The following is a 144,179-nucleotide window of genomic DNA, read 5'->3' as shown; positions in this document are numbered from 1 at the left end:
GAAGTGGAAGAGACTCACTTACAAGGAGGAAGAGTGAGTGCTTCAAGTTGGTTTAGGAGCACATGAGAATGGAGGATGTGGGATAGCCTATGGGATACCACTTCCATTACGTTTTGACCCAGTCTCTGAAAGAATATGAGTCAAAAATCTTGTAGTATGAGGACTCTGTAATATCAAGACATAATCCAAACATTATGTAAGAAATTGTAAGAAACTAATAGGGCTTTATTATATCCTATTAAATAAAATTAAATACATTTTAGCTCAATAGGTAGACTATAATTATTAAATCAGAAGATGGGTTTGTTTTTTATTGAAGTATAGTTGATATATAATATTATATTGGTTTCAGGTGTGATTTGATAGTTTTCTATACTATTAAATGCTCACCCCAATAAGTGTTGTTACTACTCGTCAACATACAAAGATAGTATAATATTACTGACTATATTCCCTATGCTGTGCTTTCATCCTTGTGTTAATGGGGTTTTTGTGCCTCCTTATCCCCTTCACCTACTTCACCCACCTACCCAAAGCTCCCCTGTGGCAACCAGAGGTCTCCTCACTGTGTCTGGGTCTGTTTCTGTCTTGTTCATTTGTTTTGTTTTTTTAGATTCCACATATAAGTGAAATCATGCAGTATTTGCCTTTCTCGGCCTGGTTTAATTCATTTAGCATAAGACCCTCTAGGTCTGTCAGTGTTGCAAATGGCAAAGATTTCTTTCTTTTTTATGGCTGAATAATATTCCATTGCCTGTATATACCATATCTTCTTTAACCATTCATTTATTAATGGCCACTTAGGTTGCTTCCATATCTTGGCTATTATAAATAATGTGGCAATAAACATTGCAGTGTATATATCCCTTCAAATCAGTGATGGAATCTTGACAAACATTGTCATGGCTGCACTGACCAGGCACACAAAGTCAAGGATAACTGGAGGAGTTGTCTTATGAAGGAGCAATAGACACAACATCTTTAAGGTTAGGAGAAGATATGAAGTGGCCACAGATGTCCCTAGTCACAGGCACAAGAAACAGCAGGGAGAAAGGGATGAGGGAAGCTTATGGAAATGGGACTAATCTTCATTCATTTATTTATCAATCATTTGGAGCACACAGGATAATTATATGTGTTCATCTCAGTACTATTAATATGTTCGTTAAATCTTAATCTAGATGAACTTCAGAGTTGGTTTGTTGTTTAATTACTTCAGCTCAGAACCTGCCTGAATATAATTAATAAAGCACATATCATATGTATCTAATCATATCTGCATAATCCATTCCCTTTTAGAATGTGTCTCTCTTGAAAACTCTTCCAGTCATTCACTTAGAAATGTTACAGCATTACATTAAGCCTAAGCTTAAGCCATTCTATTCTGTTTATTTGAAAGAAGTTTTGCTTTTTGAATTTCAGTGTGTCTATTTAAATTTCCTTTGCATTGTTAGGAATTACTTTTCTGAAAAAGTGGAATTTCTACATTTTGATTTCTGAAAGTAGCAGTCTCTCATGCACAATTACCAATTCAGCCTGAAGTTAGCCAGCTGGCATACTCTGTAGATATAAGGAAATAACACCACCTCAATTTGGTTATATCTCAATTTGGCTAACATTGATGTGGGGTGGAAATACTGCAAAAAGTGTCATATATATATATTTACACATTCCTGTCAATGTCATATTCAGACATTTCTTAGATTGATAGAAATAGAAAACAAAACCCAGAACCTTTATTATGTGGTAGGTGTGTACACGTGTTTTTCCTATCAAAATAGAATTTCATTTGGCCCATATGCCATATTTTTAATTCACTTTAAGTTGATTTCATGTTGGACTTAGGTGCACATATTTAGCTTGATTCACCTTATCAACCTCCTTGGCTGAGATCCCATTATTTTTATCTCTCATTTCAATACATTTCTTCTCATATCATAAAAACACATTATCACATATTAAATACTTAACTTGCCAATCTTCCATCTCCACCTTTATTTACAGATACATATGTGAGTAATACTTACTATGTCATATGTGCTCTTAAAATTACATATTTAATATACATATTCTATACTTTTCATTTTCACTTGGCATTTTTGAGATAATACATGCTGAACAAAAATTGATTTTTGTAACATTTCATTTTTTACATTCGAGATCATATTATACCATATTTTACCTATCCATTAACCCCATTGAAGCATATTGAGTTGTTTCTTACCATGCTACAATGAACATCCTCACATATATCTCCTTTGTACTATGTACAAATTTCTCTATGATGTATGTCTAGGAGAGTAGTACTAGGGGCTAAAGGTTTAAACACATTTTCACTTTTCTTATACTACCAAATTGTTCTTTAGTATTATTGTGTTATGTTTTTACCATAAGCATGTGAGTTACTCTTGTTCTTATATCCTCAGATTTGGTGTAACCACAATTTTTAAAAATTGCCAATTTAGTGGATGAAAAGTGTTTTCTCTTTGTTTCAGGTTGCATTTCTTTGGATATGTGAGATTGAACTTCATCTTCATGCTTCATCTAGGAATTGCTTCCTCATAGCTTCCACCTATATCGTTTACAGTTATGTTCTATTTATTTAAGTTCGCATGTTCATGTTAATTTATTTGCTTTCACTGCTAGTCTTTTGTTATATGTTTTCAAACACAAACTGATTTCTTTATCTGTACAATATATTTTTTCTATCTTCTTTAGTTAATCAAATCAGCTGTTTTATATTCCTTTAACCCTCTAAAATTTCCTGTTCGGTATTTTTTAGTTTGTTCTAACAGGTTTTGTTTGGTAGTACATTCATTGGAGTTCCCTCCAAACTGACTATAGATTTCCTCTGTATCTTTAGATTACTCAGCAGCAAGCATGTGAAATATGGCTGAGTTTTCTCTTCTCCCTATAGAATTTAAAAAACCATCATTCTAGAGGCGGAGCCAACATGGCGGCGTGAGTAGGACAGTGGGAATCTCCTCCCAAAAACATATATACTTTTGAAAATACAACAAACACAACTAGCCCTAAAAGAGAGACCAGAAGACGCAGGACAGTGGCCAGACTGCAGCTACACCAGCGAGAACCCAGCGACTGGTGAAAGGGGTAAGATACAAGCCCCGGCCCTGCGGGACCCGAGCGCCCCTCCCCCCAGCTCCCAGCGGGAGAACAATAGGCAGAGCGGGAGGGAGACGGAGCCCAGGACTGCCGAACACCCAGCCCCAGCCATCCGGGCCAGAACGCAGACACAGTATATGCCCAGGGGGCCCTGGATACTGGGGGAACAGGGAGTAAGACCTCTGAGCGGGTGCCGAAGCTGATGCCCCTGTGACAAAGAAAAGCGGGGGCTTTTTGAAAGTCTTAAAGGGACAGGGACTTAACAGCTTGACGGAAACAACCCAGGTCACAGTACAGCAGCTGGAAATCACAGGGAAAACCGGGTGCACTAACCCCCTGGGCAACAGCTCTGAGACCCCTCACGGAGGCAAACAGTCAAACAGCCCCCCCATCCATCACCCCACCGGGCGCTGCGAAAGCAGAGAAGCAGCCTGAGACAAATTCCGCCCACAGAAAGGGAAATTTCTCCCTCCCGGCCACGCAAGACACAAAGACCCACTCTACACGCAATTACCCAACACAAGCCACTAGGGGTCGCAGTTGCCCCAGTAAAGAAAGGCCAGTAGTAAGTGAAAATTTTGGCCCTCCCAGCTGACAGTCAATAGCACCTGTCAACATGAAAAGGCAAAAAAATATGATCCAGACAAGACTAACCCAGACAGCTTCAGCATCTGCTACATCTTCCCCTGAGAAGGAATCTGGGGAGATAGATTTAGCCAGTCTACCTGAAAAAGAATTCAAAACAAAAGTCATAACCATGCTGATGGACTTGCAGAGAAATATGCAAGAACTAAGGAAGGAGAATTCAGAAATAAAACAAGCTCTGGAAGGACTTCAAAACAGAATGGACGAGATGCAAGAGACCATTAATGGACTAGAAAACAGAGAACAGGAACGCAGAGAAGCTGATGCAGAGAGAGATAAAAGGATCTCCAGGAATGAAAGAATTTTAAGAGAGCTGAGTGATCAATATAAAAGAAATAATATAAGAATCATAGGCATTCCAGAAGAAGTAGAGAGAGAAAAGGGGATAGAAAATGTCTTTGAAGAAATAATTGCTGAAAATTTCCCCAAATTAGGGGAAGAAATGGCCTCTCAGACCACAGAGGTACACAGAACGCCCATGACAAGGGATCCAAGGAGGGCAACACCAAGACACTTAATAATTAAAATGGCAAAGATCAAAGACAAGGACAAAGTATTACAAGCAGCCAGAGAGAAAAAAAAGGTTACCTACAAAGGGAAACCCATCAGGCTATCATCAGACTTCTCAACAGAAACCCTACAGGCCAGAAGAGAATGGCATGATATACTTAATGCAATGAAACAGAAGGGCCTCGAACCAAGACTACTGTATCCAGCACGAATATCATTTAAATATGAAGGAGGGATTAAACAATTCCCAGACAGGCAAAAGTTGAGGGAATTTGCCTACCACAAACCACCTCTACAGGGCATCCTACAGGGACTGCTCTAGATGGGAGCACTCCTAAAAAGAGCACACAACAAAACACCCAACATATGAAGAAGGGAGGAGGAGGAATAAGAAGGGAGAGAAATAAAGAATCATCAGATTGTGTTTATAATAGCTCAACAAGCGAGTTAAGTTAGATAGTAAGACAGTAAAGAAGCTAACCCTAAACCTTTGGTAACCACAGACTTAAAGCCTGCAATGGCAATAAATTCATAACTTTCAATAATCACCCTAAATGTAAATGGACTGAATGCACCAATCAAAAGACACAGAGTAATAGAATGGATAAAAAAGCAAGATCCATCCATATGCTGCTTACAAGAGACTCACCTCAAACCCAAAGACGCGCACAGACTTAAAGTCAAGGGATGGAAAAAGATATTTCAAGCAAACAACAGAGAGAAGAAAGCAGGTGTTGCAATTCTGGTATCAGACAAAACAGACTTCAAAATAAAGAAAGTAACAAAAGACAAAGAAGGACATTACATAATGATAAAGGGCTCAGTCCATCAAGAGGATATAACCATTATAAATATATATGCACCCAGTACAGGAGCACCAACATACCTGAAACAAATATTAACAGAACTAAAGGAGGAAATAGAATGCAATGCATTCATTATAGGAGACTTCAACACACCACTCACTCCAAAGGACAGATCCACCAGACAGAAAATAAGTAAGGACACAGAGGCACTGAACAACACACTAGAACAGATGGACCTAATAGACATCTACAGAACTCTACATCCAAAAGCAACAGGATACACGTTCTTCTCAAGTGCACATGGAACATTCTCCAGAATAGACCACATACTAGGACACAAAAAGAGCCTCAGTAAATTCCAAAAGATTGAAATCCTACCAACCAACTTTTCAGACCACAAAGGCATTAAACTAGAAATAAACTGTTCAAAGAAAGCAAAAAGGCTCACAAACACATGGAGGCTTAACAACACGCTCCTAAATAATCAATGGATCAATGACCAAATCAAAATGGAGATCCAGCAATATATGGAAACAAATGACAACAACAACACTAAGCCCCAACTTCTGTGGGACGCAGCAAAAGCAGTCTTAAGAGGAAAGTATATAGCACTCCAAGCGTATTTAAAAAAGGAAGAGCAATCCCAAATGAACGGTCTAATGTCACAACTATCAAAATTGGAAAAAGAAGAACAAATGAGGCCTAAGGTCAGCAGAAGGAGGGACATAATAAAGATCAGAGAAGAAATAAATAAAATTGAGAAGAATAAAACAACAGCAAAAATCAATGAAACCAAGAGCTGGTTCTTCGAGAAAATAAACAAAATAGATAAGCCTGTAGCCAGACTTATTAAGAGGAAAAGAGAGTCAACACAAATCAACAGTATCAGAAATGAGAAAGGAAAAATCACAACAGATCCCGCAGAAATACAAAGAATTATTAGAGACTACTATGAAAACCTATATGCTAACAAGCTGGGAAACCTAGGAGAAATGGACAACTTCCTAGAAAAATACAACCTTCCAAGACTGACCCAAAAAGAAACAGAAAATCTAAACAGACCAATTACCAGCAACGAAATTGAAGCGGTAATCAAAAAACTACCAAAGAACAAAACCCCCGGGCCAGATGGATTTACCTCGGAATTTTATCAGACATACAGGGAAGACATAATACCCATTCTCCTTAAAGTTTTCCAAGAAATAGAAGAGGAGGGGATACTCCCAAACTCATTCTATGAAGCTAACATCACCCTAATACCAAAACCAGGCAAAGACACCACCAAAAAAGAAAACTACAGACCAATATCCCTGATGAACGTAGACGCAAAAATACTCAACAAAATTTTAGCAAACCGAATTCAAAAATACATCAAAACCATCGTACACCATGACCAAGTGGGATTCATCCCAGGGATGCAAGGATGGCACAACATTCGAAAGTCCATCAATATCATCCACCACATCAACAAAAAGAAAGACAAAAACCACATGATCATTTCCATAGATGCTGAAAAAGCATTTGACAAAGTTCAACATCCATTCATGATAAAATCTCTCAGCAAAATGGGAATAGAGGGCAAGTACCTCAACATAATAAAGGCCATCTATGAAAAACACACAGCCAACATTATATTGAATAGCGAGAAGCTGAAAGCATTTCCGCTGAGATCGGGAACTAGACAGGGATGCCCACTCTCCCCACTGTTATTTAACATTGTACTAGAGGTCCTAGCCATGGCAATCAGACAAAACAAAAAAATACATGGAATCCAGATTGGCAAAGAAGAAGTCAAACTGTCACTATTTGCAGATGACATGATACTGTACATAAAAAACCCTAAAGACTCCACCCCAGAACTACTAGAACTGATATCGGAATACAGCAAAGTTGCAGGATACAAAATCAACACACAGAAATCTGTGGCTTTCCTATATACCAACAATGAACCAAGAGAAAGAGAAATCAGGAAAACAACTCCATTCACAATTGCATCAAAATTAATAAAATACCTAGGAATAAACCTAACCAAAGAAGTGAAAGACTTATATTCTGAAAACTACAAGTCACTCTTAAAAGAAATTAAAGGGGACACTAACAGATGGAAACGCATCCCATGCTCATGGCTAGGAAGAATTAATATCATCAAAATGGCCATCCTGCCCAAAGCAATATACAGATTTGATGCAATCCCTATGAAACTACCAGCAACATTCTTCAATGAACTGGAACAAATAATTCAAAAACTCATATGGAACCACCAAAGAACCCGAATAGCCAAAGCAATCCTGAGAAAGAAGAATAAAGTAGGGGGGATCTCACTCCCCAACTTGAAGCTCTATTATAAAGCCATAGTAATCAAGACAATTTGGTACTGGCACAAGAACAGAGCCACAGACCAATGGAACAGACTAGACAATCCAGACATTAACTCAGACGTATATGGTCAATTAATATTTGATAAGGAGCAATGGACATACAATGGCGAAATGACAATCTCTTCAACAGATGGTGCTGGCAAAACTGGACAGCTACATGTAGGAGAATGAAACTGGACCATCGTCTAACCCCGTATACAAAAGTAAACTCAAAATGGATCAAAGACCTGAATGTAAGTCATGAAACCATTAAACTCTTGGAAGAAAACATAGGCACAAACCTCTTAGACATAAACATGAGTGACCTCTTCTTGAACATATCTCCCCGGGCAAGGAAAACAACAGCAAAAATGAACAAGTGGGACTATATTAAGCTGAAAAGCTTCTGTACAGCAAAAGACACCATCAATAGAACAAAAAGAAACCCTACAGTATGGGAGAATATCTTTGAAAATGACACATCCGATAAAGGCTTGACGTCCAGAATATATAAAGAGCTCACACGCCTCAACAAACAAAAAACAAATAACCCAATTAAAAAATGGGCAAAGGAACTGAACAGACGGTTCTCCAAAAAAGAAATACAGATGGCCAACAGACACATGAAAAGATGCTCCACATCGCTAATTATCAGAGAAATGCAAATTAAAACTACAATGAGGTATCACCTCACACCAGTAAGGATGGCTGCCATCCAAAAGACAAACAACAACAAATGTTGGCGATGCTGTGGAGAAAGGGGAACCCTCCTACACTGCTGGTGGGAATGTAAATTAGTTCAACCATTGTGGAAAGCAGTATGGAGGTACATCAAAATGCTCAAAACAGACTTACCATTTGACCCAGGAATTGCACTCCTAGGAATTTACCCTAAGAATGCAGCAATCAAGTATGAGAAACATCAGTGCACCCCTTTGTTTATCGCAGCACTATTTACAATAGCCAAGAATTGGAAGCAACCTAAATGTCCATCGATAGATGAATGGATAAAGAAGATGTGGTACATATACACAATGGAATACTACTCAGCCATAAGAAAAGGGCAAATCCAACCATTTGCAGCAACATGGATGGAGCTGGAGGGTATTTTGCTCAGTGAAACAAGCCAAGCAGAGAAAGAGAAATACCAAATGATTTCACTCATCTGTGGAATATAAGAACAAAGGAAAAACTGAAGGAACAAAACAGCAGCAGAATCACAGAACTCAAGAATGGACTAACAGGTACCAAAGGGAAAGGGACTGGGGAGGATGGGTGGGTAGGGAGGGATAAGGGGGGGAGAAGTAAGGGGGTATTAAGATTAGCATCCATAGCGGGGTGGGAGAAAGGGGAGGGCTGTACAACACAGAGAAGACAAGTAGTGATTCTACAACAGGTTGCTATGCTGATGGACATTGACTGTAAAGGAGTATATAGGGGGGACCTGGTATAGGGGAGAGCCTAGTAAACAAAGTATTCGTCATGTAAGTGTAGATTAATGATTAAAAAAAAAAAATGCAGTTCCTATGTGGTGACCTCTAATGAGTTCCACACAATGATATAAAGGACATATAAAAGTGTAGGCAAAGGGTCTGTTTGTATTTATACAGAGGATCAAAGCCTAATTTGGCTACCCCGAAGATGAACTAAGAAACGATATGAAAGAGAACTTCCAACATCAGCACTCTCGGGAAGACTCATGCCAGAAGATGATCATCAAAAAACCCCAACAAAGATCCACACACTGCTACAGCTGTAGATGCACTCATCCCACCAGCTCCTGGACTTGCCATGGGAATGAAGGAGATATCTAAGCTGGCCTGTGCATACAGTAAAACAACAAATTTGACTGGATCTATACTGTTGGAACTCAACCAAGAATTAGGAGAAGTGCAAATTGTAGCGCTCCAAAATCTTACAACTACAGACTATTTACTGTTAAAAGAACATATGGGATGTGAACAGTGCCCAGGAATGGGTTGTTTTAATTTGTCTGATTTTTCTCAAACTATTCAAATTCAGTTAGATAATAACCATCATATCATTGATAAGTTTTCACAAATGCCTAGGGTGCCTAACTGGTTTTCTTGGTTTCACTGGAGATGGCTGGTAATTACAGATATGCTTTGGTTATGTAACTATACTCCTATTATGTTAATGTGTGTGCGCAATTTAAGTAGTAGCTTAAAATCTATACATGCTGAAGTTACTCTACAAGAAGATATGTCAACGAAATAATCAATCTTCCCATGTTTTCTCCCGCCTGCTACTTCTATAGCTTTTCTTCTTCCTTCCTAATTACAACGAATTCTTAAATAGAATTCGTGCCTCATATCAAATTTACCGAGTATCATAACTCCTCCAAGTGGTAAAGATACCTCACGACAAATGCTGGGCATAGAAGCCACAGGGCATAAATATGCAAAGAAATAAAAAGCTAACCATTTCAAACAATAAGGCTTCTCTCTCACTTACCAACTTCACATTTCCCTGTATGGCCCCGGAAGATGACTGGTTAGCCAGAGACGGGTAAGATTCCTCAAGGGAGGAACAACCTAAGACAGGCACAGTCGCAGGGGGGTCATCAGGTGAGAAATTGGGGATCAACAGAGGTGAGGCTTAGAACCTCACCCTCCCTGTTCTGAGAGAAATCTTCTGCATACGTGGATGTTTTATTGCCCTTGTCTAGCTTGGATTAACACATAGTCTACAGGCACACACCTGATCATCTACATTTGCTCTCTTACAACACTAAACTATGTTTTCTACCTTTATGTTGTATCTACCTACCACTTCAGCATCTTATTAAAAATAATAAAGAGAGAAATGTGGTATCCACATATAAATCAAGTATAAAAATCAAATGTGTATTCATATTTGAACTGTTTATAGTTCACAATGCATGAGCAAAACCAAAAGTTTCTGTGATGACTGCCCTTGTACTGTTCACCATGTAACTTATTCACTATGTACGAATTTGTTCTCCATGTAAGAACTTGTTCGTTATGCTTCAGAAGACTGGAGACTGACGAACATTAGGCTTGGGGTGGATTAATGATTGTGCATTGAGCATTGACTCCCCTATACAGAATTTTATTGTTGTTAACAACCATTTGATCAATAAATATGAGAGATGCCCTAACAACAACAACCAAGAAAAAGTACACACTTCCAATTGTAAAATAAATAAGTAACCGGGATGTAATGTATAGCATAAGGAATATAGTCAAAATATTGTAACAACTTGGTATGGTGATAGCTGGTACTTAGAATTATCATGTATATAAATGTTGAATCACTGTGTTGTACACCTGAAACTAATGTAATGTAATACTGTGTGTCAACTACCCTTCAATAAAAAATAATTATCTAAAAAAAAAAAAAAAAACCATCATTCTGCTGAATTTTAGTTGCAGTGCATTTAATTTTATTTATTTTAATTTACTTATTTTTAATTTTTTATTAAGATATTATTAATATGCACTTATGAAAGTTTCACCTGAAAAAATAATGTGGTTACTACATTTACCCATATTATCAAGTCTCCACCCATACCCCATTGCAGTCACTGTCCATCAGTGTAGTAAGATGCCACAGATTCACTATTTGCCTTCTCTGTGCTACACTGTTTTCCCTGTAAGCCCTCACACCATGTGTACTAAACATAATACCCCTCAATCCCCATCCCCCTCCCTCCCGACCTGCCTTCCCACACCCCTCCCCTTTGGTAACCACTAGTCCCTTCTTGGCGTCTGTGAGTCTGCTGCTGTTTTATTCCTTCACTTTTGCTTCATTGCTATACTCCACTAATGTGGGAAATCATTTGACACTTGACTTTCTACACCTGGCTTATTTTACTGAGCATAATATCCTCTCCTCCAGCTCCATCCATGTTGTTGCAAATGGTAGGATTTGTTTCTTTCTTATGGCTGAATAGTATTCCATCATGTATATCTACCACCTCTTATTTATCCATTCATCTAATGGTGGACACTTAGGTTGCTTCCATATCTTGGCTATTGTAAATAGTGCAGCAATAAACATAGGGGTGCGTATGTCTTTTTGAATCTGAGAACTTGTATTCTTTGGGTAAATTCCAAGGAGTGGGATTCCCAGGTCAAATAGTATTTCTATTTTTATTTTTTTGAGGAACCTACATATTGCTTTCCAAAATGGTTGAACTAGCTTGCATTCCCACCAGCAGCGTAGGAGGGCTCCCCATTCTCCACATCCTCACTGGCTTTTGTTGTTCTTAGTCTTTTCAATGCTGGTCATCCTTACTGATGTGAGGTGATATCTCATTGTGGTTTTAATTCGCATTTCCCTGATGATTAGTGATGTGGAGCATCTTTTCATGTGTCTGTTCGCCATCTGAATTTCTTCTTTGGAGAATTGTCTCTTCATATCCTTCACCCATTTTTTAATTGGGTCATTTGCATTTTGGCTGTTGAGGTGTGTGAGTTCTTTATATATTCTGGATGTTAACCCCTTGTTGGATATGTTGTTTACAAACATATTCTCGCATACTGTAGGATGCCATTTTGTTCTGTTGATGGTGTCCTTTGCCATACAGAAGCTTTTTAGTTTGATGTAGTCCTATGTGCCCATTTTTGCTTTTGTTTCCTTTGCTCAAGGAGATGCGTTCAGGAAGAAGTTGCTCATGTTTATATTCAAGAGAGTTTTGCCTATATTGTCTTCTAAGACTTTTGTGGTTTCATGAATTACATTCATGAATTACATTGAACCATTTTGAGTTTACTTTTTTGTATGGGGTTAAATAATAATCCAGTTTCATTCTCTTGCATGTAGCTGTCAAGTTTTGCTAACACCAGCTGTTGAAGAGGCTGTCATTTCCCCATTGTATGTCCATGACTCCATTATCATATATTAATTGACCATATATGGTTGGGTTTATATCAGGGCTCTCTAGTCTGTTCCATTGGTCTATGGCCCTGTTCTTGTGCCAGTAACAAATTGTCTTGATTACTGTGGCTTTGTAGTAGAGTTTGAAGTCAGGGAGCATAATCCCCTCCGCTTTATTCTTCCTTCTCAGGATTGCTTTGGCAATGCAGGATCTTTTGTGGTTCCATATGAATTTTAGGACGATTTTCTCTAGTTCATTGAAGAATGCTGTTGGTATTTTGATAGTAATTGCATTGAATCTGTAGATTGCTTTAGGCAGGATGGCCATTTTGACAATATTAATTCTTCCTATACATGAGGATGGGATGTGTTTCCATTAATTGGTATCTTCTTTAATTTCTCTCATGAAGGTCTTGTAATTTTTCAGACTATAGGTCTTTCACTTCCTTGGTTAGGTTTATCCCTAGGTATTTTATTATTCTTGATGCAATTGGTAATGCAATTGTTTTCCTGATTTCTCTTTTTGCTAGTTCATTGTTAGTGTATAGGAATGCAACAGATTTCTGTATGTTAATTTTGTATCCTGCAATTTTGCTGAATTCAGGTATTAGATATAGTTGTTTTGGAGTGGAATCTTTAGGGTTTTTTATGTACAATATCATGTAATCTGAAAACAGGGACAGTTTAACTTCTTCCTTGCCAATCTGGATGCCTTTTATTTCTTTGTGTTGTCTGACTGCCATGGCTAGGACCTCCAGAATTATGTTGAATAAAAGTGGGAGAGAAAGCATCCTTGTCTTGTTCCTAATATTAAAGGAAAACTTTTAGCTTCTCGCTGTTAGGTCTAATATTGGCTGTGGGTTTGTCATATATGGCCTTTATTATGTTGAGGTACTTGCCCTCTATACCCATTTTGTTGAGAGTTTTTATCATGAATGAATGTTGAATTTTGTCAAATGCTTTTTCAGCATCTGTGGAGATGATCATGTGTTTTTTTCCTTCTTTTTGTTGATGTAGTGGATGATGTTGATGCATTTTCAAATGCTGTACCATCCTTGCAACCCTGGAATAAATCCTACTTGATCATGATAGATGATCTTTTTGATGTATTTTTGAATTCAGTTTGCTAATATGTTGTTGAGTATTTTTGTATCTGTGTTCATCCTGGATATTGGTCTGTAATTTTCTTTTTTTATGGTGTCTATGCCTGTGTTTGGTATTAGGGTGATGCTGGCCTCATAGAATGAGTTTGGAAGCATTCCCTCTTCTTCTACTTCTTGGAAAACTTTAAAGGAGGATGGGCATTAGGTCTTCAGTAAATGTTTGAAATAATTCATCAGTGAAGCCATCTGTTCCAGGAATATTTTTCTTAGGTAGTTTTTGATTACCAATTCTGTTTCATTGCTGGTAAGTGGTCTGTTCAGATTTTCTGATTCTTCCTGGGTCAGCCTTGGAAGGTTGTATTTTTCTAGAAGTCCGTTTCTTCTAGGTTATTCAATATCATAGCATATAATTTTTCTTAGTATTCTCTAATAATTCTTTGTATTTCTGTGGTATCCTTAGTGATTTTTCCTTTCTCATTTCTGATACTGTTTATGTGAGTAGACTCTCTTTTTTTCTTGATAAGTCTGGCTAGAGGTTTATCTATTTTGTTTATTTTCTTTTTTTTTAGATAATTATTTTTTATTGAAGGGTAGTTGACACACAGTATTACATTAGTTTCAGGTGTACAACACAGTGATTCAACATTTATATACATGATAATTCTAGGTACCAGCTATCACCATACCAAGTTGTTACAATATTTTGACTATATTCCTTCTGCTATACATTACATCCCGGTTACTTATTTATTTTACACTTGGAAGTGTGTATATATATATCTACATATATTTTTGTGAGGGCATCCCTCATATTTATTGACCAAATGGTTGTTAACAACAATAAAATTCTGTATAGGGGGGTCAATGCTCAATGCACAATCATTAATACACCCCAAGCCTAATTTTCATTAGTCTCCAATCTTCTGAAGCATAACGAACAAGTTCTTACATGGAGAACAAATTCTTACATAGTGAATAAGTTACATGGTGAATCTAACAAGGGCAGTCATCACAGAAGCTTTCGGTTTTGCTCATGCATTATGAACTATAAACAGTCAGTTCAAATATGAATATTCATTTGATTTTTATACTTGATTTATATGTGGATACTACATTTCTCTCTTTATTATTATTAATTTTAATAAAATGCTGAAGTGGTAGGTAGATACAAGATAAAGGTAGAAAACATAGTTTAGTGTTGTAAGAGAGCAAATGTAGATGATCAGGTGTGTGCCTGTAGACTATGTGTTAATCCAAGCTAGACACGGGCAATAAAACATTCACGTATGCAGAAGATTTCTCTCAGAACAGGGGGGTGAGGTTCTAAGCCTCACCTCTGTTGATCCCCAATTTCTCACCTGATGGCCCCCCTGCGACTGTGCCTGTCTTAGGTTGTTCCTCCCTTGAGGAATCTTACCCGTCTCTGGCTAACCAGTCATCTTCCGGGGCCATACAGGGAAATGTAAAGTTGGTAAGTGAGAGAGAAGCCTTACTGTTTGAAAAGGTTAGCTTTTTACTTCTTTGCATATTTATGCCCTGTGGCTTCTATGCCCAGTATTTGTCTTGAGGTATCTTTACCATTTGGAAGAATTATGATACTCGGTAAATTCGATATGTGACACGAATTCTATTTAAGGGATGTAATTAGGGAGGAAGAAGAAAAGCTATAGAAGTAGCAGGTGGAAGAAAACATGGGAAGATTGATTATTTCTTTGACATATCTTCTTGTAGAGTAACTTCAGCATGTATAGGTTTTAAGCTACTACTTAAATTGCACACACTCATTAACATAATAGGAGTACAGTTACATAACCAAAGCATACCTGTAATTACCAGCCATCTCCAGTGAAACCAAGAAAACCAGATAGGCACCTTAGTCATTTGTGAAAAGTTATCTATGATATGGTGGATATTTTCCAACTGAACTTCAACAGTCTGAGAGGATTCAGACAAATTAAAACAACCCATTCCTGGGGACTGTTCACATCCCATATGTTCTTTTAACAATAAATAGTCTGTAGTTGTAAGATTTTGGAGTGCTACAATTTGCACTTCTCCTAATTCTTGGTCGAGTTCCAACAGTATAGATCCAGTCAAATTTGTTGTTTTACTGTATGCACAGGCCAGCTTAGATATCTCCTTCTTCATTCCCATGGCAAGTCCAGGAACTGGTGGGATGAGTGCATCTACAGCTGTAGCAGTGCGTGGATCTTTGTTGGGGTTTTTTGATGATCATCTTCTGCCATGAGTCTTCCAGAGAGTGCTGATGTTGGAAGTTCTTTTTCATATTGTATCTTAGTTCATTTTCAGGGGAGCCAAATTAGGCTTTGATCCTCTGTAAAAACACAAACAGACCCTTTGCCTACACTTTTATATGCCCTTTATATCATTGTGTAGAACTCATTGGAGGTCACCACACAGGAACTGCTTTTTCTTTGTTGTTGTTGTTATCATTAATCTACAATTACATGACGAATATTATGTTTACTAGGCTCACCCCTATACCAGGTCCCCCCTATATACCCATTTACAGTCACTGTCCATCAGCGTAGCAAAATGTTGTAGAATCACTACTTGTCTTCTCTGTGTTGTATCGCCCTACCCTTTCTCTGAACCCCTATGCATGCTAATCTTAATACCCCCCTTTTTCTGTCCCCCACTTATCCCTCCCTACCCACCCATCCTCCCCAGTCCCTTTCCCTTTGGTACCTGTTAGTCCATTCTTGAGTTCTGTGATTCTGCTGCTGTTTTGTTCCTTCAGTTTTTCCTTTGTTCTTATACTCCACAGATGAGTGAGATCATTTGGTATTTCTCTTTCTCTGCTTCGCTTGTTTCACTGAGCGTAATACCCTCCAGCTCCACCCATGTTGCTGCAAATGGTAGGATTTGCCCTTTCCTTATGGCTGAGTAGTATTCCATTGTGTATATGTACCACATCTTCTTTATCCATTCATCTATCAATGGACATTTAGGTTGCTTCCAATTCTTGGCTATTGTAAATAGTGCTGCGATAAACATAGGGGTGTATTGATCTTACTCATACTTGATTGCTGCATTCTTAGGGTAAATTCTTAGGAGTGGAATTCCTGGGTCAAATGGTATGTCTGTTTTGAGCATTTTGATGTACCTCCATACTGCTTTCCACAATGGTTGAACTAATTTACATTCCCACCAGCAGTGTAGGAGGGTTCCCCTTTCTCCACAGCCTCGCCAACATTTGTTGTTGTTTGTCTTTTGGATGGCAGCCATCCTTACTGGTGTGAGGTGATACCTCATTGTAGTTTTAATTTGCATTTCTCTGATAATTAGCGATGTGGAGCATCTTTTCATGTGTCTGTTGGCCATCTGTATTTCTTTTTTGGAGAACTGTCTGTTCAGTTCCTCTGCCCATTTTTTAATTGGGTTATTTGTTTTTTGTTTGTTGAGGCGTGTGAGGTCTTTATATATTCTGGACGTCAAGCCTTTATCGGATGTGTCATTTTCAAATATATTCTCCCATACTGTAGGGTTCCTTTTTGTTCTATTGATGGTGTCTTTTGCTGTACAGAAGCTTTTCAGCTTAATATAGTCCCACTTGTTCATTTTTGCTGTTGTTTTCCTTGCCTGGGGAGATATGTTCAAGAAGAGATCACTCATGTTTATGTCTAAGATGTTTTTGCCTATGTTTTTTTCCAAGACTTTAATGGTTTCGTGACTTACATTCAGGTCTTTGATCCATTTTGAGTTTACTTTTGTATCTGGGGTTAGACAATGGTCCAGTTTCATTCTCCTACATGTAGCTGTCCAGTTTTGCCAGCACCATCTGTTGAAGAGACTGTCATTTCGCCGTTGTATGTCCATTGCTCCTTTATCAAATATTAATTGACCATATATGTCTGGGTTAATGTCTGGATTGTCTAGTCTGTTCCATTGGTCTGTGGCTCTGTTCTTGTGCCAGTACCAAATTGTCTTGATTACTATGGCTTTATAATAGAGCTTGAAGTTGGGGAGTGAGATCCCCCCTACTTTATTCTTCTTTCTCAGGATTGCTTTGGCTATTTGGGGTCTTTGGTGGTTCCATATGAGTTTTTGAATTATTTGTTCCAGTTAATTGAAGAATGTAGCCAGTAGTTTCATAGGGATTGCATCAAATCTGTATATTGCTTTGGGCAGGATGGCCATTTTGACGATATTAATTCTTCCTAGCCACGAGCATGGGATGCGTTTCCATCTGTTAGTGTCCCCTTTAGTTTCTCTTAAGAGTGACTTGTAGTTTTCAGAGTATAAGTCTTTCACTTCTTTGGTTAGGTTTATTCCTAGGTATTTTATTTTTTTTTTGATGCAATTGTGAATGGAGTTGTTTTCCTGATTTCTCTTTCTGTTGGTTCATTGTTAGTGTATAGGAAAGCCACAGATTTCTGTGTGTTGATTTTGTATCCTGCAACTTTGCTGTATTCCGATATCAGTTCAAGTAGTTTTTGAGTGGAGTCTTTAGGGTTTCTTATGTACAGTATCATGTCATCTGCAAATAGTGACAGTTTATCTTCTTCTTTACCAATCTGGATTCCTTGTATTTTTTTGTTTTGTCTGATTGCCATGGCTAGGACCTCCAGTACTATGTTAAATGACAGTGGGGAGAGTGGGCTTCCCTGTCTAGTTCCCAATCTCAGCGGAAATGCTTTCAGCTTCTCGCTGTTCAAAATAATGTTGGCTGTGTGTTTTTCATAGATGGCCTTTATTATGTTGAGGTACTTGCCCTCTATTCCCATTTTGCTGAGAGATTTTATCATGAATGGATGTTGAACTTTGTCAAATGCTTTTTCAGCATCTATGGAGATGATCATGTGGTTTTTGTCTGTCTTTTTGTTGATGTGGTGGATGATGTTGATGGACTTTCGAATGTTGTGCCATCCTTCCATCCCTTTGATGAATCCCACTTGGTCATGGTGTATGATCCTTTTGATATATTTTTGAATTCGGTTTGCTAATATTTTGTTGAGTATTTTTGCATCTACGTTCATCAGGGTTATTGGTCTGTAGTTTTCTTTTTTGGTGGGGTCTTTGCCTGGTTTGGTATTACGGTGATATTAGCTTCATAGAATGAGTTTGGGAGTATTCCCTCCTCCTCTATTTTTTGGAAAACTTTAAGGAGAATGGGTATTATGTCTTCCCTGTATGTGTGATAAAATTCCAAGGGAAATCTATCTGGCCCTGGGGTTTTGTTCTTTGGTAGTCTTTTGATTACCGCTTCAATTTCGTTGCTTGTAATTGGTCTGTTTAGATTTTCTTTTTCTTTCTGGGTCAGACTTTGAAGGTTGTATTTTTCTAGTAAGTTGTCCATTTCTCCTAGGTTTCCCAGCTTGTTAGCATACAGGTTTTCATAGTATTCTCTAAAAATTCTTTGTATTTCTTTGGGGTCCGTCGTGATTTTTCCTTTCTCATTTCTGATACTGTTGATTTGTGTGGACTCTCTTTTCCTCTTAATAAGTCTGGCTAGAGGCTTATCTATTTTGATTATTTTCTCGAAGAACCAGCTCTTGGTTTCATTGTTTTTTGCAATTGTTTTATTCTTCTCAATTTTAGTTATTTTTTCCCTGATCTTTATTATGTCCCTCCTTCTGCTGACCTTAGGCCTCATTTGTTCTTCTTTTTGTAATTTCGATAATTGTGACATTAGTCCATTCATTTGGGCTTGTTCTTCCTTTTTTAAATATGCTTGGATTGCTATATACTTTCCTCTTAAGACTGCTTTTGCTGTGTCCCACAGAAGTTGGGGCTTAGTGTTGTTCTTGTCGTTTGTTTCCATATATTGCTGAATCTCCATTTTGATTTGGTCATTGATCCATTGATTATTTAGGAGCGTGTTGTTAAGCCTCCATGTTTTTGTGAGCCTTTTTGCTTTCTTTGTACAGTTTATTTCTAGTTTTATGCCCTTGTGGTCTGAAATGTTGGTTGGTAGGATTTCAATCTTTTGGAATTTACTAAGGCTCTTTTTGTGGCCTAGTATGTGGTCTATTCTGGAGAATGTTCCATGTGCACTTGAGAAGAATGTGTATCCTGTTGCTTTTGGATGTAGAGTTCTGTAGATGTGTATTAGGTCCATCTGTTCTAGTGTGTTGTTCAGTGCCTTTGTGTCCTTACTTATTTTCTGTCTGGTGGATCTGTCCTTTGGAGTGAGTGGTGTGTTGAAGTCTCCTAGAATGAATGCTTTGCATTCTGTTTCCTTCTTTAGTTCTCTTAATATTTGTTTCAGGTATGTTGGTGCTCCTGTATTGGGTACATATATATTTATAATGGTTATATCCTCTTGTTGGACTGAGCCCTTTATCATTATATAATGTCCTTCTTTGTCTTTTGTTACTTTCTTTATTTTGAAGTCTGTTTTGTCTGATACCAGAATTGCAACACCTGCTTTCTTCTCTTTGTTCTTTGCATGAAATATCTTTTTCCATCCCTTGACTTTAAGTCTGTGCATGTCTTTGGGTTTGTGGTGAGTCTCTTGTAAGCAACATATGGATGGATCTTGCTTTTTTGTCCATTCTATTACTCTGTGTCTTTTGATTGTTACTTTCAGACCATTTACATTTAGTTTGATTATTGAAAGGTATGAATTTATTGCCATTGCAGGCTTTAAGTTTGTGGTTACCAAAGGTTCAGGGTTAGCTTCTTTACTATCTTACTGTCTAACTTAACTCGCTTGTTGAGGTATTATAAACGCGGTCTGATGATTCTTTATTTTTCTCACTTCTTATTCCTCCTCCTCCCTTCTTCATATGTTGGGTGTTTTGTTCTGTGCTCTTTTTAGGAGTGCTCCCATCCAGAGCAGTCCCTGTAGGATGCCCTGAAGAGGTGGTTTTTGGGAGGCAAATTCCTTCAACTTTTGCTTGTCTGGGAATTGTTTAATCCCTCCTTCATATTTAAATGATAATTGTGCTGGATACAGTAGTCTTGGTTCGAGGCCCTTCTGTTTCATTGCATTAAGTATATCATGCCATTCTCTTCTGGCCTGTAGGGTTTCTGTTGAGAAGTCTGATGATAGCCTGATGGGTTTTCCTTTGTAGGTAACCTTTTTTTTTCTCTCTGGCTGCCTTTAATACTTTGTCCTTGTCTTTGATCTTTGCCATTTTAATTATTAAGTGTCTTGGTGTTGCCTTCCTTGGATCTCTTGTCATGGGAGTTCTGTCTACCTCTGTGGTCTGAGAGGCCATTTCTTCCCCTAGTTTGGGGAAGTTTTTAGCAATTATTTCTTCAAAGACACTTTCTATCCCTTTTTCTGTCTCTTCTTCTGGAATCCCTATAATGCGTTTATGATTCCTTTTTGATTGGTCACTCAGCTCTCTTAAAATTCTTTCATTCCTGGAGATCCTTTTATCTCTCTCTGCATCAGCTTCTCTGCGTTCCTGTTCTCTGTTTTCTCGTCCATTAATGGTCTCTTGCATCTCGTCCATTCTGTTTTGAAGTCCTTCCAGAGCTTGTTTTATTTCTGTATTCTCTTTCCTTAGTTATTGCATATTGCTCTCCAACTCCATCAGCATGGTTATGACTTTTGTTTTGAATTCTTTTTAAGGAAGACTGGTTAAATCTATCTCCCCAGGTTCCTTCTCAGGGGAAGATGTAGCAGATGCCGAAGCTGTCTGGGTTAGTCTTCTCTGGATCATATTTTTTTGCCTTTTCATGTTGACAGGTGCTATTGACTGTCAGCTGGGAGGGCCAAACCTTTCACTTCTTACTGGCCTTCTTTACTGGGACAACTGCGACCCCTAGTGGCTTGTGTTGTGTAATTGCGTGTAGGCTTGGTCTTTGTGTCTCTCCCGGCCGAAGTGTAAGAATTTTCCTTTCTGTCTTTCTGTGGGTGTGTTTTGCCTTAGGCTGTTTCTCTGCTTTCGCAGCGCCTGGAGGGGTAATGGACCGGGGAGGGTGGGGGGTGCTGTTTGTCTGTTTACCTCCGTGAGGGGTCTCGGAGCTGTTGCCCAGGGAGTTAGTGCGCCGGTTTTCCCTGTAATTTCCAGCCACTGGGCTGTGACCTATACTGTTTCCGTCCAGCTGTTAAATCCCTGTCCCTTTAAGACTTTCAAAAAATCCCTTCTTTTCTTTGTCACAGGGGCATCAGCTTCAGCACCAGCTCAGAAGTCTTGCTGCCCTATTTCCCTAGTATCCAGGACCCCACGCACATACTGTGTCTGGGCTCTGGCCCGGATGGCGGGGGCTGGGTGTTCGGAAGTCCTGGGCTCCGTCTCCCTCCCGCTCTGCCTATTCTTCTCCCGCCGGGAGCTGGGGGGAGGTGTGCTCGGGTCCCGCCGGGTCGGGGCTTGTATCTTACCCCTTTCACCAGACGCTGGGTTCTCGCTGGTGTAGTTGTGGTCTGGCTGTTGTCCTGTGTCTTCTGGTCTCTCTTTTAGCATTAGTTGTATTTGTTGTATTTTCAAAAATATATATGTTCTTGGGAGGAGATTCCCACTGTCCTACTCACGCCGCCATGTTGGGTCTGCCTCTCCAGACACCTTGTTTATTTTCTTGAAGAACCAGCTCTTGCTTTCACTCATTCTTTCTATTTTTTTATTCTACTTGATTTTATTTCCTTATGGTCTAATCTTTATTGTGTTGTTCCTTCTACTGACTTTGGGCTTCATTTGTTCTTCTTTTTCTTGTTCTGTTAATTGTGAATTTAGGCTGCTTATATGGAATTGTTCTTCTTTCCTGAGGTAGGCCTGTATTGCAGTATACTTTCTTCTTAGCATGGCCTTGGCTGCATCCCAGATTTTTGTGGAGTTGAATTATTTTTGTCATTTGTCTCCATATATTGCTTGATCTCTGTTTTTATTTGGTCATTGATCTATTGGTTATTTAGGAGCATGCTGTGAAGCTTCCATGTGTTTGTGAGATCATTCATTTTCTTTGTGTAATTTATTACTAGTTTCATACATTTGTGGTCTGAGAAACTGGTTAGTACAATTTCAATCTTTTTGAATTTACTGAGGCTCTTTTTGTGGCCTAGTATATGATCTATTCTTGAAAATGTGCCATGTACACTTGATAAGAATGTGTATTCTGCTGATTTTGGATGTAGAGTTCTGTAGATGTCTGTTAGGTCCATCTGTTCTAATGTGTTGTTCAGTGCCTCTGTCTCCTTACTTATTTTCTGTCTGGTTGATCTGTCCTTCAGAGTGAGTGGAGTGCTGAAGTCTCCTGGAATGAATACATTGCATTCTATTTCCCCTTTTAATTCTGTTAGTATTTGTTTCACTTATGTATGTGCTCCTCTGTTGGGTGCATATATATTTATAATGGTTATATCTTCTTTTTGGATTAACCCCTTTATCATTATATAATCTCTTTCTTTGTCTCTTGTGACTTTCTTTGTTTTGAAGTCTATTTTGTCTGGTATAAGTACTGCAACTCCTGCTTTTTTCTCTCTGTTAGTTGCATGAAATATCTTTTTCCATTCCTATACTTTTAGTCTGTGTAGGTCTTTGGGTTTGAAGTGAGTCTCTTGTAGGCAGCATATAGATGGGTCTTGTTTCTTTATCCATTCAGTGACTCTATGTCTTTTGATTGGTACATTCAGACCGTTTTCATTTAGGGTGATTATTGAAAGGTATGTACTTATTGCCATTGCATGCTTTAGATACATGCTTACCAAAGGTTCAGTGTTAACTTCCTTACTATCCAAGAGTCTAACTTAACTCACAAACACCATCTAAAAGCTCTTTTTTTCTCTTCCTTTTGCTTCATCCTCCATTCTTTATATATTAGGTATCATATTCTGTACTCTTTGTCTATCCCTTGACTGGCTTTGGGAGTAGATGATTTAATTTCTCATTTGCTTAGTAATTAACTTTGCTTAGTAAGTTCTACTTTCTTTACTGTGGTTTTATTACCTCTTGTGACAGCTATTAAACCTTAGGCACACTTCCATCTATAGCAGTGCCTCCAAAATATATTGTAGAGATGGTTTGTGGGAGGTAAATTCTCTCAGCTTTTGCTTATGTGGAAATTGTTTAATCCCTCCTTCAAATTTAAATAATAATCTTACCAAATAAAGTAATTTTGTTTCAAGGACCTTCTGCTTCATTGCATTAAATACATCATGCCACTCCCTTCTGGCCTGTAAGGTTTCTGCTGAGAATTCTCATGATAGCCTGATGGAGTTTCCTTTGTATGTTATCTTTTTTCTCTCTGTGGCTGCTTTTATTAGTTTGTCCTTATCCTTAATCTTTGCCATTTTAATTACTATATGTCTTGGTGTTGTTTTCCTTGGGTCCCTTGTGTTGGGAGATCTGTGGACCTCCATGTCCTGAGAGACTATCTCCTACCCCAGATTGGGGAATTTTTTAGCAGTTACCCCCTCAAAGACTTTCTATCCTTTTCAATCTCTCTTCTTCTTCTGATCCCCCAATAATGTGAATATTGTTCCATTTGGATTGGTCACATAGTTCTCTCAATATTCTTTCATTCTTAGAGATCCTTTTTTCTTCCCTGTGCCTCAGCTTCTTTTTATTACTCTTCTCAACTTTCTATTTCATTTATCGTTTCCTCCACCATATCTAATCTGCTTTTCAACCTTCCATTGTATGATCCATTTCTGATACTGTGTTCCATAATGATTGGATCTCCGACCAGAATTCATTCCTGAATTTTTGAATGTTTTTCTGTACCTCCATGACCATGTTAATGATTTTTATTTTGAAATCCCTTTCAGGAAGATTCCTGAGGTCAATTTCACTCGAATCTTTCTCTGGTATATTCATTCCACCCCTCACCCTCCTCTCTGTCCTTTTCTAACCTAATTTCAATATTTTTAACCTCTTCCATTATCATTCCAGACTTTTATGAAAAAATACTCTCTTATTGTGTAGGCAATAAAGAAAGTTTTGTATTTTCCCTTTTTCTTTATGTGTCTTAATCTTCTTTCTGGGTCATTTTTTTTTCCTTCTTGGGTAGCATCACTTAATAATCATTTTGGAGTGATCCTCTGCTTGATAAACTTTCTGAATCATATACATTGTTGGAAAATAACTACTCATTTTTAAATATTACTTCAGATGGAAATATACTTTTATATCCAAGGGATTTTTTTTCAACTTTGTGCCATTGTTTGATTGCCTACAAGGTTGTTGAACAGAAGTCAGGTATCAATCATATGCTAATTAACTGTAGGGAATTTACCAATCTCTTTGATACTGTATTGCTTCATATCCTGTACTTATCTAAAGCTTCACTTTATCTTTGATTTCATCTAATTTCATTTCCATGTGTCTAGATTTCATGTGACTTCATATACATGTGTCTAGGAAGGGTTACTTTTAATTTATTTCTTTTCCTAATACTTGCTTGTTTTAAATATGCACTATAAAAACATATAATGTATTTTAGTCCTGGAAATCTACTATCAATTCTTCATATATTTCTTTACTGTCTCTTCTCTTTCCCTTTCTGAACCTCCTCTTAGTAAGGTATTAGACTTCAGCATTTATTCTTTATTTCTCCATTTTATTTTTCCATCCCTCTGTTTATTTTTGTTTAAACTGGGCAAATAACCCTATTTCCTAATTTGCTAATTCTGCCATTGCTGTATCTGACTACTCAGTATCTATTTTTTCTTTTAATAATTTTGCTTTTCATTTCAAATATCTCTAATGTTATTCTGAACAGACCCTGGAGCACTTTACCATTGCAATTTCTGGATTGCTTCATATCCTGTACTTATCTCCACTCTGCTTCAGTCATGGTCACATGCTGGATCATGTTATCATCCAAAATTCTAAAGAATAAAAATACTGAATCTCATTATCATGTTCAGTCAACAACTTCCAATTCTTAATTTTCACTCCCTCTGCACCTGTTTCTTGATCTCAAAGATATCTCTTGGGCTTCTTTTTTTCCCCTGTTTTCTTCTTGGCCTCTACTTCATCCTAGGTATTAACCTATAGTTGAACTTCTCAACTGGAGAGATGTTTTAACACATCTTTTTCAGAAACCAACAGATAAATATAATAATTCCTAAATTCCCCACAAAATGTGGTTGAAAATAGAGTACATATAAAACTTCCTGTTTATAAATGTGCAAAAAATGCGTAATGATGACCATTCCCTATCATTTGCCACATATGCTCATCAGAAACAGTAAGAGTCATTTTTTTCTTGATGGTGGAATGATTCTTAAATCAAAACAAATCTAGTTGGCTCTAGTCCTGTCCACTAGAATATTCTTCATTTCTGGTCATCATTATACTTCGTACTGACACAATTATGGGCCTGAAAATTGTCGTTGGAATTACACAGTAGTAAGTTAGCAATACAGATCTATTCAATCCCTGAGAGGATTATGGTCTGTTTGTTTTACTCAATTTTCTTAGGTAACTCTGTGGACTGGTAGCTAAATTTGGAAATGTTGCCTCCTGGAGTTAGTAGTAGAGTTAGTATATGGAAAGATACTCATCTCTGTGTCTTCATTCTTTTCATTCATTCCTTCATTTATTTATTTCATTTATTTTTCTGTTTCAGATTTAACTTTTTTTGTGGAAAACTTAGTTTACATATTACATAAGCCTGAGTATAACTTTTTATTTTTCAAATTGGTTTCCAAAATCATGAATATTATACTTTTTTTTTACTTTTAAAGTTGTTTATATTCATAGGTAAAATATTTAGCCCTTCTAAATATGTATAGTTTTACTTTTACCTTTGTTTTTTGGGCTATGCTTGCTGAAATAGAGTATATATCGCATAAAACATAAATTCTTAAATTCAGTGATGCTGCCTTTATTCCTTTTTGTATTAAAAATTACATATATGTATATCAATTCTACTTCAGTTACATTTAATTGTAAATATTAAAACTAAGTTCAAGTTTAGTTATGGTTATCATTGCTTTTGTTTAATTATAAAAATAATTAAAGACTGCATTTTCCTCTGACTATGGTTTTGGGGAAAGTGTAAGCCTTGGCAGCTTTTGTTATTATTATTATTATACCCTTAAAAACTGCAATTTGCATAAGGATTTATACTTTTAATTTGAATCTTAGTTAATGTATTATCATAAAGTTTCTAGTTTAATAACAAAAAATAATTACTATATATATTTCTCTAAATGTATAAAATTCTATATATTTTGATGTTTTGTTTTCTCCTGTTTATCTTTAGAAATTGTATAATATTTGGATTGCTCTCTATATAATTCTATAATGTTTGGATTGCTCCTTTATCCACACATCAGACAGATTTGTTTCCTCTAAATTAATTAAAAATTTTTTTATACTTTTATTAATTTTTGTTGTTTGCATTACTTTTGATTTTTGAAGTCAGTCAATTTTATATCAATATTGTACATATACAGGAAAGTTAACTCTGTTTCATAGAGACAAAATTTCATAATTTTTGTTTTATAAAACATAAATTTGGAGGAGGGGCGGAAGATGGCGGCGTGAGTAGACCAGCAGAAATCTCCTCCCAAAACAACATATATCTATGAAAATATAACAAAGACAACCCTTCCTAGAATAAAGACCAGAGGACACAGGACAATATCCAGACCACATCCGCACCTGAGAGAACCCAGCGCCTCGCGAAGGGGGTAAGATACAAGCCCCGGCCCCGCGGGAGCCGAGCGCCCCTCCCCCCAGCTCCCGGCGGGAGAAGAGCAGGCAGAGCGGGAGGGAGACGGAGCACAGGACTGCCGAACACCCAGCCCCAGCCATCCGGGCCAGAGTGCAGGGCGCTCAATACTAGGAAAACAGGGCAGCAAGAACAGTGAGCAGGCACTGGAGGCTGGGCCACAGAGGACATAAGAAAAGCGCGACAATTTTTTTTTGCTTTTTTGCTGTTTTGTTTTGGCGAGCGCTTTTTGGAAGCCTTAAAGGGATAGGGACCCCAATACTAGGGAAACAGGGCAGAAAGACTGACCGGTGAGCAGAGGCCTGAGGCTGGCACCGGAGAATAAAGAAAAACGAACGACCACCTTTTTTTTTAATTAAAAAAATTTTTTTTCTTTTTTTTTGGTGGGCGTTGTTTTGTTTTGCCGGGTGCTTTTTTGAAGTCTTAAAGGGGCAGGGCGGGTCACTTAATCCAGAGGTAGGGAATCCGGGATCTCTGGGCACCCTAACCCCTGGGCTACAGGGAGCAGGGAGGCCCCTTACGGAGATAAATAGCCTCCCAGCAGCTCCTGCTCCAATGCGACTCCACCATTTTGGAGTAGCTGCCCGAGCCAGGCCACGCCCACAGCAACAGCAGAGATTAACTCCATAGCAGCCGGGCAGGAAGCAGAAACCCTGTCTGCGTGCAGCTGCGCAGTACAAGCCACTAGAGGCCGCTGTTCTCCCAGGAGAGGAGGGCCACAAACCAACAAGAAAGGAAGTCCTTCCAGCCGTCACTCGTCCCAGTTCTGCAGACTATTCCTATCATCATGAAAAGGCAAAGCTACAGGCAGACAAAGATCACAGAGACAACACCAGAGAAGGAGACAGACCTAACCAGTCTTCCTGAAAAAGAATTCAAAATAAGAATCACAAACATGCTGACAGAGATGCAGAGAAATACGCAAGAGAAATGGGATGAAGTCCGGAAGGAGATCACAGATGCCAGAAAGGAGATCGCAGAAATGAAACAAACTCTGGAAGGGTTTATAAGCAGAATGGATAGAATGCAAGAGGCCATTGATGGAATTGAAATCAGAGAACAGGAACGCATAGAAGCTGACATAGAGAGAGACAAAAGGATCTCCAGGAATGAAACAATATTAAGAGAACTGTGTGACCAATCCAAAAGGAACAATATCCGTATTATAGGGGTCCCAGAAGAAGAAGAGAGAGGAAAAGAGATGGAAAGTATCTTAGAAGAAATAATTGCTGAAAACTTCCCCACACTGGGGGAGGAAGTAATCGAACAGACCACGGAAATACACAGAACCCCCAACAGAAAGGATCCAAGAAGGGCAACACCAAGACACATAATAATTAAAATGGCAAAGATCAAGGACAAGGAAAGAGTGTTAAAGGCAGCTAGAGAGAAAAAGGTCACCTATAAAGGGAAACCCATCAGGCTAACGTCAGATTTCTCAACAGAAACCCTACAGGCCAGAAGAGAATGGCATGATATATTTAATACAATGAAACAGAAGGGCCTTGAACCAAGGATACTGTATCCAGCACGACTATCATTCAAATATGACGGTGGGATTAAACAATTCCCAGACAAACAAAAGCTGAGGGAATTTGCTTTCCACAAACCACCTCTACAGAACATCTTACAGGGACTGCTCTAGATGGGAGCACTCCTAGAAAGAGCACAGCACAAAACACCCAACATATGAAGAATCGAGGAGGAGGAACAAGAAGGGAGAGAAGAAAAGAATCTCCAGACAGTGTATATAACAGCTCAATAAGCGAGCTAAGTTAGGCAGTAAGATACTAAAGAGGCTAACCTTGAACCTTTGGTAACCACGGATTTAAAGCCTGCAATGGCAATAAGTACATATCTTTCAATAGTCACCCTAAATGTTAATGGATTGAATGCACCAATCAAAAGACACAGAGTAACAGAATGGATAAAAAAGCAAGACCCATCTATATGCTGCTTACAAGAAACTCACCTCAAACCCAAAGACATGTACAGACTAAAAGTCAAGGGATGGAAAAACATATTTCAAGCAAACAACAGTGAGAAGAAAGCAGGGGTTGCAGTACTAATATCAGACAAAATAGACTTCAAATCAAAGAAAGTAACAAGAGATAAAGAAGGACACTACATAATGATAAAGGGCTCAGTCAAACAAGAGGATATAACCATTCTAAATATATATGCACCCAACACAGGAGCACCAGCATATGTGAAACAAATACTAACAGAACTAAAGGGGGATATAGACTGCAAAGCATTCATTCTAGGAGACTTCAACACACCACTCACCCCAAAGGATAAATCCACTGGGCAGAAAATAAGTAAGGACACGGAAGCACTGAACAACACAGTAGAGCAGATGGACCTAATAGACATCTATAGAACTCTACATCCAAAAGCAGCGGGATATACATTCTTCTCAAGTGCACATGGAACATTCTCCAGAATAGACCACATACTAGGCCACAAAAAGAGCCTCAGAAAATTCCAAAAGATTGAAATCCTACCAACCAACTTTTCAGACCACAAAGGCATAAAACTAGAAATAAACTGTACAAAAAAGCAAAGAGGCTCACAAACACATAGAGGCTTAACAACACGCTCCTAAATAATCAATGGATCAATGACCAAATCAAAATGGAGATCCAGCAATATATGGAAACAAACGACAACAACAACACTAAACCCCAACTTCTGTGGGACACAGCAAAAGCAGTCTTAAGAGGAAAGTATATAGCAATCCAAGCATATTTAAAAAAGGAAGAACAATCCCAAATGAATGGTCTAATGTCACAATTATCAAAATTGGAAAAAGAAGAACAGATGAGGCCTAAGTCAGCAGAAGAAGGGACATAATAAAGACCAGAGAAGAAATAAATAAAATTGAGAAGAATAAAACAATAGCAAAAATCAATGAAACCAAGAGCTGGTTCTTCGAGAAAATAAACAAAATAGATAAGCCTCTAGCCAGACTTATTAAGAAGAAAAGAGAGTCAACACAAATCAACAGTATCAGAAACGAGAAAGGAAAAATCACGACGGACCCCACGGAAATGCAAAGAATTATTGGAGAATACTACGAAAACCTATATGCTAACAAGCTGGGAAACCTAGGAGAAACGGACAACTTCCTAGAAAATTATAACCTTCCAAGATTGACCCAGGAAGAAACAGAAAATCTAAACAGACCAATTACCAGCAACGAAATTGAAGCGGTAATCAAAAAACTACCAAAGAACAAAACCCCAGGGCCAGATGGATTTACCTCGGAATTTTATCAGACATACAGGGAAGACATAATACCCATTCTCCTTAAAGTTTTCCAAAAAATAGAGGAGGAGGGGATACTCCCAAACTCATTCTGTGAAGCTAACATCACCCTAATACCAAAACCAGGCAAAGACCCCACCAAAAAAGAAAACTACAGACCAATATCCCTGATGAACGTAGATGCAAAATTACTCAATAAAATATTAGCAAACCGAATTCAAAAATACATCAAAAGGATCATACACCATGACCAAGTGGGATTCATCCCAGGGATGCAAGGATGGTACAACATTCGAAAGTCCATCAACATCATCCACCACATCAACAAAAAGAAAGACAAAAACCACATGATCATCTCCATAGATGCTGAAAAAGCATTTGACAAAGTTCAACATCCATTCATGTTAAAAACTCTCAGCAAAATGGGAATAGAGGGCAAGTACCTCAACATAATAAAGGCCATCTATGATAAACCCACAGCCAACATTATATTGAACAGCGAGAAGCTGAAAGCATTTCCTATGAGATCGGGAACTAGACAGGGATGCCCACTCTCTCCACTGTTATTTAACATAGTACTGGAGGTCCTAGCCACGGCAATCAGACAAAACAAAGAAATACAAGAAATCCAGATTGGTAAAGAAGAAGTTAAACTGTCACTATTTGCAGATGACATGATACTGTACATAAAAAACCCTAAAGACTCCACCCCAAAACTACTAGAACTGATATCGGAATACAGCAAAGTTGCAGGATATAAAATCAACACACAGAAATCTGTGGCTTTCCTATATACTAACAATGAACCAACAGAAAGAGAAATCAGGAAAACAACTCCATTCACAATTGCATTAAAAAAAATTAAATACCTAGGAATAAACCTAACCAAAGAAGTGAAAGACTTATACTCTGAAAACTACAAGTCACTCTTAAGAGAAATTAAAGGGGACACTAACAGATGGAAACTCATCCCATGCTCGTGGCTAGGAAGAATTAATATCGTTAAAATGGCCATCCTGCCCAAAGCAATATACAGATTTGATGCAATCCCTATGAAACTACCAGCAACATTCTTCAATGAACTGGAACAAATAATTCAAAAAACATTGGAAACACCAAAGACCCCGAATAGCGAAAGCAATCCTGAGAAAGAAGAATAAAGTAGGGGGGATCTCACTCCCCAACTTCAAGCTCTACTATAAAGCCATAGTAATCAAGACAATTTGGTACTGGCACAAGAACAGAGCCACAGACCAATGGAACAGACTAGAGAATCCAGACATTAACCCAGACATATATGGTCAATTAATATTTGATAAAGGAGCCATGGACATACAATGGCGAAATGACAGTCTCTTCAACAGGTGGTGCTGGCAAAACTGGACAGCTACATGTAGGAGAATGAAACTGGACCATTGTCTAACCCCATATACAAAAGTAAACTCAAAATGGATCAAAGACCTGAATGTAAGTCACGAAACCATTAAAGTCTTGGAAAAAAACATAGGCAAAAACATCTTAGACATAAACATGAGTGACCTCTTCTTGAACATATCTCCCCAGGCAAGGAAAACAACAGCAAAAATGAACAAGTGGGACTATATTAAGCTGAAAAGCTTCTGTACAGCAAAAGACACCATCAATAGAACAAAAAGGAACCCTACAGTATGGGAGAATATATTTGAAAATGACACATCCGATAAAGGCTTGACGTCCAGAATATATAAAGACCTCACACGCCTCAACAAACAAAAAACAAATAACCCAATTAAAAAATGGGCAGAGGAACTGAACAGACAGTTCTCCAAAAAAGAAATACAGATGGCCAACAGACACATGAAAAGATGCTCCACATCGCTAATTATCAGAGAAATGCAAATTAAAACTACAATGAGGTATCACCTCACACCAGTAAGGATGGCTGCCATCCAAAAGACAAACAACAACAAATGTTGGCAAGGCTGTGGAGAAAGGGGAACCCTCCTACACTGCTGGTGGGAATGTAAACTTGTTCAACCATTGTGGAAAGCAGTATGGAGGTACATCAAAATGCTCAAAACAGACTCACCATTTGACCCAGGAATTCCACTCCTAAGAATTTACCCTAAGAATGCAGCAATCAAGTATGAGTAAGATCAATACACCCCTATGTTTATTGCAGCACTATTTACAATAGCCAAGAATTGGAAGCAACCTAAATGTCCATCAATAGATGAATGGATAAAGAAGATGTGGTACATATACACAATGGAATACTACTCAGCCATAAGGAAAGGGCAAATCCAATCATTTGCAGCAACATGGATGGAGCTGGAGGGTGTTATGCTCAGTGAAACAAGCCAAGCGGAGAAAGAGAAATACCAAATGATTTCTCTTATCTGTGGAATATAAGAACAAAGGAAAAACTGAAGGAACAAAACAGCAGCAGAATCACAGAACTCAAGAATGGACTAACAGGTACCAAAGGGAAAGGGACTGGGGAGGATGGGTGGGTAGGGAGAGATAAGGGGGGGAGAAGTAGGGGGGTATTAAGATTAACATGCATGGGGGGGTAGGAGAAAAGGGAGGGCTGTACAACACAGAGAAGGCAAGTAGTGATTCTACAACATTTTGCTATGCTGATGGACAGTGACTGTAAAGGGGTTTATAGGGGGGACCTGGTATAGGGGAGAGCCTAGTAAACATAATATTCGTCATGTAAGTGTAGATTAGTGATACCAAAAACAAAGCAAAAAAAAAAAAAAAAAAGGGCAGTTCCTGTGTGGTAACCTCCAACGAGTTCTACACAAGGGTATAAAGGGCATATAAAAGTGTAGGCAAAGGGTCTGTTTGTGTTTATATAGAGGATCAAAGCCTAATTGGGCTACCCCGAAAATGAACTAAGATACGATATGAAAAAGAACTTCCAACATCTGCACTCTCTGGATGACTCATGCCAGAAGATGATCATCAAAAAACCCCAACAAAGATCCACGCACTGCTACAGCTGTAGATGCACTCATCCCACCAGTTCCTGGACTTGCCATTGGAATGAGGAAGGAGATAGCTAAGCTGGCCTGTGCATACAGTAAAACAACAAATTTGACTGGATCTATACTGTTGGAACTCAAGCAAGAATTTGGAGAAGTGCAAATTGTAGCGCTCCAAACTCTTACAACTACAGACTATTTACTGTTAAAAGAACATATGGCATGTGAACAGTCCCCAGGAATGGGTTGTTTTAATTTGTCTGATTTCTGTCAGACTGTTCAAGTTCAGTTGGACAATATCCACCATATCATAGATAAGTTTTCACAAATGCCTAAGGTGCCTTAATGGTTTTCTTGGTTTCACTGGAGATGGCTGGTAATTACAGATATGCTTTGGTTATGTAACTATACTCCTATTATGTTAATGTGTGTGCGCAATTTAAGTAGTAGCTTAAAACCTATATATGCTGAAGTTACTCTACAAGAAGATTTGTCAAACAAATAATCAATCTTCCCATGTTTTCTTCCGCCTGCTACTTCTATAGCTTTTCTTCTTCCTTCCTAATTACAACCCTTAAATAGAATTCGTGCCTCATATCAAATTTACCGAGTATCATAACTCCTCCAAGTGGTAAAGATACCTCAAGACAAATGCTGGGCATAGAAGCCACAGGGCATAAATATGCAAAGAAGTAAAAAGCTAACCTTTTCAAACAATAAGGCTTCCCTCTCACTTACCAACTTCACATTTCCCTGTATGGCCCCGGAAGATGACTGGTTAGCCAGAGACGGGTAAGATTCCTCAAGGGAGGAACAACCTAAGACAGGCACAGTCGCAGGGGGGCCATCAGGTGAGAAAGAAAAAGGGGGATCAACAGAGGTGAGGCTTAGAACCTCACCCCACCCTGTTCTGAGAGAAATCTTCTGCATCCCTGGATGTTTTATTGCCCTGGTCTAGCTTGGATTAACACATAGTCTACAGGCACACACCTGATCATCTACATTTGCTCTCTTACAACACTAAACTATGTTTTCTACCTTTATCTTGCATCTACCTACCACTTCAGCATTTTATTAAAAATAATAATAATAAAGAGAGAAATGTGGTATCCACATATAAATCAAGTATAAAAACCAAATGAGTATTCATATTTGAACTGATTGTTTAGAGTTTATAATGCATGAGCAAAACCGAAAGTTTCTTTGATGACTGCCCTTGTACTGTTCACTATGTAACTTATTCATTATGTAAGAATTTGTTCTACATGTAAGAACTTGTTTGTTATGCCTCAGAAGATTGGAGACTGACGAAAATTAGGCTTGGGGTGGATTAATGATTGTGCATTGAGCACTGACTCCCCTATACAGAATTTTATTGTCGTTAACAACCATTTGATCAATAAATATGAGAGATGCCCTCACAAAAAAAAAAAAAAAAAAAAAAAAGGACAGACTTCCAATGGTAAAATAAATAAGTAACCGGGATGTAATGTATAGCATAAGGAATATAGTCAAGATATTGTAACAGCTTGGTAGGGTGATAGCTGGAACCTAGAATTATGTATATAAATGTTCTACCACTGTGTTGTACACTTGAAACTAATGTAATGTAATACTGTGCGTCAACTACCCTTCAATAAAAAATAATTATTTAAAAAAAAAACAAAACATAAATTTTCTTAATCAAATTACCTAAATTCATAGTAATTATTGCTGCTTACTCCAGAAAGGGCTAAACAAGTATATTATTATCTTCAATATTACAATACAGCTATCATTTTACCTGTATTTGTTATCTGTTTATGTGTGTCTGTAGGAAAGTGCATATGCATTGATTGATTGATTTGCTATTGTAAAGCTCAACATTCCCAGCAGTAATTACTTTATTGTGGACTAACCACTTCATAGAATTTTTCACTTATAGGTAGTAATACTACACTTTTTGTTTTTCTTTTGCTTAACATCTCAAGGAATTTCTTAGTTACTCTTTAAATTACTGCCCTTAAGTTAGTGAGTGAGATTTATGAGTATTCAGAGTGACACATCAGCAATTGAGTGAAATTTTCTTTATTGGGAAATCATAGAAATATGAAATTGGGAGTCTCCAAAGCTCCTAAACTGACTTTTAAAGGATTTCGGGAACTCTTGAAGAAAAGATATATGTAGTTAGTAAATAGTAAATAATATTGAACCTAACTGCTGCTTAGAAGGGTTGCCTGAATTCTCAATATACATGAATATCTTCAAGGATTTGAAGAAATCCAAAGACATATCTTACAGTGTACAATGAGTAGGACCTAGGGCAAACCCAGGAGGATGGACAATCTTGGTGCTAGGGTACCTTCTCAAGACAAACTTTGTAAGGGTAAATACAAACCTAAGAGAAAAAAAATGGAATTTTTCCTACTTCAGAAAGGGAAAGAGATTTTCCACCCTTTTCTTAGAGCGTTTACTTCAGAATACTTGTAATTGTGCATTCTTTCTCTGCCCCCATTGATATGTGAAATCTTTTAAAGAACTGAATAAAAGCCTTTTGTCAGCTTTAGAATCAATAAATTGATTGTCTTTCTCAAGGACCTGGGAGCCATCTTTTAGAAATTTAATTATCAGGAAGATAGACGCCCCCATCTCTGCATCCTCATGAGAGTTTAATTTAGGTCATCTGACTCCAAATGCCATCTACCTTCATGAAGATACAAGTGAAAAGCTTTATTATTCCTTCAAATAAAGGCAACTAACAAACACAACTGCTAGGTGAATTTAAGATGAATTATGTGTGACAAATTAGTACAAAAAAGTACTCTTACTTGAGGACTACTTATTGTTTATCTTGAGGACATGTATGTAATGGTTTGTATCTGTTTGGTTAAAAGAGCAAGATTTCTTTCTGTGTTTGGAAACTGCAGTGGTTGCTTATGTTGTCCATCGCATTATGGCTTAATACTTATTCAATTATAAAATTGTTTTCTTTCTCTTCTATTGTGGAGAGTTTTTCTGGGTTGGCAGGAGATTTTGTTTTAAATTGTATTTCCCTGACAATTCCAATCAGTCTTTAAAAAGTAGGTCAACAAATTCTAACCAGATGCCTCCAGAGCCAGTTTAGTGTCTGGAAAACGGGCTATAGCACCTGGTTTGATTCAAAGTGGCTAAGAGCTGAACACTGGACTATTAGAATCATTTGGTTATTTGCACTTGATGTTCCATAGGATCTCCTGTGAGAAAATAATATGAGATTTTAGAGAATGGGATCTTCCAGTGCTTGCTTGAGAGGTGGTGAAGAGGGACACCTGTGGCTGTTGGCATGAAGAGGGACAGCTTGTGGTTGTTGGCTCTAAGAAACATTTTCCTACCCAAACCAAAAGATATATGTCTTTGTACTAGAGGAGAAAACAATAATAGTTTGTGCTTGCTTCTTGAGAAGTTACATGTTCTACAGTTTAAAGGTTTATGAGAAGGATTGTGTTGCCATCAGCCAAACTCTGAGCTGCAATATCTGCAAAATCTCCAAGAAAATTTTTTACTCTGTTAATGAAAGAAGGCAGAAGATGTTGGGCTGTTAATAGAAGGACTACTTGGGGGTGAAGTTTGAATATTTTTAGGATTCACCAGTCTTGACCCTTGCTTAGCCAAAGGTAGAGAAAGATAAATCTTTCTTAGAAAGCAAGCTTAATGAAAAACAAATGAACATGTTTTACATTTAAGAGGCATGTGCATGGTGAGGAGCTTCTTAAACTTGGAGCAAAGCATACAACTAGGGGAATGTAACTCCAGGGAGGAGAAATATGTTCCCACCTTGGTGCAAATAACCTTTGAAGCCAAAACCAGTCAAAGGGAGAAATAAAGTGGGAGAAACCCATTTATTGCTTACAAGCAGTTGTCTGCTTCTGCTTGCCCCTGTCTGTCATGACCCAGCTGCACAAGAACCCCACCAAAGCTTTTTGGTCCAGGCGCCCTCTTGCTCTCCAACTCCCTTGTAATTGCCTATTGATATGGAGATGGATAACTTCTCTCCACCCCTTGAAAACACCCATTGATGTGGAAATGCACTAAGGCCAGGTGAGAAATTCTGGAAATATTAGAATTTTGTCCACAGCGCACTCTCCAAATATCTTGCCTCACAATCTACTTGCTCCCCATATTCCCCAATGGCCCTGTGTGAGAGAACTGGAGCACTGTAACCAGACTAGTAACATAAAATAGCAATAGCAATAAAACCAGGATAATCCTTAAGCCAGAAGATCTGGCTAGGTTCAAAGTCTTATGCAGAGCTCGCCTATTCCACAAGAGGCAATTTAACAGGTAGGGAGTTCAGTGCACTCATCATGTGGCAGCTGCAGCCAGAGGGTGGGTCAAGGCCTCAGACACTGTAGAATAAAATAACCTTAAGGGTGATAAGATACATGTTTTAATGACAAGAACATAGGCAAATCGGGATGCATGAAAAAGAGTGGTCCTGTGATAGGACAGTGGCAGGAATCAGATCTAGTCCTAGTCTAGTATACCAGACCTTCACCCCCCTCCCTGTGGGAGTTACAGATGGGTCAGTAGATAGGACTATGCGAGGTACCTGCACTGGCCATAAAGATAAAACAAAACTTCCCTGTAAGACATTCTTACCTCCCAGCCATTTTGGGTATACTACCGTGATCTTTGGGGGCCATTCTGCTGTTACTCCAGGAACACACAGGAGGCCAGCTTCCTTGCCTTTTCCCCAAGGTGCCAGAAGGGCCAGCCATCATTGGTCCATGTGTTGAAATGTCCAGGGCTACATCCACTCAACAGAGTCTCCAGGGTTTAATGAAGTTGGGGCTGGCAGCAGGATGTTGCTCTGCTGGCCATGTCCTGGCTTTAGTCACTCATCTTTTATTTGCATATACAGCTGTATAGGGGAGGCAGCAATGTGTGTGAGCATGTACACAGATCTCAAGGCTCCTTTTAGGGGCTTCTCGTTCAAATGCCGTAGCACTGTCCATAAGTGAACTGACCAGCCCTGTAGACTATTGGTGTCCAACTTCAGGCCAGATTTCAAAAAACCATTGCACTTCTCTATCATGCCTTCCCAGGTAGGGTTATATGGTACATGAAACTTCCACTTAATTCCTAATTGCTGCTCCCATTCTTGTAATGCTTGTCCAGTAAAGTGGGTGCCTTGGTCACTCTCAGTCACCTGTGGCTGACCATAGCCTGCAAAAAGACACTGTAAGCCATTTTGGTCATTTGCTGATATGCATGACATGCAAGAAAAGCAACCAGCTGTCCAGTTGCTGTGTCCACACAAGTCATGGCATACTGATATCTTTCTGATATGGACAGAGGCCCAATATAGTCTATCTGCCACCAGACATGTGGTATCGGCCCCTTTACTATTGTCCCATGTTGCTGGGGGGCTTGGTGTAAATCCTTCTTAGAGCACACGAGAGGGACCCTGCTGACTTCTTCAAAGGTCAATGGCAAGCCCCACCAACGGGCTACAGCCCACATTGTCATTTGCCCACATGCAACAAATGCTGATGTAGCCATTGGACTGCATCAGAGGCAGGCTTTCCTTCTAGCCAGCGCACCTGGGCCAATGTATCTGCTTCATTCCCTGGGGATGCCAAAGGCAAATGGCCAATTACATGATATACAGTAACTGTCTTAGTCTGACCAGGGGTCCATAGGTCTTGCCACAACTCTTGCCTCCAAAGGGGCCAGTGACCAACTATCCAGTTGGCATAGTACCATGTCAGTAGCCACAGGGTCAAGCCCTGATAGATGGCCCAGCTGTTAGTGCAGACAACTATAGGGGAGGGCTCCTGGGTGATTGCAAGCCATATTGCTTGCAACTCAGCCCATTGACTGCTCTTCCCCTCTCTGTCCTCCATCCATATTGTCTCAGTCTTAGGATGGAGAGCTACAGTTGGGGGCTGCCCATGAGTGGAGCTACCTGTATACCAAACGTCTTCAGGTATAGGGGCTTTTGTCTCCTGGTAAGGACTTTTGGCTACCAATGGCTCAAAAGCAAGTTCTTGCTGCCTTCCACTGGTATATATGTCACTGGCCCCAATAAGAATTGGAGTTTTGCACTTAAGGGACTAGAGGGGTCTATGCTGCTGTAAATATGTGCCCCATTTGGCCGTGTAGGCTTCTGTGCCACACCACTCCTTGGCCTTTGAGTCCAGTCTCACACCCATTCCACAATGAGATATTTGGTTATTATCTTGGTCAGAGCTGTTCCAGTGACAGGCTCTGTAGCCAACAAGTAACGGTACACAGCAATCAGTTGCTTCTCTATCAAGGTGTACTAGACCTCTGCTCCTTTCCATATCTGTGACCAGAATCCAGTAGTTTGGCAGGTCCATTCAAGCTGCTGCCAAAGACCCCATCCACAACCATCTTTGGTTACATGATCATCTAGCTCACAGGGCCTTGATGAATCCATTACACTCAAGGCCTGTACAGCCTTGACTGCTCACTTAGCAGCAGTAAAAGCAGCTGCACATGTCTCATCCCAGTCCCACCTGTTGCTCTTTTGTACCAACCAGTATAAGGGCTTCAGAATTTGTGCCAAGTGTGAAATAAACACTCTCCAGTAGCCCAAAAGACCCCAAAACTCTTGTAATACTGCCACAGTGGTAGGGGTAGGGAAAGCCTGGACTTTGTCTATGACTGCTTCTGGGATAACTTTTGTTTTATCCAACCAGACAACCCCCAAGAACTTTACAGACAAACCAGGTCCCTGAACCTTGGTGTTGTTCACAGCCCATCCTTCTCCTGTGGATGTACCAGAATAGGAACTGTTCCTTCTAAATCTGCAAGAAAATCAGATGTGAGCATGCTTTCATCAATGTAGTGATACAGCTGCACCATTTGCAGTTTCTTCCATGTGGCCAAGTCCTGGGCTACAAGTTCATGACAAATGGTGGGACTGTGGAGGTATTCCTGTGGAATGAGAGTGAATGTCCACTGCTGGTTTTCCCACATGAAGGCAAACTGTTCCTGACTTTCCTGTGCTATGTCAATAGAGAAGAAAGCATTAGCAAGGTCCACAACATAATGATACATCCCTAGTTCATGAATGAGGGTGTCCATAAGGGCTGCTATAGGGGGTCAGCAGCAAGCAAAGGAGGAATTCATTCAATTCCCTGTAATCCACGGTCATGCACCAAAAGTCATCTGAATTTTTCACTGGTCACACTGGGGCATTAAAAGGACTATGAATGGGCTTTACAATGCCCACTTTTTCCATCCTGGGGAGGAAGCTGCTTCTTCTCCTGAGGAGCCCATGGTTGTTGCATTTGCATTTTTATTTTCTAATTACAACCTGGTGGGCCTTTAATATGGGAGGGCTGGTGCCTCAGGTGGTGGCCTCAGCAACAATTCAGTCCTCGGCCTCACCCCCTCATCCTCCCCTGACATCTCCTTTACCATCTCTGGGGCTGAAGGTACCACTTTTTCCCCTCCCTCTGCAACGGCCTCCTGCAACACGGCTTCCCTGCTGCCTCCTCCCTTTCTGCTAATGGATCTTCCAGGAGCATGATCCATCTTCTCAATAACTATCTCTCTTTCTTAAGGGCATCCCATAGGTCATCACCCAGCTCCTCCAAGGGATGCTCAAGTGTGTCTCCTTGATAACCCTTTCCACTATCTTGAGAAACAAACGTCCCACAATCCAGCTGCTACACGGCCACTCATGGCCTCTAAGCAGTCTTCTATTTCATAGAGGGATAATTCCACAGCTTCTGGTGTCTTCACCCTTCCCCAATTCTGGGGAAGGGCCCACCTGTCTAGGACGTGCTTTAACCTAGACCAATTCCCCACTAGCGTTTCCGCGAGTGGAAGTCCTATGAGTAGGGCTTCCTGGGTGAAGTTGCACCCTCCACTGCTGCAGCCACTGAGGCCTCCCCACCATCCACCCGGCGGGTCCTGGGCATCTCCCCACCATCTCTAGGGGGAGCCCGCCCAAGCGTTGCACACATGAGGACAGATTTCAGGTTCAGAGGTTGTGTCGGCTACCTCCAGATGTAACTCTGGGGTAAAATGTATTCCTACTCTGGGGCAAATAACCTATAAAGCTGAAATCAGTCAAAGGGAGAAATAAAGTGGAACAAACACATTTATTGAGTACAAGCAGTTGTCTGCTTCTGCTTGCCATGTCTTTCATGACCTTGCTGTAGAAAGACTCCACCAAACCTCTCAGGTCCAGGTGCTCTCTTGCTCTCCCTGCCCGCCCTGTTATAATCACCTATTGATATGGAGATGAACTAGTTCTTTCCACCCCTTGTAAACACCTATTGATAAGGAAATGCACTAAGGCCAGGTGAGAGATTCTGGAAATATTGCAGTTTTACCCACAGGCACAAATTCTTAGGATTCAGTAACAGTAAATAGAGAGGAATGATGTTCCAGTCTGCAGCCTTGGTTTAGTGAGGATATAAGAATGAGCATAATGTAATACAAGACCTTTCTACTCTAATCCTGCTTACTGTGAACTTAGCCTCTTTTCTTAAAGGCTGATTTTCCAGCACCTGAAGATAGATCCTTTGTCTACATTTTAGAAGGCAGAACTATACAACATATCATAAAATTATATTCACACACCCTTTGTAGTTCAAAGAAATATAGGAAAAGCCCATTATGTAAGGTGCCTTTGGTAGTGGTATCATCAAAGCTAAGTATCAGTAGATTTCAAATAATTTGATGTTTTTTTTTCATGCTGGCATCAGCATGAATTTCTCTTCAGGTATTTTCAGCTCTATTGTGTGCATCTCAAATTGCTTTTAGTTGTCTCCTGAGCATAAAACAATCTTTCCATAAATATTTTAACCTGGCTTTAGCAGACAAAGCAGCACCATACTCTAATACAAAATACTCCAAGAGCTAAACATGAAAAAGGAGGATGTGGAACTTCCTTATCTCTTTGTCTTGTCAGTTCTCTCAAGCTCACAGGCAGTATTCATTGTAGGCCCATTATCTCTCATCTACATCTGAAAGTGTACCACAGCATTCTGAATAGAAATTAAGGTCATTCTGTCAGTGACCCAATTGAATTGCAGTGCACATCATTTTTATCTCAGTATTGCAAGCTTTTAAAAAAATATCTCACAATTTGTTTGCCTTTTACTTTAGCTACCAGCAGCAGGAAATTAGAATTGAACATAAGTGTATTTTTCAGATAGATAGAATGAAAAAAAGTGTGGACTGCATTCTCTCAAGGGTCAGTGTGGGAAACCTTCCTGTTTCTAATCAGTGTAAAGGACCTGGATCATGAAACTGGTTATAAATCTATTAAATTAACTCATGAGATTAAGCTGGGAAAGCAGAATGTGCCCAGCATGAAACAGAGACAACTGTAAATGATTAAGACCTACTACATAATTTTGCTACAACATGCCCAGCAATTTAATATTGACATGTATATTCTAATAGAGCCAGATTGTGCAAGTAGGTAACAAGGAACTAGGGATGAAGAAAAGCAGACAAATCTGAGTTACTTTAGATCAGGTGTTGACAAAATAAGGTCTATGTACCAAATATGGCTTGCCACTTATTTTAATAAATATTCTTTTTGAAACTCAGCTGCACTCATTCTTTGGATATTGCCTGTGGCTGTTCTCAAACTATAATAGCAGTGTTGAGTAGCTGAAACAAAAACCTTGAGGCCTACAAACCTAAAATATTTCCTATCTTGCCCTTTATAGAAAAAGTTTGCCTACTTTTGCTGTAGAGAGTATTTTAATACATCCAGATTGTAGGAAATATGGAAGTTTCATGACCAGGATCTTCACCTGATCCTAACCTACTCACCCACTGTGTATGTGTGATGATGTATACTTGGCCTACTATGCAGACACATACTTGTATACCCATTGGCAATAAGCCATTATTGACTGTGGTGCTATAAAAAGAGTTTTGCCAGGTGCTGAGAACAGAGGAGAGCAGGAGGGCAGGGAAGCAGGAAAGCAGAGGCTGGGAGTGGAGACCTGCAGCAGAGGCAGTACCTGGGGCAGAGCCTGAGCTGGAGGTAGAGATAGAGACTTCCTACTGGCAGACTGCCAGGTGCAGAATGTGATTCTAACGTTTGACCTACTGCCATGGGAATAAAGCTCGGTATGAGCCTCTTTTTCCCCCCAACGTTCCATCATCATTATTTGGTCTCACTGAATCCAGAGTGAACTTGCCCCAAGATGAAACATCCTTTGGCCCAGATCAAGAAAATAAGTAATAGTTCAGTTCTTAATGAATGTTTGTTTGATTAAATATGATATCCATTGTACTCCTTGAGTATGGCACAAAATTTTCATATGTGTTGAACACATGTACTCATCTGGTTCTTAATTGCACTAAAATTTGATTCCATAAATAGGAAAACACTGCATGCAAAAGTCATTTTAAAATGGGGATTATGAAATATATTTTAGAATACATCAATAAATAATTGATATTGTTATGGGTTGTCCTTGATTCTTTTCCCCTCCACAACAAAAAATTGAAAGGCAGAGACACAGTAGTTAAGCTGAGCAAAAGTTTTATTTGCAAACACTCCAAGGGAGGATCAGGCCAGTGTCAAGGTAGACAAAGGCATTCAACTTTTAGGGGAGGGTTTATTTATCATAACCAGCTGGGAGGCACCTCCTGATTGACAGGGTGTTGTCATTTGATTGACAGTTTAATTATTCTCCCATTCCTATTGGTGCACATGTCTTTTTCCATACTGCACAGGGAAAAGTCCATGGGATTGGGGGAACCAAAACAGCAATTTTATTTTAATGAGATTATAATAAGGGGTGGTTTGGGTAGTTCTTAGTTTTGTTCCATTGTACCTGCGTTGGGACTTGGTTGGGACTGGTTTGGTCTGGTCCCAATAGGTACAAAATTATCTCCCTGCAAAGCTTTTGTTGTCCTCACATGGGACCTCCTACCTGGGCAGAGTTTGGACAGTTTTTTTCCTTTAAATCTTATCTTCCCCTCCCCCAACTGCTCATGTCTGTCTTCCTACCTATCATTCCTAACAATATTGCAATTATAAATGTGATACATGCACATGTTAAACAGCAAAGAAAGTAAAATTTAAAGTAAGGTTCTTTTTCACCTGTTATGTGGAGATCCACTCTCTAAAATAACTTTTAATTTCTGGTTTTATTTATGTAGCTAGATATTGTTATAACATTAAATATACTTATTTCTAAATTTCTTTTTTATCAATGAGAGTTCTGTCTTGCCAGTGGGTTTCAGCCCCAGGCAAGTTCGCTATGAATCCAATGTGACCAAAGAAATTGAAAGCAGAACGTTCTTTGGGGTGAAAGGATTTATTACCCGGCTTGTCTCAGCACTAGCGTCTCTGCCTCTGCCCAAAGCACTAGGCCGAGCTCTCTCTATAGCACAGTAATAGCTTATTGCCTAAAGGTGTGGAAGCGATAGCCTAGCAACAGGCCAGTTACATCATCAGGTGGTTTAAGTTCAGTGAGGATCCTGGCCATAGGAACCCCAACTTCCCCCCAGTTCTTAGTCTTCCCTTTTTGATAAAGGTTCTAAATAGACTCACTCTTCCTTTCATATCCTCCCACTGTCTCTTTTACTGCATTTTAGTTATATTATTTTTATATATTTTTAGTTATTTATAATATTTCAAAACAGACTTATTGAGGTATAATTGATATGGTATTTTGATTATTTGCTGGCAAATATAATTTTTAGCTTGTATTTTGCTTTCAGGTGGGTGATAAAATTGAATTAATAAGTGGAATGAAATATTATAGTTAAATATTTTTCAATGAATAATCTTTCTAGCATCAGGATCCGCCAATCAATCCCAATTCTAAAACACACTCAGTAACTTGTGTTTTTTTCTCCTAGGTTCTTAAAATTCTTGAGCACCCTTTTTGGTTCTTTTTTTAAAAATTATTTTCTGAATTATTTAAATTCATACAAATCTACACTTTTTTTCTGTCAAACTTAACAGAAAGATTGAGCAGGCAAGTAATTTTTGTTTTAATATAATTTTCTGTAAGAACTAGCATTCAGTTCTACTGAATAGAAGTCTGGTGCTAATTTGAATCTTATTCTTCTAGGAAATTTTGTTTTTCTCATTTAATATCTTCAGTTTTCTTTTAATTACTGGAATTAAAATTTCATAGCATTTTGTCTAAATGAGATGCTCTGGTCATTTATCATGCTTACTCTGTGAGCCCTTTCAATTCAATTTTTTTTAAGCTTTGAAAACTTTATTCTCTTAGATCCTCCCCTAAATTTGCTGAAACTACTCTTAGGCAGATGTTAGACTCAGTGACTCAATGTTGAGCTCCCTGAATAGTAGCTTTTATATTTTCCATTTATATCTTTATGTTTTATGTTCTGGTGGTGATTTTTAAGAGTAACTCTTATATCACCAACTTGTTTCTCATCTGTGACCATTTTATTATTTTAGTTTGGTAATTATATATCTTAATTCCTTATGATGTTTTATTCTCTGATGGCTGTTTTTTCCTAATAGTCTGTGCTTATTTTATAGATACATTATCCTCTTAACTAACTCAACATGAGTAATTTGAATGAATTAAAAGTTCATTTATCTTTCTTATCTTGGGAGTTCTTTTTGTTTATATCAATCCTTCTCTCTCTTTTAAAAAATAATCTAAGAACTATGTTGATGAATAGAAGTGGCTGGTATGTTATGTAAGATTAAGATCTCAACATGCTTCCTTGAATTATATGGATGACTACAGATGGTCACAAGTGAGCAGATGATGTTAAGTGGCTGGATTCCCATTTAGGCATTTGGGTAGGGTACATACAGGCAGTAATTTTTCCTCCCACTGTTGCCAAAGGAAGGAATGCTTTTACTTTAGCAGCAGAGATATTTGAAGTTTTCACTCTTGGATAGAGCTGCATTTTCTTTCTTCTGTCTATACCACTTCGCCCATTTCCCCAAATACTCATTATAGAAATCTCCAATAGATTTCTCATATCATCTAGAAAATAATTCTCTATGGGCAGATTAAAGAGGGAATGGACTGAGTGACTCAAATTTTTTTGTGCTCAGTTCTTCCATTATTTATCTTCCCATTTGATCTATGATGCATAATTCTTTAGTGTGTTGACTCTGACCTTGATGCATCTCCTAGGGATTTCTGGAAAGAATTTGCATCAGACTGTAGTTGCCTTTATTACATTCCATTAATCCAAGTATCCCTTAAAGTTTTGGATTTGCCAATCTCATGCTTTCTTATTTTCAAATGCTGTTATGGCTCTTCATTATATGTATGAAAATATAAGCTCTGTGTATGCATGTGTATGTATACATGTGTGATGTGTATGTTTATATAGATATATATAATATGTAATTATGATATACATATGTTTTTGCCATTTCAGTGAGACTTCTAGAGAAATGGGACATAGAACACTTTCAATATATTATTTTGAGAATAAGGATTCTAAAATTGATATAAGTTCATCTCAAATAATAGGCACAGGGTATGTCAAATAACTTTATATTTGTTCCTGTATTTTTTATAAGTGAAAATGATTGGATTGAGAAACAGTATTTTTACCTAGAGACAATTAAAAAATTCTTGAGTCAGATCACCATGGTTCAAATCATGTTTCTGCATTTACTTGCTGTGTGACCAATCTACTCAGTTTTAAAATAAGGATAATACTATTATCAGTATCAAAGGTTGTTAAGATTACATGAGTTGAGTTGGTATATTAGTGTATGGCATGAAGTAAGTGAATGTGAGCATTTGCTATTAATATTGATCTAAGACATGCTATTTTCACCTAGAAATTATGAAATTTTCATAAGTATTGCTTACACATAAGTATTTTTAAAGAAAGAGGTTGTGTCGAGACCATTTCTTATGTGTATAGCTTTCATTATCTCTGCTGAACTGTACAATATGGTAGCCCCTAGCTACATATGCCTATTTAAATGTATATTTAAGTTAATTTAAATTAAATGAAATTGGAAGCTTAGTTTTCAGTCAGACTAGCCACATTTCAATTGTTCAATAGCCAAACTATACTAAATAGCACAATTATAGAGCATTTTTATCATTTCAGAAGGATCTATTGGATAATATTGGTCTATAGTCTTCACTGATTGGGTCTACTCAATTAATTTCATGATGCAATATACGACATTAGTTTGTGGAGTGTGGGAATAAACTTGATGTAATTTTCATTTAAAAAATTGATTTTGTTGTCATAAAACAGCAAAAAACTAAAATCACATATACTTAAGCCTTATTCAGCCACACATATATTTTCTCTACTGATTAGAGATTAGTTCAATTTAGTATATGCTAGATGAGGGGAAATGAGTCATTTTTCCCCCAATTACATTACATGATTATAAAAATAATGGAAATTTAATTGGATTTATTTTTTTCTATGTATTATAAAATTAGTATTTGAATAAACATTTAATAAATAAAGATAAGTGTATGTATTACTATAAAACCTTTTGAGGGAAAATCAATTATTGAACAACTGAATACAGGAGTCCAATAGCAATGACTTTGAAAAATACACTGCATGATATGGTATGGATTATACAGTACATTACACCCTAATTGGTGAAAAGCACATAAGGATAAGCATCATCATCATAGAAAAATGTGTCAATATTGCATTTTTTGACATGTTGATATAAGTAGAGGATATCTTTGAAACATGAAATCTGAATAATTTGGTGATCCCCAAATAGAAGGTTGATTTAAACAATTAGGATGAAGAGTCTATATACAGTAGGAGGGTTGGGATATTATGTGAAAGAAATAATAGTTGATTATTATTTTATCAAAAGCAGAGTTGCTTTGGCAAGAATATAATTTAAGTAAAATGTTGAGAAGGATTTCAGGTTTGCCTTTGAATGAAGCAAAATATATTGCTTGGTACAAACATAGTAGTATAAAAAGTCCCATAATTTTAATAGCATTCCTCCACTACTCTACATTTCATATGTGTAAATACTAATTATTACTTAATATGTACCTAAAAGGTAGCTAATTTGTTGAAAGGAGGTAATGCTTACCAGAACTGATTTTCTGTTATAACCTAAGTTTTTTTGCTTTAAATAAAAATTTGCAGTTAATTATCTATAAATAAAAAGTTAAGAATGCCAATTGCACTGTACTTTCCCCCCTTTTTAATGATTTTTATTTTGAAAGCTATTAAACAGAGGAAAATAGAATACTACAATGAACAATCTTATATACTCCAACAATTGGCAATAATTTTATAAACATTTTATAGTATTTATAATTATAATGTTTATAATTTATATACATTCCTTTAATATCCTGCCTTTGTTGAAATTCCTGTGATTGTCCCAAAATGTTATTTTGTAGCTTTTTTTTCTTTTTTCTTTTATTGAACAGGATCACTGTATTTGATAATTCTTTCTCTCCACCCTCCCCCAGTCTAAAGAGTCTACATAACCTTTTTTATGTCACTGATTTTTAGAGATACCAGACTAATGACCTTATAAAATATCTTACAGGAGGATTTTTCTCATGGTGTTGGCTAACCTGTACCTTCATTCCTTGCATTTCCAAGATACTAGGATTTTTATTCCCAGGCCAGTGGGAATAGAACTGATAGCAAGTCAGCTTGCATATCCTATTTGTGTTTACTTTTTCATTTGGCTCCTGAGGATCTTTTTTTCTTAAGGGAACAGGTACATATGTTTTTATATATATGTAATCCAGAATTTCTGTGTGTTGGAAGCAGGGCTATGAGACAGAGGATGGGGTTATCATCTCATTTTGACTCAAATCTTTCTCACAAACTGTTTTTTCAATCTCTGTTCTCAATCAAAACTAGTATATTATATAATGATGTAATTCCTCATAAACATCTTGAATAGAAACCTCTTGGTCAATAAATTATAAAGATACAGTTTGACATTACCTTTCTCCTCCGCTGCCACTTCTTTTCCATTATTTTTCCATTGTGACTCATATTATTCAGCTACACTGTTCTCTTCCCTTCTAGTCAGTATGGCCTCCCCTGACCTCTGAATAACCCTACACAATGCACTTGACCACCCAACCCCAAGGATCACAACTGGAACAACTCTGTTGTGAAAATGGAACAACAAATACATCTCCACCCACCACATCCAACATTTTCTGTTTTCTATCTTTACTCTCACTTCAAATGCAAATTGACATTATCAATATTTTTTAATTGAGTTATAATTAACATATTACATTATGTAAGTTTAAGATGTACATGTTGATTTAATACATTTGTAATTGCATAATTACCACCATAGCTTTAGGTAACAATTCCATTCATGTCACATAAATTATCATTTCTTTTTTGTGGTAAGAACATCTAAGGTCTAGTCTCTTAGTAACTTTCAAGTATATAATATGGTAATGTTAACTACAGTTACAATCCATGCATTAGATCACCAGAATTTATTCATCTTCTAACAGAAAATATGTATTCTTTGACCAGCATCTCCCCTTTTCCCTATGCTACAGCTCCTGGTAACCACCGTTTTATTTCTATGAATTTGGTTTTTGAGATTCTACATATAAGTGATATATTCATCTTTGTCTGACTTATGTCACTTAGCATATTGCTCTCCAAGTCTACCCATGTTGTCTCTCTTATTCTCAAACTATCAAAAACTCTGTTTCTACTTCTTTCTTTTTATCCTTTATTCTGTGCTCATCATAAATTTTATTCTCTTTTGCTGCCTTTTCTTTCTGTTTCAGCAGTTTTCTAATCTAACACCAGATAACAACACTGTGGACTGAACATCTGTTCATATTTTTAAGCCACAGAGAACAACTGCAGGTAATTGTGGATCCACAGATCAGTGCTACTCTGTATTTATCCATTCAACTGGATTAAAGTCACTAGGCAATTTTAATTGTCCCTGTTATAAACAAAGAAAACAAACAAAAAACAAAACCAGTCAAAGAAAACTCTCAAAAAAAGAAAGCAAAAGAAAATATTTCCCATCCCTTATTCAATCATTTATTACAGTTTAGTCATTTATCATCAGTAACTATTCAGTCATTTATTACAATTCTCAGACTATTCCATTTTAGCAGATTACTGTGTTTCTGACTTAAATGAGAGAAAAAGATACCTTTTTTGTGAACTTGCTCCTCCAGCTTGTGGTTGTATCTATAGGGTCTAGAATGTTCTCTCAGGAACTGAACTCCATTCCTTGTCCTTTATCCTTGGACTCCTGAAACATGTTTTCTGACTTCTCTAATATAGCCTATAAACTCACATTTCTCAATCTGGTTTCCTCCTCAGCTATCCAAAGAATATTTATGAGAAACCAACTCCAAGCCAGGGTCCCTATTACTATAGGACTTAGTGATTGATCACTAAATATAGTAAGAGCCAAACTCTACTTCTCTAGGACCTAGTAAAGTAAACAAACACACACACACATGCAAAAGTATGAGAATCTTGCCATTTACCACTTCTTCTGTCCACAGTATGACAAGGTTCTAGGACACCTTATACTGCATTATTGAATTATTAAAGGTTCGTATTTTGTTAACATAGAAATGGTCCTGCAAAGATAGTAAAATACTGATAAATGATTTTGTGTAAAGTGTTTTTAGGAAAACTTTTTTATAAAATTGAATACAATTTTGGAGAAGTTTCTGCAGGGTGTTTCATTAGAAGTAAGGTCTGACGGTTATCCTTGATTAGGAGGGACCCCTTGCTAGTCTGGGACTGGTCAGTGTCAGCACCATGAATAACTGTACAGAAAGGGTGATCTTGAGAGAAATGGGGACCATAAGCATGCTGGTGGTAGATTCCTTCTTTTTTATAGATTTACCCAGAACAGTGTTAACCCTGAGTGAATTTTGTACTTATTGCCTGTATCAGCATGTTCTGAAGTACTAAATAATATTCAGATCTACATACCCAAAATCAGACCTATGGAACTAAACTCATTAATAATGTGGAACTTGAGAATCTGGGCTTTTTTTATATACTGTAAGTTTTGAGAATCATTGCACTAAGTGGTTGATACAATAAATTGATAAGACATGTTGATTTAGTCACTGTTCAGGAGAATTTTCTCTGTCACAGACATTCTCGGTATTTACTTCCCAGTTTTTCAGGTAATTAATTTCAGCTGTTACATTACAGCTCTTGATATTAGCTCTTAATCTATACCATTGGATGTTTGAAAAATAAGACAAATTATACATGTTTGATTACTATCATTTTATCAGTCATAAGTTTATTTGGGCATGTCATTAACTCACTAGAATCTTGTTTAAATGGTAATGTCCACCTACCATTTATATTGGTATTAGTTCTGATTTTAAAAGAAATTGAGCAATAATGTAATGAAAATTAAGAAATTGTAGGTGTTGCCAAAATAACATTATGGAAAAGGCAAATACATCCTAGTAACTGAGTTCTCAGATAATTAAAAAAAGAATATTTAAATTATTTAAGCTATAAGTTTGAATATCTACATTTTAAAAATTCACAGAGACGTTAAAATTCAATTGGAAGCAAAGTTGTGAAACTTAATTTTCTATCAATACCTTGGGAGAAAATAACTAGATTAAATACTATACCTGCTATAGAATTACAGTGTCTGTGGGGAAATTTATAACTAAAATTCTAGGAAAGGGCAATATTATTGAAAACTAACCTGAAAAACAGTAGAACATCCAAAGAGAAAAAAATAAATAAATACTGGTCAATATAGGGCATTTTTAATGATTTGCAAAAAAGTATAGTTTATGAGAGAATGTTTCCATAAACATTGGGTGAAGAAAATATTCTTAAATAGAACACAAAAATGTGTGAACTAGAAAGAGATCTATCGGAACAAGGTCTTGTGTTCATCATTGACAGCATTAAGAAGGTGGTCGAACTGCAAGACATGTAATAGGAAATAAATTTGCAAATACATAGCCAACAAAGAAATTAGAAAATGTGAAGAACTTATATAAATCAAGAAGTAGAAACAAATTATTCCATAGTAATAGGCAAAAGAATTCAACAGTCACTTGATTTAAAAGAGGTAGATATCAGTAGCCAATAAATTTATGAAAATTGGTTTGATCCTTTAGTCATCAGAGAAATGCAAATTAAAACTACAATGAAATATCACCACGCACACAACTAGCTGGTTGAAATATGGACATAAATGAATAAATACAAGAAAATTTAAAACAGACTATATTGGCAAGAATGTGATGCAATGGGAAATCTCATAACCTAGAAGTGATACTACAGACTGGTGAAAATTCTACCAAGTTGTGATAATGTAAAGTCATTAAATTTCTTTGGAAAATTGTCACTGTCTTATAAAATGGAAAATATATATATGCCTTATAACTAAAGTATTTCACTGCCAAATATGTTTATGTCGCAAGTGCACCACAAGTGCCACACAACACATATGGAAGAATAATTTTGGCAGCTTTATTTGTCATAGCCTTACCCTGGAAAAGATTCAGATTTCCATGAACTATAAACCAAGTTGTGACATACTCATAGAATGATACTGCCTCTATGCAAAAAAACAACAAAAAAAGTCACAAATGAATATCACAAGAATAATATTGAGTAAGAGAGCAAACAAAAATTAGTGTATTTATGTATGACCCCTCTTATATAAAGGCCCAAAACAGACACAGTATTTATTTTGAAAGAAGTCAGAATAATGGTTTCCTTGGGAAAAGAGCAAATTTGACAATTGGGACAGTGTAGAAGGGGTTCCTCTGAGATACTTGTTTCAATTTAATTGAGTGTTGGTTTCATAATTACATTCATTTTGTGCTAATTCATTTAGCTATATCCTATTATTTGTACACTTTTCTAATGAAGACTATATTTCAATAAAAAGTTAAATAATTTAGCTTATGATATGATTATTATGCAATTCAACAAATATAGTCCAGCTGAAAAAAAAAAATTAATGGACTGAACAAATTTTAAATTAGTGGTACATTTAACAAAAATAATTTTCTTATGTCCTGAGATGGTCCTACCTATACTAGTCTAAAGCAACATAAAATAAAATAATATTAAATTAAGTATAAAAAAATCTCAATCTTGTCATGTAACTGAGAGAATAAAGTTCTCCTCAGTGATAGTGTATATTTATATTATGCTTCAGTAAAATATGGTCCAATTCATAAAATGTTTACTTAATTATTAAATGTACAAGAGGCATTGCGATAGGGAAAAATTAAGGTACAACCCTAATACTTATCTCAAGGAAGTAACCATCAAATGGATATTTAAGGAAGATTCAGTCTTTTATATTTAAAATATTTTCACACTTTGATATATAATTTCAATACAAGTTGTAAACTAATCATTGTTATAAGGCTCCAGTGTATGTGTCCTTCAAATGTTTAAAGAAAAGGGAGATAATTGGAATAAAGATGGTGGCGTGAGATGTGAGAGGAAAGACAGAGGCTTCCTCCTAAAACTGTATACAATCAGAAAATATAGTTGGTGCAACTAATCCTGAGAGAGCAACAGGAAAGAGGGCTGTGCCAGACAGCATACATCTGGACAAAAGAGCGGACCTCACCAAACAGGCTAACATACCAGAGCTGTGGCCAGGAAGGACCCAACCCTTCCCCCCACACCAGCCCACCAGTGGGAGGAAGAGAAATGGAGCAGGGAGGGAGTGGAAGGCCTGGGACTGCTGAATACCTATCTCTGGAGATCTGCTCTGGGAACACAAACCTACATTTCATGGTGCTTTCATGATACTCACATGATTACGGGGTTGGGAAGCTAATACAGGCAGAATTCCTGGAGAGATTGAGATTCCAGCCATTTGTGGAAAGCAGGGATCAATATCCGGCTGCTCTCTGACAAAAGCTTATACCTGTGTGCTCAGCCCACTGGTTCAGACAGTGGAGACAGGCATAGCAGCAGGGAAGCAGGAAACAGTTATTTCCTCCCCCCAGGCACCAATACCACTCCCCTTTGACTCTCGACATTGCTTCAGGGGCTGAGCAGCTCCAGAGTAGAGCTTCTGAACACTAGAGGGTACCATATACAAATATGAAACACCAAAGGAACCTGGTTCAGAGTAAAATCAATATAACTCCAGAGAAAGATTTAAATGACATGGACATTATGACTCTTCCTGAAAAGGAGTTCAAAATAAAAATCATCAACATGCTAATGGAGGTAGGGAAAGATATCCAAAAACTCAGGAATGAATTCAGGTCGGAGATCCAATTGTTGAAGAGCACAATGGAGGGTATTAAAAGCAGGTCCGATATGGTGGAGGAGATGATCAATGAAATGGAAACCAGAGAAGAGGAATACAAAGAAGCTGAGGCACAGAGAGAAAAAGGATCTCTAAGAATGAAAGAATATTGAGAGAACCGTGTGACCAATCTAAACAGAACAATATTCGCATTATAGAGATACCAGAAGAAGAAGAGAAAGAGAAAAGGATAGAAAGTGTCTTTGAGGAGGTAGTTGCTGAAAACTTCCCCAGTCTGGGGAAAGAGACAGTCTCTTAGGCCATGGAGGTCCACAGATCTCCCAACACAAGGGACCCAAGGAAGACAACACCAAGACATATAGTAATAAAATTGGCAAAGACCAAGGATAGGGACAGACTATTAAAAGCAGCCAGAGAGAGAAATAAGATCACATACAAAGGAAAGCCAATCAGGCTAACATCAGACTTCTCAGCAGAAATATTACAGGCCAGAAGGCAGTGGCATGATATGTTTAATGCAATGAAGCTGAAGGGCCTGGAACCAAGATTACTTTATCTGGCAAGATTATCATTTAAATTTGAAGGAGGGATTAAACAATTTCCAGATAAGCAAAAGCTGAGAGAATTTAACTCCCACAAACCATCTCTACAGTCTATTTTGGAGGGACTTCTATAGATGGAAGTGTTCCTAAGGTTGAATAGCTGTCACCAGAGGTAATAAAACCACAGTAAAGAAAGTAGAACAGCTAATTACTAAGCAAATGCAAAATTAAATTAACTATCCCCAAAGTCAATCAAGGGATAGACAAAGAGTACAGAATATGATACATAAAATATAAAGAATGGAGGAGGAAGAAAAAGGAGGAGAAAAAAAAGAACCTTTAGATTGTGTTTGTAACAGCATATTAAGTGAATTAAGTTAGACTCTTAGATAGTAAGGAAATGAATCTTGAACCTTTGGTTACCATGAATCTAAAGTCTGCAATGGCAATAAGTACATACCTATCAATAATCACCCTAAATGTAAATGGACTGAATGCACCAATCAAAAGACATAGAGTCACTGAATGAATAAAAAACAAGACCCATCTATATGCTACCTACAAGAGACTCACTTTAAACCCAAAGACATACACAGACTAAAAGTGAAGAAATGGAAAAAGATATTTCATGCAACTAACAGAGAGAAAAAAGCAGGAGTTGCAGTTGTATCAGACAAAATAGACTTCAAAACACAGAAAGTAACAAGAGATAAAGAAGGACATTACATAATGATAAAGGGGTAAATCCAACAAGAAGATAGAACCATAATACATATTTATGCTACCAACACAGGAGCACCCACATATGTGAAACAAATACTAACAGAATTAAAAGGGGAAATAGAATGCATTGCATTCATTCTAGGAGACTTCAACACTCCACTCACTCTGAAGGACAGATCAACCAGACAAGATAAATAAGGAGACAGAGGCACTGAACAACACAGTAGAACAGATGGACCTAACAGACATCTACAGAACTCTACACCCAAAAGCAACAGGATACACATTCTTCTCAAGTGCACATGAAACATTTTCAAGAATAGATCATATACTAGGCCACAAAAAGGGCCTCAGTAAATTCAAAAAGATTGAAATTGTACCAACCAGTTTCTCAGATCACAAAGGTATGAAACTAGAAATAAATTACACAAAGAAAATGAAAAAATCCCACAATCACATGAAGGCTTCACAACATCCTCCTAAATAACCAATGGATCAATGACCAAATAAAAACAGAGATCAAGCAATATATGGAGACAAATGACAACAATAGTTCAACACCACAGAATCTGTGGGACACAGCCAAGGCTGTGCTAAGAGGAAAGTATATTGCAATACAGGCCTACCTCAGGAGAGAAGAACAATCAAATATAAGCAGTCTAAACTCACAATTAATGAAACTAGGAAAAGAAGAACAAATGAGGCCCAAAGTCAGTAGAAGGAGGGACATAATAAAGATTAGAGCAAAAATAAATAAAATTGAGAAGAATAAAACAATAGAAAGAATCAATGAAAGCAAGAGCTGGTTCTTCGAAAAAATAAACAAAATAGATAAACCCCCAGACAGACTTATCAAGAGAAACATAGTATCTACACACAGAAACAGAATCAGAAATGAGAAAGGAAAATCACTACAGACACCACAGAAATACAAAGAATTATTAGAGAATATTATGAAAAATTATATGCTAACAAACTGGATAACCTAGAAGAAATGGACAACTTTCTAGGAAAATACAACCTTCCAAAGCTTACCAACAAAGAAACAGAAAATCTGAACAGACCAATTACCAGCAATGAAATTGAACTGGTAGTCAAAAACCTTCCTAAGAACAAAACCCCTGTAACAGATGGTTTTACTGCTGAATTTTATCAAACATTTAGTGAAGACCTAATACCCATTCTCCTTAAAGTCTTCCAAAAAATAAAAGAGGAGGGAATACTTCCAAACTCATTCAATGAGGCTAGCATCACTCTAATACCAAAACCAGGCAAAGACACCACAAAAAAGAAAACTTTTACAGACCAATATCCCTGATGAACATAAATACAAAAATAGTCAGCAAAATATTAGCAAAACAAATTCAAAAATATATAAAAAAATATCCATCATGATCAAGTAGGATTTATGGCACAGATGCAAGAATGGTACAACGTTCGAAAATCCATCAACATCATCCACCACATCAACAAAAAGAAGGACAAAAACCATATGATCATCTCTATAGACACTGAAAAAGCATTCAACAAAATTCAACATCCATTCATGATAAAAACTCTCAACAAAATGGGTATAGAGGGCAAGTACCTCAACATAATTAAGGCCATATATGACAAACCCACAGGCAACATTATACTTATCAGCAAGAAGCTGAAAGCTTTTCCTTTAAGATAGGGAATATGACAAGGATGCCCCTCTCCCCACTTCTATTCAACATAGTACTGGAGGTCCTAGCCACAGCAATCAGACTACATGAAGAAATAAAAGGCATCCAGATTGGCAAAGAAGAAGTTAAACTATCCCTGTTTGCAGATGACATGATATTGTACATAAAAAACTCTTAAAAATCCCCTTCAAAACCACTAGATCTAATATCGGAATGCAGCAAAGTTACAGGATACAAAATTAATATACCTAAATCTGTGGCATTCCTATACACTAACAATAAACTAGCAGAGAGAGAAATTAGGAAAATAATTCCATTCACAATTGCATCAAAAAGAATAAAATACCTAGGAATAAACCTAACCAAGGAAGTGAAAGACCTATAGTCTGAAAACTGCAAGACACTCATGAGAAAAATTAAAGAAGATACCAATAAATGGAAACACATTCCACGCTCATGGAAAGGAAGAATTAATATTGTCAAAATGGCCATCCTGCCTAAAGCAATCTATAGATTCAATGCAATTCCTATAAAAATACCAATAGCATTCTTCAATGAAGTAGAGAAAATCATCCTAAAATTCATATGGAACCACAAAAGATCTGAAATTGCCAAAGCAATCCTGACAAGGAAGAATAAAGCAGGGGGAATTACACTCCCCAACTTCAAGCTCTACTACAAAGCCACAGTAATCAAGACATATTGGTACTGGCACAAGAACAGACCCATAGACTAATGGAACAGACTAGAGAGCCCTGATATAAACCCAACCTTGTATGGTCAACTAGTATATGATAAAGGAGCCATGGACATACAATGGGGAAATGACAGCCTCTTCAACAACTGTTGTTGGCAAAACTGGACAGCTACATGCAAGAGAATGAAACTGGATTATTGTTTAACCCCATACTCAAAAGTAAACTCAAAATGGATTAAAGACTTTAATGTAAATCATGAAACCACAAAACTCTTAGAAGATGACATAGGCAAACATCTCCTGAATATAAACATGAGCAACTTCTTCCTGAACCTATCTCCTCGAGAAAGGGAAACAAAAGCAAAAATGAATTCATGGGACTACATCAAACTAAAAAGTTTTTGTATGACAAAGGACATCATCAACAAAACAAAAAGGCATCTTACAGTATGGGAGAATATATTTGTAAATGACATATCCGACAAGGAGTTAACATCCAAAATATATAAAGAACTTACATACCTCAACACCCAAAAGCAAAGAACCCGATTAACAAATGGACAGAGGATATGAAGAGACGATTCTTCAAAGAAGAAATTCAGATGGCCAGCAGACACATGAGAAGATGCTCCACATCACTAATCATCAGGGAAATGCAAATTAAAACCACAATGAGATATCACTTCACACACCAGTAAAGATGGCCAGCATCAAAAAGACTAAGAACAACAAATGCTGGCGAGGATGCAGAGAAAGGGGAACCCTCTACACTGCTGGTGGAAATGTAAGCTAGTTCAACCATTGCAGAAAGCAATATGGAGATTCCTCAAATAACTAAAAATAGAAATAGCCATTTGACTCCGGAATCCTAATCCTTGGAATATACCCAAAGAATACAACTTCTCAGATTCAAAAAGACATATGCACCCCTATGTTTATTGCAGCACTTTTTACAATAGCCAAAATATGGAAGCAACCTAAGTGTCCATCTGTAGATGAATGGATAAAGAAGTTGTGGTACATATATACAATGGAATACTATTCAGTCATAAGAAAGAATCAAACCCTACCATTTGCAACAACATGAATGAAGCTGGAGGACGTTATACTCAGTGAAATAAGCCAGGTGGAGAAAGATAAATGCCAAATGATTTCCCTCATTTGTGAAGTATAACATTGAAGCAAAAGTGAAGAAATGAAATGGCAGCAGACTCAGAGACTCCAAGAATGAACTAGTGGTTAACAACGGGGAGGGGTGTGGGAGGGTGGGTGGGGAGGGAGGGAGAAGGGGACTGAGGGGTATTATGTTTAGTACACATGGTGTGGGGGGATCACGGGGAGAACAGTGTATCACAGAGAAGGGACATAGTGGATCTCTGGCAACTTGCTGCTCTGATGGACAGTGACTGCATTGGGGTATGGGTGGGGACTTGATAATGTGGGTAAATGTAGTAACCACATTGTTTTTTCATGTGAAACCTTTATAAGAGTGTATATCAATCATAACTTAATAAAAAATAAAAAAATAAAGGAAAGGGAAAGCTCTTTAAAGTTCATGCTAGTATTTTAAAAAAATGTATCAGTATGAAAGCAATTGAAAGGGATTTTAATAGATTGAGGAATGGCTATACTTGCTATAGGAAATATTAATGGTAAGAGTGAGACAAGGGCATCATGGGAAAAGATGATTACTTGAGCTGAAAAGAAACTGTTGAAAGCTGTGGAATATTTCCGGATAACAGCTGGTCATACCGTTTGCCAACTTTATAAAACAGGTATCTGTGAGAAATGTACAACATGATTTGAAAATTAGTGGGGCTACTTTATAATAATTTTTAAAAATTACCATGAAGATTATCTACCTAATTTGATAGCCAATATAGGGATCCTTTTGGAGAGTTTTGGTTTGAGATAATCTGTTTAGGTGTATTAAACCACTACTGACATTTCATGGATTGCAAAGGAAAGCTTATAGTAAATTGACCTTTTAGGAGGATATAATAATAATAATCTAGATGAGAATAAATAAATAAATCACCCTAAATAATAAAAGCAGAAAAATAAAATCCAAGGAGCACTCTAGAATCTACTTGTCCTACTTTTTTTTTAAACTGAAATATAGACATTATGGACAATATAATATAACATTATATTAGTTTCAGGAGTAGACATAATGATTTATGTATTTCAAAAATGACCACTTCAATATCTCTAGTTAACGGTCTGTCACCATATATAGTTACAATGTTTTTTTCCTTGTGATGTGGACTTTCAAGATGTACTCTCTTAGCCACTTTCAAATAGGTAATACAGTACTATTAACTATAGTCAACATGCTGTACATTACATCCATATGACATTTATTTTTTAACCTTTTTACCTTTTGACCCCCTTTATCCAGCTCCCACCCTCACCTCTGGCAACCACCAATGTGTTCTCTTTATCTATGAGCTTTGTTTTGTTTGTGTGTTTTTTTGTTTTTGCTTTATTTTTAAAATTCCACATGTAAGTGGGGTCAAACAGCAGTTGTCTTTCTCTTACTTATTTCACTTAGCACAATGCGCTTAAGGTCCAAGGTCCTAGTTGTTGCAAATGGTGTGATTTCATTCTTTCTTATGGCTGAATAATATTGCATTATATATAATACCATATTTTCTTTACTCATCCACTGATGGATACTTAACATTGATTCTGAATCTTGGCTATTGTAAATAATGCTGCAGTGAACACTGGCCTGTGTATATCTTTTTGAGTTAATGTTTTTATTTTCTTTGTGTGAATTCCACAGGTTCTAGGCTTTGAATGAAAATAGAGAAGAGAAACTGAGTCCTAAAATGACATCAAAGTTCGAGGTATATGTGACTAGGTGTCAAGTAATGAAAAGGGTCGACATAGCCAAATCAGCAAAATAGATTTTGTTCTTTAGGACCATAGAAATTTGTCAATGAATGCAGAAAGAGAGAAGATAGGTAGAATTAAAGGCAAAGAGGGGTCAAGGAAATAGATTTTCTTTTTAGAGTTAAATCAATGCTCGCTTTTTCTCTCATCATAACTTTTAAAACATTCTTTGTATTTCAAGTGTTTTATTTTGTTAAGAAATAAGGTAATATTCAGAATTGTTTTAAAAAACTTTTCCAAAAATCACCATGTATTTTTACTGCATCATAGTTGACATAGATCTTGTGGGACAGGGTTTCCAGTCTAACAGAATCTGAATAGACTTTTAGATCATTTGAGTTAACATTTAAATTATTGTTATTGCTGTTCTTATTATTTTACATTGTTTCCTTAAATTGGAAAACTGAAAATTTCCCGCTTGCATTGAGAGGGAGAACTTACTCAAATACTTGCAATCCACCAATTTGCTCAAGGTACTTCTGCTCTCTGGTGTGGATTCTCCTGAATCTTGTATACTTTTCTGCAAAAGATGTTGACAGGCATGTGTACCTAATCCAGCTGCCGCTCAAGGTCCTCTCACAACAGAGTATTCCTTTCTCAAGATGTTTATACTGAAAATGTCTTATGAAAATGCACTTAAAAGCATAGTTTTTGACTCAAAAACTCAAAATACATGCTTTTGATGCCACATTTTATATCATATTCCTTAACTGTTATAGTCACAGTTATTTTTACTACTTTTGTCTTTCATTCTTCATACTAGATTTATAAGTGATTAATCTACTGGCTTTACTATATATTTATCATCCTAGTGAAATTCATTCTTTCACATATATTCTTGTTACTGATTATCACCCTTTCTTTATTAACTTAAGGAAATCCCTTTAATATTTCTTACAAGGCTGTAATTAAATTTGTAATTACATTTAAATTAGTTATTTTTTCAAAAATTACTTCAAATATCAGTGATTGCACTTTTCTTTTTTTTTCACCTAAAATCTTTGTCTTTTTAACATTTTACCTGTTTTCTTTTCTTGCCATCTTACCTCAGAAGAACTTGTATATAATCTTATTTTTAAGGTAAACTCTTCATAACCCATTTCTGTGTAGAGAGCTACTTATCATCCAGTTCTTCTGGAACTTGCACCAGTGTTGGTCTGTTCCATGTACTTCTGATTTCTCCCTCTATTATAGATCTTTTCCCTTGGATGTTAGGAAAGCATAAGTGTTACAGCTATCCCTGGGCTTGCCACATTTCTATGCATTAAGTGAAAAATTTTCCAATGACCAGAATTTATATAATTTTACTTCCTTACTATGTTCTTGCTCTTCAAAATATTATAATTTAAATATTTTCCTGTCACTTTAATGAATTTTGCACTCTCAGATCATTAAAGTAATTTTAGTCTTTGAGTAGAAGATCTTTTGTAATCCTTCCTTCTTTGACTTTCTTTAATATTTATTGTCATAATTCAGAGGTATTGTAGGTTCATTCAGTTCCAGCCTCAATGAAGCAAATACCACAATATAGCAAGTCAAATGATCTCAGTGCACATAAGAGTTATGTTTGTACTCTAATATAATCTATTAAGTGTGTAATAGCATTATGTCTAAAAAATAAATTTAATGCCTTGATTAAAAATATTGCTAAAAACTGCTAACCATCATCTGAGCTTGTAGGTATAATCATAATGAAAAAGTTTAAAATGTAATGAGAGTTACCAAAGTGTGACACAGATATGAAATGAGCAAATGCTGTTGGAAAATGACTCTTATAGACTTGCTTGATTCAGGGTTGCCACAAATCTTCAAATGATAAAAAACGCAGTATCTACAAAGTGCAATAAAGGGAAACACAATAAGACAAGGTTTGCCTATATACCTGTTGATTACCCCCTCCTTCTTGAACACCAGTTTTACTGAGGTCTAAATCTCCATACTCTGGTGATTCTTTCCCATATTTCACATTCTGTATTGGACCTTCTTTCTCTATGGTCTTCCTCTAATGATTAGGTCACTTCAACTATATTTTTTGTGACACTGTTACACATTTTTTTCTATTAAATTCCAATATGAATGCAAATCTGAATTTGTATTATTAACAGCTTTATGTGCATAACCCACTCACTTCTCAAACTTAATGAGTCTGTAAACAAACTCGTTATTATCTCTTCAATATCTGATGTTCCTCTAGCTTATTTTAATTCTCGAAATGATACCACTATTTAATCTCTTGCTTTTACTTGTTCATTCTTTCTGAAATATTTTAAAATTATTCTCAGAGGACTAGTGGGAGAGATGGATGTGTAAATTCTGGAGTAGGATGAAAGCAGATTAGAGTTGCAATTGGAGACCATGACCATGTGATTACAGGACTTCTGAGAGACTTTATAGCACGTAGCTGAAAAATTCATCAGCAGGAAGAATGGGAAGGATAAGTATCTAGCCAACAGCTTTAAAGCTTTAGTGTATGAGGATTGCTCTACTTTTTAACTCTTCCAGACCTCTGAGTTGTAAGCATCTCAGTGCCAAGGGATTCTACAGTTATCTGACTTCCTTGTCTTTGAGAAGCTTCAGGGCAGAAAGAAGGAGGCTCATGGTAGGTAGACAAGACTGGCACAATGAGTAACACTTATAAGAAGTTGGCCTATGCTGTTCAAAAATGCTTAGAGCTAGTTGCTGCAGTGATTGCTAAAATAAGAGATGAGTAGACAGAATGTGAAACAGTGTATAAGAAATGTTTGGCACATTGTAATCATCCTATATTCTAAGAGACCAGATTAATTTCCATTTACGAAACTTGATCTCTCCTTTTCAACTGGGTTATTTTGATCAAGCTAACCTGTACTTTCATGTGCTCTTCTTCCCTCTTTATCCTAATCCCACATATCCTTTAATTCCCAGCTAAATTATCCCTCCTTGATTTGCCCCATTAATAAGAAGCTATTTCCTTCTTCTGATTCTCGTATCCCAGTACAGGGATCTCTGGTTGCTCTAATGAAATGAATCTCTGTTAAAAGCAAGAATATTTTGTCTCCTTTGTAGTATTTAATCCTACCTCAACTAATTACTTTGGGAAAGTTTGTCATGATGATATTTTATCTGTGACCAGTTATTCCATTTGACTCTTAACTGTATTATGTATATGATTTGGGTTAATATCTATTTTTTTGGGTTATTTCATTTTAAATAATAAATTATAAGTAGTGTGCTTGCACAGAAAAAATGCCCTCTGAATGTTCTTTTCCCACCTGCAAGTCACACTAGAGATGAGGCAATTGGTTGTTTTTGTTTCTGCTTTTCTTTGTGTTCCTCTGAAGTAATTTATTGCAGATTTAGTTGTTCAGTTATTGCAGATTAGTTAAGCAATGTTTTCTTCTATGGTGAGGATGAAAAGTTTTCTTTCAGTTTATTTGGTTGCCTGGTTGATGCAGAGATCATATTATAACCACTGGGAAGGGTAATAGAGCCTTGGGATAAAGCTGTTGCTGAGGCAGACAGAGCAGAGAGCAGAATGATCCCACTGACTGTCCTGCTTCTGAAGCCTGCTCTACCTCTGAACTTCTAATTTTGTGAAAGCTAATGCATTTTCTAATTTTTCAAGCCTATTTGAGTTCTCACCATTTAAAGAATCTAAAATGGCATTCTTCAGGTTAGCTTTACTGATGTTACAGTCCATTTATTTATCTCAGACACTGCTATCTCTTCCACAAGGTCAGGTGTTGGCAAAATATTAAACTACAGGAAACACAAGAGCCTCAGAAAAACATGACTCAACATGCAGAGTGGGACAACTCAGGGCCCCTCCACTGTGCACAGCATTTGTTCTGCTTTCACAGCTCCCACAGCAACTGAAGCTTTACATCCCTGGAGGCACTGCCCATATGTTTACCTTTATTACCAACCTGCAGTTTCTAAGCAGTTGCTAAATTACAATTTTGAGTTCTCAATGGTGATTTCATTTGTGTAAAAAAAGAGACTCTTTGCCCCTCATTAAGTTAGAATGGCATTGTGCTACAGTGTGGAACATGCATATAGGTATATTAAAAGGATCTGTAGAACTGAGAGGATTAAGCTTATGTGTGCAGTTAGTTGGTGAGGAATCAGGTTGTGTTCATGTGTGCTTATTGTTCTTTCTCAGAACAATAAAATAAACAGATCCTCTCTTCTGAGAAGTTTCAATAATGTAGAGTTAGCTTTGATTCTGTCTAGAGTTCTTATATCTTTTTAACCCCAGAGAATCATATATCATGGAATATGTAGGAAAATACTGGCAACATATAAAAGGCTATAAAGGCTCCAGAGCTACAGATGTTTCTTCAATCCTATGCAAGCTTATTTTTCATGGTGGTTTCCTACTGCAAAGCTCCTAACTTTTTCTGTAGCAGCAGCCAATTAGATAGCAGTGCCTGCAACATTCTTGTCTATCCCTTTTCTCCATTACCTTCTCTTGTCAGTGTAGTTGAGTTATCAAATCATATAAGTGTTATGTCAGTACTGTTTCAAATATAAAATACTAGCCATGCAAAGGCTAAGGCAAATTGTTTTCCAGCTAACTGCTGGCAGCTTGCTCTTACAGATTAAGACCAGGTCTCTTCACAATGCACTGAAGCAGCAAATTTAAAAGGAGGCGAATAGAACATAGACTATTTGGCATCAGAGATAAAACAGTTCATTACCTGGTTAATGTTTGCATTTTCCTGGTTTAGAACAAGCATAAAATTACAGATAACAAAGTGACACTTAATAGACCCTGGACATTTCAAGGGAAATGTATCTTTTAAAGAAGTTTCTCTTTCATTCCTGGAAAAATTAAGGGGAGAGAGGGTGGAGGATTGTGTCAGGCACAAATCTCAAAGGCAGAAAATATAGGAGAAAGAACTTAACGCCTAGCTTCAATTCTCTGAATTATTAATTTGGAAGTCTAGCCATGCCACTTTCCTCCTTGCAGGGACTTAATTTTCAAACTTATCATACAAAAATTAAAACATCACAAGATATGCCAAAAATGAAATGAAATCATGTATGTAAAATTGTGCAAAAAAATGCCAAAGTATAATTGCAAAATTTAAGCCAATCTTTCACCTGAGGATCTATGGCATTACAGTGAGTCTGCAATCTCCATAATCTCTGTAATAGCCTGGGATCAACAAAGACATGGAACATGCAGCTGAGACTGAGATAGGCATGATTCACAGAGATGTTGTGTTTAATCTAATTCAGCCTCTCAGAGTTAAGAGTCACTTTAGAAACTATCTAGTCCATCTGTGGTTAGAGTCTTATTCCTCTATCAAGGAGTTTTTCTGCATGTAATTGGACACATCTTATGGTAGAGAGTTCAGTTTTTTTATTCGAGCCCACTCTCTTCTCTCGGAAGTGAACTATATCATGCAGTGCAAAAAGCAGAGTTTTATAAGAGAAGATTTGAAGCCTTTGCTTTGTCAACATTGTTTTCCTAATACTGGACAAGTTAGTCTCACACTCAACCACCTCATTAATAAAAGTGTAATAATTAAGCTACGTATGTCATAGGATTATCATGTATGCCCAAGTCCTTTACAGATGCTAGTGATTATTCTGAAGTAGGAATTCATCTTATCTTACTAGGTATGTTATCTTTAATGACTGAACACATGCAGTGATAATGTAGTGCCAAAGGTAATATGTGCCATTTAAATCATCTTAAGTACCTTTTCAGAGGTATACCATCCATAAATGTTTCCTTGGAAAAGAAGATTATTTTGTTGGCATTGAGAGAAAAGAGGAATTGCACATGAACTCTGAAATCCTCTTAACACAGCTTGGTTAGATGCCACTGTACATTTTCTTTAAAACATAATGCAACAACAACAACAAAAAAGCATTTGGACATTGATGACCTTTAGCAACTCATAGAATAGAGTATAAGCTAGTAATTTCACTTTCAAAAGTGGGATGCTAAAGTTATTTGACATGACTAGGCACAGACAAGAATGAACCAAAAATGCAAAGTAGACAATCTATCCTTGTCATTCTTCTACCTGCCTCTTGCCTTCCTCTGAATTTTCTCTGCAGTGGTCAGACTTCTCACCTTCCCACTCTCTCTTCTGTATCCACAGTAGGCATATAACTTCTCTTCCTTAATAGAGGCCTCAGCTAATTTAATGGACAACAAATCAAACTAATTTCATTTGTTTGTACTTGGGTAATTAAACTCTCTAAGTTTTCATTCAGTTACTTTTTCATCTATAAAATGGGGACAATAATGTCACAGCTTTAAGAATTAAATTAGGAGATTCATAAAAAACATTTGGAATATTTTTCCACTCATGGAAAGTTTCATTGATCTCTAGATAAAATTATAATATCAGAATTAAGATGCAGCTTTATATTATGCTTTCAAATGTTATATCTCCAAATAGAAATGGCTTTACACCTAGAATGACTGTATTTGAAACTTGGATTTATGAGTTAGTTGTGTGGCATTAGGCATTTCAACTCTGTGATATTCATCTTTTATGTATGCAAAGCAGGGAAAATAATAGTACCTATCTCACCATGTTATTATAAGGGTTAGATGAGAAAATACTTTTATAGGATTTAGCACAATAAACACCCATAGTAAATAGGTAAATGGTGTTTGTTATCATTGTAATAGTTTAGGAACGATTTCATATTGTGTTTCCTTAAAAATGAAGTGTTAGAGTAAGAAAGGCTGACTTTATATTTTGCCTATTACTACAAGTCTGTGTAAAGAATGACATGCAGGACTGTAGAGACAAACAATAACAACAACCAAAAAATTTTCACAGGAAGTAGGGGAGAATTTCATTAATCTTAATTGAATTTCCTTTTTTCTGATCCTTTGTTTCTGCTCAGAAACTGGGACTCAGATTAGCATTTCCTCATCAACTATTTAGCTTATCAAGGAATGACATAGGTCTTGCTTTATTTATGTGAGGAGGAGTTAGAGAATGGAGACAAAAACATGTCTTGTCTTAATAGATGACCCATGACTTCACACTATCTTACCTCAATGTATGGAAACATTATAGTTTTCTTATGACATCCAATTGTTTTCAGCTTGCTTCCACCATCCACCCTCCTTCTTAGTAATTCAACAGAAATAAAATGTAAAGTATGTGCTCTGTTCTTTACTCTCCCTAACTTCTGTAGATGGACTGGGTAGCCCTTATCAGCTGGGCAGAGAAAGGTTAGAGATGATTTGCAGAGTTGAATTGGGTAGCTTAATATTCACAATGCTAAAAACTGATTAATAGCTCAGTTATTGGAAATTCATCATACAGTATCATACAGATAAAGATTTGGGACACTCATGCAATTGATAGTATATAAAGAATTAATTTGATAAACATTTTAATTAAATTTTTTGTAATTAACAAAAAATAAATGTACCAAACTATCATGGGTGCTATATATTGAGATGTATTTTATTATTTTACCCATACTTACTATAGAGGGCTAGGAGTGATTTCTAGGAGAATTTCCTATTTGAAAATTATGAAAGATTTTTATTTTTAATAAATCATAAGAGTAGATACTTTATACCCACTTTAATCTCTACAGCAAGGGTATTTATGAATTTAAGATGCCAAAATATCCAACCCATGTATTTTTTGCATCTGCTAAATAACATCAGAGGGGTAAAGTGGGAGGTTACTGGTGTGGGAATATAGGTAAATGCAGAAGAACCAACAAGACTGATTAATGTAGGAAAAATAACAAAATTGAAAACACTACGCATCAGTTGTCATTTTACTGGCTGCCTAACATCTGAAAATCCTTAATATATTTAGGTAATTGCCGCCATTCATTTACAAATTAATTAATTTAACAAGTACATATAGTGTTAATTATGTGAACATGGGAGTGGATATGCAGTGGAAACAAAGTAGGCCAAAATGACTGCCTTCACTGAATTTATATTCTAGAGTTTTATTATAGGAAAAGAGAGGATACAACCTGTTACAACCAAAAGAAAGATGCCTTTGGTTTTCATCTACCCTCAGTATTTGCCTTGCAACACATATTCCCACACAGCCCCTTTGCAGCATGGGTAAGAGCTTTAATGTAGCCTTGGCCAATCTGAAACAGTCATCCAGGATTTTGAATTAGAAGCTACTGATGCAGAGAAACAAGAACACCAGCAAATCCATTCTGGTCATGTCATTAATGAAGACCACTCCACCTAACTGCATGTCTGCAAATAGATCCCTCTTCTGCCCATTGTAAGGATTATCACCAAATATATGTATAATTTACCATGTTTAATGATGTATATACATTTACCCCATTCTAATACTATTTGTATTCAACTATTAGATTTCCTGTTTTATTTTTCAGATAGGAATATTGCTTAATTTTTACAAGTGTCTTTGCAAATTTTCAATCTCAAAAAAATATTAAGCTCACCTCTAAATGCTTCCACAGAATCTCCTTATCAGTATTTACCTATTAATTAACATAATGCTTAGTAGGCACATATGATTTATCAAAAGGGCCCAAACTGATAGAATAATTGACCTTGACTCCCTGGGATAACAGTAGATGTTCAGTACTTTATGGTCCCATTTAATTTTTACCTTATGGAAAAAGACATGTTTCTTACATAAGGCTTGAAATTTGTGGCTCTTGACCTGAATCAAAGACCTGAGTTTTTCTAGATTCATGAGCCCTGACAGAGTGAACAAGTATGTTTGAGGAAAGTCCTTGCTAAGACAGTACAGATACACACTGTGAATAATTTTCTCCAAAGAGTATTATGACCATTGACCATTCTCTTAGTTTCTGAATACATGGCTGTTTCTGAATATGTACTGTTGATCTGAGAGCTCCCAGTTCACCAGCTATTCTTATAGGCACAATAAATTCTTACTACAAGCTATTTTATTGACCTGGTGTTTTAATTTTGCCATTTTTGGATTTTTGAGTTTATAGTAGTAAAAACATGTATGTATATAGTAGTCAAAAATCCAGAAATACGATATACATATTGATATCTCTCCTCAGAAAGTGGCAAAATCAGTGTCATCACATTGGTTGCATAGGTGAATGAAGTAAAAAATGAAGGTAAGAAAGGCAAATGTTGCAAGATCCTAAAAGTCTCTAGATTTCCCTTTTGACCAAATAAAAAAATATATGAAAAAGTCATATCACATTCCTAAGGGAATGGCAGAGATTAGTATAATCATCACAGGCTTGAATGATTCAGATATGGGTATTTGTGTCACACTGACATTTAATTCTCCAGTTTTCTGATTACAGAAGATAAGACAGATAGGGGAAGTGAGGATGGATTGTTTTAAGCCTAATCTGATGGTGACTTTAACTGCAGACCTGTGACAAATGTGGTATTCTTGTTGGAAGAAATCAATATTGTCTTAGACATCTGAAATGAAATCATTGATCTCACAACTTCTTTTCTCTATTCCAGGAAATCTTGAACTTTAAAAGTGATTTATTTGCACATAGTAGGGACAACAATATACCTTCACTATCTTAGTTCAAAACTCACCTATATCTGTGCCACAGTGTAGTCTGCAGGAACATTGACAGTCTCACTACCCCATGCCAAGGCATCATGCTGGTTCAGTGTTTTATAATACACTAAACATGGGAACTGAGGAGCAGGAAGTAGCAGAAATCAAGGTACTTTGGTGAAACTTATTTCAGGAAAGTGTCTGCTGTTCACTATGAGGCACATAAGGATATCACCACTAAAGTGAGTGACTGGTTCTGCTTCTAAGGAAGAAAAATAACATTATGTTGATATCTTTGATTTTTGTGTATACTGCATACTAAGTTTGAGTGTATTGCTCACAGTAAATTACCAACTACTAGTTTTGATTAGATAAGAAGGATCTTTCATGGGTCCAGGATGCCCTATAATCTATACCAGTTCATCTTTTATGACCTACTGAATCTCATGGTAGTTGAAAGCTCTGTGGCTGATTGTGATATATAGAATCTGTAGCAAAAGAAAAACCTCAGAGGAAGGTCTCAGTGTTTTGAAATGATGCCAAACACTATTGGGCAAATAAACATCCTGCTCCTCAGAAATAGACCTTCACTTACAAATGACCATCCTGCTACTCACATGTACTAAAAGAGTTTACCATAGAACACCAGATAAACTTGTGGTTCATCATATTATCTTATCCAGCTAGTCATAAACTTGATTATATCTAGCATTCCTCCTGTAGGGCTTAATTGTGTGTAAGTAGTTTGCACAAGCAGGCTCTTCTGTCTGTATTGCCTCACTTCTAGCTGTCCCCCCAGTACACAGCTGTGGTTTCATAGAGGGTTCCCTAAGACCATTTGAATGAGATGGGGGGAGGAACTGAGTCTAAATCACAGATGACTCTGTGTATATATTAGCAATACCACAGGTGGCTATGAAGAAGAATGGAAAGAAAAAGCCGCACTGAACACAGACCTCTGAGCCTTATCTCACTGCTCATCTTCGCTGGCTTTAATAGGATGACTTCAGGATTTTAACACCAAGTCAGATGCATCAATGTGAGGTTTCTGAAATTCAATTAGAATATCATCATAATTGTTCTTCCTGATAGTAGATTTATGAAAAAAAAGTAATATTTCATGATATATGTTGTCATTAGGTTGAAAATAATCCCATCATCCCTTTAAGGCTCATTAAAGATAAATGGATAAATATAGGCATACATTTTAAGAACAACAGACAATAAAATTCCATTCCACTGATCAACCTAGGTAGGAATTATGCACTTCTGTGATTAGATAATCACCCTTTTGACTATTGTAGCTGAAGATATAATAATTATTTTAAAAATGGCTCATTGAGAATACTCAGTATACATGTCTGCAGCTCCAGGTCTCACACTCAACTGAAACCTGACTGTGAATAACTTCAATTACTGGTTTAATGCCTGTGTTCTTCCTGGGTGGCTGAACTCACTTAAATGGGATGTGCTGTGAAACGCTTGAAGGTGTTTCCTAAATGTTATAAAATGAAGCCAAACTCTTCAGAAAGTGACTTTTAAAATACAGTATACTTGTAAACAGAAGAAAAATTATTTCCTGGCTCATCTTAATAACCTAAAGAACTTCTTTTTAAAATTTGTAACTTTAATAAATTGAACACTAATTGTTTAAACCAAAAACAAACTTCTAAATTTGAAAGTAAACCTAACCTGATGTTAGTACCTGTACACCTACTGGTTTAATATGGTTGATCACAGACTTGGAAGAGACAAGTTTGGAGCATTAATGACAAAGAAATGTGGGCCTAAAGTGTGAGTGTATTTGTATTTTACGTAAGTTCCCCACTATAGTAAAGGATCTTAATGCTCTAATATAGGTGTTGGCAACACACAGCCTGCAGGGCAGTTCTGGCCCACTGCCTGTTTCTGTATGACTGAAAAAAAACTAAAAAGACTTTCATGACATGTGAAAATTATTTGAAATTCAAATTTCAGTGTTCAGATATAAAGTGTTATTAGCCCACAGCCACACCCACCCATTTATGTATTATCTGTGGATGTTCTGCAATATAAAGGCAGTTGAGTAGTTGTGCTAGAGACCATATGGTCTGCAAAGCCTAAAATACTTTCTTGTACAGACCTTCAAAGAAAAAGTTTGCTGACCCCACACCAAGCGAATAAGAGGACATGTTCTGTGGGTTTCATTCATTACTGTGCGTTTCCCAGAAGAATAGAGAATTACTCAGGATTTGGGTATGTTACCTCCAGCACCACAGTCTTTGTCCTTAACATGTATGTGGTCCCTTGGACCAGCAGCAGCCATAAGCAGGCTTCTGGAGTGGCTGTGCCAAAGGGGCCAGAAGCCTGTGTGGTGCCAGTATACCGTGCAGAGCAGCCACAGCAGCAGCTCTAGGTGTAGCTGAGGAGTCTCTCAATTTGTCTGAGCCTTCCTAGACATTGCCTGCTTTTCTGGAGATTATGTGAACTACCCAATATTCTTTTCTGATTAAATCAAACAAGTAGTTACTTGCAACTGAAAACTCTGACAGCTACAAAATCAAACACACAAGTAAGCAAACAAAATGGGATCAGGAAAACACAAGGATGGTCAAATGTTTAAGTACATATACGGCTGGACACCAATGCACTCTGAGTCATATACAAGGAAGCCAGCATCTGAGGACCCACACTCAAAGGACAGAATGAGTAAAATAGAAAGATGGCCCACCATGTTCCAAGAAATATGAAATACGAGAGAATTAGGCAAAATTGAGGAATAAACTTGAGCAACTTGTAAAATAAAGCAAATGTGAGCAGGGACACAATAAAGATGGGTTTTATAAGCGTTTGCTCCATTTTTATTTTCTTTTACATGAAACAGATTTCTAAACAGTCACTCAATCAGTGAGTACTGAGGCAGTGGTTCAGTCGGAGTCACAGAGGATGAGAGATCAAGAGGAGACTGGGAAGAAGGGAAGAGAAGGAGGAGCTGCTCTCTGCATAACGTCTAAATACTCCTGCCTCAGACAAGGCACTATCCTCTCATAGTCAGTTTCCTCATCTTCAAGTCCAGGATAAATTCACCCTCCTTTTAGGGTTAACTATGAGGACTAAATGAGTCTGGTTAAGAGCATGAACTCAAATCGAATAGTCTTCAGATTAAACTTCCGTCTGAGGTTTACTGTTGGTAAATTTAGGCAAGTTACATATCCTTCCGAATTTGTCTTTCTCCTCTTTAAGTGGAGATGACAATAGTACCTACTACATGTGTTTTTGTGAGACATTAAATAAGAGATTGTGTTTTACTTATTGGCAGCGTGCCTGAATGTGAAAAGTACCCATACACGACAGATGAAAGGAAAAAGGCAGATAGTTTGTCTGGAGTGGTCAAATGAGAAAGAAGTGAGGCCAGCCCCTAATTTACCTTCCTTGTCCACCTTGGAAATACAATGAAATGTGCTTGTAATCTGAGTGTGTACCTTCTAGATGAGGCTGACAATAGATAACATGCAAATAATTCTTTTTAGACCATCCATTGGCATCTTTCAAATCGGGCTTCTATATCCAGTTGCTATTTAGAAATGGGCATCATACAGTCCTGTGAAACCCATGTGCTATGGAAGCCTCCCAATCCAGTGTCCATGACTGGGTCTTCTCACAGCATCTCCCAGCCCTGGCCCCTGTTCAGGTAGCATAGCCTGAACCTCACTGACCCATCTACACTGCAGGCTTACATAAGATGTCATGATTTTCAATCAGCTTATTTGTTCTTAAGATAACTTCTTTAAGAACAAGAGTCTATTCACTTGGCTCACTAATCTTGTTTAGCAAAGAAAAAGTTTAATAATTTTGTAAAATCAAATTTTGCAGTCAGCAGTTGTCTGGCGGTACACAGAGGAGTTTCTATCTGCTTCTGTATCACAGCATCTATTCATAAACATCTATTCTTCCGTCTTTATGTCTTAGCTAACATAATCACAAAAAAGTTAATGATTTTTTAACTACACTGTTAAGAGCGAGCATTTCACAAATGTCATATTTGAGAATTAAAAGTAACATGATAAATTCTGGACATTTCAGTATGACTATGCTTGAATATGACTGTGCTCAAAGTATTCAGTCAATCTATTGTAGTTTAAGCTACTTTAAAAACAAAAACCGCCCCGGAAGATGACTGGTTAGCCAGAGACGGGTAAGATTCCTCAAGGGAGGAACAACCTAAGACAGGCACAGTCGCAGGGGGCCATCTGGTGAGAAAATGGGGAGCAACAGAGGTGAGGCTTAGAACCTCACCCTCCCTGTTCTGAGAGAAATCTTCTGCATATGTGGATGTTTTATTGCCCTTGTCTAGCTTGGATTAACACATAGTCTACAGGCACACACCTGATCATCTACATTTGCTCTCTTACAACACTAAACTATGTTTTCTACCTTTATGTTGTATCTACCTACCACTTCAGCATCTTATTAAAAATAATAAAGAGAGAAATGTGGTATCCACATATAAATCAAGTATAAAAATCAAATGTGTATTCATATTTGAACTGACTGTTTATAGTTCACAATGCATGAGCAAAACCAAAAGTTTCTGTGATGACTGCCCTTGTACTGTTCACCATGTAACTTATTCACTATGTAAGAATTTGTTCTCCATGTAAGAACTTGTTCGTTATGCTTCAGAAGATTGGAGACTGACGAAAATTAGGCTTGGGGTGGATTAATGATTGTGCATTGAGCATTGACTCCCCTATACAGAATTTTATTGTTGTTAACAACCATTTGATCAATAAATATGAGAGATGCCCTAACAACAACAACCAAGAAAAAGTACACACTTCCAATTGTAAAATAAATAAGTAACTGGGATGTAATGTATAGCATAAGGAATATAGTCAAAATATTGTAAGAACTTGGTATGGTGATAGCTGGTACTTAGAATTATCATGTATATAAATGTTGAATCACTGTGTTGTACACCTGAAACTAATGTAATGTAATACTGTGTGTCAACTACCCTTCAATAAAAAATAATTATCTAAAAAAAAAAAAAAAAAAAAAACCTTGAAGTAATGGTTTTGCCATTTCTCAGTTTTTCATAAGTGGTAGTGAATCAAAATAACATACTCTGAAGCTTTTTTTTAATCTCTCCTCTGATCATAGCCTAGAATAAATGTATAAATTTTAATCAAGTTGCTTAATTCTGGGCTTATCCACTTATAATTACCTACTTGAAACTATCTAAAGCTGTCTTCAATAAACCTGCAATTACTGCTACAAAATTTCTCATGCATTGGACCTATTGATGAATATCAAATCTGAGGGTAACTAAATCAAATCCTTTTTTATTAGATAAAGTGAGTTCTCTTCATGCTGTCTCTTCATAAAAAACATGTCTGGTGGAAAGGATAGAGATTTATAAAAATCAGTTTTTCAGTGTTAGAAAAACCAGAGATGTTATATTTACTAAAGATTAAATTTATAGATGGTTTAATATTTGAGTATAAAACTGATTTTTCTAAACTTTTACTAGTAAGTTTTTTATTTTCTAATCTAATTGGATTTTGCCTAAACTTAAAATTGTTAAAAAGCAGCAATTACTGAAAGTTTATTCCTCTGAACAGCCAATTAAACCAATTTTAACCTCAGGTAAATAGCAAGTGTTAGGCCAGTATTAAAAATCTTTCTTCTGAAAAATAAATTAACTTAATGATCAGTAAGAGTATATTAAATTAATTCTTTTTCATAGAAAATAAAAGGTCAGATGTCATTAACAGCAATGAAGTAGATGAATAAAGCTAACTCATAGAATGAGGGATATAGACTGAGAAATAGAATACTCAAGAAAACAAAGGCAGGTGTAGCGCAAATATTTAATTTCAACTTTTTTTCCTTCTGCTAATTTGAGAGTTGAGAAAACTTTACTGGAGAAATTGCTTTACATTTCTGATTAAACACCTCCATACCTCCCTTTTGAATGTCACTTTGAAAACTTGAAGTGTTAATATATTTAAAGGTTGCAATACAAGATAGTCTTGAAGTTTTCCTACTCAAGAAGAATTACCTCTTGCACTGGTAAGCAAATAAATACACTATTAAAAAGAACATTTTGTATTTCTGATTTAACAAATGGAAAAGTTACCACAAAATGTAAAAAGATTCATGAAAGTGAGATCATGGTAAAAGAAAAGGTTTGGAAAGGGCTGATCTATAGCCTTTTGTGCCTTCCCACTGTACAAGGAAATAATTAATGCTGATGAGCAAATGAAAAACAACCACTATCCTCTTTATGTTATGGCATCAGATGAGAACCCCTTACTATGGATGCTCCTATAGCAATTCCTAGAGTTACTTGTGAATCCACACATATCTGAAACATACTTTGTGAACTGAAACAATATGATGTCCAGCAATATGTGCACTGCTGTCTTAAATAAATATAGGTGCAGTTATGATGATTTATATGCATATCACTCATATAGGGACGCACTATTAGAAAATGAAAAGACTAAAAAATGCTTGGGCTTTCCAGGTGAGGGAAAGGCATATATCAAAGGGACTGGGTGTTAATACTTGTCATTCTTCATACCATTAGGTCTAATTCTCACAAGAATTTCAATGTGAGTTAAAAAAGAATGAGAAGCTCTCCTCCATTTCTTCTCCCACTCTCAATGTCAAAGCTCTTTCCAGCTCTGTCCAAAAAAGGTGATACAATAAGTAGGACAGAGTGACTAAAACTCTGATTAAGAAGGAGAGCCAGGGAGAGTCAGGCTGAGCTATGAGGTAAGGAGAGCAGAAGGGAAAGGAGGCTAAGGAGTCCATGGGAGAGGAGGTCAACGAAGAATTATTCCACAGAGGGAAAGAGGCCCCTAAGGAACTGGGAGAGGGATGCTGTGTCTGTGCCCACAGGAGAGTAAACAAGTCTACCTGAACTGCACACAGAACTCAAACCAGATTTTACCCCAGGGGGTCACTTCTGTTAGCAGGCAGAAGGGAAAGATCTCAGTGACACTGTATGTGGTTAACAGGCTCAGGGAAATGACTTCTGATGGAGAGACATAAAAGCACTTTATCATGAAACTCTCATGTACTTCTTTAGATGTAGCATTATATTAACAACAAACAAAAACACCTCAGGTCAGTGTGTGAAGACCTTGGCTGCTGTTTTTCCACTGATAGAGTATCTCTCTTCATGGGAGTTTTTAATGTATTAAGAATGTGTGCAATGGCCCTTTATTCTTCAGGTGAAAGTTGAGAGAGGGCACCCAAACTCTGGGAGCAAGTTCAATGTGGGGGAAAAAACACCCTCCAAACCCCTGGGTATCACTGACATATATGTTTATTATGTATCTGTTGTTATTAATTAAAGTGTAAAAATATGTATATAATATTATCAAGGAAAAGTACTTACATTATTTTTTATAAAAGATTACATATTAATCTTATCAGAAAAATAATTGAAATATTTGAAAAGAAATCCTCCAAAATGTTAGTCTCAGTTAAAATAATATGACAAGTTTCTTTATAACCTTTTTTTTGTTATCATTGATCTACAATTACATGCAGAACATTATGTTTACTAGGCTCCCCCCTTCATCAAGTCCCCCCGACAATTCCCATTACAGTCACTGTCCATCAGCATAATAAGATGCTGTAGAATCACTACTTGTCTTCTCTGTGTTGCACAGCCCTCCCCGTGCCCCCTCCCACTATACATGCTAATTGTAACGCCCCCTTTCTTTTTCCCGCCCATATCCCTCCCTTCCCACCTATCCTCCCCAGCCCCTTTCCCTCTGGTAACTGTTAGTCCATTTGTGGGTTATGTGATTCTGCTGGTGTTTTGTTCCTTCAGTTTTCTTTTGTTCTTATACTTCACATATGAGTGAAATCATTTGGTACTTGTCTTTCTCTGCCTGGCTTATTTCACTGAGCATAATACCCTCTAGCTCCATCCATGTTGTTGCAAATGGTAGGATTTGTTTTCTTCTTATGGCTGAATAATATTCCATTGGTATAACCTTTAAATGATGAAAATTACAATGTATGTAAATTGTTTAGTTATGGAAAAGACATAAAGACATTCAAATTTTACAAAACAAATATATAACTCATCAAAATATAACAAAAGATCAAAAAATAGGAATTCATAGAAAAGTTTCACTGATGAAAGTTATAAAAATCTTGAATATAATTAGAGCAAATTAAGATCAGCAGTATATTAAAATAACTACACCAAATTCATGTGGTGTTTATTCCAGTATTATGTAGATGTATAAAAATAAACTGTTCATTCAAATTTTATCATCCAGATGAAAATATCAATAACAGTAGAAAAATATAGGGAAACCTCAGTATTAGAAAGCATATGTGCATGTATGTATAGACATACACATTGTTTCTGTAACAGAATCACATTCTGTGCAATTAATTTTAATGTTTTACTGACTTAAGGAATAAGCTTAAATGGAGGAATGGCTTGAATTCAAGATGGTGATTTTCCTCTACAGAAATATGTTTCTAAAGTTCAATAAGGAAGAAAATTATCTTGAAAAAGAATAGAGTAAAGAATTTAGAGCCATTTAAAATGATTATACATTAGAAAAAATCCACTGAATTTATGTTCTGAAAGATGGAATTTAGAATTGATTATATTATGTAATGCTTACATTAATACTAGTTAATACTAATATCAATATTGTTAATTAGCTATTTCCTACTGAGTAACAGGATAAGCCTGTGAAATTTTTCAGTGGAAAAAGTATTACAAACTGTTTGCTAACTAATTGGTTAAATAATATTTATACTGGGAAATAAGCTAAAAAAAATAAAATCCTCAATTTGACTATATCTTTTGCCAGGTATCTGGTTGTTTTTCTTCTTTATGAACCATTCCATTTTACTTCTACAATGAAAATGTCTAATATTTAGTATTTAGTATATATAAAATGTTTAAAAGTGTACAGTGGTATTCTAAGTATGTATGTGTGTATGTAGGTTTATGTATCTGTCTCTATCTCTAGCTATATGTCTATCATCAGTCCCACTTTACTGGTAACCTTTTTCAGTGTCCACCAAAGACTGCTAGAAACACAGTCAACAAATGTGGATTTATTGTTGCAGGAGAGGAGGCAGTACATCTTGGGGAAATGTGGGTGTTGCAGTCCGAGTATATTGGGGCAGGGGGCTTATTACAGGATTTAGACTTGAATTAGGTGATTTGGGCTTATCTTAGGAGTTTTTGCTGGGCTGGGTCATATATGAAAGTAGAAGTAATTCTATGATTTAATAATTTAGTAATTTTTACATAGGAGACAGAAAGAAAGAAAAGGACTGAAATTGTAATGGATAAACAAATGCCAGTCACTAATGTTAGTAGAGGAGGATGAGAGGAGGATGCTTGATCATTTTTGCGGTTTCCACTGTGCTCCAGTTTTTGTCTGTTGCGTCACAATTATATATTGGTTTTGTTTTTGTCTTGTTCACTATGGACACAGACTGACCCCCAATTATTTATTTTGGTGTGTGTAAAATGTGGGAACATTGCAGCCTAGCTGTTAGTGCTAGCTGTCAGGACTTGTTTTTTTTCCTTCATAATATTTAGTGTGGAGGAGTTATTCTCAAAGTGTAGGTGCTGCCTTGTAATATCTGCATCTCCTGGGAATTTGTTAGAAGTGTAAATTCTCAAGCTCCACCCCAGACATGCTGAATCATAAACTCTGGGGGTGGAGCCAAGCAATCTATATTTTAACAAGCTCTGGTCCAGGTGATGCTGAAGCTGGCTAAAATTCGCGAACCTTGGTGATTTCCATTCCTGACTTCACAGTACAATTATCTGGGGAATGAGGGCTTTGAAATCATACTGATGGCCAGGACTAACCTTTGCCCAATTGCAATCAGCATCTCTGGCACATGAATGTGGTTTGGTAATTTTTAAAAGTCCCTTAGCTATTCAAATGTGTAACCAGGTGCTAGTGTATTTGGGAAATGGAAAAATGATATTTTTTTCCCCCTTCTGCATATACCTACTGTGCTATTGCTTTTCTTTGGAGAGTCATTTTAAGATATCAGTTAAAGTTGAAAATGCATAGAACATACAACTCAGCAATTCTATTTTGAAACAAAACCCATGTAAATCATCTTACCTGTATACAAAGTAATGTGAATTAAGGATGTTTATTTAATCACTGATTGCAGTAGGAGAGAGTGTAAGTGTGATACAGTCCACAGCTAAGGGATGGATAAATCATAGGGTGTTTATAAATTGCTACATTGCCTTATGTTTAAAATGAACTATATAAAATATTGTCAGTGTGAGTGGATATAGTGATGAGTGATAAAGCCCTTGAAAAATATTAAATGTAATTTTAGTAAACTTAAAAATGCATGTATTATAATAAAAAATTTAAAAGTAACCACACAAATGATTTATATAACTTACATGAATTACTCCTGTGGGAAGTAGGGCAGGGATAGAATTCTTGGGGATTTAGAAATATCTATAACATTTATTTTTCTTTAAAGAATAAATGAAGCAAACATAACAAATTGTGAAATTTTAAAACTAGGCTAGAGATTGCCACTTGGAATTTTGGGACTACTGTCTTCCCTTAGTCCAGTGTAGATACTGCCAAGCTGGCCTCACTTCAAAGCCTCATCTCTTAATTCTATATGGACCACAAAGCAGTGTGTTTAACAATAACTTTATGGATAACCAGATGTATTTCAAGAAAAACAAAAACAAAAACTGAAAGCTGAATATGAGATATGACTGTTTCTAGACCCCAAGATCAAGGAAAAAAAGGAAAAAGGCAGAATCCTCATACAAGGTATCTTAAAAGGTAACCCCCATTGTCTCACCTAGATCCTCCTTATTTCCCTTCTCTGAGTCTCTACCCTCACTCTACCCTTCTGTAGGAGAACCTGTTTTATACCCATAAGAAACTCTCACCCTGAGATGTGCACACAACCCTTACCCTGGCCAGCCTTTCAACCATACAATTGCCATAATCTGCAAGGCAGGTTGAAGTGGGGAGAGGAGGATGCTGCAGGCCAAGGGGGCAGCTTTTGAAGAATTATTCATATTGGGTATTGCCACCTTCTGTTCAACACTCTTTGGGTTTACTCCACCAGCGTCTTGTGACAATACATTCATTTATTCCTTCATTAGACTTTGGGTCTTTTGTAAGACACTTTGGGTAGCACATATGCAGTCATTCACACACACATACATATATACAAACCCAAGTTAAGAAACAATTATTAGTTTTGGTGATATTATAATCTAAACTTATGTTAAGGAATGTAAACATTTCTCCATGAGATAACAGAATCTTAAAAAATTTACCTATCAAAGGTGGAGATAGTGTTTTACATAATTATGTAGAGAAATTTTATTGATGTTTCCTCATTCTCCTTTTTTCCCTCCATGCAGTGAAACCTAACTAGGCTAAAAGTAATGCCCCATTACTATTCCATCTATCCACAATTCCTCCCATTTACAATAGAAAGACAAGAAGAGTTTTAAAATAGGTGTTTTCTCACTTTAATTTCAACCAGGAAATGTTTTTAGGGTGACTTCACTTCCAGTCTTCACTAATCTCTTTAATTGGTAGGAAAATAGAATAAAAATTATTTTTTTTCTCATTGTCCTGCAATTGCACTGCAATTTTAGAAAAAGTATATATATATATACACACACACACACACATATATATATATATATATATATATATTTAAATAAATAAACTAGAAAGAAAGAAATATGTTCACATAACTATGGTAGAATTATGAATGATTTTCATTTCCTTCTTTCAAACATGCTATATATCTTAAGTATTTTTAACAGTAAGTATATATCTTGCATTATCAGTGAAAATAAATGTTAGAAAAGTAATTTATAGGAAGTCCAATCACAGACTTCAATGCATTCACTTATTTATTTATTTAAAATTCATTTTTGATCTCTGTGTGTATTAGCCATCATGCCTACAAAGTGATAAATAGCACATGGTCCTTTCCTGTAAGGAACTTTCAGTCTGAAGATGTGATAGACACATAAAAGACACTGATTTTAGGTGCGTAGGAATATGTCTATATCTATTATTGAAAGAAAAATTTTTAGTTATTTATTATAGTTTTAAAGTTGTTTCAGTTGCCTATTAGTTGTTTTAGTGATCTTTTATTGTAAAACAAGTATCTCAAAACTTTGTGTCTTAGAACAGCAACTCATTGTCCCTCCTGATTCTCTAGGTTGACTGGCTCTTTCTGCTCCAGGTAGTGTCGGATGGGGTGTTGGGGTGGTTGCAGTCATCTGAAGGCTCACCTGGGATCTCACCTGGGGCTGTCAGTCAGGAGCCATGGTTGCCCTCATGTGGCTTCTCATGCTGCCCCTTAGCATGGTAGCTGGATTTCAGGAAGGAGCATTCTAGAGCAAGCATTCCAGAGAGAAAGTAGAAAATTATCAGGCCAATTAAGGATGAGGCCAAGAATTGGCACAGTTTTTCATTCTACTGCTTTTTTCTGTGTTAGGAGAGTCACAGTAGTGAGAGGGGGTGACATGAGTCTTGAAATCTGAGAAGCATGGGTCCCCGAGGACTCACCAAAGGAACAGCCCACCACAGATGTTTAGAGAAATGAATGTAGTTACTGAGAAGCTGATGAAGTTTATCTTTTAGTAAATTGTCGTTTCTCTTCTAATCAACTATTTGGTCATTTATTTTCTTTTTATCAACTATTTGGCCATTAGAAAACAACATTTGATTATCTTATTTGAAAGTAAACGTAGAAAATGGCAAAAGGGAGTGAATGAAAAGAAAAAGTGTGTGATAGAGTTGGGAGAGCACGCAAACATGTATGCACTCAGAAACCAAAATAAAAACTAGACTGTCTTTTTTCTATTTGTGAATTACAGGTGTTCCATATATGATGCTATAACACTTAATTTACTATAATTATATAGAATCTGTGAAACTCTATGGTTCTAGCATCATCTTGTTTTAAATTATTGAAGAGGCCATTCAAATGACTCTTAACATCTAGCTGAAGTCTTAGATTTTATGCAGCAGTCTTTCACACAATCCTTAGTTCCACTGTAGTTTAGCAGAATTAAAACTTAAAGTTGAAATGAAATTTCTGGAACATTTCCTAACCCAAGCAGAGTCTAAGACCTGAATAAAATCCCATAGAAACAGTATATGATGGGGGAATTGGAATCTTAAACTAAAGTATTTTTCTAAAGAAATAACATTGCAAAATTGAAATCAGTTTTAAGAGATGTTGAGAGAATAAAATTCTATTCTAATAAATCTGTGACAGGACCAAGAATTTAGACAGCTGATTTTCTCCCTTTGCTTGAATGTACTTGAACTCTCAGATACACAAAATGGTGAAAAAAAAGTTGTGCAAGAACATTTATCTAAATGTGTTTTTAGGTTCAATGCTTGATTTGTACCCAGAACAAGCATAGCACATGTCCTTAAGTGGCTTCATTGGGAATAGTGTAAAATACAATTTTACTTATTGTGGAAGAGCAATTTAGGTTTTAATGGCTATCACATTTTCTTTTTAAAATATACTCTTTAGTAGTGGAAAGAGAAGGAACCTCCATAGTGCCTGTAATAGTTAAGTGTGTTTTTCCATGTTTTTATACTGAGAGGGTATCTTTCCAATTGCATAGATTTTTTAAATGAATTTTTATGTTGGAATAAATTTTGGTTTTCAGAAAAATCGCAAAGTTAGTACTGGGAGGTCCTGTATACCTCTTGTCCAGTTGTTCCCATTGTTAACATCTTGTACTTGCATGCTACATTTGTCAAAACAGAGACTGACCTTGTAATTACTGTAACAGTAATTACATTACTGTTAATTAACCTACAGTTTTAGTTTCAATTTCACCAATTTTTTCATTATTGTTCTCTTTGATCTATAACCCAGTCCAGAGCACCACACTGCATTTAGTTCTTACGTCTCCTTAGTTTCCTCTGCTTAGTGACAGTTTCTTAGTCTTTCCTTCCTTTTTTTGGCCTTGAATATCAGGAAGTATCTGGTAGAATAAACTCCACTCTGGGTTTTTGTAGTCTTTTTCCGATGACTAGACTGAGTTTATGGGAAGAATACCACAGAGAGGAAATGCCCTTATCATAGTATATTAGGGGGCACATAATACACACCAGATTATCACTGGTGATATTGTTCTGTTAATTGGTTAAGTTATTGTTCTCCAGTATATTTATTATTTCTCTCCTTACCTATTCAGCTCTACCCTCTGGAAGTGAGAGTATCTATATATATTAAATGGAATTCTTCTGTAATAAAATTCAGCTGTTATCCACCATTTATTTTTTTCAGTATGGACTCATGTATATTTATTTTACACTTTGGGTTATAATTTAATACTATGTTATTTCTTTTGCTGCTCAAATTTTTCCAGCTTTGGCCATTGGGGGTTCTTTACAGTGGGCTCCTTTGTCCCTAAATATATCTTCGTCCTTCATATTTTGAGCACTTCATTTCTTTTTAGTACTATAAGATGCTCAAATCTCATTTTGTATTTTGCCTGTCCCAGATCTAAAATCAGCCATTTCTATAAGGAAGCTGGTTCCTTTTATGAGAAAATAGTATTTAGAAGCTAAGACCTGAGCACTGGGTGTGCTTGTTCCTGGAGTATCATTGTTTCTTGGCCTTATCTGTGGACAGACTGTAAATATATGTAGGTATGATAACCTATGTGAAAAATGTATCTGTAATTGTTTTGATGTCTATCTGTTCATATGTTAAGCTAAGTGTTAATTAGTTCATTCTGACATCCCTGACTCTTATTCAGTACCAGTTGGTTTGTTCTACCCTTCCTTTTTGCTTATGTATAACTTCTCTTTCCAAAAGTGAAAAACTTAGTGAAATATACTTTATCTTAAAAATATGATTCAAATTATTCCTTGTATTTTATTTTTTTGACACCGCCTGTGAGTGGACATTCCTTATATAGAACATATGATTCATTAATAAGATAACACACATTTATCCTTTGAATGTAATGTATCATATTCATGTATAGGTTGTTAATTTGAAATATTTCATCAATAATAGAAGTACCAGCTGTGCTTTGCATGCAAGGGAGGAGTTTAGCAAGAGTCTAAAGAGTGTTGAATGAATAATCAGACTTAATAAAATTATCCTCATGTGAACTGCAGTTACTTGAAGCTGTGATCAGTGGTTCTCAATCTTAGCTGCACATAGGAATCACCTAAGGAGTTTTTTAAAAACGCTGATACTTGGTTTTCACCTCCAGAGATTCTGATTTAATTTGCCTTGGATTAAGAGTGAGCATAGAGACTTTAAAGTCTTCCCAGGTGGTTTCGATAGGCAGCCAAGGTTGAGCCAAGGTTTAGAACCTCTGCTGCCCTTGGCTAAGTTAATGCTGACAGCAGCATCTTGAATGCTGTGTTGTTTTCTGAATGAATCTATTCCAAGCTAAGTAAACTTTGAGACAGTACTGTATTTTTGAGTTTGGACAGTGGGACACATTGTGATGTTATACTGGGTATGGTCACTGAAGCACAGTTGTAGCTGTTATGACAGGGCATCAGATGTATGTGGTGATCGGTGTCTGAGGAGTAGTGTGATAGATTGCTTTATAAACCACTGGGCAGACTCTAAAAGCTTCCAGATAAGGTACTGCAGAAATTATATTCCCATAAAATTATGACCTGAATATGGAAGGATTTATGCCTACCTCAGTCCAAAAGCCTCCAAGCAATTCCAGGACATCCTTTTTTCATCAGAAAACAGACACCATGACCCAATGTTGTAGACTGAATTGTGTTCCCCTCCCCAAATTCATATGTTGATGCCTTAACCCTCAACATGACTATAGTTTGAGACAGGGTCCTTAAAGAGGTATTGAAGGTTGAATGAAGTCATGAGAGTGGGGTTCTATTCGATAGGACTGGTGTCTGTGTAAGAGGGAGAGGCATAAGGAGTGCACACATACAGGAAACGCCATGTGAAGACACAGCAAGGATGTGTATGTCTGCAAGTCAAGGAGAGAGGACTCAACAGGAAAACAACTTTGCCAGCACCTTGATTTTCCATCTCCCAGAACTGTGAAAAGACAAATGTCCATTGTTCAAGTCACCCAGGCAGTGGTATTCAGTACTAGCCAACTAGTACACACTGCAATTTCACTTCTTGGTATATAATCAATAGATATGTGTAGATGTTCAAAAAACATTCTTAATGGCTTTATTTTCACTGGAAAAATCCCAAAATTCAGTGAGGTTGACATATATACACAGCCATATAAACCATACCTTTACCCAATATAATAATTTCTTCTGCACCAGAAAGTTCCTGCATGTACCTTTCTAGTTAATGCTTCACACTCAGAAAACCTCACTTTTTGATTTTTTTAACTACAGATTAGTTTTTTCTATTGTAGATTATAATATAAGTGAAATCATGAAAACACGGAGACCAGAACTACCTGGTCATTTGCCAAAAAAGCACTTCTAGTTTTCAATAATACTTTGAAAAATTCAATAATATTTTGATGTAGACTATAAATATTTAGATGTATAAATATAACTGAACAGAAATAAAATTAATATGTTTCACCATAGTTATTTATTTTCATACTTTAGAGCACATCCTTACCTTGAAAAGTGTAGGTTATTTGTCACAGATTCTTATATATGTATCTTATACATGTCTCCACAACTGACTTTGAATTAAAATAATGCATCGTTCTAACATAAATCAGTGACTTAAAGCAGGAAAAACAAATTACATGGAGTTGATGATTTATTCCATTTAATAATATTTACACCATGTAGAGTTGATGCTTTCTTTGTTTCTAAGTGTTAGCTTGAGACAAATATGGATGTCCATAATATCTGAATTCAGTACAATTTAATGGTATATATTGAAGGTATTGATAGGTCAATGGATTTACTATTGTCCTTACAACTAGAAGAAAAATGGTACAATACTAGAATACACATTTTTTCTCCAGTATAGTTAATTTTTATAAGGTATACTTCCAGTGCTTTAAAGGTTTTTAAATTTTGACCATTACTCATTTAAATAAGTAGTCCTAATAATAAATAATACCAAAAATACAGATTTAGGATGCCAGCTACTTTCTGGCTATATTATACAGATCAGTGGTTTATTATATTGCATTATTTTTAACTGAGGGGAAATTAATTACTTTTTGATGGTTTTTATTATTATAGTCAGACCAAGAACATTTTTCTTTGAAATATTCTATTTCCTATGTATATTCCTGAAAGAATTTCAGGTTTATCACTGGGTCTTGGAAATAATTTCCAAGTCTGAATAATGAATTAAAAACATAACAAACCTGTAATATACAAATGTTACAGGTTTTCAATTGAATTTCAGAATCAATAATGACATTTCTGATATTTGTAATTATTCAGAATACTGTTCAGCAAACATTTACTTTTTGTGCTTCAACTTGGGCAAAGTACACCTCCTCACCCCACTGATGTTATGGACCATCTTTTTATGAATGCCTGCAGGTGTGATTTAAGAGCGAGCCCTGAATGTGTTTGCAGTGTTTGGATTGGACCTTCTGTCTGCATGATCCTCCACAAACAGCTGAAAGAGCAGCTGCTGCTCTTCAGCTTTGGCCTCAGAGGAAAAGCATACAGAGCAGACCTAAACTCAACCAACAGCTTTAATATAAGTCCAGATAAACCATGTTCTGATACAGAACTGTTAGCAAATCCCAGCCTTTATCAGCTGCATTACAGTCAACCTGCTGACCCATAAAAGTGAGATTTTGAGTTTAGTGGTTATGAAGTAGTAACTAATATGATCTTACATTAGCTAATAATCAGCTATCAAGTGGGATATATAGAAGCAAAAGAAGATAATAGACTTTCCTTTTAAATGTTTATAATCTACTTGGAAAGCTAAGTGGAAAATAAAGGAAACTGTGGGTGAGGAATATACTTTTATTGCTAAAACCAACATTAGCTAGAAAAGGGTAGAGATGTTTGTTTGGTGGGCCACAACTCACTAATAAAAGTCCTTCGAAAACTAATTAGGTAGACTTTTCTAGTTATATATGCTGCATAACTTAACACCCTGAAACTTAGGGGCTCAGAACTATAATTTATTATCTTTGATATTTATATGTGTTAATGTGGCCCAGCTGAGTAGTTCTAATTTGGGTCTCATATATGGTGGTAACTGAATTGTCTCCATGCAAATGCCTAACATTGCTGGATGCATGAATGGGTTTCTCCATGGTACTCAATGTAGTCTAGGTGAAACGTGAGTTGGGCTGCCCAACTGAGGCACCCACTGTAGCACCCCGACAGGGCCTCTTTATGTGGCTTGGGCATTTCACAGCACTTTGGTTGGGTTCTGACAGGAAGTGTCCCAGGCACAAGCATTTCAAGAGATGCAGGCAGATACAGCAAGGCTCTCTATGACCTAACCTCAGAACTTCCAGAATGCCACTATTATCCCATTCTTTTCTTTAATCAAGTTATTAAGACAAGATTCAAGGTGAGGGGATATAGACTCTAACTCTTTAAGTCCAGCAAATATAAACAGAAGGGAAGAAATTGAAGGTGGCCATCTTTGGGACCTGTTTACTGCAGAGACTTCATTTGATTCAATAAAGATTAATAGTTTTATCTGTAGAGTGCCCATATAATTTGTCATCTACATCACAACATGTTTATGAGGAAAATGAACACTAAATATGAATCATTGAAATTTCTCATAAAAGCAAATTTCTATCAGCATGTCATTTGCTAAGCTTTTACATATTAGCTTTAACTCATCCTTCTATATTCTACTTTGTGATGCTGTACTATGATTCTGCAAGTCCCATTTCTCGTTCTCCAGCTGGATCCTTCTTAAGCTCCACCACTAGGGGCACTAGAGGGAGGTGGAGGAAGAAGAGACTTGCCCCTTCCCATTCTCATGAACATATCTCACCAGTCTCAGTAGTAGCAGTAAGTTGCAGTTACCAAATCTGATTTTTCCATCCCTAAACCAGCCTCAGTACTCTCTTTCAGACATATCAACATCAATGTATGTCTTCTCAGAGAGATGAGATTCCTAGGTTCTCATAATCCCATCTTCCCTTTGTTCCTTCTGCTCGTGCACTGTAAACTGTTGGTCAGTCCTTCAATAGTTATTTAACCAATTCCTTACATTAAATTCACTGTCAAAAAAGGGTGTAGTTTCTGTTTTCCTATTTTCCTGATTTTGATAGATGACATTATCTTCTATACCTGGTTTATTTCCTGGTGTAAATAGACCACATTAATCCAAAAGTTTTAATAATCAGAATTACTTTGGCAATGTTCTGGTCACTAAGAGATTAAAAAAGGAGCAAAGCCCCAATTCTAGATACATTTACACTTTGCTTAGAGTGAATTTGATTCACTGAAACACTAAATGAAACACTCAAATAAAATCTGTTACTGCTGTAATATAATTCAGTTAGTTATTGTTAACTATTGAAAAAGTCCCTAAATTACTCTATTAATATATTTTATGTATATACCACTGGCTTATTTAATATAGAACAAACTAATTATAAAGCAATCATTCACTGATTAATATGTAAGTAAACATGGCATTTTGCTATTGATATAAATCATTTTTCTATTATCTTATTAACGTATGGTAAAGGACATTTAACGTGGAGTACTGATGTGTAATCTATAAAAGAATCAGAATGCATTGGCACATATCCCAAGAATAGCAAGCAGACATAAAACTGGCAAATAGGCTTTTGGAATTTATACTCCACATGGAAATCTCTTAGCAGATTATTTTAGTTATTCAAACCCACATGTGTGATCTAAGCAATGGATGTGTTCTTCTGTAAAGTTAATTATTTATATTTAGAAAACCAAGGCAAAATATAGGAGGAACTTTTAGTGTTACCAATTTAAAAAATCTTAAAGATTAAACCTATGTGTTCACTCTTTGAAAAAGTGTTAGAAATGCACCGCCTTTATTTTCCTAAAATTTTTAGTAGTACAACTGCTTTGCCTAGTATGAAATCCATGAATTGTAATGGTAGGAATCTTCCTCTCTGATTTTATTTTGATGTGGGCTTTTGCTTTCTTTTATTTTGTTTTCTCAGCAGAACAAGGAAGCATGCTGGCCCAGGTGACTGCATGAATCCCCTTGCCAGGCAGGCCACTTAGTGTCCATGCCACCTTTCACTCCCTTTTGATGGAGCCAGAATAATACTGTAGAAACACACACAAAAAACATGTGTTTGATGGTTCTTTTATGAAAAATACCATGCATCTTTCATTTGAGATCTGTTTATTTAAAAGCATTTTAAACTGATATTGTCAGAGGTCCTGCTGTTAGAGTCTGCCATTTAATTATGCTCTGGCAGCAAGACCTACCTACACTCTGTAACAGATTATATCAGTGGGAGGCATGGCAACATATTTTTAAAAAATAAAGTCTAATGATTTTGTTTTTTCAGTCAGCAGGAGGGGGACTCCCTATCGATACACAAACTTATGTCTGAAAAGGTGCGGGTGATTTGTCATTCTGCAGTTACACATCTTTGGAAATATGGGCAAAGACTTGAGGGATACAAATAATATAGAGGGATAGACAAAAGGTATTATAGACAAAAGAAAAAATATATATATTTGAAAGAAAGGAAAAATAAAATATTTTAGAAAAGAGGGTCAGCATTTTGGAGTTGGTTACTGAAAATAATATGTCCCTATTTTACATACCGTACTCCTTTGCTGTTAAGATGCATCATTTTCATGTGTGCCTTTTTAATGTGGGTTGACTATGGATAACAGAAATTAGGTGAAATTGAAAAATTATTCATCATAACTTTAGTAAATCATGTTGGAGAATGATATTTTCTGACTAATATTTACCACCTATGTTTTATATGATTATGGCAATCAAAAGACCACAATATCTTTACCACTAAACTCCCATTAAAAATCTGTATTTATTCTTCAGTAATTCAGAATGCTTTCCGAATCTTGTGGCTTGGTAAGATTTTCAAGAATGATTCCCCAGTCAAAATAAAAGGTTAGCAAGGGATGGATGACTGAGTGACTGATGTAGGGTAATATGGCCCTTGCTCTGAGATACGCAGTGTCATCTCCCAGGTGTTACTCAAGGCACTGCACTGAAAGCCTCTCTCTCCAGAAGCATCCCTGCCCATGTGCTCTCATCAATGCGCCGACCTTGGTGTTTCTGTAGACAGTGGGTTTCTGGCTGGCTGTGGGTGTTCAGTTGGTTCACATTCCTTAGCTGTAGCTTACCCACGGCTACCAATAATAGATTCAAGCCTTCAAACTTAAAAAGGATCTAATGCAAACTGGGGGCTTCCTGAAACCACTGTGAAAATATATCTACAAGAATATCTCTTAGAGGGGCCAATACTTTCTAAATTCAATCACTGGTTAATAGTTCTCACAGGTTTTTGTTTGTAATTCCTGTTCAACTGGCTTTCGTAGAAGAAAGAGCATTTTCAATTCTTAATAAGTAGTTGGACCTTGTAAAATGAACACTCCAATACAACTGAAAAGTCTATTTGTTTGGAGTACTGCACTCAAATTACAGGTTTAGTTTATTATTTATGTATTTATATTTTTGCCATTTTTTTGTCCTGCATTTAATTTTTTTTATTGAAGCATAGTTTATATGGATTATTAAATGCTCATCTCAACTAGTGTAGTTACTCTGTCAACACAGAAAAGCATTGCAGAACCACTGTCTATATTCTCCATGCTTTACTTTCATTCCTGTGACTAATTTATAATGCGATCAAGCCTCTTTATCCCCTTCACCTATCTCATCCACCAACCCCAACCACAGGGACCACAGTAACCACCAGTCACTTCTCAGTGTCTATGAGTCTACTGCTATTTTGTTCATATGTTTTCTTTTGTTTTGTCTTTAGATTACACATTAAAGAGAAATCATATGGTGTTTATCCTTCTTTTTGTGACTTATTTCAGTTAACATAATAATACCCTCTAGGTCAATCCATGTTGTTGCAAATGGCAAGATTTCTTTCTTATTTTATTGTTGAATAATATTCCATTTTAGATGTGTACTGTGTCTTCTTCATCCATTCATCTATTGATGGACACTTTGGTCGCTTCCATATCTTCGTTATTGTAAATAATGTCAATAAACATAGGAGTGCATTTGAATCAGAGATTTTTTTCTTCAGGTAAATTCTCAGAAGTGAAACTACTGGGTCATATGGTATTTCTATTTTTAGTTTTTTGAGAAACCTCTATACTGCTTTCTATACTGGCTATGCCAATTTATACTCCCAGCAACAGTGTAGGAAGGTTCATTTTTCTCCATATCCTCACCATTCTGACTGGAGTGAGGTGATATCTCATTGTGGTTTTGATGTGCATTTCCCTGATAATTAGTGCTGTGTGGAGCATCTTTTCATGTTCCTGTTGGCCATCTGTGTGTCTTCTTTGGAAAAATGTTCAGGTCCTCTGACTGTTTTTTAATTGGGTTATTGGCTTTTTTGCTCTTGAGTTGTATGAGTTGTTTATATATTTTGGATATTAACCCCTTATTGAATATGTCATTTGTGAATATATTCTCCCATACTGTAGGGTGCCTTTTTGTTTTATTGATGGTTTTCTTTGCTGTACAGAAGCTTTTTAGTTTGGTATAGTCCAACTTTTTTATTTTAGCTTTTGTTTCCCTTGCCCAGGGAGTCATGTCCAGAAAAAAAAAATACTTATGTTCAAGAGATTTTTGCTTATTTTTTTTCTATAAGTTTTCTGATTTCATATCTTATAGTTATGTATTTAATATACTATTAGATTCAACAAAGTTGCAGGTTAGAAAATTAATATACAGGAATCTGTTGCATTCCTATATATTAACAACAAACTAGCAGAAAGAGAAATCAGGACAGCAATTCCACTTACAGTTGCACCAAAAAGAGTAAAATACCAAGGAATAAACCTAACCAAGGAGGTGAAAGACCTGTACTCTGAAAACTATAAGACACTCATGAAATAAATTATTGAAGACACAAATAAATGGAAATCTATCCCATGCTCATGTGTAGAAAGAATTAATATTGTCCAATGGCCATCTGCTCAAAGCAATTTATAGATTTGATTCAATATCTCTCAAAATACCAATGACATTTTTCAATGAACTAGAGCAAACGATCCTAAAATTCATGTGGAACCAGTAAAGTCCCCCAATAGCCAAAGCAATCCTGAGAAAGAAGAACAAAGCGGGGGGCATCACGCCCCCTGACTTCCCACTGCACTACAAAGCTACAGTGATCAAAAGAGTTTGGTGCTGGCACAAGAGCAGACCCATAGATCGATGGAACAGATATAAACACATACATATGTGGTCAATTAATATGTGTTAAAAGTGGCAAGAATATACAATAGGAGAAAGACAGTACCTTCAATAAACGGTGATGGGAAAACTAGATAGCTACATGCAAAAGAATGAAAATGTATTATTCCCTGACACGATACAGATTTAGTTTACATTTTCCTTCTTTACTATGGCCTCTTGCTTGTGGCACTTCAAAATATGCATAGCCATGTGTACTCTTTTCCCTTCTCTCCTCAGATGACACACGTTTTTGCTCCACATTATTCCTTATATTTAACCTGTTGCTTTCCATCATAGTCTATTTACTTAAACTATATAGATGGTGATTCTATTGCTCTTTCCTCTGGTCATACTTTTGTTTTATTATTAAGATCATGTAGAAATGGTGATGATGCAAAATGAAGCTCAATTTGGGGGATTTTTGTTACCATATGTTACTACCATTGAAAGGAGTATCTGATTTTTTCTAAGATGTAGGTAAATGCAATTTCTAGAATTGCATTATATTTAAGACCTGTCTCCCTGTGGAAAGGAATAAATGATATTGAAAGGGAGTAAGTGAATTTCAGTCATACTTTCAGAGAATATTTAGTAAATATACATCCCGACTGTACTGTACAAATCACAACACATTCTCTCAGTGAGTTACGTGAGTTACAATGGAAATAAAATGAAATTTTAAGTTTCTTTCTCCATCTGTAGGCTTTTGGCCTTTACTGTGTTTCCTCTTCTCCAAAAATAAAATCAATTTTTTAGAATTATTTTCAAACTTTGGGGAAATTTGAATATGGTTCATTTATCCACATTCTGTTAAAATATGGGGAAATCTGAGGAGAGAAAAACAAATGAAAAAACTGTTTATCAGGAATTAGAATGTAACCAATGGAATTAAACTCCATGTGGAATGCAATGCAATCTCACTGTTTTATGGAAAATTCCAACCCTCTGCATGCATGCATACCAGGGGTTTTTATATTGTGCTGAAGTCAATATTTAGGAGACAGTGTCTATCCTTCTGTCTTCTGTCTTACCACCTGCCTTTTTGTACTATTTAACTTGGAAAATGTTTCCAGTCATCTAAATTTTGATAAACTTCTACAACACCAACAGTTCCATTATTTTACATGCTCTTATACATATGAAAACTTACAGAAAAGCAACCAAAAAGAGAAAAGACTCTCAGAATCTTAACAAAAATTCCTCAAATGTGGTTTTCTCTCTCTCTCTCTCTCTTTTTAAAGACTAGTGGTATTTAAATGCACCTTTCACAATTTAAAAATTTAGTGTCTCTATATAATAAAAATATTAGAATATAGCAAATGATGCATATGCATTTCCATATCCAAATATTTTTATGAAAAGTTGGTTCTCAGTAATATGGCATGTTCAATATAGTTACATTAAAATTACTGTCCAATATTACTGTAATAGCCAGTCATAATATATACTTTATAAAGAACCTTATCACATTTTCAATGAAATTACATAGGAATAGTAAAATCTATGAAAACCCCAAAAGTTTATTAAAAAAGGTAAAACTATTATTTTAAGGAAATAATTGACCAAATGGAAAGAATATTTCTGGCTGTGGATTGTGATGGTCTGTTTTATGTGTCAAATTTGCTAAACTGTAGTACCCAGGTATTCAGTCAAATACTAATCTAAGTGTTGCTGTGTAAGATTTTGTAGATTTGGTGAGCATCTTCAATAAGTTGACTTAAAGCAAAAGAGATTTTTCTTGTTAAAATGGATGAGCCTCATCTAACTAGTTGAAAGGGCTTAAAAACAAAAGAGGTGTTCCTGAGGACAAGAGAAAGTCTCCATCAAAGCGGCAGTATGTACTCCTCCCCAGGAGTTTCAGGCTGCCTATATGCCCTATGGATTTTGTAAGCAACTCTTTGAGCACATGCCAATTCCTTGAAATAAATCATATATACATATATATTTGTATGTAAATGTGTGTATGTGTGTGTGTGTATGTGTGTGTATTTCCCTATGTATCTTACTCATTCTGTTTCTCTGGAGAACCTTGACTAGTTTGATGCTTAGTAGTTTGTTGATACTAATCTACTCCAGTTAAGATGTTCCAGTTAAATAATTCTGGTATATGACTAGATCTGTCAGAAGTTTATCTGGAAACACATCAAAAGGGTGAATGTACAAATGGACAATGGTCAGACCATATATGACAAAATATGACCCACAACTTCTGTGGTCAGCCCCCGGGAAGCCAGACCACAATCTCTGCAGCCGTTGTCCAGAACAGCTAGGACTTGTTTAGGGAGGGCCACCTTTCCCCTCCCTCCCACCAGACAGAGCCGAATATGCTCCTAAAACCAGTCATGTAAGATGCTTCTACAAGGCCACTCCCAGCTTCTCTTTCTGAGCAGCCTACAATCAGAGCATGCTTGAAGCCTCTCCATCTTTCTCTCTCTGTATAAAGCTCCATTCCTCTGCCTGTGTTTGAGGTTCTGCCAAATCTAAAGTCATGGTAGCTGACTGCCTTGATATCGCAAGCTCTGAATAAATAATCTGTTTATTCTCATTTGGATGGTCTTTACTCAGTTCTACAGTTTTTCCTGGAGGTTCCATGGAGAACAGTCTGCACTGCCCATTGCTGTGGATTCCAGTCTTCGACTAGGTATGATAATCACAGAGGCCGCTTGTGCCTCACTGATCATAGTTTGTGGAACCCCTGCCTGTATACTAATGACACCAGGTCTGAACACCACTCCCTTGGCATTAAATTCCTTCTCTGTTTTTCTCAGTTTGGTACTCAGGTTTTGTTACTAGTTTTAATTTGTTTGCATTCTTGGTAGAAACTGCCAATTCCTTTTCATCCATATTGCCCTTTTGTGTTTCCATTTTTGTATTGTGCTGTCTAACATTGTTCTTTGTCATAAGGAGGATCACCGGTTGAATCACAGGTTAAAACTAGGCAACGTCCTAAAAGCCTGTTGTAGCTAACCTTACAGACTGGTGAATTACAGATCTCATCAAACCTACTTGAACAAACTGCCTTGGGTCACCACTAAAACTGGGTGAGGTTGTCCTTCCACCTCAAGTTTTTGCCCTGAGAGGTTGGCTGTGTTCCATTAGGAAGGTCCCCTCTAGTTTTCTGTCTGCTGGCAGGGTGCAAATTGTCAGGTCTGTGTTTGGAGGTGGCCAGTGATCAGGCTGGGGAACCAAAACATGAAGTATAAAAGTACTGCATTAGAATTATCATTGTTACCTCTAATGGACTCAAATGAGTACTACCTTTTAAATCTTACCTTTCTCCAGGAAAAAAAAAATACCCTAATTTTTTATATAGTCCTAATGGTTTCTGTTTCTGTAAATGACATGTCAACAATAAGAATTATTGTGGGAAACCCTGAATTTGAACAAAGTTTGTTTGAGTGGCTCCTTACAAAAGAAAGGGAATTAGAGTTCTTAGGCCCAATGGGCAACATTATTTATTAGTATATAGAGTCCCCAAACAAAATTCTGATTAAAAAATCTCTTCATTCAAATGAATCATTGGACAAAGTTAATGAGCAATTTGAAAAACATAAGCAATACCAAACTAGATTTATTTCCCTAGTAAATCCTTTTCTCAAAATTAAGTTATATTAGATTATGACCCAAAATACATAAAAAATATTCATGAGTCCATACTGATATAGAAGATTAAATAAATAGAGGAAGCTATCTAATCTATTGTTCAGTTCAAGTCCAATTATTTTATGTAGAAACTCCACGAAGAGGCAGAACATAATTCCTCACCCCTCACCCCTTAAATTCAGGCTGGGCATAGTGACTTTCAAAGAGTACAGTAAAGAAAGGGAGAAGAAAAGAATAGCTTTATAGTGGAAAAATCTGCCAGACAGTACCTCAACCATGTGATCAAGGGCAACATGAACAGTGATAAATCATATTGATAGAATGCTCCCTTGATATTATATGATGAAAATAACACCTTACATCTTTGGGCTACCTCCTCTCAGAATGTAACTCCAGTACTCCAGTCTAATCATGAGAAAAACAGCAAGCAAAGCCCAAATGAGGGACAATGTAGGAAATATTTGACCAGTACTCTTCAAAAATGTCAAGGTCATCAAAAATAAAAATAGTCTGGGAAGTTGTCATAGTCAAGAGGTACTTGACCTATAAAAGTGACATAATATCCTAGATGTGATAGTTTAACAGAAAGTAGATATTAGTCAAAACTAAATAAATTTGAATAAACTATGGACTTTTACTTAATAATAATGTACCTTCAGTTATGACAAATATACCACACTAAGATGATAACAATAGGCAAACTCTGTATGGGGTATATGATAACCCTGTACTAACCCCTCAATTTTTCTATTCTAAGAAGAAATTTTAGTTAAAACAAAAACACAGTTGGAGTATATTTATGAAAATATTTTTAACAAATCAAATATTTTTTTAGTTTTCAATATAGTTGTGGATAGCTCAGATGTGATTCCCTTTGCATGGCATGGGAGTTATAGACTTGGAAGGAATGTATAATCTAAACTAGAGTCTTATCAAAATTATATTTGCATATTTGTCCATGGTACTCTGAGAAATATTTATGCAAAAGAACAAATACATGTACTTTCGGATTACTTAAATTCAGCTATTTCTCTAGTTTTGGCCTATGGATTTTCTGTGTTTATTGGCCTTTCAATGAAATATGGTCAAGATTACAGGAAATTTATAATCATAGTATTGGGGCTAGGTCAAACACTGCTGTTGGTGAAATGGAAATGAAATTTTTATTTTTAAAATACTATATCCATTTTATTCCTATTCTTATAGGGAGCTTTAAAGAATAGTTTGAGGTCCTATTGTCATGAAAATGACATTAAGATCATTTAACATTTAGCTGCATCAGACTTCCAATTCTCAGGTCTTTGGTAAATCTTTCACAGGCACAGATGGGTCTTAACATTAAAGCAATGGGTTAGTGTTTGAAACACTTGGAATGTTAGTAATCTATGAAAGCTCTAGTTGGGTTAGCTCTTAATTTTTATTTTAAAATAATGGTAATCACATAAGTATCAAATGTGATTGTTAATATAGCAAACTATTAGGCTGAAATTAAGTAGGGTAAGTATTGTGAACCCCAATATCACATAATGAGAAGTTATCTTTAGCCATTGATGGCAATATGTTTATATTTAGGATATTTTTAGAATACTGTGAAAGAATAATTTCTAGGTTCCAGTTTTAGGTGGTAATAGCACAGAAACTGTATCTTTATTCATAGATTGAGCTTAGTTTATGCTCATTATATTCAAAAGATGGATGTAATATTGTTCCTTGCCTTCAAGAAGCTTACTGTGGGATAATGGGGCAAGTAACAGAGCGGTGTAAAAGCCTGTGACTGACCTCTGATAAGGGAAACCCTGGGTCACAGGGAAGCAGCAGGGATCCTTAACCCAGGGTAAATTAAGAACTGAGGTAGGATCTGGTTCCTAGGTAATGCAATTACTGAGCTCGGTCTAAAAAGACAATCAGAATTTAGGTGGAAACCAGTAAGTTGATCTTTATAGGTAGAACATAGAATGTAAAGACATTGAGGCAGGACAGAGCGTCATTTACGGAGGAGATTACAATTGTTCATTGTGCTTCAGGGCATTTGTTGCATCTGAGGCTGAAGAGGCAAGTGACAGTCAAATTTAACCAAGTCAGTAACAATGCACAGTTTATTTATGGATACTTACTTCATATTCATTATTAGTATATCAGTAGGTATTTTGTAATTTTGTAATATTATAAAAATCTGTATCATTGCTAAAATAGAAAATAACAATTATTTCAATATAATGGCTAATTTGGATGAAATTTCTTAATATATGCCATTGGTCAGAATTAGAACCTGGAATCCTGGTTGTGAAGGAGCGGAGAAGAGTATAAACTAAACTTTTTTTCTTTTTTAATATCATCTGGAAGATTTCAATAACTGAGTGGAATTGAGGGGTGATCACCACTTCTCTGTAAACTGTAGATGGAAAATATAGTTGACTTACATTGCAGGAATCCTTTAGGAAAAATTTTGCAGTTTCCCCAGCTGCTGATTTGACTTCTGAAACTTAGGACTGTCATGTATTAATCTGCCACTGGATCATTAAGACAGTATTCTTCAAAACATAACTGGTATGTTTATATAACAATGGACTTGAACATGCTTGTTTTTATTTTTATACTTTTTAGGGAAAATCTGGTTGAAAACAGACTCTTTGACATCTGCTCTTTACTTCTAACCAGCTTTGGTTTTCTCTGCATAGTAGCTTCGAATAAAAACCTTAGAATAACTAGATTCTGTAGCAAAACTTCAGATTTTGTTTACTTAATGCTTACAGAAACCTCATGTGATATCAGTGAATGTAGCCATTGATGCTGTATTATCAGTTACTATTATAAATTTGTGTTTATAAACTGAGTGCTTACTATGCCTTGAGATTGCCTAAGGGTTGACAGTCTCAGCTTTTTTTCACCATTACCATTATCTACTCTGGCAATGCTGCCAATATTAACATGGTTACGTTTTAGCTGTATTTAGGCCAGATGTGTATTGCTTCATTTATCCTCACTAAAATAGCTTTACAAAAGTATCAGCTTGTGATATAATAGTAATTAATCCTGTAAAGTTGAACAGATGGTTTCAGAATCATGAACACCAAGATCTACTCAGAATATTCAGCCTCTTTCAAACAAAGGATAACATAGCTGGGAGTCAGATTTTCTGTTCATATGCCCTATGGAGATTTCTATGCTAAGTAATATCTCAGATGAAACAATCATCTGAAATTTAAAAGGTACTAATTATAAATAACCAAGGTATTTCTATTAATAGCTACTTTTTTTTTTTTTGAGAGGGCATATCTCATATTTATTGATCAAATGGTTGTTAACAACAATAAAATTCTGTATAGGGACTCAATGCACAAGCATTAATCAACAGCAAGACTAATTCTCAACAGTCTCCAATCTTCTGAAGTATAACGAACAAGTTCTTACATGGTAAACAAATTCTTACATAGTGAATAAGTTCTTACATGGTGAACAGTGCAAGGGCAGTCCATCACAGAAACTTTTGGTTTTGATCACGCATTAAGAAATATAAACAATCAGGTCAAATATGAATATTCATTTGATTTTTATATTTTTTTTATATGTGGATCCCACATTTCTCCCTTTATTATTATTATTATTATTATTATTTTTAATAAAATGCTGAAGTGGTAGGTAGATGTAAGATAAAGGTAGAAAACTTAGTTTAGTGCTGTAAGAGAGCAAATGTAGATGATCAGGTGTGTGCCTGTAGGCTATGTGTTAATCCAAGCTAGACAAGGGCAATAGAACATCCACGGATGCAGATTTCTCTCAAAACAGGGGGGGAGAGGTTCTAAGCCTCACCTCTGTTGATCCTCAATTTCTCACCTGATGGCGCCCCTGCGACTGTGCCTGTCTTAGGTTGTTCCTCCCTTGAGGAATCTTACCCGTCTCTGGCTAACCAGTCATCTTCCGGGGTCATACAGGGAAATGTAAAGTTGGTAAGTGGGAGAGAAGCCGTATTGTTTGAAAAGGTTAGCTTTTTACTTCTTTGCAGATTTATGCCCTGTGTCTTCTATGCCCAGCATTTGTCTTGAGGTATCTTTAGCAATTGGAGGAATTATGATACTCAGTAAATTCGATATGAGGCACGAATTCTATTTAGGGGTTGTAATTAGGAAGGAAGAAGAAAAGCTATAGAGGTAGCAGACAGAAGAAAACATGGGAAGATTGATTATTTCTTTGACATATCTTCTTGTAGAGTAATTTAAGCATGTATAGGTTTTAAACTACTAATTAAATTGCACACACACATTAACATAATAGGAATACAGTCACATAACCAAAGCATATCTATAATTACCAGCCATCTCAAGTGAGGCCAAGAAAATCAGTTAGGCACCCTAGGCATTTGTGAAAATTTGTCTATGTTGGATGTTGTATGATGGATACATATGATGGATATTGTACAACTGTACTTGAACAGTCTGAGAGAAATAAGACAAATTAAAACAGCCCATTCCTGGGAACTGTTCACATCCCATATGTTCTTTTAACAGTAGATAGTCTGTAGTTGTAAGATTTTGGAGCGCTACAACTTCCACTTCTCCTAATTCTTGGTTGAGTTCCAACAGTGTAGATCCAGTCAGATTTGTTGTTTTATGTATGCACAGGCCAGCTTAGATATCTCCTTCTTCAGTCCAATGGCAAGTCCAGGAACTGGTGGGATGAATGCAGCTACGACTGGAGCATTGCCTGGATCTTTGTTGAGGTTTTTTGATGATCATCTTCTGGTATGACTCTTCCAGAGAGTGCTGATGTTGGAAGTTCTTCTTCATATCATATCTTAGTTCATTTTCTGGGTAGCCAAATTAGGCTTTGATCCTCTGTGTAAACACAAACAGACCCTTTGCCCACACTTTGATCTGCCCATTATACCATTGTATAGAACTCATTGGCGGTCACCACACAGGAAGTGCTTTTTTTTAAGAGAAAGGAATATTATCAGAAAAGTGTACCTCCATAGCCGATCATCTGACACCATTTAAGTGATCAAAATTAAGGATATTTAAAGCATGCATTAATCGTTGATTTACAGTTAGTTTTATCCTATCATGGAGTAATCCCCCTTTTCTTTCTTTCTTTTTCTTTTTTGTTATCTTTAATCTACACTTACATGAAGAATATTATGTTTATTAGGCTATCCCTATACCAGGTCCCCACTATAAACCTCTTTAAAGTCACTGTCCATCAGCATAGATAAATGTTGTAAAATCACTGCTTGTCTTCTCTGTGTTGTACAGCCCTCCCCTTTCTCCCACACCCCCTATGCATGCTGATATTACTACCCCCCTTCTTCCTCCCCTCCTTATCCCTCCCTACCCACCCATCCTCCCCAGTCCCTTTCCCTTTGGTACCTGTTAGTCCATTCTTGGGTTCTGTGATTCCACTGCTGTTTTGTTCCTTCAGTTTTTGCTTTTCCTTATACTCCACAGATGAATGAAATCATTTGGTATTTCTCTTTCTCTGCTTGACTTATTTCACTGAGCATAATACCCTCCAGCTCCATCCATGTTGCTGCAAATGGTAGGATATGCCCTCTTCTTATGGCTGAGTAGTATTCCATTGTGTATATGTACCACATCTTCTTTATCCATTCATCTACCGATGGACATTTAGGTTGTTTCGAATTCTTGGATACTGTAAATAGTGCTGCGATAAACATAGGGGTGCATTGGTCTTTCTCAAACTTGATTGCTGCGTTCTTAGGGTATATTCCTAGGAGTGCAATTCTGGGTCAAATGGTAAGACTGTTTTGAACATTTTGATGAACCTCCATACTGCTTTCCACAATGGTTGAACTAGTTTACATTCCTACCAGCAGTGTAGGAGGGTTCCCCTTTCTCCACAGCCTCGCCAACATTTGTTGTTGTTTGTCTTTTGGATGGCAGCCGTCCTTACTGGTGTGAGGTGATACCTCATTGTAGTTTTAATTTGCATTTCTCTGATAATTAGTGATGTGGAGCATCCTTTCATGTATCTGTTGGCCATCTGTATTTCTTTTTTGGAGCACTGTTCAGTTCCTCTGCCCATTTTTTAATTGGATTATTTGATTTTTGTTTGTTGAGTCATGTGAGCTCTTTATATATTCTGGACGTCAAGCCTTTATTGGATCTGTCATTTACAAATATATTCTCCCATACTGTAGGGTTCCTTTTTGTTCTATTGATGGTGTCTCTTGCTGTACTGAAGATTTTCAGCTTAATATAGTCCCACTTATTCATTTTTGTTGTTGTTTTCCTTGCCCGGGGAGATATGTTCAAGAAGAGGTCACTCATGTTTATGTCTAAGAGGTTTTTGCCTATGTTTTCTTCCAAGAGTTTAATGGTTTCATGACTTACATTCAGGTCTTTGATCCATTTTGAGTTTACTTTTGTATATGGGGTTAGACAATGGTCCAGTTTCATTCTCCTACATGTAGCTGTCCAGTTTTGCCAGCACCATCTGTTGAAGAGACTGTCATTTCACCATTGTATGTCCATGGCTCCTTTATCAAATATTAATTCACCATATATGTCTGGGTTAATGTCTGGATTCTCTAGTCTGTTCCATTGGTCTGTGGCTCTGCTCTTGTGCCAGTACCAAATTGTCTTGATTACTATGGCTTTGTAGTAGAGCTTGAAGTTGGGGAGTGAGATCCCCCCTACTTTATTCTTCTTTCTCAGGATTGCTTTGGCTATTTGGGGTCTTTGGTGTTTCCATGTGAATTTTTGAATTATTTGTTCCAGTTCATTGAAGAATGCTGCTGGTAATTTGATAGGGATTGCATCAAATCTGTATATCACTTTGGACAGGATGGCCATTTTGATGATATGAATTCTTCCTAGCCACGAGCATGGGATGAGTTTCCATTTGTTAGTGTCCCCTTTAATTTCTCTTAAGAGTAACTTGTAGTTTTCAGGGTATAGGTCTTTTACTTCTTTGGTTAGGTTTGTTCCTAGGTATTTTATTCATTTTGATGCAATTGTGAATGGAATTGTTTTCCTGATTTCTCTTTCTATTGGTTCATTGTTATTGTATAGGGAAGCAACAGATTTCTGTGTGTTAATTTTGTATCCTGCAACTTTGCTGTATTCCGATATCAGTTCTAGTAGTTTTGGGGTGGAGTCTTTAGGGTTTTTTATGTACAGTATCATGTCATCTGCAAATAGTGACAGTTTAACTTCTTCTTTACCAATCTGGATTCCTTGTATTTCTTTGTTTTGTCTGATTGCCGTGACTAGGACCTCCAGTACTATGTTAAATAACAGTGGGGAGAGTGGGCATCCCTGTCTAGTTCCCGATCTCAGAGGAAAAGCTTTCAGCTTCTCGCTGTTCAGTATGATGTTGGCTGTGTGTTTATGATATATGGCCTTTATTATGTTGAGGTACTTGCCCTCTATTTCCATTTTCTGAGAGTTTTTATCATGAATGGATGTTGAATTTTGCCAAATGCTTTTTCAGTATCTATGGAGATGATCATGTGGTTTTTGTCTTTCTTTTTGTTGATGTGGTGGATGATGTTGATGGATTTTCGAATGTTGTACCATCCTTGTATCCCTGGGATGAATCCCACTTCGTCATGGTGTATCATCCTTTTGATATACTTTTGTATTTGGTTTGCTAATATTTTATTAAGTGTTTTTACATCTACATTCATCAGGGATATTGGTGTGTAATTTTCTTTTTTGGCGTGGTCTTTGCCTGGTTTTGGTATTAGGGTGATGTTGGCTTCATAGAATGAGTTTGGGAGTATTCCCTCCTCTTCTATTTTTTGGAAAACTTTAAGGAGAAAGGGTATTATGTCTTCTCTGTGTGTCTGTTAAAATTATGAGGTAAATCCGTCTGGCCCGGGTGTTTTGTTCTTGGGTAGTTTTTTGATTACTGTTTCAATTTCTTTGCTCGAAATTGGTTTGTTTAACTTTTGTGTTTCTTCCTTGGTCAGTCTTGGAAGGTTGTATTTTTCTAGGAAGTTGTCCATTTCTTCTGGGTTTTCCATCTTCTTGGCATATAGGTTTTCATAGTAGTCTTTAATAATTCCTTGTATTTCTGTGGAGTCTGTCATGATTTTTCCATTCTCATTTGTGATTCTTTTGATTTGTGTTGATTCTCTTTTTCTCTTAATAAGTTTGGCTAGAGGCTTATCAATTTTGTTTTTTTTCTCAAAGAACCAGCTCTTGGTTTCATTGATTTTTGCTATTGTTTTATTGTTCTCAATTTTGTTTATTTCTTCTCTGATCTTTGTTATGTCCCTCATTCTGCTGACTTTAGGCCTCATTTGTTCTTCTTTTTCCAATTTCGATAATTGTCATGTTAGACTATTCATTTGGGTTTGTTCTTGCTTCTTCAAGTGTGCCTGGATCGCTATATACTTTCCTCTTAAGACTGCTTTCGCTGCATACCACAGAAGTTGGGGCTTTGTGTTATTGTTGTCATTTTTTTCTATATATTCCTTGATCTCTATTTTAATTTGTTCATTGATCCATTGATTATTTAGGAGCATGTTTTTAAGCCTCCATGTATTTGTGAGCCTTTTTGTTTTCTTTGTAGAATTTATTTCTAGTTTTATACCTTTCTTGTCTGAAAAGTTGGTTGGTAGAATTTCAATATTTTGGTTTTTGCTGAGGCTCTTTTTGTGGGCTTGTATGTGGTCTATTCTGGAGAATGTTCCATGTGCGCTTGAGAAGAATGTATATCCTGTTGATTTTGGATGTAGAGTTCTATAGATATCTATTAGGTCCATCTGCTCTACTGTGTTGTTCAGTGCTTCTGTGTCCTTTCTTATTTTCTGCCCGGTAGATCTATCCTTTGGGGTGAGTGGTGTGTTGAAGTCTCTTAGAATAAATGCATTGCAATCTATTTCCCCCTTTAGTTCTGTTAGTATTTGTTTCACATATGCTGGTGCTCCTGTGTTGGGTGCATATATATTTAGAATGGTTATATCTTCTTTTTGGACTGAGCCCTTTATCATTATGTAGTGTCCTTCTTTATCTCTTGTTACTTTCTTTGCTTTGAAGTCTATTTTGTCTGATATTAGTACTGCAACCCCTGCTTTCTCCTTGCTGTTGTTTGCCTGAAATATGTTTTTCCATCCCTTGACTTTTAGTCTGTACATGTCTTTGGGTTTGAGTTGAGTTTCTTGTAAGCAGCATATAGTTGGTTCTTGCTTTTTTATCCATTCTATTACTCTGTGTCTTTATTCTCCGGTGCCAGGCTCAGGCACCTGCTCACTGGTCTTGCTTTCCTGTTTCCCTAGTATTGGGGTCCCTATCCCTTTAAGACTTCCAAAAAGTGCTCGCCAAAACAAAACAACAACAACAATAACCACAACGACAAAAAAAAATGGCCGCTCACTTTTCTTTTGTTCTCCGGCGCCGGCCCTCAATACCCGCTTGCCGGTCTTGCTGTCCTGTTTCCCTAGTATTGGGGTCCCTGTCCCTTTAAGAATTCCAAAAAGCACTCACCTCAACAAAACAACAACAACAAAAAAAGAAAATGGCCGCTCGCTTTTCTTATGTCCTCTGGCGCCAGGCCTCCAGTACCCGGTCACCGTTCTTGCTGCCCTGTTTCCCTAGAATCCAGGGCCCCGCGCATGCACTGTGTCTGCGCTCTGGTGCGGATGGCTGGGGCTGGGTGTTCGGCAGTCCTGGGCTCCCTCTCCCTCCCGCTCTGCCTGCTCTTCTCCCGCCGGGAGCTGGGGGGAGGGGCGCTCTGCTCCCGCGGGGCTGGGGCTTGTATCTTAGCCCCTTCGTGAGGCGCTGGGTTCTCGCAGGTGTGGATGTGGTCTGGATGTTGTCTTGTTTCCTCTGGTCTTTATTCTAGGAAGAGTTGTCTTTGTTATATTTTCATAGGTATATGTGGTTTTTGGAGGAAATTTCTGCTGCTCTACTCATGCCGCCATCTTGGCTCTGCCCCCTATTAATACCTACTTTTATTAAATTTGGGAAAATGAGCCCTATTTTTATCCAGTTCATATACTCTGAGGTACTGATGTAGTTTTGTAAATATTCTTAAGATCATCTAACCTTAATACACATATATTATAAGATAATTAAATTATTAGATTTTTTAAATATTTGTTACATTTCAAGGAAAATACTATTAATTCTTTTGACAGTAAAAACAATCTCAGGAAAATACACTCCACAGAGATATTTATGTCATATATTTATTATTTGTTAAGATATCAAATCACAGGAAGGTATAGATTTTAGATGTTAGTTGGATGTGGCTTCAGGTAGAAAGCTGAGAACTGATCACTGAAAACATATTTGGAATTTGATTTACCCGTCTCTGAAAAGGCTCCAAGCACTCGCTGATTACTGAAGAACTGTCATTGCTATCTAACTTGTTCTAAAATTATCCAACCACCTTTAATCTATGTGGGATTTATATTTTGTATGATTTTTATTTTTAAAAAATGATGCTGGATTTTTCACTAAACTACTAACAATGCATCCAGCATTAACATGGAGAGTCCATGAAAAAGTGTTTGAAGTTTAATGCTCTCACAACAGGAGAGCCATATGGGAACAGGATGATTTTTACAATGGAGCAAACTGACCTGACCAGGTGGCCAATTAACAGAGACTATTTATTAAACAATACTCTGTAACAGTTTCATAAAATCCAAGCCAATATTGGAGCAGAGCCATTTGCATGGGCATCTGGGAGTAGATTCAGATGATTTAGACAATTTTATTCCTGCCTACATCAGAAATGTGATTACACATTGTTGACATTTATTTCATTCAGTAGCTACTTTGAGCTTTTTGCCTGCCTGACTCTGAAAAATATGAATTGTTTGACTCAGGTTCAGCCATAATGGCAGGGTTTGGGGACAAAATAGCTTATGGTGTAAAATAGATGCTCTCTTATCCTGGAGTAAAACGTAGCAATACTTTACTGATAATGGAATAAAACACACGGATAGCTAGAAGGTCAAGCCCATTAAAAACAGGGATGGAGAGGTATCATATTGTCATCAGTATTATTAGGATAGAGATCTGTATAATGAGTGTAATCATTTTCTAAGCTTATTTTCATTTATATATATATATATATAATGACAGAGAGAGAGGGAGTGGGAGTGGACGTGAGTATGTTATTTTGGTGTTTTCAGGAATTGGCTTAGTTGTGGAGGCTGGCAAGTCCAAAATCTGAAGGGCAGCCTATCAGGCTGGAGACCCAGGAAGTTAATATTGCAGCTCAAGTCAGAAGTCAGTCTGGAGGCAAATTCCCTCTTCTTTAGGAGAGTTCCACCATTTTTCTCTTAAGGGCTTCAACTGATTGGATGATGCCCATTCACATTAAGGATGGTAATTTGCTTTACTCAAAGTCTATATACCATGGCCTAGCCAAGTTGACACATAAAATTAATCATCCTGAACCCACCCCTTGTCAACCTGATACCCATATACATGTCCTTCATCTCTAAATAAAGACAGTAACAAGATCCTATTTCTGCTAACATGATACAAACATCCTGTATACAACTGAAAGCATACCCTTTGTACAGACAAGGATGGAAAGCTCTTGGGTGGTGCTCACTCTTCTCCTTGAAATCCTGTTATTTAAATACTATGATATTAAGTTAATATTTAAGTACTATGATATAAAGTCAGTACATCTTATGTGATATGATAAAGAATGAGAGGGTACCCAGAGTTTCTGAAAAAACAAAAAAAAGAGAATGAGAGAGTAGAAACAAAGATATTTGCTACATAGATCACACAGATACACAGACATGAGCATAAATCATAACACATAAGGGAGAAATACTTATGATAATTACAAGTTCTTTTCTGTAACTGGTCATGTGGTATCTTTAACTACCTTTTCCACTGCACATTCTGTGTTCCTGTTGCCCTCAGTTAGCACCATGTATGGTTGTAGTTCTTTACCTGGGGTAAGGGTCAGGGTGATTCAAACCTTCATTCCTGGACTACTGAGGCAGCCCTACCTAAATTGGCTTGCTGTAGTTTTCTACTGATTTTAATCACAGATCATGGTAAAACTGAGAGATGTCCTAAGGAATTTCCTGTATACCAGACATTCTTTCTTAACTCCAGTGTGGAGTAGGAGTCCAGTTTTCCCTTGGTAATCAGGATCAATCAGCGCAGCCAGACAGTAACTCCTTTCTTTGCCTGTTGATTCAAAGGTGAATCTTTGGCATGAGGCACACAAAGTAGTGGGGCAGTAGCCTTAACTCTATTCAGTGGAATCATTGTTGTGTCCTCTGGTAGAAGCATTCCTCCCTTTGGAACTAGGTAGGGGCCAGCAGTGGAAATAGGAAGCAACGATTTTTCTAGTGGGTCACTAGGGATAACAATGAGGGTGCCACCTCCATTTCCATCCCTTGATTCCTTGACCTGTGCATCCAGACTGGGGGAAAAACAGCACCATACATTGGATGCTGATTCAGAAGGCATGGCATATACAGCCTCATGGAGAATGTTACATCGGCACTGCAAAGTACTGTCTTCAGGGGCCCGAGTCTTCAAAGCGCCACTGCTGTTCTATCAAGCTAGCTGCTTCGCGATGGTATGGATCATGATAAGACCAGTGAATTCAATGAGCGTGGGCCCTTCGCTGCACCTGCGGTGCAGTGACGGGAGCTCCGTGTCAGAAGCAGTGTGTGTGGAGGCACCAAGACAGTGATAAGGCGCTCTGGAAGGTGCTAGTTTTGGCAGATCCATTGCATGCAGGGGGGGTCAAATCCGTACTCAGAGTGTCTAGTCCAGCAAGAAAAAAAGAAAAGAGAAAAACCACTTCCGTGATGGAAGCTACACCGTGTAATTAACTTGCCACCAGGTACCTGGCTGATCATCCCTGGGGAAAAGCATCACATCAAGGACGCAGTGTTGGTCTTTGCTGATGCAGATTGGGAACTCAGTAAGGTCATAACCAGGTTGGCCTTGGTGGTGGGAACCCACAGCCGAGTCCATGGGTGATCTCTACCCCTTTTATTAGCAGTTTTAATAAAATGGCACCATTTTATTAACAATATAGTTGCAAATTTATAAGAAAAAAATGCCAGGTTTAATGTTGAACTTATAATCACCACTGGCAACATTATAAAGCGTACCAATACCAAACTGTATTTTTTATACTTTTATGAGGTAATATTTGGAAATATTTATCTCATTGCATAAGTATCACTGTGGTTTACGACGAAAGAGCTAGTGTCTTAATGCAAAGTAGTGTACTCAAAATCAGTTAATAATAAGATCTAAAATGTTTGGAAAATTCTTGATAAAAAGAAAATGCATCAATCAACAAATACAAGTGTGTATTTTGCTTCTTTTCAACAATGAAACATAGGTGTTATATTTATTACAGATTAAGTGCAGGCATCAACAGCCCTGTTTTTGTTTAGTGTCAAACAAACCTTGATGTACAAATAATGAGGTTATTCCATCTATCAAGTATTGATGATCTTTTAGGCTTGTAATTATTAGCTTGAAAATCATCAATAAGCTGGTAATATTATTTATTTTTAATTATTAATTTTATTTATTTATTACATTTTTCTACATAGCTTTTTAAGATTCATTTTCTGTCCGCCATATCAAGGATAGCAAATAATAAATCCTGGTCCTCTTCAGTAAGTGCAATTTTCTTGCTTCACTGCAGTGTTAAAGCTGATAAAGATACCTTTAACAGAAAAAGAGAAAGTAAAATGTTTCCAATTATCTGGGTAAAAATTTCATTTAATTTGAGGATTTGCAAGAAGCCGTATATATATGTGGATATCTATGATGTTTTAATACTTAACTTATAGAATTCAAAATAAAAATAGAGAAAAATGAAATGACCTAGTTATCTGAGTAGTAAATATCCCTGGTATTCCGAAGTGCAGAAACCAGGACATATTAGACACAGTTACTTCTGTAGTTGAGATGGTACAGAATAATGGGTAATGATGGCATGTATGTTCTAATGACAGAGGAATTTAGACTGTGACATGATCCACGTCTTATACAGTTCTGTTTACTTGTTTTATTATATTGCAACCAATAAGAAATCCCTTTTACTATTTTATTCTTTAGTGTGATTGAATTCTCTAGTTTTATTTAGAATAACTATTATATGGCATGTTTTCTTGGTTCTTAGTTACATGAGGGAATGAAATAAAACTCTCTGCCTTTGTGAAGCTTATATACTAGTGAGGAAACATAAATAAAAATTAATAGTACAAGTACATAAATTTTATGATATATTAGAGAATAAAGTGCTGTGGGGAAAAGTGGAGCAGGCTAAGAAGAATCAGCCTCTATGGGGGTGAATGGTTTGAGTAGACACAATTGAGAAGACAGCATTTGGCTGGAGGCCAATATTTGCAGCCGAGTACACAGTGAAAATTCCTTTTGTTGATTTAATATGTGATTTTAGCCCTAATCAGAATTATTGCATGTCTATAATGTAGAAATGAATCTATAATCTTAGAAATAATTTATTTTAAGCAGAGTGAGTTTCATAATGATTCTCTTCTCAACTCTTTTCTTCCTTGGCATCTTGATGTTAAAATTTAGTTTCATTGCCCATTATATTTTTGAGAATTACTTCCTTTTTTTAGGAGAAAAAATCTGACTATATTGAAAAAATGAGTATTATGGGAAAGCTGCAGGATTTTAGTAAACTTCAAATGTTGTGAAACTTCCTCAGTGGTTGTCTGAGTCAAGGCCATATTTATTAATGATATCAGATTCCTTTATTTTGTTTGCTTGCTTTGTATTTATTTTTGTTTTGTTTTCTTAAGTGAAATTTTCTATAAATGATACATTATGAAAATGAAGCTCTTGTCCTTGGATTTCTACTAATTAACAGTTTCTAGATTTAATTTGAAATAGATGTTAAAATGTGTTTCACAAAGATTAATTTACTTTTAATGAGACTTGGAAAAATGCTAATGGCTTTTAATCCCTGAACAAAATGATGGTTCAGGCCAGCAAATTGAAAAAAGTATGCAAAATATTCACTTTCAGATCTGAACTGTTTATTTTGAATTATTACTTTGATTAAATAGGTGTCTCTATATTCCATTTGTTTTATGCTATTTTTATGATATAAAAACAATTTGCATTAGATATTTCCCTGGATAATCCAAGTATAAGTGAGTGCTGCTACCAAAATAAACTGTAAAAAGTGAATTGGAAAATGGAATATAGAAGAATTCATTATTCTTTTATAGTTAGGCACTGCAGGAGTCAAGGATGAGTCAGATGAATGTTGTTAAGTGAAGGAAGTAAGTAGAAGGTGTTTTAGGTGATGTGGCATCTCTGCAAAAGAACCTAGGAAAATAACATGATGTATTCAGGACATATTAGTAATTCTATATGTCTGGAATGTAGGATTCCAAAGGGAGGGGGTCAAAAGGAGAAGCTGAAAAGTTAAGTATGAATCTATAAAGATTGTTATAAGAATATTTATACACACATGTATCAAGACTTTAGACTGCTTTTTACTTTTAGTAAATTTTTCCAGTTTTATTGGGAAATAATCGACATGTACTACTGTAGAAGTTTAAAGCATAGAGCATAATGGTTTGATTTACATATATTATGAAATGATTACCACAATAAGTTTAATAACATCCATCATCTCATATAGATAAAATAAAAAAAAATTTCTTGTGATGAGTGCTCTTAGGATCTACTCTCTAACAACTTCCCTATATATCAAAACAACAGTGTTAATTATAGATGTCATGTTGTACATTATATCCCTAGTACTTATTTTTCTTATAACTGGAAGTTTGCATCTTTTGACAGCCTTCCTCCAATTTTCCTTCCCTCACTGCGCACCTCTGGTAACCACAAATCTGATCTCTTTTTCCTATGAGTTTGGTGGGTTTTTTTGTTTTACTCTACAATGTAAGTGAGATCACACAGTATGTGTCTTTCTCTCTGACTTATTTTGCTAACAATAATGCCTTTAAGGTCCATCCATGTTGTTGGAAATTGTAGGATTTCCTTGTTTTTTTATGGCTAAATAATATTTCATTGTGTACTTATATATATCTATATGCCAAAATTTTATCCATTCATCCACTGATGGATATTTATGTCTTTTCCATGTCTCGGCTATTGGAAATAATGCTGCTATGGACAGGGGGGTGCAGATGTTTTTTCAAATTAGTGTTTTCAGTTTCTTTGGATATATTCCCAGTATATATGGAATTACTGGGTCATATGGTAGTTCTATTTTTAATTTTTTGAGGAACCTCCATACTGTTTTCCATATTGGCTGAACCAATTTACAGTCCTGCCAGTAGTCCTGAGGGTTTCCTTTTCTCCATATTCTTGCCAGCATCTGTTACAGCTTGATTTTTTGAAAAGGGACATTATAAGAGGCATGAGGTGATATTTCATTGTGGTTTTAATTTTCATTTCCCTAATGACTAGTGATGAGCATCTTTTCATGTACCTGTTGGCCATTTGCATATGTTCTTTGAAGAAATGTCTATTCAGTTCCTTTACCTAATTTTTAATTGGATTATTCTTTTTTTGCTATTAAGATGTATGAGTTATTTATATATTTTGGATATTATCCCTTTATCAGATATATGGCTTACAAATATTTTTCCCATTGCATAGATTATCTTTTCACTTTGTTGGTCATTTCTTTTGCTGTGCAGAAGGTTTTTAGTCTGCCACTTATTTTTTACTTTGCTGTGTGGGCTTTAGGTGTGATTTTGAAAAATCATTACCAAGAACCAAGTCTGGGCGCTTTATTCCTATGTTTTCTTCCAGGAGTTTCATGGTCTCAGGTCTGACATTTAAATCTTTAATCCATTTTGCATTAAATTTATGAGTGGTGTAAGATATGGGTACAGTTTAATTCTTTTATATATGATATCCAATTATTTGAGCACCATTTATTGAACAGATTGTCTTCTCTCCACTGGGTATTTTTGGCTCCCTTGTCAAATATTAGTTGGCTGTATATGCTTGGATTTATTTCTGGACTATCAGTTCTGTTCTGTTAGTCTGTCTGTCTGTTTTTATTTCCATACCATACTGTTTTAATTACTACAGCTTTATACAATAGCTTGAAATCAGGAAGTGTTATGCCTCCTGCTTTGTTCAAGGATTTCATTGGCTCATAGGGGTCTTTGTGTTTCCATATAAGTTTTAGGAATGCTTTCTGATTTCTAGTAAACATGCAATTATAATCTAGATAATGATTACAATGTGGCTTTTGGTAATATGGACATCCTAACTATTAGTTCATCCAATCCATGAATGAGGGATGAATTTCCATTTACTTGTGTTTCTTGTACTTTAATCAGTGTCTTGTAGTTTTCAGAGCTGAGACTTTTTACCTATTTAGATAAATTTATTCCTCAGTATTTTATTGTTTTTAATGCTATTTTAAATGGGATCAATTTATTTTCATAAATTCATTGTTAGTATTAGAAACTGAATTTTGTATGTTAACTTTGTATCTTGCAACTTTACTGAATTTGTTAATTATTAATAACAGTTTTTGTTTGAGTCTTTAGGATATTCTATATATAAAATCATGTCATTTGCAAATAGTGATAATGTTATTTCTTCCTTTCAAATTCTGATGCCTTTTATTTATTTATTTTTTGCTTGATTGCTCTTGCCAGGACTTTTAGCACTATGCTGAATAGGAATGGTGAGAGTAGGCATCCTTATCTTATTCCTGATCTTAGATGAAAAGCTTTCATCCTTTCACCATTGAGTATGTTGTTAGCTGTGGGTTTGTCATCTATGGCCTTTATCATGTTGAGATATGTTCTTTGCATACCTCATTTGTTAAGTGTTTTTATCATGAAAGGTTTTTGAATTTTGTCAAATACATTTTCTGTGTCTATTGAGATGATCATATGATTCTTTTCTTTTAGTCTATTAATGTGATGTATCACCTTGATTGATTTGGGTATGTTGAGCTATCTTTGCATCCCAGAGATAAATCCCACTTGATCATGGTGAATGATCCTTTTACTGGATTGCTGAATTTAGTTTACTAGTATTTTATTGAGAACTTTTACATCTATATTCATCAGGGATATTGGTCTGCAGTTTTCTTTTCTAGTAATGTACTTACCTGGCTTTTGTATGAGGATAATTCTGTCATTTTAAAAGGGTTTGGGAGTTTTCCTCCTCTTTGATTTTTTTCAAACAGTTTGAAAAGTATTGGTGTTAAAACTTCTTTAAATATTTGGAAAATATCATTAATAAAGTTATCTGGTCCTGAGCTTTATTGGCTGGGAGATTTTTGATTATCGATTGAATCTCCTTACTAGTAATCAGTCTATTCAGATTTTCTATTTCTTCCTAATTCAGTCTTGGTAACTTGTACCTTTCTAATATCCTGTAAGTTGTCCAGTTTGTTGGCCTAAAATTGTCCATAGTGACCTCTTAAAATCCTTTTATTACTGTGTTATCAGTTGTAATGTCTCCTTTTTCATTATAATTTTGTTGATTTCAGTCCTTTTTTTTATTGGCTAGTCTCATGAAAGGCTTGTTAATTTTATCTTTTCAAGGAAACAGCTCTTAGTTTAGTTAATCTTTTAAATTATTTTTCTGTTCTCTCTTTCATTTATTTCTGCTCTAATCTTTATTACATCCTTCCTTCTGTTAACTCAGGTTCAGTTTATTCTAATTTTTCTATCTCCTGAAGTTGTACAGTTTAGTTAGGTTGCTTGCTTTTTTAAGTGTTTATTATTATGATCTTCTCTCTTAGAACTCCTTTTACTGAATCTTGTAAATTCTGGTACATTGCGTTCTATTTTTGTTTGGCTCAATAAACTTTTTTATTTCCCTTTTAACTAATTTCCTCTCTGATCCATTGGTTGTTCATGACAGTGTCGTTTAATTTCCAGATGTTTGTGAATTTTCCTACTTTTCTCTTGTTATTGATTTTTAATTTTATGCCATTGTGGTCAGAAAGGATACTTGGTATGATTTCAATTTTCTTGAATTTGTTAAGACTTATTTTGTGGCCTATTATATAGTCTGTCTTAGAAAATGATCCATAAGCACTTGAGAAAAATTGTATTACCCTGTTTTGGGATAGAATGGTTTGTATATTCCTGTTCAGTCCATTTGGTCAATAGTATTGTCCAAATATGCTATTTCCTTATTGATTTTCTGTCTGGGTGACCTATCCAGTGTTAATAGTTGGTATTAAAGTCACCAACTCTAATTGTATTACTGCTTATTTTTCCTTTTTGCTCTATTAGTTTTTGCTATATATGTGCTTTAATGTTGGGCAAATACATATTTACAATTTTTATATCTTCTTGATGGATTGATCCCTTTATCCTTGTGTAATGGCTTTCTTCATGTCTTATTATCATTTTTAGTTTAGTCTATTTTATCCGACATAAGTAAAGCTACCACTGCCTTTTATTTTTATTTTTTTGTTACCATTTGAAATGTCTTTTTCTATCCTTTACTCTCAGTTATGTGTATCTTTAAGGCTAAAGTGAGTCTCTTGTAGGCAGCATATCATGGATCTTGTTTTTGTAAATCTATTTTGATATTCTGTGTCTTTCAATTATAGAATTTATTCCATTTTCCTTTCATTATCAGTAAGTAAGGATTTACTATTCCATTTTGTTACTTTTTTCTGGTTATTTTGTCTATCCCATTGTTCCTTGCTTATTATTCTACTGCTCTTTTTGTGGTTTGATGTCTTCTGATATCAGTATTCTTTGGCTTCTTTATCATGTCCTTTTGTGTTATTGCTATAGGTTTTCTCTTTAAGATTATGATGAGGCTTACATGAAATATTTATTATAGCACCTTATTTTAAGATGGTAGCAAATTAACTTCTATAGAATTTCTAAACTTTGCACTTTTACTTGTCCTCCACCTCACATTTTGTGTTATTGCTGATACAATTTAAGCATTTTCTATATTTTGTAACTCATAACAGATTATGCACTTACATTACCTGCATTTAACTCTTAAACTAGAGTTGTAAGTGTGGTATGCATCAGTATTACCATATGACAGAATCTAACTTTGACTATATATTTACCATTACCAGTGAGTTTATGTTACCTTTTTATGAAGTTAATTGGCATTGCTTTTACTTCCACTCAAAGTAAGATTTACTTCCACTCTTCCCTTTAGCATTTCTTGTAAGGTAGGTCTAGTGGTAATGAACTCTCTCAGTTTACTTTGTTCAGTAAAGTCTTTATCCCTGCTTCATTTCTGAAGGACTCTTTCACTGGGTATAGAAATCTTGGTTGACATATTTTTTCTTTCAATATTTTGAATATATCATCCTATTTTCTCCTGGCCTGAAAAGTTTCTGTTGAGAAATCTACCTCTAGTCTTCCTAGGGTTCCCTTGTTTGTAATTTCTATGTTTTTTTCTTGCTGACTTTAAAATTATTTCTGTCTTCAACTTGAAAATTTAATAATAATAATGGTATAGCCCTATTTGGGTTCAAACTTTTAGGTTTCTTTGGGTTCATGGATCTGGATGTACATTTCTCTTTCCAGGTTGGAGAAGTTTTCAACTATTATTGCTTTAAATATACTTTCTGTCCCTTTCTGTTCTTCTTAAATGCCCACAATGCAAAAATTGTTCCTTTCTATTGTGTCTTATATGTCCCTTAGAATTTTTTTCATTGTTTTTCTTTATGTTTTATTTCAGCTCCTCTGATTGGGTAATTTCAAATGCCATATTCTCCAGGTCACTGATTATTTCTTTGTGTGGTCAAATCTGGTTTTGAAATTCTCTATTGAATTCTTTAGTTCAGTTATTGTATTTTTCAATTTTGGGATTTCTGTTTGGTTGTTTGGTTTCTATTTCTTTGTTGAACTTCCTGTTTTGTTCATACATTGTTTTCTTAATTTCATTTAGTTGTCTCTGTGTTCGTGTAGTTCACTCAATTTCCTAAAAAGGATAAATCAGAATTCATTATTTGACAGATCCTAGATTTTCATTTCTCTAGGGTCAGTTATTGGAGATTTATTGGTTTCTTTTGGTGACATGATATTTACCTGCTTTTTCATGATCTTTGTTTCCTTGTGTTGGTATCTGCACATTTGAGTAAAGGGACATCTCTTCCAGACTTTACAGAGTTGCTTTGGTAGAGACAGCTCTCCATCAGTCAGCTCAGTTTGGGATTGTGTATGTGTCTGCCGGTAATGTCTTGGGTGGGGCCTCCTATTATGGTCTACTTTTGGGTGAGGAGATGTTCAAACTCTGAGGACAGGTATGGGGTGTGTCCCACTAAGAACAGTTGGATAGGACTGCTGCCTTGGTTCCCTGCCAAAGTGAGTCCATGGGATGGTCCATGGTTGCCTGAATTCTCTGGTCACACTTACCAGGTTGTTGGGATTGGGTATTATATTCAGGAATACACAGGGCTATGAATTAGCTTCCTTGTTCTGGTTGGCAGAAGCCTGAGTCCTGGACTTATATAGCTTGCTGTTTGCGGACCTAAATTAGGCCTGAGTAGGCACTCAGCTCCTGGATCAAGTGAGGCTCCCAGTTTTGCTCTGCAAACAGGAAGGCCATGGTCAGTTCTCTCTGTTCAAGTGCTAGTGCCCATAGGGCTATTGAATGGGCTATTCCTGTGTGCTCTAGTTAGGATCCTTGGTCAGACAGGCTGAAGGCTGTATTCAGTGATGAGAAAGGCTATAAATTACAGTTCCTACCTGGGTGCAGTGGGAAAAGCAGCTCTAAAACTCAGTAAAGTTCTTTGTTTACTTAAGCCCACTCACAGTCCAAGTTCCCTGGCTGAACAGAGCCACTTGGTTTACTCTGCCAGTTATTAGCTCTTTCTCCCCTTTTCTTGGCTTAAGCACTTCTGGTTGCACAGCATTCAAGTGTTTCTGCCTGTCCTGCTCACATGGGACCATCTTCTGGGTGTATAGAATTATGTCTCTGCCCCCTTGCCCAGGTGGGTGAGTTAGGAGCTGCTCCATGCTACTCTCAATTTCCCAAAAAAGTCTCTTCTTGGGAGTGGCCAGGAGCTACCCTCAGCCATGACTACGAATTAACCCCTTGCATGTTCATGGTATAGGATACCTCTGCACCCAGTACTGGCTTTTGCTCTGTGGGAAGTTGGCTTGCATACCTGCCTCTAGGCTCAAGTTCATTCAGACATGCAGCTTCTAGGCATTGTCACCAGCCCTTCTGGTCAGATGGGGGTGGAGGGTACTCTTCATAGCAGGTGGGACTGTAACTCAGCACCTTGCCTGGGTTGGGGCAACCTGGGATCTGAATTAGATAGATTTGGACCCCAGTGAGTTCCCTGGTCAGAGAGTGCTACTGATTTGGTTCTTCAAATGAGCAAAGCAGCTGGTTGGGATTACTGCCTAGGCACTGCGTGTTTGAACTCAGTCTGCCAAGATCCATGTGCCAGTTGTTCCAAGCCCATCCCTACTTCTCTGTCATGGTTAGGTTCCCAGTGACTGGCCCTGGGAATCTTTTTTGTGAGATCAGCATTGGTACTTCCGCAAAGTGACCCACAATGCTGTGGGAGGCTGGTTGTCTGGCCCCACCCCCTGTTCTCTTTTTCCACTGGAGGAACTGGAGGCTCACAGGAGACCTGTGTGTTGTGCTGTCCTACAGGAGGGGAAATGTGTAACCTCTTATCTTACCTTTTCAATGGGGTTTCCCTTCATCTCTGAGGTTCAGGGGGTACTTCAGCCTCACACATGTATTCTAAGATTCTCTCACTAGTGTTCTTCAGTAGTGTTTAGTGGCTCTTCTTGTGCAGGGGTGGGAAGTTGGGAATGACCTATGTTAATATCACGGTTACATCACTCCCAGAAATTTTAGTTTGAACTTTTTAACTTAATTTATAGTAACAATTATCATCAATTATTATCTTATCTTCTAGAAAATGAACTTCCAAATTTTTTATTCCAGTGAATGAAAAGATCACCTAATGCATGGAGTTGTATTAAAAGATCAATTATATAAAACACCAGATGAAATTTGTAAATAACTTATATCAGTTATTCATTTATGAATTTTTATGTTGTTTTAACAAAACTCTTCTGTGTGTTTCCTCTACTTTCAATACTCACTTTACAGAACACTTCATTTCTGACACTTCTGCTCCCCAAATATGTATGGGGGAGTTTCCTCATGCCATGTAATTCTGCCATGCCAGATGGGTGTCTTACAATTTAACTCAATTCTGATACTGTCTACCTGGAGGTAGTGTCTGATCCCCCAGTTAAGGGCTCAATCCCACAAATTGCCCCCACCCCCACTTCTGATGCCAATCACGGGTTCAGATTTTTACCTGTGCTTCTGACTGACAGGCTACAAATTAGAGGTTCTCATGACCCTCTCTTCAGGTTCAGTCATTTGCTAGAGTGGTTCACAGAATTTAAGAAAACATTTTATTTACTGAATTCTCAGTTTATCATGAAGGGATACAATTCATGAACAACCAGAAGGAAAAGATGCATCAGGTAAAGTGTGGGGAAAGGGAACAGGGCTTCCATGCCCTCTCTGGGAACACCACTCTCCCACTCCATGTATTCACCAGTCAGGAAGCTCTCTGAATAGCTTTAGTTAGGGCTTTTAATGAAGGCTTCATTACACACACATGATTGATTGAATCATTGGACATTAGTGATTAACTCAAGCTCCATCCACTCCTCCTTCCTTGGAGGTGGGAAATTATAGTTCCTGCTCCATAATCACATGGTTGGTTCTTCTGGCAGCCCGCCTCCCACCATTAGGGGCTTTCCAGAAGTCGCCTCATTAACATAAATTCCAGTGTGGTTGAAAGGGGCTTGTTATGAATAACAAAAGATTCTCCTTTCACCTTTATTGTGCTGGAGCTGTTTTAAGAGATGGAGACAAACAATATAACTAAAGATGCTCTTATCATCCTTATTTAGGATATTACAACGATCTTGGGAACTCTGGCCAGGAGCTGGATGTAGAGACCAAATATATATTCTTACAGTCACAACCTGGTTCCCTTGTTCTTAGAATATAACCAGAATGATTTGGGGAAAAGGAAATATCAGGAACCATGGCCCATGATGAATAACCCCAGCTGAGATCCCAGGGAAATGCTGGGATCAACTTGACAGCCTTGGAAGTATGCCATCTTGAAGGCAGAAAGTCCCCTATCAATTTTCCCAGGTGATGCCACATGGAACAAAGATAAACTGCCCATACCAAACTGCACAAATTGTAGATTTGTAAGCAAAATAAATGTTACTGTTTTAAACAATTAAGTTTGTAACTGGTATGTTACACAGCAATAGCTACGTGTTGTAAATGAAGTAATGTAGGACAGAGAAATGAAAGTCCTGGCTTGTTCAGACCTACCTCTCGGTCATAGTAATTATTCATTATTTGTTTATGGAGAGAGTAATGGCATATTTAAACTAAATAATGTAACCTTTACAATTTATTTTTAATAGGTTTTTAGAGAAAAAATCTTCAGGTCTTGTTATATATAGATATTCTGTCAAGGTAGATCTAAGCTGATCATTTAAATCACGATTCTGGGTTCCAGAGTGAGCAAAAAAATTAGGTATCACCGTTACTGAGTAGGGATTTATATTTAATGGAAATGTGTTTATAGTTATTTTATTGAATGTATGGGTAGGATTATTAAATTTAAGGTACATTAAGTATCATTTAGTTTTTATACATTTATTTAAATTTTCTTCATGTCTCCTCTTTCATGTTTAAAAGTATTTTGTATACATTCAATATATTTGAAAACTCAAAATGATATGTGTTCCAATGTTATATAGTAAATCTAAAGTGATAATTCACTTTCTGGAGAGATGGAGTATTACACATCCTAGTTACAATTAGGTTTGGTGTCTGCATGAAAACAAGGAAAATGTTCTAAACAGTGGTATCATTTATGCCTATTTAAGTACTGACTTTGTAATTTCAAATTGGAGAATCTTTAGTTATTTATCTTTAAGATTTAAGTATCAAATGTGTATTTAACATGATCATCATGAGTCTTTACAATACAACAGACATAGTTTTTACTTTCCCCCAACCTATGCCTATGACAATCTCTGAGAAAGAGACATGACTTCTTAATGAATTAATTTTGTTCTATATCATTTCTAAACAGGAATGCCCATGCGTAATAAAACCCTCAACAATGAAAGATACACCTATCCATATTTTCTGAAGAGCTGCATGTTTAAATCTTTTTTTAAAGTTTAGTGAAATGCACCCACAAAACTTCAAAATGTGTCTCATTTTCTCTGTGCAATTTGTTTTGGTTCATTTCCTTCTGCAATTACATTAGCACTTAATAAAATACAGATTATGAAGTACTCAAAATGGCAATTTTCAAAGAGATTGTAACTATGAGACAGAACAAACATTAAAGGTAAGAAAAGGGAGTCTAGTGAGTACTTCAGGTGTATGGTAAAGTTTAAGTCATTTAGTGAATTCTTTTGTATCAGTTAAGTTATATTCCTACTGAATATCTTCTTTAGAGTATTTTGCTAAAATTTACTAATTATTTTAGGTGTTTATCAATGGATTGTTAAATGAAATAAAAGGCTTTATAACAAAGAGGTGGCATCACTTAACTCTCTAAGAAAAATGCTCTCTGTAAAACAATTACTGGAAAAAAATCAGGACCATCAATTCCCTATAAGAAGATAATAATTCATTTGAATCATTTGATTCATGGTAGTTAAATAGGAGAAGTCAGATGCATTCTTGACACACTATTTCATTTTCGTTTTTCTATTTTTTAACTTCATATGTAACAGGAAAAAATTTACTTAGCTTTATTATCTTCCTTATTGTTTAGAATAATAGCAAGGCCTATGAACCTTAATGCAGGTGCTTGTGAGCCTTACTCAGTACTACTGAGCAATTCAGAAATACATATCTTTTTTAATGATAAAGCTATTAGGAAGAAGAAAGTTTCTAAGGCATTGGAGAAATCTAACTCTTCCACCAGTTAAGTGTCTATGTCTGTCCTCTTAGATTTTACAAATCATGGAGAACTCATGTAATTCCTATAAATTTACTTTATACTCCCAATAACTTATCCTACTATAAAAATAAGTTAAAAATCAGTAAGTTGAAGTAATCCACTAGTCAGATTTTAACCTCTATATAGTAAATTGAGCTAATGAACTATTTCAAATATATACAATCTGTACAATTTTCTTAGGGTTTTTCTAACAAAAATATTGTGATGTAAGTCACATCAGCTTGAAGAGATGGGATATCATCAACCAAAAATGAAGGAATAGGTCAACTGTACTAAGTCCTAGACTGTCCCAGTTATTTTCCTTGTCATTATTTTGTTCAGTTTTGCTTGACCAGGAATAGTATGAGAGGCAGATGGTTATGAAGGTAGAAATCCCTACTCCCATGATATCTAATAAGAACACAGTGAGAGAATTTCTCTTTTCATTTCCCATGTGTAGGTCCCTCTATGTCATTTTTTTCCCTTTAGGAAAATATATGTATCTCTTTCCCAGCCTATAGAGCTATACCATGAGTATGATTTTATATGTACCAACTTACTGTTTGAAATTCAAATTTCTGGGTTAATTAATAATAATAAAAGTAGAGTAATTAATCAGCTTGTTTTTTTTTTCAAGTCTTATGTAAGATAGAGTACTATGCTTATTCTAAGAATGTCTGGAAGTCTGTTTGTGGCTACTTGCAAGGTATGAATGGATTAAATGAGATGGTAGTTTATATGATACTGTTTAAAAGTTCAAAAATTCTCCTGCTGACATGCAGGAAAGGCTTGTTTGCATTATTTAGGGGTGTGCAGATTGAAGATTTGTACTTGGTTTAAAATGCTGCACAGCCTTGCTTGTCTGGTGACCAGAAGTGTATAAATGACTCCTATGAAATTTTATTCTCTGAGTTCTTCTGAAATAAATATTCCAGTAGTTCATAATCCTGAGATGAAGTTCATTCTTTAAGACTATGAGCCATGGGAATTGAATCTAGAATTGGGCCCTCAAAGCTTACTTGTACTTTTCTTTTTTCATTATACCATATACCTAACCTTTATAAAAGTTTTATATGAGTCCTTTCAATAATCTGAATTTATGTAACATTGTAGATCCAAATACCCATTACAATAAAATGTAGCCATATTATAAAGTTATATAAAGATAAAGAATATGACTGGACCTACTATTAACATACTCTCAGAGTAGGAAAAATGAGCAGTTTTCCTAAAGAAGGGAGGAACCTTGGAGGGACCAAAAATAAATACAGACATTTACAAGGTGGAAGAACAGGATGCTCCAGGCCCTCATTATGGAAACATCAAATAAATAACCAGAGACTGACAAATAACTTTACAGGTCTCTAGAAAACAATAAAAAATCTATAGCAACCAAAATAAAACTTAATCAAGTAGATATACTACTCAAAATAGTAGAACATATTGTAATGTTTTTACTTGTTCTTGCCCTATTCCCTTTGTAATGTGGCATTGTTGGAAATAAGTGGTCCAATTCATAGTTCCCTTCCTTGGGGTGGAGATAACAGAGAAGAAATGTTTTTGTTACATTCTGGCTTATCTGTGCACTCTCTGAAGGACTGGTATCTATCTTGGAGTTCAGACAAAAATGACAGCGTAGTTTGGATTTCAGGCTAGAAGTCACAGAAGGCAATGGTAGGCACTGTGGTGTGTGTAAGTGACAGACCCACAGATGCCTGAAGGCAAGAGATTATGGACAGAGGACTACAATAGAACATCTAAAGCCTTATTATTGAAAGAAATTTGGGGATGTTTATTAAAATATTTCAGATAGACCATAAAACATCCATCAAAATGGCTGAAATTAAATACACTACACTACCTTGACATATTAAAGATATAAAGAAATGGAAATTTTTCCACCCTCCTATTAGTAAATTGTTACAGCCACTTTTAAAACTGGAATTTTCTGCTGAGATTAGAGCATACAGATTCCCTATGACACACCAACTGTGCTCATATTTATACCACTATGAATCCATATTTATGTGTACAAGAAGATTTCCACAAGAATGTTCACAGCCACATTATTCATAATAGTTCCTGTACTAGTTTTCCAGGGTTGCCATAACAAGTACCAAAAATTGGACAATTCAAAACTGGATGGTCTCTCACAGTTCTGGAGGTTGAAAGTCCAAGACCAAGGAGTCAGCTGTCCTGCAACCTCCTGAGGGCTGTGAGAGAGAATCCTTTCTGTGCCTCTTACTTAGCTCTTAGTGTTTTACTGGCAGTCTTTGGCATTTTTTAGCTCATACAAGTACCACCCAGATCACTATCTTCATCTTCACATGCTATCCCTGTGTGTGTGTGTGTCTTCTCAAATTTCTAATTTTTATAAAGACCAGTCATATTAGATTAGGGACCACCTAATGACCTAATTTTAACCTGATTATCTCTATAAAGACCTTATCTCCAAATAAGGCTACATCCTGAGACACTGGGGATTAGTACTTCAACATATGAATTTTTGGGAGGACACAGTTCAATACAGGTAATCCCAAACCAGAAACATTACAAATATCCAGTAATATTAGAATGATAAATAAATTGCGGTATAAGAGCTGAATAAGAAAACAGCAAATAAAACTGATAAGATATCAGTCTATGTAACTATATATATATTACAAACATATTTAGCCAAAGAAGGCAGGCACAAAAATATGCATACTTAGTAAGTTTGCAAGATAAATGTATGAAAAAAAAATCAGAGGGGATTAAAATACAGTCTTAGAAATCAGCATGACCATTAACCTTGGAATGAGGCTAGAGATGATGATTGGTAATAGCAGGAGGCAGCTCCTGGGGGCTGTGAATATTGGTTTTTGTCTGGGTGATGGTCATGTGGGGGCTTGCTTGTGATAAACCACTGAGCTATATGTTTATTTTTAAACACCTTACATATGTGTGTTGTGCCTCATTAAACATTAAGTAAAAGCTCTCTTGATAAGTAGATATATAGGTAATATGTATGTATTTTATGTGATTAGAGGACATAGGTATAGCTGTATGCACAGTAAGTTGTTACATTCGTCACTTTAAGTAGATGTGGAGAAGGCAGGTAAAGAGATACTATTCACTTCTTTTATTCCTCTCTGACCTTTAATGTGCTATCAAAAAGATGTTTACTTTCAAATTTGAAAAGATAGAAAATATTACAGAAAGAAAGCAATATGACAATTAATACATTAAGATTAAGCTGAAAAGAGGCCAATTGCTGGTAAGGCCATACTTAGAAAACAGGAAAATCTTTTAGAATTTGCCTTTATTCAATCAACCTCTTGCACCATACATTTGGAATTCACAAATACTATGTTAAATATGCATTCATTCTCTTGGCATAGATAAAATAGTAATAAGACAATATGAATAGCTCAACTATTGGACTATATATTGGACTCTTATTAACAAAAATATGAAATGGAAGCCTCTTTAAAAAATGGTATACCAAACAGTGAAACAAAATAATTTAAAAGGCCCTTCATAGTTTAAGAAAAAGAGCTAAAACATTTCCAATCATTATATATTGAGTTCACACTTATTGGATAATTATTAGTTTATTGGAAATGATTATCCATTTGGAATCTCTTCAATAATTGTAAAATATTTAAGAAGAACCTAAAGTTTTGAAGTGACAGGATTGCTTCAAACTTTTTATACTTTTCAATTGTAATGGAATATATTCATATGTAACTTTTCATATTAAATGTCAGGTTACTTTGATATATACAGCATCATCAAAGGTTTAGAAGACATTTTTCAAATATCAAAAAGTTGGAAAGAAGGGACTCTTGTACAACTCCCTTTCTTTGTCCACTGAATGCTTTAAGAATTCGTATTTTTGACTCTTTAATTTGATTTGTCCTCTTAAGTTTGTTATGAAGAGGAGGAAGTTAGATAGCTTTACTGATAAAAATGATACCACCTCCTTTGAATTTATTAAGCTGCATTAGACAAAGAGGCTAGGACCAGGTTGTCCTGAACTGAATGCAGAACAAGAAACCTCAGAGAAAGGGCAGCTCACTAAAATATTTCCTCTGCCTAGAGTGCTATCTAGATGCATGCTCATCCTGAATCTTGAACAATAAGTGGAACTCTTGCCCTCCCTTCCCTACCCCTTTGCCATTTGCTTTCACTCAGCAATTACATTTGTTAGCACTTAGCAAAATATTGCACACTTTAATAAATCATTTAATTATTTATTCAAATGTACTCAGAAACTTTGAGGGAGGCTAAGCAAGTTAGGTAGTAGCTATGATTTTATTAACTGAATGATACATTTCTTCACTGCAGTAACATTGGTTCTTGATGCCATTTAGAATGCATTGAAATGGAAATAGAAATAATAACTACCTTTATATGTCAAGACTCCTTATGAGATGAAAAATTTGTTACAAAAATCTTTTTATTTAAATAAATGGGTATTTTTTAGTAAGCATTTTACTAAATGATAGACTATAAATATGAATTATATATAAACACTGATACCACAAATAAAAATCAAATGGACTCACTGTAATTTTATGTGATGAATGTTTTAGCCAGCCTGTACACAAAACACTATGAAGGCACAGAGAAAAGCAATTAAGACTATGGGAAAAAAAAAAAAATAGAGGGCTTTACAAAGATAATGACTGACCTGAGATTTTGAGTAGAGTTATATATTTAGGTAAAAATAATATTTTGTGTAGAAAACAAAATCTGATCAACTGCATGGAAATATGAGATCAAAATAAGTATTCAAAATTTGCTAGAGGTTAAACTGAAAAGGATTAGTAGGGAAGTATCAGTATGGAGCATTAGCTTTGGGGCCTAAATTTAAAAGTCAGTAAAAAAATATGTGCTTAAGAATTTGAAATATTTAGTCTAGATAGAGTCAGTCAAAACTGTTGTTTAATAATTATCAGGATAAAAATATAATCAGATCCACATTTAAAAAATATAACATTAGTAGTCTTTAATAGATTAACTGTAGATAAGAAGGAACTGGAAGCAGATTGGTGGCTTCTATACATGTCATAGCAAACAATAATGAAGGCCTGAATAGGATTACAAAAGTGAGACTAAAAGAAGATAAATCAGAAAAGCCCTCAGAACAAGAAACAATAGGATATAAACTGTAATATCCAAGTAATAAAGAAGAGAGAGTTGCTTTAAAATCTCAGATTTCTAGCATTATCTCCCTCTTAAATGAGGCATTAAACAAGGTAAGTCTGAGGAATAATTGATAAATTAAGGAGTTAGTAAAGGATGCAGTAGAGGAAGTGATAGAAATATGATTTGTTGCATCAATATATGGCAGTTTAAACCATCAGACAGAATTGAATTGCCCTGAATTACAATTTATATTCATCAAAAGGAAGAATGTCAAAATGAGGTAATAGGAGTAATAAGGGAAGGTCGATGATGGAATTTGAGGATATTAAGAATATTCCTAGAAAATATTGGTTTCAATGGGTTTTAGTGTTAATTCTCTCAGAAACAGCCAATAGATTTTATACCAAACAATTAGGTCTCACAAGAAACATAATTCCTATTTTTTGTACACTAAATACTGTATAAAAATGTTTCTTGGAGTACATTATTTGAAGCCATCTATTAATAGGTCTGTGCCTTAGAAATAGTATATCCAAAAATATTCTTCATATTTTATCAAAAATCTATTAGTATAACTGCACATATGTCTCTTAATTATTTTTCATCCTGAATTCAAGAAATGCCAGATAAATTTAAGTATTTCCATGTACAAGTGAATAATTTGTACATAATCTTTGGTTTTGAGAAAAATAATAGCAGAGAAAAAAATAACAGAAGAAATAAAACCTGAACTTGATTGAAAGCAAAAATAGTCATTCAGATCTCAGCTATATATTAGAAAGTTTCAGAGGTCAAAAAGCATTTCTTCATACATAGGTGAATATATGAAGGGTATATTTATTGCTATCTCAATTATCAGCTTATTCAGTACAGGGGTTTAATGTAACAAAAGATATTCAGTTTAGTGCTTTTGGACAATTAACCTCAAGTGGCTGTGAAACTGTATATAAGTTAATGGCCATTTATCATCTCCAAAATGTCAAAATCTTTATTCTGAAAGGTGGATGAAATCAGCTTTCAAGTGCTTGTGAAAATTATATATCCTGAACTACCAGATCTAGTTCTGAGATGGATATATGCTCCATAAAGTCTTTTTTTCAAAGAAAAATTTAAGTCAATTTTTTATTTCCCCATGGCAGTTCTTGAAAGTGAAAGATATCCTCTTAACACTTACTTCTTTAGATCTTCTTAAAAGGAGGCATATTTTCTAATGACAAAAAGAGAAAGCTTTTACGTTTAATAAAGACAAATTCTCAGGCAAAATATCTTATGTGGTTTTGTGTTTTAAAATTTGAGACATTTTTAGTTTTTCTGCTCAAGGTAAAAGGTAAGTATGGTGGAATACAATGCAAAAAACCAGGATCAGTTGGATGCAGTTACCAAACAATGTACAAGGAAATTTCCTCCACAGGAAAACTTCGGTATGATTGTCACATTAATACTGTACATGACTGTTTTCCTTATTGCTCTTAAATATCAAAATAGTTTGATTAATTAGCAAAGCAAAAAAATGATAAAATTGCCTGAACGTTTGTAACTTTTTTCAAAATAGTTAAATGTTTCATAGAAGTATAGGGTTAATTAGATTTGGTCAAGCCACATGAGCATTTCTTCAAGAAAAGAGAAAGATAAACATGTTTTAATGACAAATAAATGGGTGAAGAAGTGAGTTGTCAAGCTTACATATAACTAACAAAAGTTAGTTACGCAAGAAAAAAAATGCTACACCTTATGATTCAATTTTTCTGCAAACCTTCAAATACTTGAGGAGTAATAATTCACCCTAATGTGTTGTATTCATTTTAGGGGAACACATTGCCATAAAATGTTACTGACAGATAAATACATTGTATGTGCATTAGTCTCTTGAGTGGGTCTATTATAAGCATTAAACTTTGTATGAACTTGACTTTGTGCACAGACAGTTCTCACTCTGATAAAAGCTTTCCAAACTGCAAACCATAATACCATTGCAAATAACATCTGTTCACAAGATTCAATGACCTAAGTTCAGATGACACAGCTTCCTGGGTCTTATCTTCAGTAAAATTCCACTTCATAAACAGTCACATAAAATCTAGGAAACAATAATAAATGTCTTAGTGTTTTAATGATAAAATTCATAAAAAATTAAACGTATATTATTTAAAACAGAGAAACAGAAGGATGGTTTGTTATTCAATAGCCAAAGAAGATGTTGCTAAAGTAGGCACTATTGAACTAGAACACTACTAATAAATTAGTAAGTAAAGTAAGGAAATTTGAAATAAATTTTTATATTTTTCAAATTCCAAAGAAATTTTGAAAACCTTTACTTATAGGCTATTGTCATTGTCCATCTTAAAGAAAAGTGTTTTTTTACCGTAAGCATTTTTACCATAATGAATCCCCTTTATAATTAGCAGAACAATATTTGAAAGTGATGATAATCATGAATTATTTTAAGGATCACATATTAATGTAAAATCAGCTGCACTTTTAAATGTTTTTCGTGTTTTGTAATCATATACAAATTTTAATGAAGATTGTGATAATGGATTACCTGACAGGGCATAAAGAGCATATATGAATGTCATAGTCTCTAAGGCTCTTGTTGATCTTGCTCTTTATACCCATGCTGAAAAAAATGTGAACTTTTTTCGAACTTGAATTCTTCTTTTTCCCTCATATTATTTTCTCTGTTCAAGATTTTCTTTCCACATATCATCACTTAAGGAAATTTTCAGTTTTTAGGGATTACTACTTTAATTGATAATAACAATGTTGTAGAAAGTAAATTTTTAAAATATAGCCTTCATATTATTGAAAATCTGATAATAAGATGTAACACAATAGAAACTCAAAGACCAGGTTCTGCATGAAGTCTGTGGTCAAAGAGGAAAGGCAGTTTCCGAGCATTAATTTATTGAGTCATGTCAGCATTTACCTATATAGTAAGGATTGTAACTTAAGATCAATTAAGTTAGGAAGTCTTGTTATAGACCTCATTTCAGTGAGGTGGATTAGAGGGGACAGTAACATCAGGGTGGGGGTTATTATATCTGGATTGCAATTCTCTTCTTGCCAAAATAACACTATAAGTAAAAGGAAGAAGCATTTCTGAAAAGGCAAAGTAAGGACACTCAAAAATCCACCCTCAGTAAAAGCAATGATAACAATGGCAAAACTTTTTAAAATCAACTGTTTCAGAACTCTGAAATTAAGCAAAAGCTTGCAAAAACCCAAGAGGAATCTAATCAAGAACAATTACTGAATTTTGGTAAGAAAAGCAAATTTTGTGGCATAATGATGTGTTCTATTCTTTTCTCTCTCTGAAAGCCTTCCGTAGCCTTGTTGAAAACCAACAGCTTTGCAGCCACCTAAATAAATGGAAAGATGGCCTGTGCTCATTTGTTGGATGAATCCATTGGCTAAAACTGAAATACTCCCCAGTTTGATGTACAGGCAACACAATCTCTACAAAAATGCCATCTGCCTTTTTTGCGGAAGTTGATAACCTTATCATAAAATTCATAAGGGAAGGCAAGGGACCTAGGAGAGCTAAAGCAGTCTTGAGAAAGAAGAAAAGTTGCAGTACTCATATTTCCTCATTTCAAAATTTCCTGCAAAGCTACAGTAATCAAAACAATGTGTGACAGGTATAAGGATAGACATATCAATCAATGAAATTGGGAGCCCAGAAATAAACCCCAGCATTCATGGTCAGTTGATTTTCAACAAGGGTGCCAAGATAATTCAATTTTAAAGAATAGTCTTTTCAACAAATACTGCTCCGATGTGTGGATATTCACATGCAAAAGATTTCAATTCCCTTTCCTCACATTATTGTTATGTGAATTATATCACAATAATGTAAAACAAACAAGGAAAGAAAGAACAACAAAATGCTGGGTAGATCTGTGAGTACTGACACAGAAGGAAACAAAGGGCATGTAACTTCAAAGTAGAAATCAGACATTTAGGAAAAAATCTTATCTATGTATGGATAAGTTAAACTTACCTATTTATATTTCCTGAATCTTTCCAATTTGTTCATCTTGTTATCTTTATCAAGGTCCCCATCATTACCACTTAACTGCAGCACTTAAGAGCTTGCTAACTTGTCCCTCTCCTTGTTGCTTGGACTATTTTCTATATATTGTCAAGATGGTCTTGCTAAAACATGGACTCCTACACAAAATCCTGCAATAGGCATTACCACATGCCATCTCTATTCCTGACTATACCACCACCAATGATTGCCCTCAAGCTGAAGTCAAAATTCCTTGTTCTGGCTGGTGAAGTATTCCTTTAACACACCTGTTCTCTGAGACCTTTTTCCTCACGCCACACTGAATTGTATGCATTTCTCCAAACTTGTCATGTGTTTCAAGGCTTTTGCATTTTCCCCTATGCTTAGAAACCTTTTTTTCCTATCTCCCACGGATATGATAAAGTCCTGATATATTTTTACCTTAGATATCACTTACCCAGAGTAGAGATGTTTCAGATCCATCATGGTTAGGTTACTTGCCTACGTACGCTATGTAGTCAAAAGCACTGTATCCTTGCTGCTCCTGCAGTAGCCCCAGATTCTGGTGTTAGTACCACAAATTTAAGTGCTGTAAAAGGCTAAAGATGTAAAAAAAAATGTATAACTACATTTAGAAGGCAGTATATGTCAGAAGTACAAGATTGTGGTATGGAGCATGGGTAAATAAGCCATATATTTGCCATATAATGGTGTTCAACGTGAGTTTTAAAATACAGTATTGACCAGATGTGTTTTCAGGCCATATATGGTCCCTCTGCAGTCAGTCTGACTGCCAAAATGTTGTATATCCTGGATTAGCTCTATATACAAGTCATAAGTAGGTATCAATGAAAATTCATTAAATTAATTGTACAAGTTGAAATGCATCCTTTAAATAAATCACGTTTTGATTGAATATATGAGTCAGGACATATTCTCTTACCTCTCCCTCTAGGGAAATCATTTTGTTACTTTAGGGAAACCAAAAGTTAGGTGACAAACTAATAGTGCTAATATGGTATAAAGGAGGTATTTGTTATAATGGTTACATTCTAATTACCAATAAACAATTTATAGATAAATTCAAAGCAGGTCTCCTTTCTCAACGAGTAATATACATAGATATTTTTTAAATTCTTTTTTAAATTTTGTTATCATTAATCTACAATTACATGAAGAACATTATGTTTACTAGGGTCCCCCCCTTCACCAAGACCCCCCACAAACCCCATTACAGTCACTGTCCATCAGCATAGTAAGATGTTATAGAATCACTGCTTGTCTTCTCTGTGTTGCACAGCCCTCCTCGTGCCCCCCCCTCACATTATACATGCTAATCGTAATACCCCTTTTCCTTCTCCCGACCCTTATCCCTCCCTTCCCTCCCATTCTCCCCAGTCTTTTTCCCTTTGGTAACTGTTAGTCCATTCTTGGGTTCTGTGATTCTGCTGCTGATTTGTTCCTTCAGTTTTTCCTTCATTCTTATACTCCACAGATGAGTGAAATCATTTGGTATTTGTCTTTCACCGCCTGGCTTATTTCACTGAGCATAATATCCTCTTGCTCCATCCATGTTGTTGCAAATGGTAGGATTTGTTTTCTTCTTATGGCTGAATAATATTCCATTGTGTGTATTTACCACATCTTCTTTATCCATTCATCTATTGATGGACACTTAGGTTGCTTCCATTTCTTGGCTATTGTAAATAGTGCTGTGATAAACATAGGGGTGCATCTGTCTTTTTCAAACTGGGTTGCTGAATTCTTAGGGTAAATCCCTAGAAGTGGAATTCCTGGGTCAAATGGTATTTCTATTTTGAGCTTTTTGAGGAACCTCCATACTGCTTTCCACAATGGTTGAACTAATTTGCATTCCCACCAGCAGTGTAGGAGGGTTCCCCTTTCACCACAACCTCGCCAACATTTGTTTCTGTTTGTCTTTTGGATTGTAGCCATCCTTACTGGTATGAGGTGATATCTCATTGTGGTTTTAATTTGCATTTCTCTGATAACTAGTGATGTGGAGCATCTTTTCATGTGTCTGTTGGCCATCTGAATTTCTTTGGAGAACTGTCTGTTCAGCTCTTCTGCCCATTTTTTGATTGGATTATTTGCTTTTTGTTTGTTGAGGTGCTGAACTCTTTATATATTTTGAATGTCAACTCTTTGTCGGATATGTCATTTATGAATATATTCTCCCATACTGTAGGGTACCTTTTGTTCTATTGATGGTGTCCTTTGCTGTACAGAAGCTTTTCAGCTTGATAGAGTCCCACTTGTTCATTTTTGCTTTTGTTTCCCTTGCCCGGAGAGATATGTTCCTGAAGAAGTTGCTCATGTTTATGTCCAAGACATTTTTGCCTATGTTTTTTCTAAGAGTTGTATGGTTTCATGACTTACATTCAGGTCTTTGAGTTACCCCCTTGATGCTTTCGTGTATGGGGTTAGACAATAATCCAGTTTCATTCTCTTACATGTAGCTGTCCAGTTTTGCCAGCACCATCTGTTAAAGAGGCTGTCATTTCCCCATTGTATGTCCACGGCCCCTTTATCAAATATTAGTTGACCATATATGTTTGGGTTAATGTCTGGAGTCTCTATTCTGTTCCACTGGTCTGTGACTCTGTTCTTGTGCCAGTACCAAATCGTCTTGATTACTGTGGCTTTGTAGTAGAGCTTGGAGTTGGGGGGCAAGATCCCCCCACTTTATTCTTCCTTCTCAGGATTGCATGGCTATTCAGGGTCTTTGGTGTTTCCATATGAATTTTTGAACTATTTGTTCCAGTTCGTTGAAGAATGTTATTGGTAATTTGATAGGGATTGCATCGAATTTGTATATTGCTTTGGGTAGGATGGCCATTTTGACGATATGAATTCTTCCTAGCCAAGAGCACAGCATGTGTTTCCATTTGTTAGGGTCCTCTTTAATTTCTCTTAAGAGTGTCTTGTAGTTTTCAGGGTATAGGTCTTTTACTTCCTTGGTTAGGTTTGTTCCTAGGTATTTTATTCATTTTGATGCAGTTGTGAATTGAATTGTTTTCCTAATTTCTCTTTCTATTGGTTCACTGGTAGTGTATAGGAAAGCCACAGATTTCTGTGTGTTAATCTTGTATCCTGCAACTTTGATATATTCCGATAACAGTTCTAGTAGTTTTGGAGTGGCGTCTTTAGGGTTTTTTATGTACAGTATCATGTCATCTACCAATAATGACAGTTTAACTTCTTCTTTACCAATCTGGATTCCTTGTATTTCTTTGTATTGTCTAATTGTCATGGCTAGGACCTCCAGTACTATGTTAAATAACAGTGGGGAGAGTGGGCATCCCTGTCTTGTTCCCGATCTCAGAGGAAAAGCTTTCAGCTTCTTGCTGTTCAGTATGATGTTGGCTGTGGGTTTATCATATATGGCCTTTATTATGTTGAGGTACTTGCCCTCTCTGCCCATTTTGTTGAGAGTTTTTATCATGAATGGATGTTGAATTTTGTTGAATGCTTTTTCATCATCTATGGAGATGATCATGTGGTTTTTGTGCTTCTTTTTGTTTATGTGGTGGATGATGTTGATGAATTTTCGAATGTTGTACCATCCTTGCATCCCTGGGATTAATCCCACTTGGTCATGGAGTATGATCCTTTTGATATATTTTTGAATTTGGTTTGCTAATATTTTGTTAAGTATTTTTGCATCTACGTTCATCAGGGATATTGGTCTGTAATTTTCTTTTTTATTGTGGTCTTTGCCTGGTTTTGGTATTAGGGTGATGTTGGCTTCATAGAATGAGTTTGGGAGTATTCCCTCCTCTTCTATTTTTTGGAAAACTTTAAGGAGAATGCCTATTATGTCTTCTCTGTATGTCTCATAAAATTCCAAGGTAAATCCACCTGGCCCTGGGTGTTTTGTTATTGGGTAGTTTTTTGATTACTGCTTCAATTTCTTTGCTCGTAATTGGTTTATTTAAATTTTTTTTTCTTCCTTGATCAGTCTTGGAAGATTGTATTTTTCTAGGAAGTTGTCCATTTCTTCTAGGTTTCCCAGCTTGTTATCATATAGGTTTTCATAGTAGTCTCTAATAATTCTTTGTATTTCTGTGGGGTCCGTCATGATTTTTCTTTTCTGGTTTCTGATTCTGTTGATGTGTGTTGATTCTCTTTTTCTCTTAATAAGTTTGGCTAGAGGCTTATCTATTTTGTTTATTTTCTCAAAGAACCAGCTCTTGGTTACATTGATATTTTCTATTGTTTTATTTTTCTCAATTTAATTTATTTCTTCTCTGATCTTTATTATTTCCCTCCTTCTGCTGACTTGAGGCCTCATTTGTTCTTCTTTTTCCAATTTCAGTAATTGTGACGTTAGACTATTCATGTGGGATTGTTCTTCCTTCTTTAAGTATGCCTGGATTGTTATATACTTTTCTCTTAAGACTGTTTTCGCTGCATCCCACAGAAGTTGGGGCTTTGTTTTGTTGTTGTCATTTGTTTCCATATATTCCTTGATCTCTATTTTAATTTGTTCATTGATCCATTGATTATTTAGTAGCATGTTGTTAAGCCTCTATGTGTTTGTGAGCCTTTTTGTTTTCTTTGTACAATTTATTTGTATTTTTATACCTTTGTGGTCTGAAAAGTTGGTTGGTAGAATTTCAGTCTTTTTGAATTTACTGAGGCTCTTTTTGTGGCCTAGTATGTGGTCTATTCTGGACAATGTTCCACGTACATTTGAGAAGAATGTGTATCCTGTTGCTTTTGGATGTAGAGTTCTATAGATCTCTATTAGGTCTATCTGTTCTAGTGTGCTGTTCAGTGCCTCTGTGTGCTTACTTATTTTCTGTCCGGTGGATCTATCCTTTGGAGTGAGTGGCTAGTTGAAGTCTCCTAAAATGAATGCATTGCATTCTATTTCCTGCTTTAGTTCTGTTAGTACTTGTTTCACATATGCAGGTGCTCCTGTGTTGGGTGTATATATATTTATAATGGTTATATCCTCTTGTTGGACTGAACCCTTTGTCATTATGTAATGTCCTTCTTTATCTCTTGTTACTTTCTTTGTTTTGAAGTCTGTTTTGTCTGATACTAGTATTTCAACACCTGCTTTTTTCTCCCTGTTGTTTGCATGAAATATCTTTTTCCATCCCTGACTTTTAGTCTGTGCATGTCTTTGGGTTTGAGTTGAGTCTTTTGTAAGCAGCATATAGGTGGGTCTTGCTGCTTTTTTATCCATTCTATTACTCTGTGTCTTTTGATTGGTGCATTCAGTCCATTTACATTTACTGTGATTATTGAAATATATGTTCTTATTGCCATTGCAGGCTTTTGTTTCGTGGTTACCAAAGGTTCAAGGTTAGCTTCTTAATATCTTACTGTCTAACTTAACTCGCTTATTTAGCTACTATAAACACTGTCTGGTGATTCTTTATTTCTCCCTTCTTATTCCTCCTCCTCCATTCTTTTTATTTTGGTTGTTTTATTCTGTGCTCTTTTGTGTTTCCTTTAACTGCTTTTGTGGGAAGTGCATTTTATTTTTTTGGTTTTAGTTAGTATTTGGTTGGTCTGCTTTCTTTGCTGTGATATTATTATCTCTGGTGACATCTGTTTTGTCTTAGGAGTGCTCCCATCTAGAGCAGTCCTTCTAAAATACCCTGTAGAATTGGTTTGTGGGAGGCAAATTCCCGCAACTTTTGCTTGTCTGGGAATTGTTTAATCCCTCCTTCATATTTAAATGATAATCGTGCTGGATACAGTATTCTTGGTTCAAGGCCCTTCTGTTTCATTGTATTAAATAAATCATGACATTCTCTTCTGGCCTGTAAGGTTTCTGTTAAGAAGTATGATGATAGCCTGATGGGTTTTCCTTTGTAGGTGACCTTTTTCCTCTCTCTAGCTGCCTTTAATATTCTGTCCTTGTCTTTGAGCTTTGCCATTTTAATTATTATGTGTCTTGGTGTTGTCCTCTTTGGGTCCCTTCTGTTGGGGGTTCTGTGTATTTCTGTGGTTTGAGCAACTATTTCCTCTCCCAGTTTGGGGAAGTTTTCAGCAATTATTTCTTCAAAGACACTTTCTATCCCTTTTTCTCTTTCTTCTTCTTCTGGTACCCCTATAATGCAGATATTGTTCCTTTTGGATTGATCACACAGTTCTCCTAATATTATTTCATTCCTGGAGGTTCTTTTATCTCTCTCTGCATCAGCTTGTATGTGTTCCTGTTCTCTGGTTTCTATTCCATCAATGGCCTCTTGCATCTTATCCATTCTGCTTATAAACCCTTCCAGAGATTGTTTCATTTCTGTAATCTCCCTCCAGACATCATCCGTTAGCTCTTGCATATTTCTCTGCAGCACCATCAGCATGGTTATGACCTTAATTTTGAATTCTTTTTTAGGGAGATTGATTAGGTCTATCTCCCCAGATTCCCTCTCAGGGGAGGATGTCTGGGTTATTCTGGTTTGTATCAAATTCTTCTGCCTTTTCATGGTGATAGAGGTAGTTGTGGGGGGTGGTGCATGTGTCGGCTGGGAGAACATCCCTTCTAGCTGGTTTGTGTCGTTCCTGTCCTGGGATAACAGCAACTCCTAGTGGCTTGTGCTGGGCATCTGCATGCGGACGGGGTCAATGATTCTTGCTCAGCCGCTATGGATTAAACTCCACGGTTGCTGTGGGCGTGGCCTGCCTCAGGCTGCTGCTCCAATATGGCAGAGCAGCATCGGAGGGGAAATGGGCAGGAGGTTGTTTATCGCCATGAGGGGCGTCCGTGCTGTGCTGCTGCCCAGGGGGTTAGGGTGCCCGAAGTTCCCTGGGATTACAGCTGCTGGGCTAAGTTTCCCTGAATGCTTCCATCCAGCTGTGGGGTCCCTGTCCCTTTAAGACTTTCAAAAAGCACTCACTTTTCTTTGTCCCACGGGTGCCGGCTGTGGGGACCCTCTCATAGGTCTTACTGTCCTGCTTCCCTAGTTTCCAGCACCCCACACATGCACTGTGTGTCTACGCTCCATGTGCGGATAGCTGGGGCTGGGTATTTAGTGTTCCTGGGCTCCCTCTCCCTCCCTCCTCCGACTCCTCTTCTCCCACCAGGAGCTGGGGTGAGGGGCGCTCGGGTCCCGCCGGGCTGGGTCTTGTATCTTACCCCCTTCGCGAGGCGCTGGGTTCTCGTGGGTGTAGATGTAACCTTGCTGTTGTCCTGTGTCTTCTGTTCTCTATTTTAAGAATAGTTATATTTGTTGTATTTTCAAAAGTATATATGGTTTTGGAAGGAGATTGCTGCTGCTCTACTCATGCCGCCATCCTGGCTCCGCCCCTAGATAGATATTTTTTAGATAAATTCAAGGCTGCTTCAGTTTCTCTGTAAGTAATATAAATAGATATATTTGAAATATATTTTGATAGAGCTTATGAACAATGTTATAAAATGTTGTCTTTAAAATAAATGTTGTCTTGAACATTCTCAGGTAAACAACCATTCCATGAATTTTTAATACAAATTCTATTTTAAAATGTTTACAAATCATGTTGTCATATAAAATAGAGGGGGATATGTCAATAATAACATATGTATAATTATGTGAAGATACAATCTTACAGAACATTACACATTTTGAGTAATATTTTGAACCTCCCATATTTTTCCTAACTAGATGCATAGAAATAAAACTCATTTGTGAAAATATTTTCCTTCTGCAACAAGACTTCCAAAAATTTCTGCTTACCTAATTAACAACATTTAAATCATATTTTACCATCTAATTGAGTGAATCATATTGTACTCTAGCTACAGATTTTGTGTATGGTAGTTGCAATCTTATAAATTGTATATTAATCCAACTTTAAGAGGGCTTACTTGGAATAATGCTATACTGAAATCAACTTGCATCTTATATCATTTCACACAGAATATCAAAGCTTTGGATTTTCCAAAAGAATAAAAAGTAGAACCTATGTGTGAGAGTGAAAATTTTCTGTCCTGAAAAGTGGAAACAAAATCCTATATATGCTATTCAATTATTACCATGTGCCAGTTTCAGATCCAACACTGACCTTAATTTCATGCTGTCTGGTTCAGTTCTGCTTTGTACATAGAAGTGATAAAACATCTTCAGTGAGTGAATACATCATGTTTACACAATAGTTGAATCATTTGGAGTGATTTCATTTTTTAAGAACACAACAATATGAAACTGTCATTCACTGTCATTTCACTTGGAAACTTGTCTTCTGTTGTGATAAATTGTGCCTCTGATGCAAACAGAAGTTTTATTCCCTTTAGGGTTCCCTTTTCAGTTTTCTAATGAGTATGTGCATTCAGAGCCATTTCAGATAATGTGAAAATTTTCCCTTTCTCACTGAATTTTATATTGTTAATGTGAAAACATTTTTCTTCAATGCCAATTCATTAAACATTTGGAAGGATTCATATTGTTCCTTAATATTAAGGTCATTGTTCTTTGGATACAAAATCATGGCAATCTTCAAGTTTATTTGAGTCACTTCTAAGTTATTACTGCAAACTTTGAGTTATTAGTAAATTAAAATTTCCTCAAAATTTTCTTGAAATAACTTTCCTTGAAAATAACTCAAAATACAGCTCTTACAGTAACATATCAAGTTATTTTCTTAGGAAGAATATGTAAGTATTTATGAATGAAAGTTCAAATCAGCAGTTGTTTAGTTAATTAATGTCTCTGCCATGATGTGACAAAATAATTCAGAAAGGAAGAGGTATATCAGGAATGAAAGTAAGTTATTGTGGTGCTGTTATCTGGTAGAGTTTTATGGGGTTATTGTTTTTAAAAATTTAGAATATTTAAATATTTGATGACTTTTACATATGGTTGGGAACAAAAGCATTATTACACGATTTCTGCAGCTATTAACAGCTTTTGAGAAGAAATTAAATATGCTATATGGTGGGAGAAATGGAAATTAGCTGTGGAGAGAGTATGTGAGAATTTCTGGATTCAGTAATGGGAGCAGTAACACCATATTAGTGGTGTCGGGCCCAAGACAACTCTAAAGCAGTGTATGCATTGTGTCCTACAGGCCATGTAATGACGGAACTGACAAGGATGCCTCACAGTGACAGAAATAGTAACACCTTTTCCCTTTGTTACAGAGTGGATTCCCTACCCTCCCAACATTTATATATTTCCCTTTATAAAAAATCTTTGTTACAGAAAAGACCATGTAACACATTCCCCAAGGGAAATTAATAACTGTTAGTCCACTAATGCATAAACTTCCAGCTCCTTGTAGGATGTGAGTGGGTCATTGCATGTATGTGAGGATCCAAAATGTGAACATATGTACTCTTGTAACCTGCTTTGTTGCTTAAAGGGATGATACAAAATTTCCTGATGTTTTGAGTACTCCATTTTAGACTCTGAACTTGAAGCCCCAAAAGTTATTACAAACATTAAAACTGTGTTAACTCTATGAAGTATAAAAATATCCATAAAATTGGTATCAATTTAATTTCTTGAGGTAATAAAAGTTTAGATTCTCTCTTATGAATTTGTTCCAGGATATAACTTGTCACTAGATAAAAGGAAAGATTGGATATATTTTTCATTGTAGAGTATTTAGAAAATCTAGTTTTATGAAAATTCTGATTATATACTATTTTAACAAGGTATCTGAAAATTGTGCTTGATCGATTGTATATTCTTTTGATTTTTATCTTTATTTCATATATATAATTTTGAAATGTTAATAAATCCATTTAAAAAATATACCATAAATGAGCAAAAAATGAGGGTACTTTCCCAGATTGGACCAGGATAGTAGTTCAAGGAACATGTCTATCCATTGTGCCTCCTCAGGGGCAACACTTTGGGATCCTTTAGAGCTGTTATGCTGAAGTCCTGATACGCTTCTTTATTTGATGTTCCAACCAGTGCTGTCCCTCGGACTAGCCAGCAGCTCACCTTGAAGTGGGCGGGGCATAAGTGAAACCCCTACTCTCGAATTCTTCCCTCTGATTCTAGTTGGCTTCGTATGTCTTCCCTGGGCTTGTTTGTAGACTGAGTTCCTTAGACTGGATTTATTTTTCATTTGTTTTCATACTGAACCTAATTTCACCTAGTTCTGAGATTCTGAATTCACTTTTCAACTATCTAAAATTATCAGTACTGGTCAGCCTCAGGTATTTCTTTTCCTACTAGGCTCCCCACATTCCAGATTGCTTAGGGGAAGAAGGCAAATTCTAACCTCATAGTTCCTATTTGTACTTCAATTTTCTTTTGAAGTGCTATCTTTTGAACATTTTCCCTAGAAATAGAAAAGCAGTGTTACTGACATATTTGTACTGAGTAAAGCATGGAGAAACTACACTTATGTATTCATATTCATATATATATGAGTATATATGTATGTACATAGGCAGCAAATCTTTTTAGAGGTGTTACTCTCTTTTACAAAATTATTTTTACCAACTGTTTGACTCCAAAATAAAATTACATTTTACAACTCCCCAACCCTGACATGCTTTCTATTCCCTTTTATATTTTTCTTCATGCATCTTCCATGTTATTTACATAAGACCTGACTACATTTATTTAAATAAAATTCATAATATATAAATATAATTTATAGATACAATATTTGTATATCTCTTTATATACTTATCTGATCTCCCACTAAAATATAAGTTCTGTGGAAAAAGTTTTTCTTCCTATTGAAGCTTTAGTTCCTAGAGTAGTAACTAGCACAACATAAGCACTTGATACATATTTGTTAAATGAATTAATGAATGTATTACTTAATGATTGTTTGTTTCTCTGTTAAGGTTTTGTTTTAGTTTTTTTTTTAAGTATAACATGTTCAAGGAGAAAGTAACTACTGAATTTTGAATGAATAAATAATAGAACTCTTGAGTTGCATATCATTAGTACCAGCAAATCAGAAGGAAAGAAACAAAAGGACAGCTCTGTCATTTTATAAAAGAATGATTCAATCTACAATATCTGCATACAAGATGAGAAATAAGATGGAAAAAGTTTTCTATTGTTTCCTTAAAATTAGAGCAGCACAACTCAGAGGGTAAGTGTAAAAGTCAGTCATCTCAAAAATCTAAGTTCTTAAGTCCACTTTCTTTTAACCTTTAAAAATACTATGCAGACAAAGTAAAGGCATAGTAATGTTAGGAAGGAAGGAACTCAGCTCAGCATCACAGGGAAGTCAGATATAGTGAGATGAGAAACCAAAGTAAAGAAAGCAAAGTGAGTTTTAATGCACTCTGCACAGAGTAACAGAAAGGGCCTGCCTAAGGTGAGACAGGCCTGGATGCTCATTCTGAGGCTTCTTTTATGTGGTTTTGGCAGGGCAGAGAGGTCCTTGATTGACAGCTCTCAGATCTCTAGGCTTTTTCTGATTGGTGAAATAAGAACATGGGCTGTGCCATTCCTTTGCTTCTAATGTTTCTTATCTGGGGAGACCCTGGACATTTCCTGAGTCCCTTTTGGAGCCTGTGGCTTCATCTGATTAACTCTCTGAGTCATTTCTGCCTCTCTGGCTCTATCTAATCAATTTCCTGTGTCATTTTTGGGGGCCCTCTCTCCTTTTCATCCCACCCATTTCTGTCTTTCTGCCTAACAGTAACATGTATAATAGTATTAAAAAACATGATGGCATCAATGCAAGCCATTCATCCGTTCAGTCATCTATGGAATAACACCAGGCTAAGAGAATGTAACCTGCTCACCTAATCTTAAGCTATTATTATGTAAGCTT

This window comes from Manis pentadactyla, chromosome 11 (genome assembly GCF_030020395.1).
Source record: "Manis pentadactyla isolate mManPen7 chromosome 11, mManPen7.hap1, whole genome shotgun sequence".
Lineage (NCBI taxonomy): Eukaryota > Metazoa > Chordata > Mammalia > Pholidota > Manidae > Manis > Manis pentadactyla.
The sequence above is the reverse complement of the archived record's forward strand: the minus strand, read 5'-3'. Positions refer to the sequence as shown.